The 144,179-nt window shown below is 38.8% G+C and overlaps 1 protein-coding gene across 1 annotated transcript; it reads left to right on the forward strand.

Moving 5' to 3' along the window:
• Positions 1–56,277: 56,277 nt before the first annotated feature.
• Positions 56,278–100,339, forward strand: LOC100668227 (putative serine protease K12H4.7). The gene is made up of 9 exons (XM_023543043.2): positions 56,278–56,463; positions 59,083–59,267; positions 61,842–62,077; positions 63,555–63,690; positions 84,217–84,331; positions 92,684–92,882; positions 94,106–94,196; positions 94,716–94,924; positions 99,723–100,339. Exons 1-9 carry the CDS (start codon positions 56,278–56,280, stop codon positions 99,830–99,832), a joined length of 1,467 nt encoding a protein of 488 aa, XP_023398811.2. The 3' UTR covers positions 99,833–100,339.
• The last annotated feature ends 43,840 nt before the right edge of the window (positions 100,340–144,179 follow it).

The following is a 144,179-nucleotide window of genomic DNA, read 5'->3' on the forward strand; positions in this document are numbered from 1 at the left end:
CTTGAATCTAGGTGATGCTGTGTGGAATATTACGACAGTGAATAAATCATTCTGTAAATCCATTGGGTGGTAGTTCTGGTAGAAGCATTGCATACTGGGGAGGAAAATCCATATCCAGAGAAAATGTCTATTCCAATTAGAAAAAAATGCTGTTCTTTCCATGATGAAACCACTAAAATGTAGTCAACCTAACATCAGGTTGCTGGCTCATCCCCTTGATGAATGGTGTTGTGTAGAGGACTCAATGTTGGTCTCTTCCACAAGCAGATTGGACACCCAGCAGTGACTGTAGCCAAGTCAGCCTTGGTGTGTGGAAATCCATGCTGCTGAACCTATGCATAATGTCCATCATTGTCACCATGGCAGCTTTGATCATGAGGCTGTTGGAAATGATAGGAGTGGTTGGTTCAGAAATAAAATGACTTGTTTCAACAGAACGTGCCATCCTATTAACTTGATTAAAATCCTAATCTGCAGAGCTCCTCCTTTGGTGAGCATTCACATGAGACACAAATATCACTTTTTTGGCCCATTCACAGAGGTTTATACACATACTTCTCCCCCATGCCTCCTTGACTGCAATTTTCAATCATGTTCCTTCCAAGTACCTGACAATCCAGCCAAATGGTTTGCCACAGGCCATGAATCAGTATATAATCCCACATCGGGTCATTTACCCTTCCATGCAAAGTAAACTCAGTTTCACTGCTCAATGGAAAGATCTTCCTTCACTGATGTGAAGGCCATGAATCAGTATATAATCCCACATCTGGTCATTTATCCTTCCATGCGAAGTAAACTATCAGTTTCACTGCTCGATGGGAAGATCTTCCTTCACTGATGTCCTTTGGGGTGGTCCCAGAAAGGGGCTGTAGTGTTGCCACTACACATTCCAGTGGTGCTAGAACCATCTGTAAACAAGGCATGAGTTTTCTGTTCCTCAGTCAACTGATCATAAGGAGCTCCACATGAGGACATAGGTGCAGACTGAGAGACGGCTGGTAACGTTACAGGAGGGAGACCATGGGCATCTGGGCCACTGCCTCGTGCAACCTGCTTGTGCCTTCAGGTCCTGCTCTGGTGCAACCTGGCGCATACCACGTCCATTTAACGACAGAATATAGCATGCACATACTAATTTATAGTTCTGTGGATCAGAAAACACCCAGTTCACAATGGGCAGCTCAGGCTGTATGGTGACTTGGTAGCATAAGGTTAAGCATTCTGTTTCTACTAAGGTCTACTAACAAGCCAAAAGCTGTTTCTCAAAAGTGTTAGTGTTTATCTGCAATGGATGGCTGCTCTGTGTTCCAAAATCCTAAGGGTCTAATGTGTCATTCACCAATAGGAGTCTGCTAAGACTCAAAAAACCATCTCTATCTGCCACTGACACTTCAGCCACCCTTGGATCAACCAGATCATCTGGTCCAAGTGGCAGAGTGGCTTGCATGGAAGCCTGAACTTGTTGAAGAGGGTTCTCTTTTTCTAGGACCCACTCAAACCTACTAGTTTTACGAGTCACTTGATAAATGTAGCACACCCAAATGAGGGATATTTGGCCTCCAAAATCCAGAGGCCCACCAGACATTGTGCCTCCTTTTTAGTTGTTGGATTGGCCAGATGCAATAACACATCCTTCACTTTTGAAGGAATATATCGACATGTCCCACATCACTGGACTTCTAGAAATTTCAGTAAGGTAGAAGGCAACTGAATTTTTGTCAGATTAATTTCCCCTCCTCTAGCATAAAAATCTTTTACCAAAAATTTCAGAGTCATTGACACTTCTTCCTTACTAGGACTAATCACCCTAGAAAAAAACTGAAGAAAAATTCAAGCCTCGAGTTGCAATATTGAATGATTCTACAGGAAAAAATGTTAAACGACAAAGAAAGCATCGAAAGAATATGGAAGGAATACACAGAGTCACCATACCAAAAGAACTGGTTGACTTTCAACCATTTCAAGAAGTAGCATATGATTAGGAACCAATGGCACTAAAGGAATAAGTCCAAGCTGCACTGAAGGCACTGAAGAAAAATAAGGCTCCAAAATTGTCAGAGTACCAATTCATTTGTTCCAACAAACGGATGCAGCACTGGAAATGCTCACTCCTCTATGTCAAGAAATCTTGAAGACAGCCACCTGGCCAACCAACTGGAAGAGATCCATATTTATGTCTATCCCCAAGAAAGGTGATCCAATCGAATGCATAAATTATCAAACCACGTAATTAATGTCTTAGACAAGTAAAATTTTGCTGAAGATCTTTCAAAAGTGGCTGCAGCAGTATATCCACATGGAACAGTCAGAAATTAAAGCCAGATTCAAAAGAGGTCTTGAAACAAGGGATATCATTGCTGATGTCATGGTGATACTGGCTGAAAGCATGCTGGGAGAAAGCAGTGAAAAACTCAGGAAGAAACTGCAGGATTCTAAGACGCCTGCATAAGGACATGCAACCTAGAGCACTGAGGTGAGTGGGAAGGGGCTGGCAACACCAAAGCAAATCCCTAAGGATGCACAGCCAACATAACCCAGACACAACCTTGTAAGTCTAAGGAGAGAGTTTTGACCAAGGTGAGGTGTACAAGGACAGCCCCTTAGGACGGCATTGTCCAACAGAAGCAGAATGCAAGACACCTAAGCAATATTAAGAGTTCCAATGTCACTGTTAGGTGCCTTCCAGTCGGTTCCGACTCATAGCTACCCTATGGACAACAGAACGAAACACAGCCAGGTCCTGCACCATTCTTACAATGGTTGTTATGCTTGAGCCCATTATTGCAGCCACTGTGTCAATCCACCTCGTTGAGGGTCTTCCTCTTTTCCGCTGTCCCTGTAACCTGCCAAGCATGATGTCCTTCTCCAGAGACTGATCCCTCCTGACAACATGTCCAAAATATATAAGACACAGTCTCGCCATTCTTGCTTCTAAGGAGAATTTTGGTTGTACTCCCTCCGAGTCAGATTTGTTCGTTCTTCTGGCAGTCCACGGTATATTCAGTATTCTTTGCCAACACCACAATTCAAAGGCATTAATTCTTCTTCGGTCTTCCTTATTCATTGTCCAGTTTTCACATGCACGTGATGCAATTGAAAATACCATGGCTTGGGTCAGACGCACCTTAGTCTTCAAGGTGACATCTTTGCTCTTCAAACTTTAAAGAGTTCCTTTGCAGCAGATTTATCCAACACAATGTGTCTTTTGATTTCTTGACTGCTCCTTCCATGCCTGTTGATTGTGGATCCGAGTAAAATGAAACCCTTGACAACTTCAATCTTTTCTCCGTTTATCATGATGTGGCTCATGGGTCCAGTTGTGAGGATTTTTGTTTTCTATATGTTGAGGTGCAATCCATACTGAAGGCTGTGGTCTTTGATCTTCATTATTAAGTGCTTCAAATCCTCTTCACTTTCAGCAAGCAAGGTTGTGTCATCTGCATAACACAGGCTGTTAATGAGTCTTCCTCCAATCCTGATGTCCCCTTATTCTTCATATAGTCCAGCTTCTCGGATTGTTTGCTCAGCATACAGACTGATTAGGTATGGTGAAAGAAAAACACCCTGGCACACATTTCCTGACTTTAAATCCATCAGTATCCTCTTGTTCTGTCAAAACAACTGCCTCTCGATCTATGTAAAGGTTTCTCATGAGCACAATTAAGTGTTCTGGAATTCCCATTCTTCTCAATGTTATCCATAATTTGTTATGATCCACACAGTCAAATGCCTTTGCATAGTCAATAAAACACAGGTAAACATCCTTCTGATATTCTCTGCTTTCAGCCAGGATCCATCTGTCATCAGCAATGATATCCCTGGTTCCACGCCCTCTTCTGAAACCAGCCTGAATTTCGGCAGTTCCCTGTCAATATACTGCTGCAGCCATTTTTTAATGATCTTCAGCAAAATTTTGCTTGCATGTGATATTAATGATATTGTTCTATAATTTCCACATTCAGTTGGATCAACTTTCTTGGGAATAGGCATAAATATGGATCTCCTCCAGTCAGTTGGCCAGGTAGCTCTCTTCCATATTTCTTGGCATAGTTGAGTGAGCACTTCCAGCACTGCATCCATTTGTTGAAACATCTCAATTGATATTCCATCAATTCCTGAAGCCTTGCTTTTCCCTAATGCCTTCAGAGAAGCTTGGACTTCTTTCTTCAGTACCATCAGTTTCTGATCATATGCCATCTCTTAAAATGGTTGAACATCGATTAAGTCTTTTTGGCATAATAACTCTGTGAATTCCTTCCATCTTTGATGCTTCCTGCATTGTTTAATATTTTCACCATAGAATCCTTCACTATTGCAACTCGAGGCTTGAATTTTTTCTTCAGTTCTTTCAGCTTGAGAAACGCAGAGTGTGTTCTTCCCTTTTGATTTTCCATTTCCAGCTCTTTGAACTTATCATTATAATACTTTACTTTGTCTTCTCAAGCTGGCCTTTGAAATCTTCTGTTCAGTTCTTTTACTTCACCAATTCTTCCATTTGCTTTAGCTGCTCGATGTTCAAGAGCAAGTTTCAGAGTCTCCTTTGACATCCATCTTGGTCTTTTCTTTCTTTCCTGTCTTTTCAATGACCTCTTACTTTCTTTATGTATGATGTCCTTGATGTCATTTCACAACTCGTCTGGTCTTCGGTCACCAGTGTTCAATGCGTCAAATCTATTCTTCAGATGGTCTCTAAATTCAGATGGGATATACTCAAGGCCATATTTTGGCGCTCGTGGAGAGTTCCAATAGTCAAATTATAAAACAAACAAGTGAAGTTAATTTTAGCAAATTTGAGTTAACTCACTACATCCAAAGTAAGATCATTTCAACACAAAAGCAATATAATGAGATATTTATTTGTTTATTTATTTATTTGGTTTACTAAGGCTTGAAGTTCAGTGTATGTATTGCCTATTTTGATTCGGAGAAGTCACATTTCAAGTACTCAATAACCACATGTAGATACTGACTATCACATTGGACCACTCATCCTTGGAAATTAGGGGCAGGGTTTAGCCAGCAGACTGTGGTGTGAGGCCAGATTTCTCCCAGGAGAGTGTCACAGCACAGATTTTTCTAGCCATAGTGTGTTTTGCAATATAGGTAGGTAGCTATTGAGGGGATTTAAAAAAAAAAAAAAAAAAAAAGATCAATTTTAGAGATCAGAAAATCATATCTGGTCTATTATAGTGCTTCAAAGCACTTCAGCTGGGAGAAACCCCATGTGCTTTCTGAAGATTTGACCTTGTTCCAGAAGCCACAGTCCTGTGTCAGTCAGGTTGAGGGCAGGTCTGGAAGAACTATATCAAACCAAGTGTCACTGAGCCTCCATTGGACTGATAATCAATATTTATTCTATGAGTTTGATTACATGGGAAAAAATAAACTTCAACTAGAAGATGTCCTATATTTATGATATTCTTTTACCACCAGAATATTGTTATTGTTAGATCGTCGTGTTGGCTCCCCTTCAAGGCAACATCTTGTATAAAAGAATGAAAACTTCTTTGGTTCTGAGCCATCTTCTTCATGATTGCTGACATATTTGAGTCCATTATTGTGGCCATTGTGCAGCACCTCACAACCTAAGAGGCTCATCTTCCAGCATATATCTTAAGATATTCTGTTTATATCTGTAAGGTTTACATTGGCTAGTTTTTGGAAGTAGATCACTAAGCCTTTCTTCCTAGTCTTATTCTGGAAGCTCCACTAAAACCTGTCCACTTTGAGTGACCCTGCTAGTATTTGAAATATCCATGGCATAACTTCTAGCATCATAGCAACTTGTGAGCCAAGGCAGTACCACAGACTTTAAGGCAGGTAGTGGTCCATTGTAATAAACACTCTTAACTCAATTTGGTAGTATTCAAACTTCACAAATTATATATCTTTATGCCATTGGCCTCTTTCATAAGGTACACTAAATTCTTTTCATCTGTTGCTGATGTTACCTCTATATCACGGAGCAGCGTTGACCCTTGGAGACCATTCCTATCTAGTGCTCACTATTTTTGTGGGACAGGTAGTGACCCTATAATATTTTTTCTGCTCTTTTTCTTTTTCCCAGGTGGGCGTTTTCATTCCATCTATTTAATGCTCTAGGCTCTAAAATCCATAACTTTTTTTTGATATGTGATGATTATTTTTTATTAGCATTGTTGAGTTATTTTTATATAATGCCCACATATAAAGTCTATCTTTCCATGAATTCCTTAAATCATCAGCTTTATTTCGGAATTAGTTAGATTCAATAAAATTTAACAATTTTTAATATACAATTCAATGAGTTTTGACAAATGGCTAGTTATATATCTACCACCATAATCATGATCTAGAATATTTTCATCACCCCTAAAATTTACCTTATAAAATCCTTAACATTTGATAGTATTTTCTAATATTAAATAGGAAATATTCTTTGCTAAGTGTGAAAGCAATAAGTGGGAAGCCGCATTATTCTATTTGTAACAGTTTAAAAAAATGATAGACTTCATTCAGATGCTCTTAGAAGTCATATAAATCACCACGGGCCCTACAATTATTATGTATTTTTGAATACTATTACTAAAAAAAAAAACCTATGTCATTTGGAGGGAAGAATTATATGATCAAATATGACTGAAAATGTCAGTAATTTTAGTTTGAAGTCTATCTTCAAATAGCTATATCAAATTGTTGTATTGGGTAGAAAGAATTAAGAGACTGGGAAAAGAAATGTTTCTGGAATCAGTTCTCAAAAGCTTACTTCCACCTTCTGTAAGTCTCTGTGCCTGTGTAGAAAAGGACCAGAAAAATACAAAGCATTTAACTGTTCCATGATACAAATCAAATAACAGAAGAGTCTGAGTTCATTAATTTGGTGACCTAATTATTCTTTGAATTTTTTGTTTATACCATCTGTTCTCAGTAACACACCACATGCTAATTAAAGGACCAATTCAATTTTTTTGTTGAGTTATGTATTTTGATACCCATTATAGGGATCCCAAAGATTTCAGTGTATGCCAGGACACAGAAAATCTTACCGATACCAGTCAATGAATGTGTGGTAAGAATAACTTATAGGAGTTCACGTTTCTTGATAAGTACCACTGTAATACATTATCATTACCCTTTATTGGAAAGGCATTATTTACTGTTCAGAAGCTAAAAAAGAAGGGAGCCAGTACCACCTGGAAACAATGAAAGGCATAAAGGAGAAAATGACTGCTATGACTGAATGAAGACACAATAGCTTATTCTCATGATAAGTGTATTCTCACAAGAACATAACTGGGAAACATATTGAGGAGGTTTATCTCACAGAAATAAAGGCAAACCCGTCAAAAATTTAGAAAATTCACATATTCGGGAAGCAGCACCTAAGACAATGCTCAATCTGCACAAAAATGAGACTCCAACTCAGGATTTTAGAGTTTCATGTATTTCCAAATGCTCCCACCTTGACTCTAAACATGTTAAAATCAGGTTACTTCCTTCTCAAAGAACTCCAGAGTCATAAAAAGTTTTTGGGATACCCATATGTCCCAGGAGTTCCCACAGGGTAACAAAATCAAACCCATTGCTTTCAAATAGATTCTGATTCACAGTAACCCTTAAGTCAGAGTGGGACTGCCCCATAGGATTCTCAAGGCTGTCATCTTTTTGGTACAACACTGTCACATTTTTCTCCTGCAGAACAGCTATGGTTAGGACCACTCACCTTTCCACTAGCAGCCAAGCTTTAACTACTGTGCCACCAGGGCTCCTGAAAGGGTTGAGGAGAGAGCATTTATGGCTGCTTTTAAATTACATATTTCTCTTCAGAGGGACTTGACGTCCAGTTAAATATTTTAGGATATCTAGATTCAGAACAGGTCTGAAATTTCTAGTATAAGCACTACTTTTCCATATAACTAAATAAAAACCCCCCAACAAAACCCACTGTCATCAAGTCAGTTCTGACTCAGCATAAGACACAGCTAGAACGCTCCTTAAAAGTTAGGAAGTATGAAGAGAGTTTGTCATGCTTACTTAGAACATGTCAACAACAAAGACCCATACCTATAAAAGGACATCATGTGTGGTAAATTAGAGGTTCAGCAACATTGAGTAACACTCCATGAGATGGAATGACATGTGTTTGTAACAATGGAGTCAAACATACTGAAGGTTATGAGGATAGAACAGTACCAGGCAATGCTTCATTCAGTTATACATAAGATAACTAGGAGTTAGTGTTTCAAACCCAGAGCTTCTGGAACCCAGGCAAATGGCATTAATTACTCTTTGGGCCCCATGCATAAAAAACAAAATACCATTGGGCTTCAAGACACCCCCTAAATCTTTGCCTCCATGAGAATCCTTGCACCATTTAAAATACTCCAGTTACATACTGAGAAAATCACATGTTGAATTAAAGAACTTCCAGACTACTCCTCTTATGCCTTTCTCTTTCTTTCTCTATTCTGTGCAGATGTTGCATTCTTAACTTTACTACAAGGCATTCCAAGGCAGAAAAGCTATCGAAGCTCTTTACCTCTCCAGAAGAACAGCAGGGTTTGGGCTTCTTAGAAAATGTTTGTGGTGATGGTGACATTGATAAATGGGATGTGATGATGATGGTGATGAAGATCAGGAAGAGAGAGCAATAGCAGGGCCAGACCCACACTGAGAGAATTAGAGGGATCAGGAGGATGATACTGCAAGCAGAACTGCAGGTGCTTGAGTTTCTGCACAGAGATGTCAGGCCAATTGGCATTGAAGTCCTACCAGAATATCCCACGAGAGGTGAGGTAGCAAAGGTAAGGAAATCATTCAATAGAGGATGAGTTTCTCATCACCTTCCACTCTTACCTTGGGCTCCTGCCTTCGTTGGTTGCTGCAGCCCTAGGGACCATGAGCCCAGGGTGTCCACCCTATCAGATGGGGTGGAAAGCCACTGTTGCTGTTGTTGTTGTTAGGTGTCATCGAGTCAGGTCCGACTCATAGCGACCCCATGCACAACACAATGAAACACTGCCTGGTCCTGCGCCATCCTTACAATCGTTGTTATGCTTGAGCTCATTGCTGCAGCCACTGTGTCAACACACCCTGTTGGATCTTCTTTTCTACTGACCCTGTACTCTGCCAAGCATGATGTCCTTCTCCAGGGACTGATCCCTCCTGACAACATGTCCAAACTATGTAAGATGCAGTCTTGCCATCTTTGCATCTAAGGAGCATTCTGGTTGTACTTCTTCCAAGACAGAACTGTTCGTTCTTTTGGCAGTCCATGGTATATTCAATATTCTTCACCAACACCACAATTCAATGGCATCAACTCTTCTTCGGTCTTCCTTATGCATTGTCCAGCTTTCATATGCATATGATGTGATTGAAAATACCACGGCTTGGGTCAGGCGCATCTTAGTCTTCAAGGTGACTTCTTTGCTTTTCAACACTTTAAAGAGGTCCTTTGCAGCAGGATTACCCAATGCAATGCGTCTTTTGATTTTCTGACTGCTGCTTCCATGGCTGTTGATTGTGGATCCAAGGAAAATGAAATCCTTCACAACTTCAATCTTTTCTCAGTTTATCATGATGTTACTCATTGGTCCAGTTGTGAGGATTTTTGTTTTCTTTATGTTGAGGTACAATCCATACTGAAGGCTGTGGTCTTTGATCTTCATTAGCAAGTGTTTCAAGTCCTCTTCACTTTCAGCAAACAAGGTTGTGTCACCTGCATAACACAGGTTGTTAAGGAGTCTTCCTCCAGCCCCGATGCCCATTCATCTTCATAGAGTCCAGCTTCTCAGATTATTTGCTCAGCATACAAATTGAATAGGTATGGTGAAAGAATACAACACTGAGGCACACCTTTCCTTACTTTAAACCCATCAGAATCACCTTGTTCTGTCTGAACAACTGCCTCTTGATCTATGTAAAGTTTCCTCATGAGCACAATTAAGTGTTCTGGAATTCTCATTCTTCGCAATGTTATCCATAATTTGTTAAGATCCACACAGCCGAATGTCTTTGCATAGTCAATAAAACACAGGTAAACATCCTTCTGGTACTCTCTGCTTTCACCCAGGATCGATCTAACGTCAGCAATGATATCCCTGATTCCACGTCCTCTTCTGAAACCGGCCTGAATTTCTGACTGTTCCCTGTCGATATACTGCTGCAGCTGTTTTTGAATGATCTTCAGCAAAATTTTGCTTGCCTGTGATATTAATGATATTGTTCTATAATTTGCACATTCGAGTGGATCACCTTTCTTGGGACTAGGCATAAATATGGATTTCCTCCAGTCAGTTGGCCAGGAAACTGTCTTCCATATATCTTGGCATAGAAGAGTGAGCACCTCCAGCGCTGCATCTGTTAGTTGAAACATCTCAATTGATATCCATCAATTCCTGGAGCCTTGTTTTTCGCCAGTGTCTTCGGAGCAGCTTGGACTTCTTCCTTCAGTACCATTGGTTCCTGATCATATGCCACCTCTTGAAATGGTTGAATATCGACTAATTCTTTTTGGTATAATGACTCTTTGTATTCCTTCCATCTTCTTTTGATGCTTCCTGCATCTTTTAATGTTTTCCCACAGAATCCTTCACTATTGCAACTCGAGGCTTGAATTTTTTCTTCAGTTCTTTCAGCTTGAGAAACGCCGAGCATGTTCTTCCCTTTTGGTTTTCCCTCTCCAGCTCTTTGCACATGTCATTATAATACTTTACTTTGTCTTCTCGAGAGGCCCTTTGAAATCTTCTGTTCAGTTCTTTTACTTCATCAATTCTTCCTTTTGCTTTAGCTGCTCGATGCTCAAGAGCAAGTTTCAGAGTCTCCTCTGACATCCATGTTGGTCTTTTCTTTCTTTCCTGTCTTTTCAATCAACTCTTGCTTCTTCATGGATGATGTCCTTGATGTCATTCCACAACTCATCTGATCTTCGGTCACTAGTGTTCAAGGCATTAAATCTATCCTTGAGATGGTCTCTAAATTCAGGTGGGATATACTCAAGGTCATATTTTGGCTCTCGTGGACTTGCTCTGATTTTCTTCAGTTTCAGCTTGAACTTGCACATGAGCAATTGATGGTCTGTTCCACAGTCAGCCCCTGGCCTTGTTCTGACTGATGATATTGAGCTTTTCCATTGTCTCCTTCCGCAGATGTAGTCAATTTGATTTCTGTGTGTTGTATCTGGCAAGGTCCATGGGTACAGTTGCCGTTTACGTTGGTGAAAGAAGGTATTTGCAATGAAGAAGTCGTTGGTCTTGCAAAATTCTATCATTTGATCTCTGGCATTGTTTCAATCACCAAGGCCATATTTTGCAACTACTGATCCTTCTTCTTTGTTTCCAACTTTCACATTCCAATCTGCAGTAATTATTAATGCATCTTGATTGCATGTTCAATCGATTTCAGACTGCAGCAACTGATAAGAGTCTTCTATTTCTTCATCTTTGGCCCTAGTGGTTGGTGCATAAGTTTGAATAATATTCGTATTAAGTGGTCTTCCTTGTAGGAGTATGGATATTATCCTATCACTGACAGCATTGTACTTCAGGATAGATCTTGAAACGTTCTTTTTGGCGATGAATGCAACCCCATTCCTCTTTGAGTTGTCATTCCCTGCATAGTAGACTATATGATTGTCTGATTCAAAATGGCCAATACCAGTCCATTTCAGCTCACTAATGCCTAGGATATCAATGTTTATGTGTTCCATTTCACTTTTGATGATTTCCAATTTTCCTAGATTCATACTTCATACATTTCAGGTTCCGATTATTAACGGATCTTTTTAGCTGTTTCTTCTTATTTTGAGTCGTGCCACTTCGGCAAATGAAGGTCCCGAAAGCTTTACTCCTTCCACGTCATTAAGGTCGACTCTAGTTTGAGGAGGCAGCTCTTGCCCAGTCATCTTTTGTGTGCCTTCCAACCTGGGAGGCTCATCTTCCAGCACTATATCAGACACTGTTCCACTGCTATTCATAAGGTTTTCAATGGCTAATGCTTTTCAGAAGTAGACTGCTGGTTCCTTCTTCCTAGTCTTTCTTAGTGTGGGAGCTCAGCTGAAATCTCTCCTCCATGGGTGACCCTGCTGGTATCTGAATACCGGTGGCATAGCTGCCAGCATCACAGCAACATGCAAGCCCCCACAGTACGACAAACTGACAGACACGTGGGGGGAAAGCCACTAGCAGGCATCTTTTCCCTTTCTCCATTTGACCTTTTCTACTAAAATGTCCTCAGAGTCTCAGGAGGTGTAGATTATGGTTGCATGCGGGATTCTAGGGACAGATACCATCATGAAGCCCCAGGGACCAAGATCCAGCACCAATGCCTTTCAGTCTTATACCAGGGTTGGGTGCAATTGCAGTAGAAATACCCCAAACTGTGGAAACCGCTTCCCACAAAACAACTATGGCCTGAGCTCTTCGGTGGCTACTGTTGTCCCTGCTTTTGCTGTTCTTCTGTTCCTGTGCCCAGAGTTTCATCTGAAGATGAACTCGGGGTAACCCATGGAGCACAGAGAAGAACTGTACTGATCAATGGTTCTAGCAAATTTTCAACCATTTTAGCAAAAATTGTTCATCCCTGGATGGTGCAAAGGTTTAATTGCTGAACTACTAACTGGAAGCTTGTTGGTTCTGACTCAGCCAGAGGTACCTCTGAAGAAAGGCTTGACGATCTGCGTCTGAAAGGTCATAGCTTCGGAACTCCTATAAAGCATACTTCTATGCTGACAATCATGAACTCACCATGAGCCCAAATCTACTGGATGGCAACTGGTTTGGCTTCTTTTTTGTTTCTCCCACTGTACTAGGCTTTAGGAAACCCTGGTGGTGTAGTGGTTAAGAGCTATATTTGCCAACCATAAAGGCTGGCAGTTCGAATCCACCAGGTGCTCCTTGGAAATCCTACGGGCAGTTCTACTCGGAATCAATTTGACGGCGATGGTTTTTTTAATAGGTACTAGGCAGTAAGCTACATATTTTGCATCACCTTGAGCTTTGTAAGTTTTTTTTTTTTTTACATTTTTTGTTTTCATTGTCAATATTTTAAACATATAGGCATAAAGAGATAACTACGTGTGTGCTTCTTGAGGTTAATAGCTGGGATGATTTATCATATTTATTCCCATCTCTTGCATGATTTTTCTAGTATGTGGGCATTGAAGGTATTGCCTGGGGACTGTTGTCCAAAGCTCAAATACTATCAGATAAAGAAGCAAGTCAAAATACAGAGAGGGTTGCTACAAAGAGTGATTCTGATATATTTTATTTTTGAATTCAAAAAATGGAAATTAATTTTCTCAGAGTTCTGGAGGCTAACAGTCCAAATTAGGGTCTCAGCCATGTTGATTTCCTTCTGTGAGCCTCTCTTATTTTCTGAAGTCTGCCAGCTATCCTTGGTATTTCTTTGCATTCTTTGGCATTCCTTGTCATCTGTCTCTCCCCTGAGTGTGTGCCTCTATGGTTCTTCTGTCTTTTTATAACTCAAAAGTAATTGGGCGCAGGGCCCACACTACTTTGGTATGACATTATTAACATAACAAAAGAAAGTACCAATTTCCAACGGGGCCATATTTGCAGATCACTGTGGGGAGGATTTCAGCACATATTTCCCAGGCAACTCCCTAATGGAAGAAGGGCAAGTACTGCTATGCCTACAAGCAAACTGAGATTACAGACATGCTAAAAGGCTTGCCCAAGTTCTATCTATACCAAATAAGTGAAAGAATTGAGTTTAGAATCCCAGTTATTTGACTCTAAACACAATGCTCTTTTCACTGCATCCATGCAGGGAATTTCTTAAATGTTTGATATATTTGGATAACAGGTAATGACTACCTTTGAGTTTAGAATCCCAGTTATTTGACTCTAAACACAATGCTCTTTTCACTGCATCCAAGCAGGGAATTTCTTAGATGTTTGCTCTATTTGCATAACAGATAATGACCAGCTTTGGGTCTCTAGTTAAGGAATTTTGACCTTAACCAGGGAACAATGTGGAGCAACTGGAAAGTTTTGTGCAAGGGAATGCCATGTTTAAGTCAATGTCCTAAAAATGTGCAGTAAAATGACTGGTGTTCAAGGCACTCAAAAATGTTCAATTTTTATCTATTGCCCCATTTTTATTGTTATTTTTAAAAAATTTCTTTTATAAAATTTAATTTTGTCTCCAAACTACCTAAAATGTTTATATGGTTCTGAAGTCAAATCAATAAGACATGATATTGCAATAGACTCTATTTTGACTGGTTATATTATTGTTCTTTGTGCTTCTCTCTGTGACATTACAAAAGATGAAGAAGCCCTTTGTCTCTTTGCACTATAACATTCCACCTTTCTCCTTTACTTTTCTATTTTTGTTAGTAATATTATAGCCTTATTTTTTTTATAGTTTATTTTATTTATTTTGTTATTGTTAAGAATATACAGTCAAACCAAAAATTCAACAGTTTCTATAGGTACAATTCAATGATATTGATCCCATACTTCTAGTTGTACAACCATTCCCACCCTCCTTTTCTGAGTTGTTCTTCCCATATTAACATAAACTCACTGCCCTCTAAGGTTCCCATCTAAAATTTTGAGTAGCTCATGTCTGTTTGATCCAGTGTAACCCAAAACCCCTTGCCTTCTAGTCAAATTTGACCCACGGCAACTCCATAGGACAGAGTAGAACAGCCCCATAGGGTTTGCAAGAAGTGCTCAGTGGCTTTAAACTGCCAATCTTTTCGTTAGCACCCATAGTTCACTGTGTCTATTAACCACTGTGCCACCAGAACACCATGATCCCACATAAATGGACATTAAAAGAGTCTAATGCTCAAAGTACTCAGTTATGAAATGGAACACATAAACATTAATATCCTAGGCATTAGTGAGCTGAAATGGACTGGTATTGGCCATTTTGAATCAGACAATCATATAGTCTACTATGCAGGGAATGACAACTCAAAGAGGAATGGGGTTGCATTCATCGCCAAAAAGAACGTTTCAAGATCTATCCTGAAGTACAATGCTGTCAGTGATAGGATAATATCCATACTCCTACAAGGAAGACCACTTAATACGAATATTATTCAAACTTATGCACCAACCACTAGGGCCAAAGATGAAGAAATAGAAGACTCTTATCAGTTGCTGCAGTCTGAAATCGATTGAACATGCAATCAAGATGCATTAATAATTACTGCAGATTGGAATGTGAAAGTTGGAAACAAAGAAGAAGGATCAGTAGTTGCAAAATATGGCCTTGGTGATTGAAACAATGCCAGAGATCAAATGATAGAATTTTGCAAGACCAACGACTTCTTCATTGCAAATACCTTCTTTCACCAACATAAACGGCAACTGTACCCATGGACCTTGCCAGATGCAACACACAGAAATCAAATTGACTACATCTGCGGAAGGAGACAATGGAAAAGCTCAATATCATCAGTCAGAACAAGGCCAGGGGCTGACTGTGGAACAGACCATCAATTGCTCATGTGCAAGTTCAAGCTGAAACTGAAGAAAATCAGAGCAAGTCCACGAGAGCCAAAATATGACCTTGAGTATATCCCACCTGAATTTAGAGACCATCTCAAGGATAGATTTAATGCCTTGAACACTAGTGACCGAAGATCAGATGAGTTGTGGAATGACATCAAGGACATCATCCATGAAGAAGCAAGAGTTGATTGAAAAGACAGGAAAGAAAGAAAAGACCAACATGGATGTCAGAGGAGACTCTGAAACTTGCTCTTGAGCATCGAGCAGCTAAAGCAAAAGGAAGAATTGATGAAGTAAAAGAACTGAACAGAAGATTTCAAAGGGCCTCTCGAGAAGACAAAGTAAAGTATTATAATGACATGTGCAAAGAGCTGGAGAGGGAAAACCAAAAGGGAAGAACATGCTCGGCGTTTCTCAAGCTGAAAGAACTGAAGAAAAAATTCAAGCCTCGAGTTGCAATAGTGAAGGATTCTGTGGGAAAATATTAAAAGATGCAGGAAGCATCAAAAGAAGATGGAAGGAATACAAAGAGTCATTATACCAAAAAGAATTAGTCGATATTCAACCATTTCAAGAGGTGGCATATGATCAGGAACCAATGGTACTGAAGGAAGAAGTCCAAGCTGCTCCGAAGACACTGGCGAAAAACAAGGCTCCAGGAATTGATGGATATCAATTGAGATGTTTCAACTAACAGATGCAGCGCTGGAGGTGCTCACTCTTCTATGCCAAGATATATGGAAGACAGTTTCCTGGCCAACTGACTGGAGGAAATCCATATTTATGCCTAGTCCCAAGAAAGGTGATCCAACCGAATGTGCAAATTATAGAACAATATCATTAATATCACAGGCAAGCAAAATTTTGCTGAAGATCATTCAAAAACAGCTGCAGCAGTATATCGACACAGGGAACTGGTAGAAATTCAGGCCGGTTTCAGAAGAGGGTGTGGAACCATGGATATCATTGCTGATGTCAGATGGATCCTGGCTGAAAACAGAGAATACCAGGAGGATGTTTACCTGTGTTTTATTGACTATGCAAAGACATTCGACTGTGTGGGTCATAACGAACTATGGATAACATTGCCAAGAATGGGAATTCCAGAACACTTAATTGTGCTTTTGAGGAACATTTACATAGATCAAGAGGCAGTTGTTCAGACAGAACAAGGGGATACTGGTTGTTTTAAAGTCAGGAAAGGTGTGCATCAGGGTTGTATTCTTTCACCATACCTCTTTAATTCTGTATGCTGAGCAAATAATATGAGAAGCTGGACTATATGAAGAAGAACGGGGCATCAGGATTGCAGGAAGAATCATTAACAACCTGCATTATGCAGATGACACAACGTTGTTTGCTGAAAGTGAAAAGGACTTGAAGCACTTATTAATGAAGATCAAAGACCACAGCCTTCAGTATGGATTGCACCTCAACATAAAGAAAACAAAAATCCTCACAACTGGACCAATGAGCAACATCATGATAAACGGAGAAAAGATTGAAGTTGTGAAGGATTTCATTTCCCTTGGATCCACAATCAACAGCTGTGGAAGCAGCAGTCAAGAAACCAAAAGACGCATTGCATTGGGTAAATCTGCTGCAAAGGACCTCTTCAAAGTGTTGAAGAGCAAAGATGTCACCCTGAAGACCAAGGTGCGCCTGACCCAAGCCATGGTATTTTCAATCACATCATATGCATGTGAAAGCTGGACAATGAATAAGGAAGACCGAAGTAGAGTTGACACCTTTGAACTGTGGTGTTGGCAAAGAATATTGAACATACCATGGATTGCTAAAAGAACAAACGAATCTGTCTTGGAAGAAGTGCGGCCAAAATGATCCTTGGAGGCAAGGATGGCGAGAGTCTTACATAGTTTGGACAGGTTGTCAGGAGGGATGAATCCCTGGAGAAGAACATCATGCTTTGCAGAGTACAAGGTCACCGGAAAAGAGGAAGACTCTCAACGAGGTGGATTGACACAGTGGCTGTAACAATGAGCTCAAGCATAACAATGATTGTACGGACGGCGCAGGACTGGCAGTGTTTCCTTCTGTTGTGCCTGGGGTCTCTATGAGTCGGATCCAACTCGACAGCACCTAACAACAACAACAACAATTCATTTTTTAGTAGTTAACATAAACTATTGTTTGGTTTTATACAGATTACAGGAGATTTTTTTGTTTAAGGCTGAAGGATTTTCTCAGGGCAACAGTTTCAGGGGTTCATCCAGCCTTCACAAATCCAGAATGGATAGACACTGTGAAAATTTGAAATTCTGTTCTGTATTTTCACCATTTTGATCAACATGTGTTTCTAGTTTTCGTATTTTGTAACATCTGTTTCTATTCAATACCGATAACCTCAATATTGTTTTAAGATTAGTGTTGTATATAAACATATGCATTTTCACTTCCAGTCCCTTTGTCACAACAGCTTCTTAAAGAAGGATTTATAAGAGTTATATTCTGTGAATTTTAATAATTATCCATTGTCTCTGCGGCTGAGTACATAATTCTTGACTGTCAGTTTTCTTTTCTGAGTTCGTAAACATTGTTAGGTCTCATTTAGTACTGCATGTTGCTATGTAGCATGTTTAGTCCTGACAAATACATACCTCCCTACATGGGATTTTTGCCCTATGCTTGAGGGATCCTTTTCTTTTTCTTTGAAGCGAATAAAATTTCCTGGGACCCATCTTGGTGTTGATGATTTGATATCAGTATTTCCTGAGACACAGATTATTTATTCTATAACTTTTCTGAATTATGAACTTTTTCTATTCTATATATTCATTATTTTTCTTTAAAATCTCCAATAACGATGTGCTGCATGTCCTTGGTCCATTTCACAGTTTCAGTTTTCTCTCTAATTCAGTTAAACAACTTTGCATTCATTTCTGCTAATTCTTCTCCAAATTGTCTTCTAGCTTCTTCATTTCTGTGAGTAGCTTTCATTTCTTTAATAAACATATTTTTCCTTCTATTGATTTTCTAAGCATGGGCACTTTTGTTTTTATCTCTATATGGTAACTTTTTCAGTAAGTTTTCTGATCTCTTGTTTATAAAGGTGATTTTTCATTAAGTTTTTCTTAAGAAAAACTTTTGGCATAATTATGAACTGCTTTCCAAAACCTTTTTTTCTAGCTTGATAACATACTGCCCTCTGCTAGGGTATGGTTAATAGACATTCTCATACATAGCAAGTGGAAAAGAAAAAAGGTACAGCCTATACAGGAGGGAAATTTAGCAGAGTTTAGTAAAATTACATCCAGTTTCTGAGAAGAAAACATTCTTTTGTGGTTATGAGAGGGTGGAGGGAGGGAGGGAGGGTGGGAGGGGGCATTCACTAATTAGATAGTAGATAAGAACTACTTTAGTTGAAGGGAAAGACAACACACAATACAGGGGAGGTCAGCACAATTGGACAAAACCAAAAGCAAAGAAGTTTCCTGAATAAACTCAATGCTTCGAAGACCAGTGTAGCAGGGGCAGGGGGCTGGGGACCATGGTTTCAGGGGACATCTAAGTCATTTGGCATAATAAAATCTATTAAGAAAACATTCTGCATCCCACTTTGAAGAGTGGCTTCTGGGGTCTTAAACGCTAGCAAGAAGCCATCTGAGATGCATCGATTGTTCTCAACCCACCTGGATTAGAGGTGAATGAAGAACACCAAGGACACAAGGTGATTACGAGCCCGGGAGACAGAAAGGGTCACATGAACCAGAGACTACATCACCCTGAAACCAGAAGAACTAGATGGTGCCTGGCTACAACCGATGACTGCCCTGACAGGGAGCACAGCAGAGAGCCCCTAAGGGAGCAGGAGAGCAGTGGGATGCAGACCCCAAATTCTCATAAGACCAGACTTAATGGTCTGACTGAGACTGGAAGGACCCCGGTGGTCATGGCCCCCAGACCTTCTGTTGGCCCAGGACAGGAACCATTCCTGAAGTCAACTCTTCAGACATGGATTGGACTGGACAATGTGTTGGAGAGGGATGCTGGTGAGGAGTGAACTTCTTGGATCAGGTGGACTCTTGAGTCTATGTTGGGAACTCCTGCCTGGAGGGGAGATGAGAGGGTGGAGGGGGTTAGAAGCTGGCGGAATGGACACAAAAAGAGAGAGTGGAGGGAGAGAGTAATTGGGAGTGCGTAGCAAGGTGTATTTGGTTTTTTTTGTGTGAGAGACTGACTTGATTTGTAAACTTTCACTTAAAGCACAATAAAAATTATAAGAAAAAAATTACATCCAGTTTCATAAATCTGTCAAGAATACATAAGCAAAAAAACGAAAAGACATTTGCACAAACAATTAATTGCAGCCCGATATTGAATAGGAACTGCTTTAAAAGTAGTCAAACGTTCAACAATAGAATACTGGTTTAATTATTATGGTGTACACACACTAGAAATTCTTTTCAGCTGTAAATGAGAGTGAGGAAAAATTCAGCGTATTTCTATACTGCTGTGTAAAGAAATCCAAGATATGGTATTATGTGAAAATTGCAGAGTGGCATCTTATGTAAGAAGAGGCAGAAAACATGAAAAAAATTATATATATTTGAAATATGAAGGAAAGAATAAATAAACAAAATAGTAAAATTCATTACAGTGGTTTTGTTGTTGTTAGGTGCTTGTTCTCTCAGTAAAATTAGATGTTTTCCCTAGTCTGGATTGTTATAGAACCTATGGTGAATCTCTTTGCTTCACTTTATTTTTTTATTTTTTAATTAATTTTTATGGTGTTTTAAGTGAAAGTTTACTAATCAGGTCAGTCTCTAAGACAAAAATTTACGTACACCTTGCTATACACTCCTAATTCCTTTCCCCCTAATGAGATAGCACAGTCCTTCCCGCCACTCCCTCTCCTCATGTCCATTCGGGCAGCTTCTGGCTCCCTCTGGCCTCTCAGCTCTCCCCCAGACAGGAGATGCCAACATAGTCTCATGTGTCTACTTGATTCAAGAAGCTTGTTCTTCACCAGTATCATTTTCCAACCCATATTCCAGTCCAATCCCTGTCTGAAGAGTTGGCTTTGGGAATGGTTCCTGTCTTGGGCTAACCAAAGGTCTGGGTTCACGGCCTCTGGGGTTCTTCTAATCCCAGTCTGACCATTAAGTGTGGTCATTTTAAGAGAATTTGGGTTTGCATCCCACTGCTCTCCTGCTCCATCAGGGGTTCTCTGTTGTGTTCCCTGTCAGGGCAGCCATCGGTTGTGGCCAGGCACCATCTAGTTCTTCTGGTCTCAGGCTGATGTAGTCTCCAGTTTATGTGGTCCTTTCTGTCTCTTAGGCTCATAATTATCTTGTGTCTTTAGTGTTCTTCATTCTTCCTTGCTCCAGTTGGGTGGAGACCAACTGATGCATCTAAGATGGCCGCTTGCTAGCATTTAAGACCCCAGACACCACTCTCTAAAGTAGGATGCAGAATTTTTTCATAATAAATTTTATTATGTCAATTGATTTGGATGTCCTGAAACCATGGTCCCCAAAACCCTGCCCCTGCTACGCTGGCCTTCGAAGCATTGAGTTTATTCAGGGAGTTTCTTTGCTTTTGGTTAGTCCAGTTGTGTTGACCTCTCCTGTATTGTGTGTTGTCTTTCCCTTCACCGAATATAAAATTTATCTACTATCTAATTAGTGAAAACCCCTCTCCCTCCCTAGCTCCCTGTCCCCTCTCGTAACCAACAAAGAATATTTTTTTCTCTCTTTAAACTATTTCTCCAGTTCTTATAATAGTGGTCTTATACAATATTTGTCCTTTTGCAACGAACTAATTTCACTCAACATAATGGCTTCCAGATTTCTCTGTGTTATGAAATGTTTCATGGATTCATTACTGTTCTTTATCGATGTGTAGTATTCCATCGTGTGAGTATACCATAATTTATTTATCCATTCATCTGTTGGTGGGCACCTTAGTTGCTTCCAACTTTTTGCTATTGTAAATAGAGCTGCAATGAACATGGGTGTGCATTTATCTGTTCATGTAAAGGCTCTTATTTCTCTAGGATGTATTCCAAGGAGTGGGATTGCTGCATCATATGGTATTCTATTTCTAGTTTTTTAAGGAAGCACCAAATTAATTACCAAAGCGGTTGTGCCATTTTACATTCCCTCCAGCAGTGTATAAGTGTTCCAGTCTCTCCACAACGTCTCCAACATTTTTTATTATGTGTTTTTTGGATTAATGCCAACCTTGTTGGACTGAGATGGATTCTCATTGTAGTTTTAGTTTGCATTTCTCTAGTGGGTAATGATCGTGAGCATTTCTTCATTTATCTGTTAGCAGCCTGAATGTCTTCTTTAGTGAAGTGTGTGTTCATATCCTTTGCCCATTTTTTTAATTGGGTTATTTGTCTTTTTGTTGTTGAGTTCTAGCAGAATCATGTAGATTTTAGAGATCAGGTGATGATCAGAAATGTTATAGCTAAAAATTTTACCCAGTCTGTAGGTAGTCTTTTCTTGTTTTGGTGAAATCTTTGGATGAGTATAGGTGTTTGATTTTTAGGAGCTCCCAGTTATCTGGTTTCTCTTCTACATTTTTAGTAATGTTTTGTATACTGCTTATGGCATGTATTAGGGCTCCTAACATTGTCCCTATTTTTTCTTCCATGATCTTTATCGTTTTGTACTTTACATTTAGGTCTTTGATCCATTCTGAGTTAGTTTTTGTGCATGGTGTGAGGTATGGGTCTTGTTTCATTTTTTGCAGATGGGTATCCAGCTATGCCAGCCCCATTTGTTAAAAAGGCTGTCTTTTACCCAATTAACTGACTTTGGGCATTTGTCAAATATCAGCTGCTCATATGTGAATGGATTTATGTCTGGATTCTCAACTCTGTTCCATTGATCGATGTATCTATTGTTGTACCAGTACCAGGCTCTTTTGACTACTGTGGCGATATAACAGGTCCTAAAATCAGGTAGAGTGATACCTCCCATTTTGTTCTTCTTTTTCAGTAATGCTTTACTCATTTGGGGCCTATTTACCTTCCATATGAAGTTCATGATTTGTTTCTCCATCTCATTAAAAAAAGTCGTTGGAATTTGGATCGGAATTGCATTGTATTTATAGATGGTTTTTGGTAGAATAGCCATTTCTACAATGTTAAGTCTTCCTATCCATGAGCAAGGTATGTTTTTCCACTTATGTAGGTCTCTTTTGGTTTCTTGCCGTTGTGTCTTGTAGTTTTCTTTGTATAGGTCTTTTACATCTCTGGTTAGATTTATTCCTAAATACTGTATCTTCTTTGGGGCTGTTGAAAATGGTATTGATTTGGTGATTTCCTCTTCGATGTTCTTTTTGTTGGTGTAGAGGAATCCAGCTGATTTGTGTTTATCATGTATCCTGATACTCTAGTGAACTCTTCTATTAATTTCAGTAGTTTTTTTGAGGATTCTTTAGGGTTTTCTGTGTATAAGATCATGTCACCTGCAAATAGATACTTTCACTTCTTCCTTAGCAATCTGGAAGCCCTTTATTTTAAAATCAATAAAAGTGTGTATCATGGTTGTATCCTTTCACCATTTTATTCAATTTGTATACTGAGCAAATTGTCCCAGAATCTGGACTATGTGAAGAGAGAGCTTCTTTAAGACTCATTAACAATCGGTGATATGCAGATGACACCTCCTTATTTTCTGAAACTGAACAGGACTTGAAGCACCTACTGATGAAGATCAAAGGCTATATAGCCTTCAGTATGGATGACACTTCAGCATAAAGAAAACAAAAATCCACACACCTGGACCAAGAAGCAACATTATTATAAATGGAGAAAAGATTGAAGTTGTCAAGGATTTCCTTGTACTTAAATGCACAATCAACACCAATGAAAGCAGCTGTAAAGACATCAAAGACACACTGCATTGGCCAAATCTGCTGTAAAAGAGCTTTTTAAAGTGTTAGAAAGCAAAGATATCACCTGCAAGAATAAGATGCACCTGTTCCATGCTGCAGTGCAGGGGAAAGTTGGAAGATCAAGAAGGAACACCGAAAAAGAATAGATGCCTTTGAATTGTGACGTTATTGAATAAGAGTGAATATACCACGGGCTGCCAAAAGAGTGAAAAAATTTGTCTTGGAAGAAGTACACCCAGCACGCTCCTTAGAAACAAGGATAGAGTGACTATGTCTCACTTACTTTGGATATGTTGTCAGGAGGGATCAGTCCCTGGAGAAGGACATCATGCTTGATAAACTACAGGATCATTGAAAAAAGAGGAAGACCCTCAAAGTGATGGATTGACACAGAGGCTGCAACAATGGGCTCAAGCATAAGAAAGGTTATGAGGATGGTGCAAGACCAGGCAGTGTTTTGTTCAGTTGTGCAGAGAGTCTCTGTGAGTCTGAATTGACTCAAGGGCAGGTACCAACAACAACAACATACCCAAAATACTATCATTTCAGCACGTATACACATACAAGAATTACTGGTTAGATATTCTATATTCTTTTGCTCATGCTAAGTCTTTTAAATGCAGCTTGTATTGTATTGGCGAATGTTTTATCTATAGTTTTACATATATATATTTAATTCAAACAAGAAAGTTTTATCACTTTTCACAATTTACCTACATTTATCAGCTATCACAATTTAGACACTCAATTTTTCATGGGAATCTCTTCATCTGTATTTGAAATTCATAAAAGTGACTTTAAAATGTGGATTCACACAGTCAATTCATTCCAAACACACTTAAACTGACTTGGGTATAGTCAGTGTTTTGCTAAATACTCTCCAGTGATTTTCCAGCACACTGGGAGTAGAAGGCAAAGTCTTCACAGGAATCTACCAAAAGCTCTGTAGAGTCCCATCTTTGTTTTCACTTTTATTTACTCTGCTATTTCTCCTCTCGCTCTGCTCCAGTCACACTGCCGTCTTTGGCAGGCGTGTTCATGTCTTAGGACCTTGGTCCTGGTGGTCCTTGTGACTGAATATGTTATATCCAATATATCTGTGTTGCTAATTCCCTCACCTTCTACACCAGCTAGCAGTAGCTGCCTCTATCTTCCAGCATGGGTTCCCCCCAGTGCAGTCGATTAGCACTGTGGAAATGTAGTGGGTCTTTGGCTCTTCAAAAGACCAAGGGCAAAGTTTCAGATAAAGGAGGTTACCAAACAAAACAAAACAAACAAAAAAACAAACCCATTGCTGGTGAGTTGATTCCAACTCATAGCAACCCTATAGGACAGAGTAGAATTGCCCCATAGAGTTTCCGAGGAGTGCCTGGTGGATTCGAACTGCCAACCTTGTGGTTAGCAACCGAACACTGAACCACTACGTCAGTAGGTTTTCCAAACCCACCGCCGTCCAGTCGATTCCAACTCAGAATGACAATATACATCAGAGTAGAACTGCCCCATAGGGTGTCCAAGGAGTGGCTGCTGGATTCGAACTGATAACCAAATTCCAGAAACCAAATTAGAAACCAAATTCCAGAAAAGTTATACAGCTTTCCAAGGTCAACTTGCTTTTACAAACATTTATCTCCTGACCAATATCCTGTAAGAATATAGCTCTATGATCTTGTAGATGTAAGTTCAAATAATTTCTCTTTTCCTGAGCTTGCGTCTTCATCTGTAAAGGGAACATAAGGATAGCAATCTTCTTGGATGATTATGAAGATTAAATTAATTTATAATGAAAAATGCACCTAAGTGCTTTGAAATTGGTAAGTTTTCAATAAATGTTATTTGAATACCAGCAATTTTTAATTTTAAAAATTGCTGGTTGTTTGCCCTATCTGCTATGTAGCGTTAAAATTATGGGAAAAAAATCTTTCTGACTTCATGGTCTGTTTCAAGCTTTGAGGCTCAATAGTCGAGTAATTGTGAGCAAGTTATTCCTCCCTGCTAAGGCTTGATTTGCTGTTTCATGAAAATCTTCCTTGGAATTCATGGATTGACTGGGAAGAATTGACATCTTCATCTTAATGAGTTTTTATTATTATTTCGCATATTCAAATGTTTTTAAGGACTTCATTTGGGCGGTGCAGTTTTAGCCACAGAGGTCTTTCACCAGCTTTTTATGTAATACTGTCTATATCATTTCATTCAAAAATTTTGTAGCTTCTGTTACTGTCACCTCATTCCTTTATTTATTCATCCAATTCATATTTACTACTTTTTCCTGCAAGCCAAATTTTGTTCAAGGCACTGGATATTTAGCAGTGAACAACGCAGAGGAAGTACAACCAGGATTCTCCTTAGGAGCAAGGATGGGGAGACTGCGTCTTACATACTTTGGACATGTTGTCAGGAGGGATCAGTCCCTGGAGAAGGACGTCATGCTTAGCAGAGTACAAGGTCAGTGGAAAAGAGGAAGACCCTCAACGAGGTGGATTGACACAGTGGCTGCAACAGTGAGCTCAAGCATGACAACGATTGTAAGGATGGCGCAGGACTGAGCACTGTTTCGTTCTGTTGTGCATAGGGTCGCTATGAGTCGGAACCGACTCGATGGCACCTAACAACAACAACAACAAGGCAGATGGAAATCCCTGCCTTTATGGAATTCATATTTTAGTAAGAAAGACTAGAAAGTAATACAATAAATAAGCAAAATATACAGCATGTGAAAATGAATAATGGCTAAAAGGAGAAAAATAAAGCAAAAAAAGGGATACAGAGTGTCAAGTGGGAAGAGGGAGCGTTCAATTTTAAATTTATTTTTAAATACAGAACCCTGCTTTTATATAATTAATCAGGATTAGCTATGCATTTCCCCCACATTTTTAAATATCAATCAGAAGACTCATTTTTAGTGAGTATCTACTGCTCTGTTACAACCCACTCAAATTTTTAGTGGTTTGCAACAACAAGCATTTATTATTTCTTATAATTCTTTGGCTTGATTGAGCTCTGCTGGGCAGTTCTTCTGCTCCATATTGTGAAATTGAGGTCTCATATGTGTCCAAGAAAGTCTCTCATCTTCTAAAGCCTCTTTCTATGTGGTGTCTTATCATTTAGTAGGACAGCTCAATCTTCTTTACCTCATGGTGGCTGGGTTCCAAAAAGGAGCACTAAAAAAAGACAAGCCCTAACATGAAAGTAATTTCAAATCTGCTTCATCATGCTCCCTAATATACCGTTAGCTTGAACAAGTCACATGCCCAAGCCCAGCCAATATAAAAGAGGATTACCCTTATGTCTCTGTCATGCTGATGAAATTCCTTTAAAAACTTTCTGGGATTTTTACATAAGAAATTTTAATTCACTTTATTACACAAAACTTACACTCATAAATTTCTTTGAGACAGGTTCCTTTCAGTTTTGGACTGTGACTCAGACTACTGTGGGAAAACACTATTAAGATTCTTAGAATCTTTTGTCTGCCTCTATGGAGAACTGTCTTAAATATTTCTGATGTTTAATAAAGAACCTCTACAGGTTCACTTCTAATATGATTTTCACACTGGGTCATGTTTTACTGACAGTGGTATGGATTTGACTTTTGCCCTAATTGCTTTTTTATTTTGGTGATGGGTTGAGACAGGTTGAAAATATTTTTCTTTTAATTTTGACTGAAAATTGTACAATTCTGTCTTCATCTCATCTCTTTGTTGTAATAGTTTATTTAAAAAAAATGAAAACAACTGCCTTCAAGTCTATTCCAACTCATAGTAACCTTATGGGACACAGTAGAACTGCCCAATAGGATTTCCAAGAAGCAGCTGGTGGGTTTGAACTGCTGACCTTTAGGTTAGCATCCGAACTCTTAGCCACTGGGTCTCCATGGCCCCCATACTTAATTACATGTAGCTAAAAGAAGACAATTGGTACTTTTGACATGACGCCTGGTTTTCTATCTTCAAAGTTAATGCATGTGACGGTATCTCTAATTGTTTCAGTCATACTGGTGTAAAGTTTAAGAACTTAGCTGCTAACTGAAAGGTTTGCTGTTTGAACCCATTCAGCAGTCCTACAGAAGAAAAACCTGACAATCTGTTTCCATAAGACGATAACCTAGAAAATTCTATGGTACAGTTCTATTCTGTCGCATGTGGTCAAAAATTGACTCTACGGAACCCATCGACAATTTATGTAGCACAGGTCCTTTTCTCCACCCTCTGGTAGCAATTTCCTCAGTGTTTTTCCAGACTCCACATAGAATCTTCTTGTCAACATTTAGGCTTCTGTCTTACCTGGTTCCAAAGCCAATGCCACATGCTTTATTAGGTCTTTGTTACAGCAACACCCTACTCTTGATGCCATGCAGGAAGGAAGAGCCTTCAGATCACTATGACATTGTGAAAAAAGAGAAGGAAGGAGGCATTGAGTAGAAAGAGTATCAGACTTCAGCTGAGTTCTGAGAAAATATTGGCCGCCATTGTGGAGTCTCCAGGCCATAGGTGTTGGGCAAGATTGAGCTGGCACAAATCACCCCACTGTGCTCAGCTCTGATTGGGAGCCATCTAGGGTAGTGTGGCTTATGCACATGTGTCACAGAGAATCTGAATGCTTGGCAGCTCAGCTGGGGCCTGTCAGGCAATGATCCTCTTCACAGTAGGTTCTCCTGAAGGAGGTCTAGGTGGGCCCTTCCATGGTGGCCAGGCTATCATGGTACTTAATAGAGAAGGCTTTCAATACGTGTATGTTCAATGAATGAGTGAATGAATGAATGAATGCATAGAACATGCTTGACACTGATGCCTGGCACAGAACAAGCCTTTGATAAGAGGCAGCCGTTTATTACTATTATCTCTCTGTGAGGGCTTCCTCAGATACACAAGCTAGGGAGTGGTAGGAATGGTCTTTTAGGTTTTATTGATTTTCTGAAGTGGTGCCTCATTATATTGGACTCTTCTTGGTGTGACCTTAAATCTATTGAGGTCAAGACTGTGGTCTTTAGTCTGTTGTTGGGTTGTATGTTTTTGTTGGGTGCCTTCAAGTCAATTTTTGACTCAGGGCAACCATGTGACAGAGTAGAACTACCCCATAGGCTGTTCTAGGTGTAATCTTTACTGGAGCAGATTGCCAGGCCTTTCTACCATGGATCTGCTGGGTGGGTTCAAACTGACAACCTTTAGTTAGCAGCTGAGCATTTAACTGTTGTGTTGTCAGTGCTCCTTGATCTTTACGGTAGTTACTGAAAATACAAGGACAGACACAAGATTTTAAATGGAGAGGTATTTGTCAATCGGCTGCTCTTTATAATACAGGAGGGAAAATAAACAACCGGTGAGACTGGTTTAAAACAACAACAGCAAAAAAGACAACACCAGATATTCAGGATAATTGAGGGAGATTACTGATTGTGTTTGTTAGAACCTACATAATGATGCTGGAAACAACACTGACTTAAATAATGAATGATAGGCTCCTAGAGTGCGCTAACTTGATTATTGGAGACATTGCTCACTTCACTTTAATTGTGTAAGAACTAATTGCTCTTACACAATACCTTCGTCTTTTATGGATACTTCATATTAGTGAAATCATACAAATGCACTCACGTTGTTGATATCGTTAGGTGCTGTGTAGTCAGTTCTGACTCATAGCAACCCTGTGCACAACAGAACCAGACACTGTCCAGACTTGTGCCATCCTTACCGTTGTTGTTATGCTTGAGCCCATTGCTGCAGTAATGGTGTCAATCCTTCTGGTTAAAGGGCTTTCTCTTTTTTGCTGAGCCTCCACTTTACCAAGCATGATGTCCTTCCCTAGAGATTGGTCACTCCTGATAACATGCCCAAAGTATGTAAGACAAAGTCTTGCCATCCTTGCTTCTAAGGATCATCCTGACTATACTTCTTCTAAGACAGATTTGTTCCTTCTTCAGGCATCCATGATATATTCAATATTCTTCATCACAGCCATAATTCAAAGACTTAAATCCTTCTTTTGTATTTTTTATTCATTGTCTAGCTTTCACAAGCGTATAAGACAATTGAAAACACTATAGCTTGGGTCAGGTGAATCTTACTCATTAAAGTGACATCTTTACTTTTTTAACATATTAAAGAGGTTCTTTTGCAACAGATTTGCCCAATGGCAATGTGTCCTTTGATATCTTGACTGCCCGTTTCCATGGGTGCTGATTGTGGATCCAAGTAAGATGAAATCCATGACAACTTCAATCTTTTCCCTTTTTATCATGATGCTCCTTATTGGTCCATTTATGATTAATTTTTTTCTTTACCTTGAGCTGTAATCCATACTGAAGGATGTAGTCTTTAATCTTCATTAGTAAGTGCTTTATGTCCTCTTCACTTTCAGCAAGCAATGTTGTGTTGTCTGTGTAATGCAAGCGGCTAATGAGTCTCCCTCTAATCCTGATGTCCTGTTCCTCTTCATATAGCCCAGGTCCTGGGATTATTTGCTCAGCATACAGATTAAAAAAAAAAAAAAAAAAAAAAAAAAACCCAGTGCCATCAATTAGGTATGGTGAAAAGACACAACCCTGATGTACACCTTTCATGACTTTAAACCTTGACGGATCCCCTTGTTCTGTTCAAAAGACTGCCTCTTTGTCTATGTTGCAACAGTTGGCCCTTGGTCTAAGTCCAGGTTCCTCATGAGAACAATTAAGTGTTCCGGAATTCACATTCTTCACAATACGATCCATAATTTGTTATGATTCACACAGCTGAAAGCCTTTGCATAGTCAAAAACACACAAGTAAACGTCTTTCTGGTAGTCTCTGCTTTCAGTTATGATCCATCTGACGTCAGCAATGGTTATTCCTTCTTCCATGACCTCTCCTGAATGTGACTTGAATTTCTGGCAGTTCCCAGTGGATGTAATGTTGCAATCACTTTTGAATGATCTTCAGCAAAGTTTTAATTGTGTATGATATTAATGATATTCTTTGATAATTTCTACATTCAGTTGATCACCTTTCTTTGGAAGAGGCATAAATATAGATGTGCTCCAGTCAGTTCAGCCAGTTACCTGTTTTTCAGATTTCTTGGCATAGACCAGTGAGAACTTCCAGTGATGCATCCATTTGTTGAAACATCTCAGTTGGTATTAGCTCAGGTCCTAGAACCTTGTTTTTCGCCAATGTGCCAGTGAAGCTTGGACATCTTCAGTACTGTTGGTTCTTGATCATATGTTACCTCCTGAAATGATTGAAGGATGACTAATACTTTTTGGTACAGTGACTCTCTGTATTCCTTCCATCTTCTTTTGATTCTTCCTGTATCATTCAATATTTTGCCCATAGAAGCCTTCCAAATTGCATCTTGATGCTTGATTTTTTTCTTCATTTTTTTCAGCTTAAGAAATGCTAACCATGTTCTTCATTTTTTGTACTAACTTCAGGTCTTTGCACATGCCATTATAATACTTTACTTTTTCATCTTGAATTACCCTTTGAAATATTCTGTTCAGCTCTTTTACTTCATCATTTCTTTCCTTCACGTTAGATACTCAACCCTCAAGAGCAAGTTTCAGAGTCTCTTCTGACATCAATTTTGTTTTGTTTTGTTTTTTTCTTTTTAATCACCTTTTGCTTCTTCATGTGTGATGTCCTGGATGTCTTCCCACAGCTTGTCTAGTCTTGAGTTTTTAGTGTTCATGCATCAAATACATTCTTGAGATGGCCTCTAAATTAAGGTGGGGTATACTCAAAGTCATATTTTGTCTTTCATGGACTTGTTCTAATTTTCTTCAGGTTCAACTTGAACTTTCTTATCAGCAATTGATGGTTTGTTCTGGAGTAGGCCCCGGCCTTGTTCTGACTGATGATATTGAGCTTTTCATCATCTCTTTCCACAGATGTAGTTGATTTGATTCCTGTGTATTTCAACAGGTGTGGTCCATGTGTATAGTCACCGTTTATGTTGTTCAAAAAAGGTATTTGCAATGAAGAAGTCATTGGTCTTGCAAAGTTCTACCATGTGATCTACAGTATCATTTCTATCACCAAGGCCATATTTTTCAACTACCCATTGTTTTTCCTTGTTTCCAGCTTTTACATTCCAATCACCGGTAATTATCAATGCATCTTGATTGTGTGTTTGATCAATTTTGGACTGCAGATGTTGGTAAAAAATCTGTAATTTCTTTATCTTTGGACTTAGTGCTTGGTGCATAAATTTGAATAATAGTCATATTAACTGGTTGTTGTTGTAGGCATGTGGATATTTTCCTATCACTGACAGTGTTGTGCTTCAGGAAAGATCTTAAATTGTCCTTTTTGACAATGAATGCAACACCATTCCTCTTCAATTTGCCATTCCTGACATAGTAGGCCATATGATTGTCTGATTCAAAATGGCCAGTACCAGCAAATTTCAGCTCACCAATGCCTGGGATATCAATCTTCGTGGGTTCCATTTCATTTTTGACAATTTCCAATTTTCCTAGATTCATATCTCATATATTCCATGTTCTCATTATTAATGGCTATTTGCAGCTCTTTCTTCTTATTTTGAGCCATTCCACATCAGCAGATGAAGCTCCAGAAAGTTTGACTCCATCCAAGTCATTAAGTTCGACTCGTCTTTGAAGAGGCAGCGCTTCCCAATCTTATTTTGACTGTCTTCCAACCAGAGAGGCTCCTCTTCTGGCACTATCTCAGACAATGTTCCCCTGCTATTCATAAGGTTTTCACTGGCTCATTTTTTTTTTCAGAAATACACTTCCAGGTGCTTCTTCCTAGTCAGCCTTAGTCTGGAAGCTCTGCTGAAACCTGTCCATCAAGGGTGTCCTGCTGGTATTTGAATACCAGTGGCATAGCTTCCAGCATCATAGCATTGTGGAAGCCACCACAGTACAAGCTGACAGATGTGTGGGGAAAATGGTTTAGCAAATAGAAAGAATCTCAGTTTTCTCCGTATGTACTTTGTTTGGGAGGTTTGATTTTGAACCAAGTAAATGTTTTTAATAATAAAGTTAAAATTGGAAACTGAAATAAATCAAACTAGTCATATATTAAGTGTGTGGCTTAACAAGAGATAATTATTTCAAGTGAGTCGAAAGCTCAGTATATTGACTTTATTTCTCCTCTAGGACAAATTCTAAGAACACACACTCACACAGACACACAGGATTGTGAAGAAATGAGTTTTCATTAATCACATTATCAGTCATAATATTGTTGTTGTATTTGTGTGCCATAGAGTGAAATTTCAACTTATAGCAACCCTACAGAACAAAATAGAACTTCCTGGAAGTGTTTCTTAGGCTGTAATCTTTATGGGAGAAGGTCGCCAGGTCTTTTCTCCAGCTGAGCTGCTGGTGGTTTTGAACCACCAACTTTTAAGTTAGCGTCTGAGTGCCTTAACCATTGTACCACGAGGGTTCTTTTTAAAACTTGAATTGTTATTCTAATGTGTGTGTATTACTGTATTTTATTTGTATAAAGCAAATAAATAATTTTCTAAATGCTGTTAAAAAAAAAAATTAGGAACCCAAAATTTCAGAGTAGAAGAAAATAGCTCCAAATATAAAATCAAACCAGAATCTCACATTCTAAATTTGAATTAGAAATATTAAATTGAAATGTAAACAAATAGAAGTGATGGTTGCACAGCATCTTATGATTTATGTCACTGGATTGTACACTTGAATATGGTTAAAATGGTCAGTTTGATGTTGTGTCTATTTTACCACCAAAAGCAAAGTATAAATTTGTCTAGTGTGTAGGTACAGAGACTTGAGCAATGTCACTGCTTTAGATGCGATCTCAGGGCTCATAACCCAAATCTGACAAACCAAAATATGATGCCACCCAGTTATCAGAAACCACAAATTGTAGGTCCTGCCAATTTAGTGACCTAGAAGAATAGTTTTACCTTCACAGAGATATTTTGTTAATGACGCTTTCTACAAATCTAGAGGGCCAGTATTTCTGTTGACTGAAGGGGAGTGGGCTGCCAGTCAAGAATTGGTATCAAATAATTATACCTGGATTACATATGCTAAGAGACTGGGTGCCCTCTGCTTACTTCTGGAACACAGATTTTACAGAAAGAGTCAACCAACAGGGTGAGTTTCAGAGTTTCTTTTTTATGGTTGTTCTCATGGCTGCTGCCATTCTGTCTCTTTAATGTAGGCAATGTTAAGTGTAAATATGTTCCTCCTTTAGGATTCTAAATATTTGAAAATTCAAATTATAAGAAAGGAAAACTGTAGGTGGAGGTTGGAGATAGGGACACTCTTGATAAAAAGATTGATATGAAATTTCCTTATAATAAAATGTATTCCTCACATAGTGTAATTTCATGGTGAAACTTTGGATTTTCTTGAACATGTTTAAGCAAAATGGCATACCTATTAATTTGTTTCTGTGCTAATGGATTTTAAACTATGAAAATTACTCTCTCCTTGGTCTTATGGGTGACACTTTTGTTAAAACAACTTATCAAATGTAACTGGATGTTGTATTAAATTTCAGTCTGCATCCAGCCAACTGAGTCCAGAACAACTAGATGGCGCCTGGCTACCACCATCGACTGCTGTGACAAGGATCATAATAGAGGGTCCTGGACAGAGCAAAGAAAAATTTAAAACAAAATTGAAACTAATAAAAAAAAAGACCAGACTTACTGGTCTGACAGACTAGAGGAATTCTGAGAGGATAGCCCCCAGATATCCTTTAATGGAGTACTGAAAACACTCCTGACGTTCACTGTTCGGAAACACTGGTGGCATAGTGGTTAAGTGCTACAGCTGCTAACCAAAAGGTCAGCAGTTCAAATCCATCAGACACTCCTTGGAAACTCTATGGGGCAGTTCTACTCTGTCCTGTAGGGTCCCTATGAGTTGGAATCGACTCAGTGGCAACAGATTTGGTTTGGTTTTTATGGTTCACTGTTCAGCCAAATATTAATCCATTGCAACCTTACAGGACAGAATTGAACTGCCCATTAGGAGTTCCAGGGAGTGGCTGGTGGATTCCACCTCCCAACCTTTTGGTTAGCAGCCAAGTTCTTAACCATTACACCACCAGGTCTCCAGCCAAAGATTAGATAGGCTTATAAAACAAACAATACATAGTTCAACCACGAATACAAGACTAAATGGGCACACCAGCAAAAAAGCAAAGACCAAAAGGCAGGAAGGGACAGGAAAACTGGACAAATGGAAATGGAGAACCGGAGGTCGAGAAGAGGATAGTATTGTCACATCATGGTGTTGGCAAACAATTTGTGTATTAACTATTTAATGAGAAACAAATTTGATCTGCCAATTTTCTCCTAAAGCACAGTTAAACAACAACAAAAAAAAATCAGTCCGCAGTGGCAGGGCAAGGAGCAGAACACGAGAACTACTTTTGTCTCTAGTTTATTCTTGCCACCTACATTTTGTTTCCTTACCCCCAGTGGAAAGACACGTTTCTAGCTTAAAAACCTATTATTGTTGAGTGGATTCCAACTAACATAAGACAAAGTAGAACTGCCTCATAAGTTTTCCAAAGGAAGATTGGTGAACCTTTTGGTTAGCAGCTGAACTGAACGTCTAAGCACTGCACGATCAGGGCTCCATTTTAGTTTACTTGCTTATAATTAGTTATAATTACATATATGTTTATATATATTTTAAAATCATTATCTATATAATTATAAACTGTTCATTATATGAAGTCAAACACATAGAGTGAAGCTTACAAACTGCTTCTAGTGGTTTTGATAAATTCGATTTAATGTCAAAGTCTTTAATTTTCATTAAAGAAGTAAGGGTTGCTTTTTATAACTCTTACAATGTGATTAGTGTCAGTGAAGTGATACTTTTACCAAAAGAGTCATAATTCTTGGTATCATTTATCATGACAGACTAATAATTACTGGAGGTTTCATCTGTTTCTTTCCAGCTGTGACTCCATAAGTATGACTTTTAAATTCCAAGCCATTTAACTTTTGGTAGTTAGGTAACACTCCAGTAATTCCATCAATTCTACATTTCTTCTTTAGAAAATTTGATTTGTGTGTGTGTGTGTGTGTGTGTGTTTATGATATTATGATAGCCAGAAAATAATTTTAAGTCTGGCTTCTCTTCATTTATCTCTCTAAGGAAGTATTGCTGTTCTAAATGAAATAACTTGTATTTTAGCAATTAACTTGTTTGCTATCTGAATTAACTCCATTTGACACATCTCAGTAAGATGGTGTTAGAAAGAACCTACAATAACTTGGGGTTTAATTGAGTAATTTGGGTGAGATTGAAGAATATGAGAATTTACTCCACAATTTACTGTTAGAAAGTAAGAGGAGTGCTATGACTGAATACTTCAAAAAATCTTATCTGCTGTTGTTGTTGTTAGGTGCCATAGAGTCGGTTCCGACTGATAGCAACCCCATGCACAACACAACGAAACACTGCCCGGTCCTGAGCCATCCTTACAATCATTGTTATGCTTGAGCTCATTGTTGCAGCCACTGTGTCAGTCCACCTCGTTGAGGGGCTTCCTCTTTTTCCACTGACCCTATATTCTGCCAAGCATGATGTCCTTCTCTAGGGACTGATCCCTCCTAACAACATGTCCAAACTATGTAAGAAGCACTCTCGCCATCCTTGCTTCTAAGGAGCATTCTGGCTGTACTTCTTCCAAGACAGATTTGTTTGTTCCTTTGACAGTCCATGGTATGTTCAATATTCTTTGCCAACACAATTCAAAGGCGTCAATTCTTCTTTGGTCTTCCTTATTCATTGTCCAGCTTTCCCATGCATATGATGCCATTGAAAATACCATGGCTTGGGTCAGGCACACCTTAGTCTTCAAGGTGACATCTTTGCTCTTCAACACTTTAAAGAGGTCCTTTGCAGCAGATTTACCCAATGCAACGTGTCTTTTGATTTCTTGACTGCTGCTTCCATGGCTGTTGATTGTGGACCCAAGTAAAATGAAATCCTTGACAACTTCAATCTTTCCTCCATTTATCATGATGTTGCTTATTGGTCCAGTTGCAAACATGCAATCAAGATGCATTGATAATTACTGCCGATTAGAATGTGAAAGTTGGAAACAAAGAAGAAGGATCAGTAGTTGGAAAATATGGCTTTGGTGATAGAAACAATGCCAGAGATAGAAAGATAGAATTTTGCAAGACCAATGACTTCTTCATTGCAAATACCTTCTTTCACCAACATAAACGGCGACTATACACATGGACCTCACCAGATGGAACACAGAGAAATCAAATTGAATATATCTGTGGAAAGAGACGATGGAAAAGCTCAATATCATCAGTCAGAACAAGGCCAGGAGCCGACTGTGGATCAGACCATCGATTGCTCATACACATGCTCAAGCTGGAACTGAAGAAAATCAGAGCAAGTCCACAACAGCCAAAATATGACCTTGAGTATATCCCACCTGAATTTAGAGACCATCTGAAGAATAGATTGAATGCATTGAACACTAGTGACTGAAGACTGAGTTGTGAAATGACATCAAGGATATCATCCATGAAGAAAGCAAGAGGTCATTGAAAAGACAGGAAAGAAAGAAAAGACCAAGACGGATGTCAGAGGAGACTCTGAAACTTGCTTTCTAACATCGAATAGCTAAAGCAAGGGAAGGATTGATGAGGTAAAAGAACTAAACAGAAGATTTCAAAGGGTGGCTCGAGAGGACAAAGTAAAGAATTATAATGACATGTGCAAAGAGCTGGAGAAGGAAAACCCAAAGGGAAGAATACACGTGGTGTTTCTCAAGCTGAAAGAACTGAAAAAAAATTCAAGCCTCGAGTTGCAATAGTGAAGGATTCTATGAGGAAAATATTAAATGATACAGGACACATAAAAAGAGGATGGAAGGAATACACAGAGTTATTAAACCAAAAAGAATTAGTGGATGCTCAACCATTTCATGAGGTGGCATATGATCAGGAACCAATGGTACTGAAGGAAGAAGTCCAAGCTCTCTGAAGGCATTAGCAAAACACAAGGCTCCAGGAATTGATGGAATATCAATTGAGATGTTTCAACAAACAGATGCAGCGCTGGAGGTGCTCACCGGTCTATGTCAAGAAATATGGAAGACAGCTTCATGGCTAACTGACTGGAAGAGACCCATATTTATGCCTATTCCCAAGAAAGGTGATCCAACCGAATGTGCAAATTATAGAACAATATCATTAATATCACACGCAAAAAATTTTTGCTGAGATCATTCAAAAACGGTGCTGTGGCATATTGACAGGGAACTTCCAGAAATTCAGGCTGGTTTCAGAAAAGGACATGGAACCAGGGATATCATTGGTGATGTCAGATGGATCCTGGCTGAAAGCAGAGAATACCAGAAGAATGTTTACCTATGTTTTATTGACTATGAAAAGGCATTCAACTGTATGGATCATAACAAATTACGGATAACATTGCGAAGAATGGGAATTCCAGAACACTTAATTGTGCTCATGAGGAACCTTTACATAGATCAAGAGGCATTTGTTCAGACAGAACAAGGGGATACTGATTGGTTTAAAGTCAGGAAAGGTGTGCATCAGAGTTGTATTCTTTCACCATACCTATTCAATCTGTGCACTGAGCAAATAGTCCGAGAAGCTGGACTATATGAAGAAGAATGGGGCGTCAGGATTGGAGAAAGAGTCATTAACAACCTGCGTTATGCAGATAGCACAACCTTGCTCACTGAAAGTAAAGAGGACTGAAGCACTTACTCATGAAGATCAAAGACCACGGCCTTCAGTATGGTTTGCACCTCAACATAAAGAAAACAAAAATCCTCACAACTAGACCAAAGAGTAACATCATGATAAAATCTTATCTACAGTTTTCCAATTACATTTCATTGGTTCAGACATAATCTGTAAATCCCTATCTGGCCAGAAGGGTGGCTGAGTTAATGTAGTGTTTATTCCAGGTAGCCATGTGCCCAGCTAAGGGATTAATTGCCTCAAGATGAAATGGAGAGTGGATGTGAGTGTGAAATTATCAGGTTCTGCTGTAGCTTCTCAGTAGTAGAACTGCTGAACCAAGTAGACGTTTTATCTCTAGTATCCCTTATTATATAGAGAAAAATTGCTTCCAGACAGATTCAACCATAGGGTAATTCCACAAGCGGTGGAGGAAAGAGCCTGCCTCATCACATCCCTGCCAACACTGAGTACTAAAATAAATCTTTGTCAGTTTGATAGAAGACGAAAAATACTCATACTTGTCTTTGATAATAGAAAGGACTAATGTTTTCATATATTTGCTAGCCATCTGTGTTTCTTCTTTGTGAATAGTCTACTTCCTTTGTCTACTTTTAAATTCATAATCAGCAAGTTATGGCATCATGCAAGGGGAGGGAGATCTTTTTTATTTTTTTAATAATAAGGATTAAAGACAACCTAGGTTTATAGGAAAACTTATTATGAAAGAAACATCATTGAAAAGTAAATAACAAATTTTTTCGTACTATTTTATGACTCAGTAACTTAAGCTCCAATAGGGTTTTTTCTGGGTTGAACAGCAAATCAGAAAGAAAGGAAAATAGTATCAGTACAATTAATTATGGGTTTTCTTAATGTCTTGAAAACAACTAAATAACTTACATTTTAGCTTTTTCAAAAATGTGTGAATCAGGGTAATCACTTAATAGTCATGGTTCAGATCAGTATATGGAAAAGGTTACCAAATGGGTGTTGACATGTTTTGAAGCTCCTTCATTGTGTTGACAAGAGGGAATGGCATAAATAAAATGAGACAAATGCTAGCAATTATTGTTAGTTTACGTATTTACAAATCACTCTCACCTTGATTATGCTAATTAAATTTTCAAGCTAGACCTGGCATACACACTCCACAGGCTCTCAAAAAGTGTATTTTCACTATAGAGTCAAGTGCATATTTTCTGCTTTAATTATTGTCACAAATAGAATGTGTTTATAATTTAATTGCAGAGATCTAAGTATTGCCAGCCTCTGCTACCTCAGCAGCAGGCAATCCTTGGCTGACATCGTCAACTTCCGAACTGAAATAGCATAGCAAAGAAAATGGGGCTCACCAAAAATAAACGGATTGTATTTTGTGGCTCTTATGGCCACTCCCTGCCAGGATGGGCAAGAATAAAATACTCCAACCTGTTTGCTGTAGCACATGGCAGCAGTGAACCAATGATAGGAAAAGTTAATTTTTATGGTGAGTCTACCTATACATGGGAGTACCTGGGTGGTGCAAAAATCAGCTCTTCTTTTTTCCTTTTTCTTTCTGAAAAAGCACCCATTTAGAACTCTACGGATTACAATTCTACTCAGACACACATGGGCTCAACATGAGTCGGAGTTGGCTGCTACTGGTTTGGTTTTCATTGTATGTATACGTACATATATAGTGACAAAAGTGTATGTAAATTAGTGATTACCTTCACAAGAGTGAACCAATAACACAGGGTCACCCAGCTTGACTTGAGTCTATTTCTCTTCCCATATGATAGCTTTCCATGAGAGATTCCTATGTTATCCAACAGTTGATAGTTGGTATACATATTGGCAGCTATATGATTGGTGATAGCTTACAAATGGGTGGAAATGATGTGCTGTATCTTAGCTGTTGATTTGATAGCGAAAAATCCGTGATTTAACTATTTCTGAAGAAGCAAAGGGAGAGCTCTTCTTTTTGAAGGACAAAAACTTCCTATTTTGAAATTGCATTTCAATTTTCCTTCCTACTAACTGACTTTATGATAAACTATAATCAGTTCAACTTGAAGTTGAAGAAAATTAGAACAAGGCCCTGAGAGCCAAAGTACGACCCGGAATATATCCCACCTGAATTTAGGACCATCTCAAGAAGAGATTTTAGGCATTGAACATTATTGACCAAAGAAAAGAGAAGTTGTGGAACGACATCAAGTTTGACATACATGAAGAAAACAAGAGGTCATTAAAAAGATAGAAAAGATCTAAATGGATGTCAGAAGAGACTCTGAAACTTGCTCTTGAACGTCAAGTAGCTAAAGTGAAGGGGAGAAATAATGAAGTAAAAAACCTGAATGGAAGATTTTGAAGGGCAGCTCAAGAACAAAAAGTAAAGTATGATAATGACATGTGCAAAGTCCTACAGTTAGAAAATTAAAAGAGAAGGACACGGTCGGCACTTCTCAAACTGAAAGAACTGAAAAAAAACTCCAGGCCTCGAGTTGCGATAATGAAGGACTCTATGGGGAAAATACTAAAAAATGCAGGAAGCATCCAAAGAAGATGGAAGGAATACACGGAATCACTGTACCAAAAAGAAATGGTCAACTTTCAGTCATTTCAGGAGGTAGCATATGACCAACAACTGATGGTACTGAAGTAAGTAGTCCATGGTACACTGAAGACATTGGTGAAAAACAAGGCTCCAGGAATTATGGAATACCAATTGAAATATTCCAACAAACAAACCCAGAGCTGGAGGTCCTCACTTGTCTATGCCAAGAAATTTGGAAGACACCTACCTGGACAAGTGACTGGAAGAGGCCCATATTTGAGCCCACTCCAAAGAAAGGTAATTCAACAGAATGTGTAATTTATCAAACAATGTAATTAATACCATACACGAGTAAAGTTTTGCTGAAGAAAATTAAAAATTTTTGCAGGAGTACATCCACATGAAACTGTCAGAAGTTCAAATCAGATTCAGAAGAGGATGTGAAACAAGGAATATCATTGCTGATGCCAGGTGGATGCTGGCTGAAACAGACAATACCAGAAAGATGTTTACCTGTATTTCATTAACTATGCAAAGCGTTTGACAGTGTGGACCATAACAAATTATGGATAGCATTATGAAGAAGGGGATATCCAGAACATTTAATTGTGCTCATGAGGAATCTGTATATAGACCAAGAGGCAGTTGTTCCAAAAGAAGAAGGGGTGTGTCAGGGCTGTATTTTTCACCATACTAATTCAATCAGTATGCTGAGCAAATAATCCAAGAAGCTGGGCTATATGAAGAAGAACGTAGCATCAGGATTGGAGGAAGAATCATTAACAATGTGCATATTATGAATACGACACAAACTTGCTTCCTGAATGTGAAGAGGGCTTGAAGCACTTACTGATGAAAGTCAAGGAATACAGCCTTCAGTAAGGGGTACACATCAACATAAAGAAAACAAAAATCCTCACACTGGACTGATAAGCGACATCATGATAAATGGAGAAAAGACTGAAGTTGTCAAAAATTTCAATTTACTTGATCCACAATCATTGCCTATGGAAGCAGTAGTTGAGAAATCAGGCAACCTATTGTATTGGGAAAACCTGCTGCAAAAGATCTCTTTAAAGTATAGAAAAGCGAAGATGTCATCTTGAAGACTAAGGTGTACCTGACTGGAGCCATAGTGCTTTCAATTGCCTGATATGCAGGGGAAATCTGGATAATGAATAAAGAAGACGGAAGAAGAACAGATACCTTCAAATTATGGCCTTGGTGAAGAATATTGAACATACTAAGGACTTCAAAAATATTGAACAACTCTGTCTTAAAAGAAGTGCAGCCAGAATGCTCCTTAGAGTCAAGGATGGCGAGACTTCATCTCACATATTTTGGATATGTTATCTGGAGGGACCAGTCCTTTGAGAATGACATCAAGCTTGGTAAATTAGAGGATCAGCAAAAGAGAGGAAGATTCTCAATGAGGTGGACTGACACAGTAGCTGCAACAATGAGCTCAAGCATAACAAGGATCATGAGGATGGCTCAGAACCTGTCAGTGTTTCCTTCTGTTTTACATAGTGTTCAATGTGTTGGAACAGACTCCATGGCACCTAAGAACAACACAGCAATTAATGGTCTTAGGATACTTGCAGGTGGATAAATAGTCTTGTTTGGCAATTTGGACCTCTGCGTGTATAAAAACCAAAACCAAACCCAGTGCCGTCCAGTGGATTCTGACTCATAGCAACACTATAGGGCAGAGTTGAACTGTCCCATAGAGTTCCCAAGGAACTCCTGATGGATTTGAACTGCCTACGCTTTGGTTAGCAGCCATAGCACTTAAACACTATGCCACCAGGGTTTCTGCATGTAAGACCCAGAACCCAGTGCCCTCGAGTCGATTCCGACTCATAGAGACCCTATAGGACAGAGTAGAACTGCCCCATAGAGTTTCCAAGGAGCGCCTGGCGGATTCAAACTGCCAACCTTTTGGTTAGCAGCCGTAGCACTTAACCACTATGCCACCAGGGTTTCCTCTGCATGTAAGGTACCATTAAAATGACTAAAGAATAAACTTCCCAGTCAATTAAATTTTCTTGCTAAGGCAAAAACAACACTCTCCACCCCTCAAGGAGATACATTCTGGGTGAAATTTCCTTTATTATTTGAACTTTTCAAAAGGTAAACAGCTACCCAGTTATCGTTTCAGTTCAGGTTTCTTGGGCTTTTATAGACTCTTAGGAGGTCCAATAAATCTGAAAGCTGCTAAATTGAGGTGTTTTTCTCCCTGTATTTTTTAAACAGTCTCATGAATTAAACTATCTCCTAAAAATGTGTATCATCTTGTCTATGCCATGATTCTTAGTGTTGTGTTGTTGTCCACGAGTTTGTCATCTACTATAAAAAAAAAAAAAAACATTTTTTTTTTTTTTATGATTATGCTATGTGTTGTAAATCCTAACCTGTATGAAGTTAATGAGGCAGAATTAGAGGAAGTTATGTTAATGAGTCAGGACTCCATCTACAGGATTAAATTTTATCTAGGGTCGATATCTTTTAAGATATATAAAGAGAGAATTGAGCAGAGAGTAGAGGGACCTCATGCCACCAAAAAAGAATTGGCAGGAACAGAGCATGTCCTTTGGGATCCCTGAGCTGAGAAGCTCCTATAGCAGGGGAAGATTGATGACAAGGACTTACCCCAGAACCAACAAAGAGAGAAGACCTTCTCCAGGAGCTGCTGCCCTAAATTCAAACTTCTAGCCTCCTAGACTGCTAAGGAATAAATTTGTTTGTAAAAGCCATCCACTTTTGGTATTTCCGTTATAGCAGGACTAGATAACTAAGTCAAAGAGCAAAACCATGCCCCCATTCATTAATAGATCTGAATTTGCAGAGCATGTTTATAAATCTCTGTTTACTAGTGAATTTTCTTGACATTCTTGCAAAATCCTTTAATTTCGTAGTTTCTTAAATCTGTCATATTATAAAACAGAGGTAATTGCAAACTGGAAAGAATTATATTGCATAAATGGTACAATTAAAGCATACTAATTGCACTGATTTTTTTGTTTATTTGCTTCTTTTTCATATTCTTAGAGTACTTTGAAATAATTTATAGAACTCTGGCCACTCATAACATTGAGGGTTTAAAAGCAGTGAAAGAGGCTTTAAATCTCATTGCGGAATGGCTGAAAAATGCAAAATACTACCATAATCTTGCAGATGACTTCATGTAAGTGGTTTGGTTTTATGTGAGAGCGTATGTGCCTCAATATGGTCTGATATTTACTAGAATTTACACCATTAATGTAGTTTCTTTATGTTTATGCTACTTATATGGGAGGAAAAGCAGATTTTGAACAGTTTTGAACAGTTTGATTCCTTTTGGAAACTGTTTATTTTAGCAACTCCTAGATCAAATAACAGATGTGGCCAGTACCCCTTCAGATATTTTTAAATTTGGTGGTACTGCAGATGAGAGGGCAGAAAGAGTGGGTGCCACTATTGGGGTCTTTGGGCAGGGTCCTGTGACATCGCCATGATCAAATGCAAATCGGACAGTTGTGATTCTTTACTTACCTGAAGCCTATTTCCTTTCCATATGAAGTTGATGATTTATTTCACCATCTCATTACAAAAAGCCATTGGAATTTGGATTGGGACTGCATTGTATCTATAGATTGCTTTGGGTAGAATAATCATTTTCATAATATTGTGTTTTCTTATCGATAAGCAAGTTATGTTTTTCCACTGATGTAGGTCTTTTTTGGTTTCTTTTAGTAGTGTCTTGTAGTTTTATTTGTATCAGTTTTTACATCTCTGGTTAGATTTATTCCTGAGTATTTTATCTCCTTGGGGGGCTGTTGTAAATGGTATTGATTTGGTGACGTCCACTTCTAAGTTCTCTTTTTTGGTATACAGGAATCCAACTGATTTTTGTATGTTTATCTTCTATGCTGATGCTTTGCTGAACTCTTGTATTAGTTCCAGTAGTTTTCATGTGTTTTCTTTAGGGTTTTCTGTGTATAAAATCATACCATCTGCTAATAGAGATACTTTTATTTCTTCGTTGCAAGTTTGGATGCCCTTTATTTCTTTATCTAGCCTAATTGCTCGGGCTAGGACCTCCAGCACAATGTTGAATAAGAGTGATGATAAAGGGCGTCCTTGTCTGGTTCCCATTCTCCAGAGGAGTGCTTTCAGACTCTCCCCTTTTAGAATGATGTTGGCTGTTGGCTTTGTAAAAATGCCCTTCATTATGTTGAGGAATTTCCCTTCTATTCCTGTTTTGCTGAGAGTTTTTATCATGAATTAGTGTTGGACTTTGTGTCAAATGCCTTTTCTGCATCAATTGATAAGATCATGTGGGTCTTCTCTTTTGTTTTATTTATGTGATGGATTACTTTCATTGTTTTTCTAATGTTGAACCATCCCTGCATACCTGGTATGAATCTAACTGGGTCATGGTGAATTATATTTTTGTTACATTGTTGAATTCTGTTGGCTAGAACTTTGTTGGGGATTTATTGTGTCAAAGTTCATGAGGGATATTAGTCTGTATTTGTGTGTGTGTGTGTGTGTGTGTGTGTGTGTGTGTGTGTGGTGTCTTTGGATCAGGTTTTTCTATCAGGGAAATGCTGGCTTCATAGAATGAGTTTGGGAGTATTCCACGCTTTTCTGTGACCTGAAATAACTTTAGTAGTAGTGGTGTTAACTGTTCTCTGAAAGTTTGGTAGAATTCTCCACTGAAGCTGTCAGGGCCAGGGATTTTTTTCTTTGTTGAGAGTTTTTTAATTACCTTTTCAATCTCTTCTTTTGTTATAGGTTTATTTATTTGTTCTACCTCTCTTTGTGTTCATTTAGATATGTAGTGTGTTTCTAGAAATTTGTCCATTTCCTTTAGGATTCCAAATTGGTTAGTGTGCAATCTTTCACAGTATTCTGTTATGATTCTTTTAATTTCAGTTGACTCTGGTGTGATATTGTCCATCTAATTTCTTATTCAAGCTATTTGCTTCCTCTCCTGTTTTTCTTTTGCCATTTGCCCAACGGTATAAGATTTTGATGATCTTTTCAAAGAATCAGCTTTTGGTATTATTAACTCTTTCAATGGTTTTTCTGTCTTCCATTTCATTTAATTCTGCTCTAATTTTTATTATTTCCTTTCTTCTGGTGCCTGGGGGTTTCTTTTGTTGTTCTGTTTCCATTTCTTCAAATTGTTGGGATAATCATTTAACTTTGGCCCTTTCTTCTTTTTGCATGTGTTTTTATTGCTATAAATTGACCTCTGAGCACTGCTTTTGCTGTGTCCCAAAGGTTCTAGTAGGAAATGTTGTCATTCTTATTCGATTCTATGAATTTCTGTATTCCATTCTTAATTTCTGCTTTAACCCAGTAGTTTTTGAGCAAGGTATTGTTCAGTTTCCATGTGTTTGATTTTTTTTTTTCCTTGCTTAAAAGTAGAAACTTTTATGGCTTTATGGTCAGAAAATATGCTTTTTAATACTTTTTTATATTTTAGATTCTTTTAAGACTTGCTCTGTCACCTATTATGTGTGCTATTCTGGAGAAATGTTCCATGTGCGTTTTAAAGAAAGTATAGTTGCCTGATGTCTGGTGGAGTGTTCTGTATGTCTCCATGAAGTCAAGTTGGTTGATTGTGGAATTTACATCTTCTGTGTCTTATTGTGCTTCTTTCTGGATGTTCTGTCCTTCATCAAAAGTGGTGTGTTGAAGCCTCCTTCTCTTATTATGGAGCAGTCTATCTCTCTTTTCAGTGCTGTTAGACTTTGTTTTATGTATTTTGGAGCCCTGTCGTTGGGTGGGTAAATATTTATTATGGCATATCCTCCAGGTGTATTCACCGTTTAATTGTTGTATACTGTCCTTATCCTTTGTGGTGCGTTTTACTTTCAAATCTATTTTGTCAAAAATTAATATTGTCACTCCTGCTCTTTTTGATTATTTGCTTAATATATATATATTGCATTCTTAGAGATTTAGTTTGTTTTTGTCTTTAAGTCTAAGGTGTGCCTTCTATGCAGCATATACGCCAATCTTTTTTTTTTTTTTTTTCCTATCCATTCTGTCATTCTCTGTGTCTTTACTGGTGCATTTAGTCCATTTACATTCAGCATAGTATTATTGGTTATGACTTTAGTGGTATCATTTTGATCTCTTTCGTGTGTGTGTGTACATTGTTTACAGTTTCTTCATGCCACTTAATCTTCTGTGCCTAGTCATTTTTCTTTATATATTTCCCTATCTTCTTTTTCATTGTTCTTTATTTTCTATCTACTGAATCTTTATGCTTCTCATGTTTTTTATTTTGATGTGTAGGATTGTTAGTTTTCTTTGTGGTTACCTTATTATTTACCCCTAATTTCCTAAGTTTGAACAAATCTTTTATTTCTTTATACCACCTTGATTTCCTCTCCATCTGAAAGATCTAGGACTACATTTTTTAGTCCCTCTTTTTCAATTTAATATTGCCATCTTTTACATAATGATATCTCTGTTTTCCTGGTTTGAAATTCTTTAATCTTGATTTGTTTTTGTGATTTCCTTATCTGGTTTGATATCTGGTTCCTCTATCCTGTGTTCTAATTTGGGTTGTTATCTGATGTTATTGATTTTCTAACCAGAGGACTTCTTTTAGTATTTCTTGTAATTTTGGTTTAGTTTTTGTAAGTTCCCTGAGTTCCATTTGTCTAGAAATGTCCTAATTTCACCTTCATATCTGAGAGACAGTTTTGCTGGATATGTAATTCTTGACCTGTAATTTTTTTTCCTTCAAGACTCTATACATGTCATCCCATTGCCTTCTTGTCTGCATGGTTTCTGCTGAGTAGTTCAACCTTAGTCTTATTGACTCTCATTTGTACTTGACTTTTTGTTTATCCCTAGCCAATCTTAAAATTCTCTGTTTATCTTTGGTTTTGGCAAGTTTGGTTATAGTATGTCTTGGTGACATTCTTTTGGGTCTACCTTGTGTGGGGTTCAATGAGCATATTGGATAGATATCTTCTTATCTTTTGTGATATAACAGAAGTGCCCTGCCAACAAATCTTCAACAATTTTTTCTGTATTTCCTGCTATCCCCTCCCCCCCCCGTTCTGGTACTCTGATCACATGCAGGTTGTTAATTTTCCTGTTGTTGTTAGGTGCCATTGAGTCGGTTATGATTCATAGTGACACTAAGTACCACAGAACGAAACACTGACCGGTCCTGCATGATCCTCACAATCACTGTTATGCTTGAGCCTATTCCTGCAGCCACTGTATCAATCCATTCCGTTGAAAGTCTTCCTCTTTTCTGCTGACCCTGTACTTTACTAAGCATGATGTTCTTCTCCAGGGACTGATCGTTCCTGACAACATGTCCAATGTAAAATGTAGTCTCGCCATCCTTGCTTCTAAGAAGCATTCCTGTTGTACATCTTCCAAGACAGATTTATTCATTCTTTTGACAGTCTGTAGTACATTCAGTATTCTTTTCCAACACCACAATTCAAAGTGGTCAATTCTTCTCTGGATTTCCTAATTCATTGTCCAGCTCTCACGTGCATATGAAGAGATTGAAAATACCATGTATTGGGTCAGCACACTTTAGTCTTCAAGGTGACATCTTTGCTTTTCAACACTTGAAAGAGGTCCTTTGCAACAGATTTGACCAATGCAACGTATCTTTGGATTTTTGACTGTTGCTTCTATGGGTGTTGATTGTGGATGCAAGTAAAATGAAATCCTTGACAACTTCAATCTTTTCCCCATTTATCATGATGCTGGTTATTGTTGCAGGATTTTTGTTTTCTTTATGTTGAAGTATAACCCCTACTGAAGGCTGTCTTCTTTGATCTTCATCGGTAAGTACTTCAAGTCCTCTTCACTTTAGGAAGCAAGGTTGTGTGATCTGCATAACGTAGGTTGTGAATGAGTGTTCCTCCCAACCTGATGCCCAGTTCTTCTTCACATAGTCCAGCTTCTCAGATTATTTGCTCAGCATACAGATTAAATAGGTATGGTGAAATGATACAACCCTGACACATGCTTTTCGGAACCTTAAACCACTCAGTATCCCCTTGTTCTGTCCGAACGACTGCTTCTTGATCTATGTACAGGTTCTTCATAAGCACAATTAAGTAATCGGGAATTCCCACTCTTCACAATGTTGTCCATAATTTGTGATGATCCACATAGTCAAATGTCTTTGCATAGTCAATAAACCACAGGTAAACATCCTTCAGGTATGACCTCCTTTCAGCCAGTATCTCTCTGACATCAGCAATGATATCCCTGTTTGCAAATCTTCTTCTGAATCCGGCCTGGTTTTCTGGCAGTTCCTTGTCGATATACTACTGCAGATGCTTTTGAATGATCTTTAGAAAAATTTCTTTTAATAGAGTCCCACATAATTTTTAGGGTTTCTTTACTTTTTTTCAATTCTTTTGTCTGTGTTTTCCTCAAATATGTTGGTCTGAAGTGCTTTATCTTCAATCCCACTAATTCTATCATTTCCTCAATTCTATTCCAATGACTTTCTATTGAGTTGTCTAATTCTGAAATTTTATTGTTAATCTTCAAGACTTCTGTTTGCTGTCTCTCTAAGGATTCTTGCAGCCTGTTAAATTTGTCCTTATGCTCTTTTCTAATCTTCTTAATTTCCTCTGTTCCTTTGTGTGTTCCTTGGGTTGTTCTGTATTTTGTCTGATCTCTTGAAGAGTTCTGTGTATTAATCTTTTGTATTCTACCTCTGGTATTTCCAGGAATTTCTCTTCATCTGGAAGATTTCTTGATTCTTTGTTTTGGGAGCTGGCTGAAGCCATCGTGGTCTGCCTCTTTATGTGATTCGATATTGACTGTTCTCTCTGAGCCATCAATAAGCTATTGGATTTATTTATTTTATGTTTCCTTATTGTGTCCTAGCTTCTTGTTTTGTTTTGTTTTGATATGCCCAAACAGGATGCTTGAGTGAGCTGGTTTGATTATTGTCACCTTGAAGTGTTAACATCCTGTCAACAGGTAGTTAGAGCTGTTACTAGGTTTATGAGCCCAGAAATCCATTTAATTTTCTTGTATGGATTCAGCTCAGCTGTCCAGGTAGTTGGTCACCAAGTGTGCTGTTTAGGCTTTCACCTACAGTCCCAGACAGGTAGAGGTGATTGGTGTAGGGACAGGTACCTGAGTTCAGTAGGGAGTCACGTGCTCAGCAAGGCAGGGGGCTGACAACCACACCTGAGTGCCTGTGAGGAAAACGTGTCCCTATTCCCTAAATCATGTAGGTGGGTGGGTTTTGCAGCCAGGATATTGCCACCAAATGCTGTTGTCTGTAAGAACTGGGAGGCACTGCTTATTCTTGGACTACTTTTGCAAGTGGCTAGGTGGAATGTGTGAAGTCATCCCTGCCATGGGTAGGTAAGGGCACTGCTTAATAGGCAGAGTGGTGTCAGACGTCATGGAACCTGCCTCTCCAGCATATAGCTGAAATATTTGAAGTTAGACTTCAGGCATAAAACCTGTTGTATTGTGCTAATGAGGACGTACTCTGTTGAAATGGGCATACACAGGCCTATGCAGGGGTGAAAGACATTCAAAGTCCATGAAATCCTTATGCCTGTGCCTAGGCAAAGGAGCTGTTTCTGCCCTGAGTTTCTGGCTTAGGAGAGCTGGCAGATTATTTTTTCCCTGTTTCTTAATTTATTCCTTCTCCAAGGCCAAGAGAATGCCTCAAGGTGAGAGACAGGCACTACTTCTGGCCCAGGGAAAGCAGCAATCACTGATGTTAGCTTGGCACCCAGTGTAGAGCAGGAATGGATCAGGTAAATGGGAGAGATCTTTGTCCCAAAGGGGTGGTTTTTGGTCAGAGCAGTAGATTTGATGCATGTACTTATCTTTTGCCAAAAGTGTCACTTTTCACTGATTCTGGAGGCATGGATGAGCTCTCTGCCACTCAATTTCTCCTGATGTGGAAGCCCATCCTAAACTCCACTGCTTGCCTATCCATCCTTGCACCAGCAGACCTGACCTGCAGGGTGCCAGTTCCTGCTGGGTTAGGTCTGGCAACTCCTTGCAGCTTTTGAACCATCTCTCCCTCCCCCTGCCATGTAGTCTAATTCCTCAACTTTGCCTTTGATGTTCAAGGCTCCTAGATTGTCATAAGTAATTGATTCACTTGCTTTTTTGGGTCTTTGTTGTAAGACAGACCACAGGAAGCGTCTGATTACTCTGCCAGATTGGCACCACCCCCCAAAATCAAAAGCTTTTATGTTTCTGCAGACTTTTTGTTCTGAGTTGCCTTCAAGTTGATTCTGACTCATGGCAACTCCTTGTGTGCAAAGCATAACTGCTCCATAGGGTTTTCAAGTCTGTTATGTAAGTTCATCAACTAATTTAGGTCTCTCAGTTATGGCACTAGATTGATTATAATGAGATAGAAGCAGTGGTTTTCATTCTCCCCTGTTCTGCTCTGTGTGATAAAGATCTACCCCAGGCAACTAGCTCTCACATGTTCACTTTTGTTCACAAAGGAACAGTGGAAGATCATATGAATGGTATAAAAAAAATAAGCACCTCTAATGGGAAACCATCTTAACGTACACAGTTTGTGAATGGAAAGTTATTTATTTCTTTTAAATCAAAATCATCCAGAGTATATAATGTAGAGAGTTTAAATACTGTTTAAAGAAAAAAAGTGTTCAAACTCTCAGTTACATATTGTACTTTCAAACTTCGGAATTAATCTAAGGCTATATTTGCTATTATATATTCTAATATTGAGTTAACTCATTAACAGATAACTTTTTCAAGGTTTTCTCTTTTGCTTAACTTTTCTGCTGAGGTGCTTAGAGGGCATTAGTCCACTGTAGGAGCCTCTTGGGAGAGTGAGCAGGCTTCTTCCTGACAAATCCAGGCAGCTGTCCCCATGTGAACCAAAACTTTCATGGAGGTTACTGCCACTACTGCCTTAAATCTTGCCTGCTGCTCATGCCCACGCTAGTTACAAAGCTGCCCTATTCCCACCTGTTTCCCTGAGCAGACCCTGAAACTCAACACCCTGTGGCTCAGCAGTTCTCCTTGGCTTAAAATTCTGCAGGTAGCCAGGCTGTGACAGTCCCTGCCATCCTCTGCATGCCAAGGGTCAAATGGAAGTGGCCAAAAGGTTCTTGATTTTGAGTCTGTGCTCGAAAATTAGAACTTCCGGCGCATCCACCCCAGCTCACTCTTACCTGAGCTGTAATCTGATTCAGGTTTAGTTTACCCTCAAACACACTAGGTGAGAAACCCTGGACTAGGTCTCAGAAAAGTAGGCTGTGGACATTCTATGCTAGTGTCAATTAAACAGCTGAAGACATTTGCTTCACAAAGATTACTGCATGTTTCTATATGCCTCAATGAAACTTTTCTAGCTTTTCTGCTTCTCATTTATTATTTTCCTCTAACACCATTTCCACTCTCTCCTTTTACTTCTTTCTGTTCTTCAGCCTTTCTTACATTCTGGCTGTAATAAAATATTTGGGAGACCCATGACATAGTAAAGCAGCAATTCTCAACCCTAGATAGAGGTTAAAGTGTAGCATACTTTCTGAAAATCCAGAGCTCCATAATCCCCCTAGCACCACAGACCTACTGGTTTAGATATCAGGATCTCTATAAAGCTCACTAGGCTAATGCGGCTGCACAGCCAGGGTTGAAATCACCGAAGAAAGGAGACAGATTCAGGAAAAATGCATTCTCTGGGAAGGGAAGACTTAAATATCAAGTCAATACAATGAAGGCAAAGGTAACTGCACCAAAGAAAGGAAGGCTGGTAACAGGGTGAGTTGGATGTTACTTTTCTGCTGATAGAAAGAGGCATGTATACTTAAAATATATAATATATATATTTCTTTTTGGTGTTTCCTTTTCTTTTCCCTTCTTTCTTCCTCCTCTTTGGTGAAGTTGGGAGACCAAATCAATGACATATTGAAGGTAACTAAGTTGGGCTGAGCAGGGGTGGGAGAATGAAAGTGTTTTGCTACTTGATCTGTTCTTTTTTTAGTTTCTTATTTTGAAAAATTACAGACTCACAAGAAGTTACACAAAGTATGCTAAGAAGCCACATGTTCATTTTAATCAGCTTTATCCATCATTAACATCTTAAATAACTGACTTAACACTATTAACAACAACAAATAACTATAATTGTTTTTGTTGTAGTTTTTGGTGATGTTGAGCTGGTTTTGACTCAGTGCAACCCTATCTGCGACAGAACAAAACAATACCTGGTTCTGTGTCATCCTCACAATTTGTTATGTTTGAGCCCATCATTGCAGCACAACTTTGTCTTCCCCTTTTTCACTGATCCTCTACCTTCCCAAGCACTATGTCCTTCTCCAGGGGCTGGTCCCTCCAGATAATATGTCCTAAGTACATTAGATGAAATCTCCTCATCTTCCCTTCCAAGAAGCACTCTGTGCTTCTTCCAAGACAGAGTTATTTGTTCTTCTGGCAGTCCATGGTATATTACAAATTCTTTACGAACACCATTCACAGTCTATATGTGTGCATCATAACAAATTATGGATAACCTTGAGAAGAATGGAAATTCCAGAACACTTAATAGTGCTCATGAGGAACCTGTATATAGATCAAGAATCAGTGTGTTCAGAATGAACAAGGGGATACTGCAGGGTTTAAAGTCAGGAAATGTGTGAGTCAGGGTTGTATCCTTTCACCATACCTATTCAATCTGTATACTGAGAAAATAATCCTAGAAGCTGTGCTCTATGGAGAGGAACAGGCCATCAAGTTTGGAGGAAGATGCATTAACAACCTGTGTTATGCAGATGCATAATCTTGCTTACTGAAAGTGAAGAGGACTTGAAGTACTTATTGATGAAGATCAAAGACCACAGCCTTCAGTATGGATTATACCTCAATATTAAGAAAATAAAAATGTTCACTAATGGGCCCAAGAGACAGAAAGGGCAGCATAAAGCAGAGGCTACATCAGCCTGAGACCAGAAGAACTAGAGGGTCCCTGGCTACAACTAATGACTGCCCTGACAGGGAACACAACAGAGAACCCCTGAGGGAGCACGAGAGTAATGGGATGCAGACCTCAAATTCTGGTAAAAATACCAGACTTAATGGTCTGACTGAGACTAGAAGGACCCTGGAGGTCATGGGCCTCAGACCTTCTGGTAGCCCAAGACAGGACCACTCCCAAAGGCAACTCTTCAGACAGGGATTAGACTGGACTATAGCGTAGAAAATGACACTGGTGAAGAGTGAGCTTCTTGGATCAAGTAGAAACATGACACTACGTAGGCAGCTCCTGTCTGGAGGGGAGATGAGAAGGCAGAGGAGGTCAGAAGCTGGCTGAATGGACACGAAAATAGACGGTGGAGAGAAGAGTGTGCTATCTGATTAGAGGGAGAGCAACTAGGAATATATACCCCCCAAAAAACCCAAACCCAGTGCTTTTGAGTCGATTCCGAATCATAGTGACCCTATAGGACAGAGTAGAACTGCCCCCTAGAGTTTCCAAGGAGGCCTGGTGGATTCAAACTGCCGACCCTTTGGTCAGCAGCTATAGCAAGTATATAGAAAGGTGTGTATAAATTTTTGTATGAGAAGAGACTGACTTGATTTGTAAACTTTCACTTAAAGCACAATAATAATTTAAAAAATTTCAGAAAGGGGAAGGAAATTATAAAAGACTGTGTTTTGGATATATGGCAATCCAAAAGAAAAATTTTAAATTGGTTGCGATATCCAATACAATAAAGACAAATGTACTTATTAAATAGAAGCAACACGCCACAAAGAAAAAATTAGCTGAAATAAATGAACAGCAGTGTCATGGATTGATTGTGTCCCCAAAAATATTTGTCAACTTGGCTTGGTCATAAGTCCCAGTATTGTATGATTGTCCAGCATTTTGTCATGTAATGTGATTTCCCTATAAGTGTTACAAATCCTATCTCTATGATGTTGATGAGATGGGATTATCAGCAGTTATGTAATCTCAATCTAAAAGCTTACTCTACAATTTAAGCCAATCTCTTTTGAGATATAAAAGAGAGAAGTGAGCAGAGAGACAAAGGGGACCTCATACCACCAAGAAAGCAGCGCTGGGAGCAGAGCACATCCTTTGGACGCTGGATTCCTGCGAGGAGAAACTCCTAGACCAAGGGAAGACTGATGACAAGGACTTTCTTCTAGAGCTGACAGAGAGATAAAGACTTCCCTAGACCCGGTGCCCTGAATTCAGACTTCAAGCCAACTAGACTGTGAGGGAATAACCTCCTCTTTGTTAAAGCCATCCACTTGTGGCATTTCTGTTACAGCAGCACTAGATAACTAAGACAAGCAGACTCAGATAAAAAGAAAGTTGGATGAGATTAAAAAATATACAAGAATATCAAAGCTATAATTAACTTTTATAGGCACTGGGAAGCAAAAAAATAGTCCACATGTCTTGCTTTATTGAGGTGGCATGAAGCCAAACCCACAGTATCTCCAATGGATGCTTGTGTAAGGCAGAGCTATAATGCGCCTTAGAAGTGATGAAGGACAAAAAGACTTTGCCAATCTTCTTTTGGACATATCATTAGGAAACTCCAATGGCTATAAAAGGATATCATGTTTGGTAGAGGTTGGCAAAAATGAGGGAAACTCCATGAGATGGAGTGACAAGTGGCTTCAACGATGGACTCAAACACACCAAACATTGTGAGGATGGCACAGAGCTGGGGAATGTTTTATTCTGTTATACATAAGACCACCGTGAATTGAAGCTTCAAACACAGGCAGTCCGGCCTCTAAACCAGTGGTGTTAATTGGTTTTTGGGATCTAGACATGAAAAAATGTCATTAAGTACTTGCAACACCACTCCCATGGCCCCCTCCATGTTAATCCTTGCACCATTTAAAACACTCCTGTTCCACACTGACATAGGCACATGTTGAATTCAAACCCTCCCAGGTTATTCCTTGTATGCTTTTCTCTTTCTTTCCTGTGAAGATGTTGCATTCTTAACTCTACTACAAGACATTCCAAGGAGAAAAGCCAGGGTTACTCCTTATCTCTCTAGGAGGCCAATAGGTTTGGGCAGCTCAGAACATGTTTGTGGTGGTGGTGACATTGAAAAAGGGGTCATGATGGTGGTAGTGATGGAGATTAGGAATAGAGAGCAATAGCAGGGCCATTTCTACAATGAGAGAATTAGAGGTACCAGCAGTATGAAACTGAGACAAAAGGTTCAAGCTATTTTTTGGGTTTCTACACACAGAGGCAGAACCAGTTGGAATCTCGGCATTCATCTTTTTTTTTTTCTGTCATTCTGTGTATGGTTTTGGAGTCCTGCCAGAAGACCCCACAAAAGGTGAGAAACCAAATACAAGGAAATCATTCAAATGAGGATAAATTTCTTAGCTTCTCCCACTTTTACCTTGGGCTTCTGTGTTTGGTGGTTTAATACTGTCTTGTTGATGAGGAGCCCAGGGTCTCCACCCAAGCAGGTGGAGTAAAAAGCCACTAGCAGGCATCTTTTCCCCTCCCCCATCTGACCTTTTCTACTCAAATGTCCACATAGTCTAAACAGTTAGGGCACATAGTGGCACGTAAGTTTCTAGGTGGAGATACCATCACGGATCCCCAGGGGCCGAGATCCAGCACTGACGTCTGTCATTCTTGCACCAGGGTGGGGACTATTGCAGTAGAAATAGCGCACACTACACTGTGGAAACTGTTTCCCACGAGACAACCATGGCCCGAACTCTTGAGTGGTTGCTGCTGTTGCTGCTGCTGCTGGTCTTCTGTTGCTGTGCCCAGAGTTTCCTCCAGAGAAAGACTCGGGGTGAAGTAATGGGAAAACCGGGTGGCGCTTCTGTAAGCTGGTTTACCCAAAAGCTCAACCATTTTAGCAAAAGGAAGCAGCCAATCTGGCTACAGGTAAAACTTAATAACAAGGGCAAGTGATTACAGGTGGGGGATATTGTGAGCTTGAAATCTGGTGAGGGTGCTGCAGAAATTCTGGGTGGTATATAAGGGATGGGTTGTGCAATGTTTAAGTTCAAACCCAGCCAGAGGCATATCAGAAGAAAGGCCTGGCAATCTGCTTCTGAAAGGTCACATTCTTGAAAAACCCGAAGGATCACAGTTCTTTGCTGACACTCATGAATTCACCATGCATCAGAATCAAGTTCTTTTCCTTTTTTAATTGTGTGCTAGAAATTGTACTAGGCCTTTTATGTATTTTATATTATCTTGCCCTTTTTAAGATTTTTCTGGTTTAAATATAAATATATATAGATACATAGAGACAACCATGGCTGTGCCTCTTGTGTGTAATGGCTGGAACCATTCTGTCATAGTTATTCCCATCTCTTGTATGATTTTTTTCTAGTATGTGGGCCTTGAAAGGGTTGCTCGCAAGCACTTGGCCAAAGCCCAAACACTGTCAGCTGAGCAAGCAAGCCGACACCCGGAGACGGCTGCTGCAAAGATCAATTATGACATATTTCTTGTTTTATTTACCTTATTTCATTTTTGGCTTGGGAGAAATGATATTTATTTTCTCACACTTTTGTAGGCCTTTTTTTTTTCTTTTTTTTCCATTACTACCCCAAATATACTGAATCAGATTCTACATTTTAATAAGACCCCAAGTGATACTTATGTATATTAAATTTTGAGAACCACTGGGTGGGTACTCTACTACTGGTTCTCAGAACTGGTCCCTAACCTGCAGTGTTAGCATCTTAGGGCACTTGTTAGAGATGCGAAGTATCAGCAGTGTTTTGAACCAGAATGAAGTAGTCCAAAGCCCTGTAGTTCTGGAGGCTGAAAGTCCAAATCAGGGTTCAGCCATGTATATTCCCTCTCTCAGTCTCTCTCTTAGTTTCTGTGTCTGCCAGCAATCCTTGGCATTCCTTGGCTTTCTTTGGCATTGTTTGGCACCTGTCTTTAATCTGAGTGTGTGTCTCTATGTCTACTCTTCTATTTCTGTAACTCAGAATTGATTAGGTATAAGGAACTACCCCCCATACGACAACCTTGTTAACATAACAAATGAAAGCTCCTCTTTCCGATCAGGGTCATATTTACAAGTTACTAGGGTTAAAAAAAAAAAAAATTTTTTTTTTTTTTTAGGGTTAGGATTTCAATGCATATTTTTGGGGGGAAGGGGGACGCAATTCAATCCATCACAACTCTGAAGACAACTCCATAATTAGGAGGTTAAGTATTGCTACTCCTGGGAGGAAATAACTGGAAGAACTGAGTTTAGAATCTCAGTCATTTGACTCTTAACCCAATGTTCTTCCCATTCTGTCCAAGCACAGAATTTTTTGGTTTAAGGTTTAAGGATTATCAAAGGGTAATAGTTTCATGGGTTCTTCCAGCTTCCATGACTTCATAAAATCTGGATTCCATGAGATTTTGAAACTCTGTTCTACATTTTCCCCCTTTGACCAGTATATGTTTCTAGTTTTCATATTTTGTAACATTTCATTCTCTTCAATAGCCATATCTCCAGGTTGTTTTAGGCCTAGTGTTATATTCAGATAGATTAACTTTCACTCCCAGTCCCTCTGTGACAGTAACTTCTTAAAGAAGAACTTATAAGAATTCTATCCTGTGAATGTTAATACTTGTGTGATGTCTGAATGGCTAGGTATATAATTCTTGGCGAAAGTCTCATCTAGCATTGAATGTTGCTATGTAGCAGATTGAGTCCAACCAAATACATACTTCCTTACGTGGAACTTTTTGCCTCAGTGCCTGAAGAATCCTTCCTTTTTCTTTGAGGTAAATATAATTTCCTGTGTCACATCTCGGTGTTGATGAGTTGATATCATTACTTCTATCTCCAAGATATGACATTATGCGAAAATAGCAGACTGGACCTCATCTAAGGAAAGTCAGAGTATACATATGTATTTGAGTTGATTCTGACTCATAGTGACCCTATAGTATGAGGTAGAACTGACCCGTAGAGTTTCCAAAGTCTGGCTGGTGGATTAGAACTGCTGACCTTTTTGGTTAGCAGCTGAACTCTTAACGACTGGGCCACCAGGTCTCCTTTTAATACTGCTATTATTATGCTAATGTGTATTGCTCTATATTTGGTATAAAGCAAATAAATAATTATGTTAATGTACTTAGGAACCCAAAGCTTCCGAGTTAAAAAGAAAAAAAAACCTACAAATATAAAATCAAAGAAGAATCTCGCATCCTAAATTTGAATTTGGAGTATTAATATGAAATGTAAACAAATAGTAATGATAGCTGCACATTATGAGTGTGATTTATACCACTGGATCATACGCCTGAAAATGATTGAAATGGCCAGTTTGATATTATATTTATTTTACCACCAAAAGCAAAAAATGCTATTTTCTAGTGTGTAGGCACAGTGACTTGAGCAGTGTCACTGATTTAGATGGGATCTCAGGACCATTACCCAAATCTGACACATGAAGAAGTGCTGCCATTCAGTTATCAGAAACCACAAACAAATCACAAGGCCTGGTGAGTTAGTGACATACAAAAATATTTTTACTTTCACAGAAATATTACGTTAATTATGACTTCTACAAACCTGGTGGCCCAGTTTTTCTAATGATCGAAGGGCATGAGCCTGCCAGTATACAATGGTTAAAAAGAAGTTTTACCTGGATTACATATGCTCAAAGACTGGGTGCCCTCTGTATACTTCTGGAACATAGATTTTACGGAGATAGCCAACCAATACGGTAAGTCTAAGCTTTGCCTTTTTCTAGTTGTTTTCATTGCTATTTCTATTCTCTCTTTTTCATTTAGGCTATATTATATATTATATATATTTATATAATATATTATATATATATTTGACTTTCAGTAAGATGAATATTTGAAAATATAAATAAGGAAAAAACAAAAAACGGACTTGGAGGTTGGGGGTAGGAGCAATGTTTTTGGTAAAAAAGATTCATATGAAATTTCTTTTCAGTAAAATGTATTCCTCATGTTATAAATTTTATATTTAAACACTATTTTCCTTTACGTGCTTAAGCAATATGGCATACCTGTTACTTTTTTTTTTTTCCTACTCCAAAGGTATTTTAAACCATGAAAATTACTCTCACCTTTAAAACAGGGGTCATACTTTTGCTGAACAACTCATCAAAGATAACTGGATGTAGTATTAAATTTCAGGCTACAGTGGCAGAGAAAGAAGCAAGAACAGGAGACAGACTTTTGTCTCAAAACCTTATTCCTGCCACCTGCTATTTTAATTCCGTCCCACTAATGGAAAGATACTTATTTAGCTCACTTGCTTAAAATTATAAGCTGCTTACTACGTGAAGTCCAGCAAGTAGAATGAAGTTTAAAAAGTGCCTCGAAAGGTTGTGAAAAATCCGATTTAATGTTAAAGTCTTTTATTCTCACTAAAACAAGAAGTAAGGATTGCTTTTTACAACCCTGCGAAGATGATTAGTGTCAGTGAAGTGATTCCTTTATTATATGAGTCATAATTCATGATACCATTTGTCATGACAGAATAATTATATGAATTTTAATCATTAATTAATCACTAATCTAGCTGTCATTCCAGAAAAGTGATTTTAAATTCAATGTCACTTACCTTTTGGTAGTGAGGTGACACTCCAGTAATTCCATAAGTTCTATATTTCTTCTTTAGAAAACGTGATCTCTCTGTGTGTGTGTGTGTGTGTGTGTGTGTGTGTGTGTTTTAATGATGCCATGATAACCTACAAATAGTTTTATGTCTGGGCTTTCTTTATTAATCTCTCTAACAAACTAAACTGCTGTTCAAGAATGAAATGACTTTTATTACAGCATATAATTATAGCAAATACCTTGTTTGTTATCCAAATAACCTCACGTGGTGCATCCCAGTAAAAGGGTTTTAGAAAGAACCTACAATAGAGTAAGGTCTTTGAGCAACTTGGGGGCGAATCTAAGGATATAAGAATTTGCTCTAAAATTTGCTCTTAGAAAGTGGGAGAAATTCTAAGATTTTGTGTTTCACTAAATCTTATCTACAATTTTCCAGTTACATCTCAATGGTTTGAACTTAATCAGCAAGTCCGCATCTGGTGAAATGGTTGCTGGGAAATGCGGTGCTTATTCTGGGCAGTCGTGTGTCCAGTTAAAATAGAGGGTTATAATAACCTAAAGCTGAAAGGGAGAGTGAATATCAGGGAGGAATTAGCAGGTTCTGCTGTAGCTTCTCAGCATAGAATTGCTGAGCCAAGGGCAACCATTTGCTTCTTGAAGCCCTTAGCATAGGAAGACAAATTGCTTCCAGAAAGATTCTACCACTTGATAATTCCACTAGGGGAGCAGATGAGAGTAGGCCTCATCACATCCATGTCAACACTGAGGACAAAAATAAATCTTTGCCAGTTTCATCAGAGGGAACGAATACGCATATATGAGTTGCTTCGATAATAGAAAATGTTAAATGTTTTTAAATATTTGCTGGCCATTTGTATTTCTTCTTTGTGAATATTCTATGTCCTTTTATTTTAAGTACATGCTCAGGTCGTTTCAGCATCATGCAGGGGAAGGAAGATTTTCTTTTAGTAATAAGGATTAAAAATATGCTGGATTCATAAGAAACATTATTATGGAAGACACACCATTGAAAATTAAAGAATAAATTTCTTCTTACCTTTCTTACCACTGATTCAGATAAGGCTTTGTCTGGATGTAGGAGCAGAAAACAATGAGGAATGGAAAATAGCATCAGTACAAGTATCTATGGGTTTTCTTAATGCCTAGTTTAGTCCATTCAAAAATGGCTCCTCTCCGAGTCAGGATGATAATTTGAAAGTTGGGGTTCACTTCAGCGTTTAGAAAAAGGACACCATATGGGTATTGAAAGGCATATGAAGCTCCTTCAAAGAGGTGAGGAGGAAATGACATAACTAAAATGAAACAAATACTAGCAATTATTGCTACTTTCTGCGTTTACTGTCACTATTACTCAAATTGGAAACCTTGGTGTAGTGGTTAAGAGCTACTGCTACTAACCAAAAGGTCAACAGTTGTAATCCACCAGGCACTCCTTGGAAACCCTATGGGGCAGTTCTACTCTGTCTTATAGGGCCGGTATGAGTCGAAATCGACACATGGCAGCAGGTTTGGTTTTGGTTTGGGTATCACTTAATTTATGCTAATTACATTTTCAAGTTGGATCTGCTATAAACACTCCACATGCTTTGAAAATACGCCTTTTTACCTTACAAACAGATATTAAACAACGTAATTTCTCCTTAAATTCTTGCCACAAACAGAGTGTGTTTACACTTTAATTGTAGAAATATGAGCACTGAGCACCTCAGGCGCTACCTCAGCAGCAGGCAAGCCGTGGCTGACATTGCCGAATTCCGGACTGTTATCGCACGGTCAATGAACTTCACCGAAAACAAGTGGGTTGTATTTGGTGGCGGCTATGGGGGCGCCCTGGCAGTGTGGTCCAGGATAAAGCACCCCAACCTGTTTGCTGCAGCAGTGAGCAGCAGTGCAATGATCCAAGCAAAAGTTAATTTTAATGGTGAGTATATCTATATGCGGAGCCCTGCTGGTGAAGTTAAGAACTTAGGCTGCTGCCGACCAAAAAGTCGGCGTTTGGAATCCACCAGCTGCTCCTTGAACACCCTGGGGGGCAGTTCTACTCTGGCCTAAAGGGTTGCTACCGGTTGAAATAGATTTGACGGCAGCTGATTTGGTTTTTATGGTGTAAATATGTGTATACCCTATTGGACAGTGTAGAACTGCCCGCATGGTTTCTAATGAGAACACTGGCTACGTAGTGGTTAAGTACTGCGGCTGCTAACCAAGGGGTCGAAAGTTCGAATCCGGCAGGCACTTCTTGGAAACTCTATGGGGCAGTTCTTCTCTGTCCTATAGGGTCGCTATGAGTCAGAATCGACTTCGTGGTAGCAGTTTTTTTTTTTTTTTTGGTTTGTATGTGTATATGGATTGTTTTTATGTGTATATGGAGCCCTGGTGGTGCAGGAGTTAAGAAATTGGCTGCTAACGTGAAGATGGGCAACTGGAACCCAGCGGCTGCTCCTTGGAAACCTTATGGGACGGTTCTACTCTCTCCTATGTGGTCGCTATGAGTCAAAATTGACTCTGCAGCATTTTTTCCCTTATATATTATATAAATATAATATATTTATAATGACAAGAGTATCTATAAGCCAGCGATTACCTTGAAAAAGGTGGGCCAATAACATAGCAGCATTCGACTTGAGCCTATTTCCTCCCCATATGATAAAGTTCTATGAAAAAGACTCTTAGGATATTCACTGTTGCTGTTTGGTATCCATATATGCAGCTATATGATTGTTGATAGTCTCTTAATGGGTGGAAATGATATGGTAATCCTTAGCCCTCGATTTGATAGTGAAAACATTTATACTTTGGCTATTTCCAAAAAGTAAAGCTCTGGATTTTTGTACGAGAAAACTTGCCTATTTTGAAGTTGCTTTTCAGTTTTCCTTCCGACTACCTGTGCCTCTCCATACATGTTCCCATTAAAATGAGTAAAGCATAAAATTTCTACTTATATAAGTTTTTCTTGAAAAAACAAAAACAATCCCCCTCTCCCAAAGAATATGCATTTGATGTGCTGGCCAAATTTTCCTTTAATATTTAAACTTTTCAAAGGTAAACAAATATTTAGTCGTCATTCTATTTCATGTTTCTGTAAACTTGATAGGATCTTATCTGGTTCAATAAATCTGAAAGCTGTAAAACTGAGGCATGTCTCTCCCTACCTCTTTTAAAGACTAAAACCATGTCCCAGTTTATGAGTAGATCTGGATTTTCAGAGCATGGTTATAAGTCTCTGTTTACTAGTGACTTTTCTTGGCAATCTGGCAAAATCTGTAATTTTACAGTTTTTAACTGTCATATTATAAAACAGAGGTAATTGGAAACTTGAAATAATTACATTTTATAAATGGCTACAATTAAACTATACTAATTGCAGTGACTTTTTTTTTCTTTTTTTGCACTCTTAGAGTACTTTGAAGTAATTTACAGAACTGTAGACACTCATAACAGCGAATGCCTGGAAGCAGTGAAACAAGCTTATGGTTTCGTTATGGCGATGCTGTTACTCCCAGATTACCACAGTAGGCTTATATTCGATTACAAGTAAGTGGATTGGTTTTTTGTGTTTGAGCGTTTGTGCCTAAATATAGTATAGTATTAATTGACACCATCAATGTCATTTCCTTACATTTAGGCTGCTTACCTGGGAAGAAAGGGATGTTTTGAACAGTTTAGTTCCTTTTGGATATTATTTATATTAGCAACTTCTAGATCATATAAGAGGGGTGGCTGGGACCTCTGTGGATGGTTTTAAGTCTGGTGGGAGTGCAGATCAGATGGCAGGAAAGAGTGGGTCTCACCTTTGGGGTCCTAGGGCAGTCAAGAGGCAGGATAAAACATAAGTCCCCAGAGAAGAGGGGGCAAAAAGGAGGGGATGCCCTGAGGACAAATCTTGCCATTTCCATGAACCAAAGAAGGGTGAAGTTTTCCACAGGGTTTGAACTAAAAAACATAGTGTGGTATTAGAACATTTCAGGAACTGAACAAAAGTGTTTTTACATTTAGATTTTTTTCCACCAAGTTGAATAAGGAAGTCTTTTTTGTTTAAGATCATCAGATCCATGGTGCTGTGGAAGTTCTTTTCTGAAAGTAGTAGAATCCCCAGGAAAGTGAATTTGGGAAAACTAGATAAGCTATAAATAAAGGATAAACAGTGCCATTTGTTTCTTTACCTAGAATAATAGAACAATATATGCAATGGGAGACAGGTGTCCAAAAGCATCACGTGTTTTACTCTTAATGGCACTTAGGCTAGAGGGGAAAAAAGGAGATAGTGACGGCCTAAAGTTTAATATCATACCAGGCTAGATATTGAAGAATGGGTGAGGGGAAGTTCTGGAACAATCAGAGAATTTGCTGGGAGGAAACACGATTTTGCTTGAATTTCTTATATTAACCTTGTTATTGTCGTCATCTGCCTTTGACTTATGTGGAACTTGTGCCCAAAGGAAGTGCTGATAGGTCCTGTGCCATCTCCATGATCAATGCAAATTGGACAGTTGTGATCCATATGGTTTTCATAACTATACTCACCTCTTTTTGCCTCTCAGATACTAAATTCTGATGATGAATAATTCACCAGCAGGGGTGATAGTCCCTTAAATTTCTGTTTTGTGGATAGTAAAGATCATTTGAGTTAACAGTCAAATTAAAAAATTCTGTTTCTGCAGACTTGCTGTTGTTTTTTGTTGCCTGGGAGTTGATTCTGACTTATGTTGACCCCTTGCTTGCAGAGTATAACTGCACCATAGGAATTTCAAGGCTGTGACCGTAAGTTTGTTACCTACAAGGTGGATCCTTGTCTGGCATGCTCAGGCTTGTGAATTATCTGGACAGTGGTCTTTGAGAAAGTAACTTTATTGCAATTTGCAGAGCAAGGAACTGAGATGAAGTTCCTCAGATCAGGCTGTGCAAGCTGCGGGGAAGCATGGCTTGTGTGTGATTTGGGCAGCAATGTGGTAGCTGTGCAGGTGTACTAGGGAGTGGGCATTCTAGAAGGCAGCCAGGAAACAGGAGGTGACATGGTCTTGTTGGACCTCTTACTTCAGAAAAGGGTCCAGGTGCTGATTTTCCTTCTGATCCGTTCCACCTGTTAACGTGTCCACTGTTTAAGTCAATTAGTGGTCCCAGCTGGCCCTTCTGAGCATATGAGGTGGGCCAAATCTAGCTTGGGATAGTTTAAGGACTAATGAAAATTTACTGATATTTGCAGGGTCAGGTTACAATTCTCCATTAAATTGTAGCAATTCCTTAATCTTAAGAAACAAGGGTCAGTGACTCATCTGGCTAGTGCCTGCTAACATGGGGCTGAGTTTTAGGCACCTAAGAACAGACAAGGAATGATTAGCTCCTGGGGTTACTAGGCAAAGAAGACTTAAAACCAAGGACACAAGGGAAAGATTAGTCCAAAGGACTAATTGACCACAAGTACCACAGGCTCCTGCAACCTTGCTCCTCCCCTAAGATTTAGGAGGGCAAAGAGAAAGGCCAATAAAAGTTGCTTAGGTGCTAGGAGAAGCAAAGGAAATCACCTTGTATAAGCAGAACACATGCCAATAACCACTGAAATGTAAGTCGGCCTCACTCCCAGCCCAGGAGACTGAAATAGAACCTTTATTTAAGATATCTGGAAATACTAATATCCTGGACTACTCAAGGATCATCTTAAGCACTACATCTCCAGGCTGTCTTAAGGAATGGTCTCCCATACAGCATTTCATAAGGGCTCAATTGGAGCCTGTTTTTAGGGGCCACCTGGACTCTCAACAGGGCAATGTAGCAGCTTGATCCAGGGCAGGCTGGTCTCTTAGAATACAAGTATTCGCCCACATTTCTCACACAAGCTTAGGTTTCTAATGAGACCTTTTAAACACACAGTCAAGGTGGCAGTTACTGTGATCTCCAGGGAGCATGTAGCTTCCATCAGATTCCTAAATGTCCTAACTTTGGATACAAAAGCTCCTTCTTTATTGCTTTTAAAGTCCACTTGCCAGTCTTCTCTGGGCCCAGTTCCATGGGGTCGTGCCCCAGGCATAGGAGGTGGTGGGCCTGTTTTTCGGTTGTTCACTACTTTCTGGATAGTGTTCTGTATAATAGGCCATTTAAACACTTAGGCTAGCCCCTGAAACATGACTTCACAACCATAATGTGTGCTCTTATGAGCTGCCTTTATTATTGGGTGTATCAGGTGTCCTGATATTAACACCTGTCCTTGGGAATTGTACAACTTCCCATCTTCTGCTGTTATTAAGGGCAAAGCTCCATTCACAAGCTCTGTTTATATCACATTCAGTGCATTGGGGGTTTTCTGGTAGCTGAAGATTAGGTCTGGTGCCAGGATCAGTGTACAGATGCCACCTCTGTTGACCATGATACATTATTCACAAAAGGCATCTCTAGTAGGCTTTCGTTCCTCCAGTTCCACCAGCCGAGATGTTCTTTGCTGTCATGGGCCTCCCAGCGTTTGGGGTGAGGTAAGAGTGGTGACTGTCTCACCAGGCCCTGATGCTTTGTGTGGCCTTTGCCTATGTTTGCCTACTTTCTGCTCTGCCAAAGAAGCCTGACGAGGGCTGAGAGTATAGACTTGTCCCTACCTGTAGTTACTAGAGGGTCCCCTGCGTGCCTAGAACAATAGCAGGGGTCATGTTCTCCATCTCTTTAGTCTGTTGTGTCAGTAAGTTGTCCTTCCACTGTTATGGCAACCTGGGCTCCTTGTGGGTTTCAGGGAAGTGTCTGGGCCCCATCAGATGGGTCATTGGCAGACAGCTTCAAGAGCTGTGTTATGAGTTGCCGGGTCAGACTGGGCTGGCCAGAAGAGGCACTCTCCTTTTTAGTGGCCTCCTTTTTTGCAATAGGCACACTGTATAGGGCCTAGCTTTAGGGGACTTTGGGCTAGCCACTGGCCCTTTCAGGGCCCATGAGGACTTAACCTGCATGAGGCCTGCCTGGGTGTTGTGTTACCTCTGAGAGCTGCTGCCAGGAGTGTGACCTTTTTCCTTGTACATGGTCCCAATTATTAAAGACCTTAAAGGCAATATCAACAAGTTGTGAAATATTCATTCCTAGACCTCCTTCTAACTTTTGAAGTTCCTACCTCATGATGTGGGTTGATGAGGATCGTATTTATTACCCTGGCATTCTCTGGGTCTTCAGGATTTATATCAGTAAACTGCCAGTATGCTTCGTATGCCCATTCTAGGAAGCTGGAGAGATTTTCCTTGGGGTCTTGTTTTACATCCTGAATTTTTCTAAGGCTCTTCTATTTTGAGGCCTCTTTTTGTTTTTAATAATGTTCTAGCTGTCCAGCGCCCAGCTGATCTCTGTGGCAGGTACAACCTGGGCTGCCAGGAGTCTAATACCATTTTGAGGGTTGAGGTAATGCAGCCTGCAGCCTCTTAGCATGCCTGTTATAAGACCATCTTTGTTTCCTTTAGATTTCAGCCCTCTAGGTTGTCTGTTGTGACCCAGTCTTGCAGGCATTAGTCTCAGTAGAAATTGCCCTGAGGATACTTGGGTCCATCCCTAGCCAAATTGCACCCCAGTACAGATGTTTTATGGGAAAACTATTCCCTAGGCAGGACCTAGAGTTTCTGACTCATGAGGGACATGTCAGCAATTCACCATAGGGGTGGTGGAGAGTTCCTCCACAGGGGTAGTGGCTGCAGAGCTAAGAACCGGGCCTACACCTCCAGGTGGAAGGGGTACAGATAAATGCAAATTTGGATGGGGCTCAGTTTTTTTGACCTAACCTCCCACTCTATAAACAAAAAGCCTGTGTTTCTCTCAGGCAAATCCTAGTTCCCCCTTTACCGTTTACAATTAAGTATTGGCTGAAGGCAGAGTTACATGCTCCCTGTAATGTATAATCAACCACATAACCTTCTAAAAAACGCTCCAGATTTGTCTTCTCTTTTCCGTACCTTGCTTTCCCATGTACATGCAGCATCTCTTTTATCTGGCCTGGCTTTGGCCAGACCTCTCCAGGTAGGACTTTTCTGCCCTGCACCATTAGCTTACACTGTTTTTGTAGGTTTTTATTTTGCTAGAGAGATAAAAAGGTTTGTCCATAGGGGATTTCATCCTATTTTTCCTCTCTTTTGACATAGTTAAGTGACCCCAAACAGTAATTAGAACCAACATAAAAAACAAAGAGTACCAATAAAAGTATACTAGCTTGGTTTCCCGTATTTCACTCACTCACTCACACACACACACACACTCAGAAACTAACAAAAATCAACCACCATAAACTATGCTGCCCATTCTCTGCCCTCAGCTAGGGGGAGTGGGGGAGTAATCAAGGTGAACTTAGCAGGGCTTCAATCCCCCCTAATGGGGATGTTTTTGTCCTACTTCAGTCCTCCGGATACCTCCCCACCTCCAATCCCAATCACTTACACTTAACAAGAGAAATTCTTAGGACACTTACCTAGTAGAGGTCCATACCAGAGTTAGTTTCTAATTCTCAAAGTGAAAGCATCTCAGACTGGTTACTGCCTTGGTCACATTTAGGAAACCCACCCAATCCTTTCTAAGAAGAGGCTTGCTGTGTACTGTCAATGGAGTTTCTGCTCATGGTCCAGGGTGCTCTGGGCTCCAGATAGGGCCCCACATTTGGTGCCAGAATTGTTACCAAACCTAGAATGTGGGTCTTTGTCTGGTGTGCTCAGACTTGCCAATTATCTGGACACATGTCTTTGAGAAAGAGAAAGTAACTTCTTTGCAGTGTGCAGAGCAAGGAGTTGGAACGAAGTTCCTCAGATTAAGCTCGCTGGGCAATGGGGAACCAGGGCTTACATGTGATTTGGGCAGCAAGATGGTGGCCACACAGGTGTACTGGGGAGGGAACATTCTAGAAGGCAGCCAGGAAACAGGAGGTGATATGGTTCTTGTTGGATCTTTTGCTTCAGAATAGGGCCCGGGTGCTGGTTTTCTTTTTGATTCATTCTACCTGTTGCTGTGCCCTCTGCTGAAACCAATTAGTGGTCATAAATGGCCCTTCTCCACATAGGTGGTCTGCCAAACCTGGCTTGGTCTAGTTTAAGGTCTAATGAAAATTTGCTGGTGTGTGTATGGTCAGGTTACAAGTTCGTCAAATAATTGTGGTCCTCAGCCATGGCACTATGTTGACATTGATTCTAATGAGATGGAAACACTGGCTTTCATCTCTTCCTGCTCTGTTCTGTTCCATGAAGATCTATCTCAAATGTCCACCTTTTTCCATAACAGAACAGGAGAAAATAATGTGAATGGTGTCTTATTTATTGAGTGCTGCTGTAAAAGAAATAACACAAGTGGATGGCTTTAACAAAGAGAAATTTATTCTCTCTCAGTTTTTGAGATGAGAAGCCTAAATTCGGCATGCTATCTCTAGGGGAAGGCTTTCTCTGTCAGCTCTTGAGAAAGGTTCTTATCTCCATTCAACATCCAAGGGCTTGACATTCCTTGGAGATCACCACATGTCCTGCCATCAATCTTCCTCTGGGTCTAAGATGCTTTCAGTGCAGGGAACCCAGGTGCAAAGGACAAACTCTGCTCCTGGATCTTTTTTCTTGGTGGTAGGAGGTCCCTCTCTCTGCTTGATTGTTTTAACTCCTTTATATCTCAAAAGAGATTGACTCAAGATACAACTTAATCCTATAGATTGTATCCTGCCTCATTGACATTACTGCCTCTAATCCTGCTTTATTAACATCATGGAGGTTAAAAACCCATTGTCCTCAAGTTGATTCCAACTCTCAGCAACCTGTAGGACAGAGTAAAATACAGTTTCCAAGGAGCAGCTGGTGGATTTGAACTATAGACCTTTCACTTAGCAGTCCAGCTCTTAACCACTCTGGTTAGGATTTACAAAACATAGGGCAATTACATCAGATCACAAAATGGAGTATAATTGTGTGATAATGAGAGTCATGGCATAGCCAAGTTGACATGTATTTTGAAGGGCACAATTCAATCCATAAAATAAAGGTTAAAAGAAATCCAACACCTTTAATGGGAAACAATGTGAACATACAGAATCTGCCAATGGAAATTCAAGACTTTTGTTTCCTTTAAATCAAAACCATTTCAATTTTATTACATATTGATTTTAAATGCTCTTTCAGGAACAAATTCTTCAAACTTTATCAATTATATATTTTACCCTCAGACCAAAGAGTTAATCCAGGGAACTTTTCCGCTTGCTTCACTTTTCTGTTGATGTTCTTCGAGGGCATCATTCCACTGTAGGCATCTCCTGGGAAACTCAGCATGCCTACTCCACATTAGTCTAGTCAAATGACTCCTATGAGGCAAAACTTTCAGAGAGGGTAACACCTACAGCATCCGGGATGTGCCTGATGTGTGTGCTCACACTAGGGACACAGCTACTATGTCTCTGTTTGCTTCCCTGCCCAGTTGCCAGGATTGGTGATGAGGTCCCCTCCTCAGTCAGCCTCCAGACCTCCAAGTTCTTCTGGTGGTTGGGGTGTGAGTTTCCACTCTCCCACACCATCCTGCCAAGGACAGAATAGAAGAACCAGAACTCTCTTGGCTTCGAGGGTCAGAGCTCCAAAAGTTAGAACCTCCTGCCTATCCACCCCCACCCTACTTCCTACCTGAGCTGGGATCTGAGTTGCCTTAGTTTACCTTCAAAGCACACTAAATGTGAAACTCTGAGCCAGGGCTCAGAAGAGTGGGATATAGACCTACTATGTTCTTGTGACTTAAACATCTGAAGTCCTTTGCATCGGAAATATTTCTGAATCCATCTTTGTGCCTCAATGAAACTTTCTTAGCTTTTCTCCTCATCATTTCTGCTCTCTCCTTTTACTTCATTCTTTTTCTGCCTTACATCCATTCTTGCTATAATAAAATAGTCAGGAGACCCTTGACATACTAAGGCAGCAATTCTGATTCCTACGTAGAGATTCAAATCTAGGATGCTTTCCCAAAACACAGAGCTCAGTATTTCCCCCTCCCACCGTAGACCTACTGGATACTGTGGTTTGAAGTCAGGAAAGGTGTCCATCAGGATTGTATCCCTTCACCATAGCTATTCAATCTGTATGCTGAGCAAATAATCCGAGAAGCTGGACTATATGAAGAAGAACGGGGCATCGGGTTTGGAGGAAGACTCAACAATCTGCGTTACACAGATGATACAACCTTGCTTGCTGAAAGTGAAGAGGACTTGAAGCACTTACTGATGAAGATCAAAGACCACGGCCTTCAGTATGGATTGCACCTCAACATAAAGAAAACAAAAATCCTCACAGCTGGACCAATGAGCAACGTCATGATAAATGGAGGAAAGATTGAAGTTGTCAAAGATTTCATTTTACTTGGATCCACAATCAACAGCCATGGAAGCAGCAGTTAAGAAATCAAACAACACATTGCATTGGGTAAATCTGCTGCTGCAAAAGACCTCTTTAAAGTGTTGAAAACCAAAGACGTCACCTTGAAGACTAATGTGCACCTGACCCAAGCCATGATATTTTCAACTGCATCATATACATATGAAAACTAGACAATGAATGAGGAATACTGAAGAAGAATTGATGCCTTTGAATTGTGGGTGTTAGCAAATATTGAATATACCATGGACTGCTAAAAGAATGAACAAATCTGTCTTGGAAAGAGTACAACCAGAACGCTCCTTAGAAGCAAGGATGGCAAGACTACATCTTACATACTTTGGACATGTTGTCAGGATGGATTAGTCCCTGGAGAAGGACATCATGCTTGGCAAAGTACAGGGTCAGAGGAAAAGAGGAAATCCCTCAACAAAGTGGATTGACATAGTGGCTGCAACCATGAGCTCAAGCATAACAATGATTGTAAGGGTGGCGCAGGACCGGAAAGTGTTTCGTTTGTGGTGCATAGGATCGCTATGAGTAGGAACCGACCCAATGGTACCTAGCAACAACAGAGGCTTGATGACATAGTTATCAATGATTAAAATGATAAATATATATATACACACAGATACGTTTTTGTTAATAAATAAATTTCATGGAGGTGAATATTTCTAAGAGAACTTCCAAAATAATCAGTAAATCATTGATTTCCAGAAACTGCTCAGAGAGCCCCCAGGCTACAGCACTAATTTAACAGATGATTCCAGAAAACAGAAAGGCTGGGTGATTTTGTGCAAGATCACAGAAGCACCAGGACCAGAACGCAACTGAGGATCTGCCTTTCAGTGCAGTGGTATTTCTAATCAAAATCATCTTATTACACAAACTCAAAAGTTAAAGATAATTCTCAATTTGTTGAAGGTTTTTGGAGCTTGACTATTGAAGTGAACACTTACAATTGTTACTATAGTTATTAATCAAAACTACTTGTTATATGGTGTTGGCACAGAATATCGTATATACCACGGACTGCCCGAATAACAAACAAATCAGGCTTGGGAAAAGTACAGCAAGAAAGCTTATTAAAAGCAAAGATGGCAAGATATTGTCTCACATCAAAGTGCATACTTTGTTTATATTATCTGGAGGGACCAGTGTCTGGAGAAGGACATCAGGCTTGGTAAAGTAGAGGTGGAAGAAAAAGAGGATGACCCTCAATAAGATGGTTCAACTTGGAAGTTTCAATGGTGGAATCAAACTAGGCAACAATTGTAAGGATGGCACAGTAATGGATAGTGTTTTATTCCATTGTACAAAGGGTCTTTATGAGTTGGAATCAACTCGAGAACACCTAACAACAACGGCAACATGTTATAAGCAGTACACGGAGAGACTTTTTTAAGTAGAATCCACCAATAGCACATTTCAGTTTCCTTCTTCTCTTTCTCCTTCCTTCTCCAACCTTTACTTCCTTTGTTTCTTTCTTCCCTCCTTTCTTCCATTCTTCCACCCTTACTTCAATCTATACCTCAATCCATGCATCCACGTATACACCCACCTTTGGTCTTCCTTATCTGTCTCCAGCTTTCAAATGCACAGGAGGCAATTGTAAACGCTATGGCTTGTTTCAGGTGCACCTTAGTCCTTAAGGTGATATTTTTGCTTTTCAATATTTTAAAGACAGCTTTTGTAGCAGATTTGCCTGACACAATCTGCCATTTGGTTTCTTGGTTGCTGCTTCCATAGGCATTGATTGTGGATTAAAGTAAGATGAAATCCTTGCCAAAGTCAAACTTTTCTCCATTTATCATCATACTGTTTATTAGTCCAGTTATGAGAATATTTGTTTTCTTTATGTTGAGTTGGATCCATACTGAAGTCTATGGTCCTTGATCTTCATCAATAAGTACTCCCATGTTGTGTCATCTGCATATGGCAGGTCATTAGTGAGTCTTCCTCCAGTCCTGATGCCATGTTCTTCATATAATCTAGCTTCTCTGATTATTTACTCAGTATACATATTGAATAAGTATGGTGAAAGGATACAATCCTGATGCACACACTCCTTGACTTTAATCCACACAGTATCCCCTTGTTCTGTTTGAATAATTGCCTCCTGAACTAAGTACAGGTTCTCATGAGCACAATAAAGTATTTGGAATTCCCATTCTTTGCAATGTTATCCATAATTTGCTATGACCCACACAGTCCAATGCCTTTACGTTGTAAATCAAACACAGGTAAACATCTTCCCGGTATTCTCAGCTTTCAGTCATGATCCATCTGACATCAGCAATGATATCCCTTGTTCTATATCCTCTTCTGAGTCTGGCTTGAATTTCTAGCATTTGTCTGTTGATGTTCTTTTGCAAGTGCTTTTGAGTGATCTGCAAAATTTTGCTTGTGTGTGATACTAATGATATTGTTTGATAATTTCCCCATTCTGTTGGATCACCTTTCTTTGTAATGGAAAAATATGGGTCTCTTTGAGTCCGTTGGCAAGGTAGCTGCCTTCCAAATTTGTTGACATAGATGAACGAGTACTTCCAGTGCTGCATCCATTTGTTGAATCATCTCTGTTGAGTCAATTTCTGGATCCTTGTTGTTTGTCAGTGCCTCAAGTGCAGCTTGGATCTCTTTCTTCAGTACCATAGTTCTTGATCATATGCTACCTCCTGAAATGGTTGAATGCTGACTAATTTTATTTGATACAGCTACTCTGTGTATTCCTTCCATCTTCTTTTGATGTTTCCTGGGTCATTAAATATTTTCCCTGTAGAATCCGTAACTCAAGGCTTGAATGTTTTCTACAGTTTCTCAGCTTGAGAAATGCCAAGCGAATTCTTCCTTTTTAATTTTCTATCTCCAGGTCTTTTCAAATTTTATTGTAATACTTTACTTGTCTTCTTGAACCACCCTTCAAAATTTCTGTTCAGTTCTTTTACTTCATCATTCTTCCTTTTGATTCAGCTGCTCTATCTTCAAGAGCAATGTTTTGAGTCTCCTGAGACATCCATTTTGTTCTTTTCTTTCTTTTTCATGACCTCTTGTTTTCTTCATGTACAATGTCCTTGATGTCATTTCACAACTTATCTAGTCTTCTGTCATGAGTGTTCAATGTATCAAATCTGTTCTTGAGATGGTCTCTAAATTCAAGAGGAATATACTCAAGGTTGTACTTTGGCTATGAAGACTTGTTCTAGTTTTCTTTACCTTCAACTTGAACTTGCATATGAGCTATTGATGATATTGAGCTTTTCCATCCTCTCTTTCCAACAGATCTAGTCAATTTGATTTGTTTATTCTACCTGGGAAGATCCACATGTATAGTCACTGCGTATGGCATTGAAAAAAGGTATTTGCAATGAAGAAATCATTGGTCTTGCAAAATTCTGTCATGTAATCTCCTCCGTCATTGCTATTACCAAGGCCATATTTTGCAGCTATCAGTCCTTCTTTGTTTCCAACTTTCAAATTGTCTATATTTGTAGTGCAAGTTGGTATAAAGCTTGAAATTTTTAGTAGAGCTTTAAACTCTACAACATATCTTATTTCTGCCTTTGAGTTTTTTCACGTTACTCCCCATTTTGAAATCTTTACCTTCATCCTACCCAAATCTTATCCACCAGTCGAAGCCTTGATCAAATCCTACTTCCTGACTAAAGTAGTAACTGACAACTATGTGTCCAACACTGTGGTAATCATTACTTCAGGCCATCCTCGAGGTAATCCTCTGAGAGAGTGACTGTTCTCATCCCTGTTATAAGTCAAGGACATGAGGCTGGGGGAAGTGAGGTACTTGTTGTTCACTACCATTAGTAGGCTCCCAACTCATGGCAGCCCCATCCATGCACAATGTAATACTGAACCAACCCTACGATCCTTTTACAATTGGACCATTGCATGCATAGAGTTTTTATGGGATGATTTTTTGAAAGTAGGTCTCCAGATTTTTCTTCCTGATCCATCTTACTCTGAAAGTTCCACCAAAAGCTGCCCAACATCATAGCAACATGCAAGACTCCTCTGAAGAAGGGTGGTGTCTGTGCAACAGGTATATTGGCTGGGAATTTAACACAGGTATTATAAAAAAAAAAAAAAATTTTTTTTTTTTTTTTTATTATGCATGTAAGGTGAGAATTCTACCACTGAACCAGTGATGTCTCTCGTGGAATGAGGTAGCTAGCCTAAACATCACTCTTCAAGCAAGTCATAAATGTGGAGTCTGAACACACTCTGTCTCACCAGGGACCTGTATCACACTCTGCATGAGTCACTATGTGACATCACCTGCCTTGCTCACTGCATTGTCCAGCTCTAAGTATCTCTATCTTTTCTCAATTCCCCAGAACCTGCAGCGTGACACCCCCCCACACACACACAAATGCCATCGAATCTATTCTGACTAATAGTGACCCTACAGGACAGAGTAGAACTTCCCCATAGGGCTTCCAAGCAGCAGCTTGTAGGTTTGAACTACCGACCTTTTGATTAGCAGTGGAATGCTTAACCACTGCCCTACCATGGCTCCATGAACCCCCTCAAGGAGCACTTATTTATGTTCTTTCCCATCCAGACCTCAAACGTGGCAAAGGCAGAGATCATTTTCTATAGGCCCTAATTATGCTGAACCACTATTTGTCAGTTGATAAGACAGGGAGCAAACATGTAAATTGTGAAAACATTCAAGATCCTTTTGGTGACAGATTATGGAATACTTAGCAGTGAAAGAAAATATCAAATTCAGTTTCATCCTCTGTTCTAGAAGAACATTTCTTTTTTCTACATGAATTCAAGAGTGGGAAGGTGATGGGATGTGGGAAATTTCATCTGAAAGAAACCTATTTCCCAGGGTCCATATTCAGGATCTAGAAATTTTGGTTCATGCCTGTGATACCACTCTATATTCTATAAGATTATGCTGACACTGAGATTATAGCCTCAGAAAATCTCTTTTACTCCCAAATCAATTCCATGTGGCTGAATACTAAAAGATCCCTTGTAGAGGATAGATATACCCTAAAGTGTCCTACTCTAAATCTTTTAACGGAGTTGGGCTGACGGATTTGCTTATGCAGTAATAATTTTTTGTTAAGCCATTTTTTTAATTGTGCTTTCAGTGAAAGTTTATGAACCAAGTCAGTCTCTCATAGAAAAATTTATATACACCTTGCTATGTACTCCTAGTTGCTCTCACTCTAATAAGACAGCACACTTCTTCTCTCCACTCTCTGTTTTTGTGTCCATTTGGCCAGCTTCTGACTCCCTCTTCCCTCTCATCTCCTCTCCAGACAGGAGCTCCACATAGTCTCATGTGTCTACTTAAGCCAAGAAGCTCATTCTTCACCAGTATCATTTTCTATCCATCCCATAGACCAGTTTAATCCCTTTCTGAAGAGCTGGCTTTGGGAATGGTTCCTGTCTAGGCTAACAGAAGGTCTGGGAACCAGGACGTCCGGGGTCCTTCTAGTTTCAGTCAGGCCATTAAGGCTGCTCTTTTTACAAGAATTTGGGGTTTGCATCCCGCTGCTCTCCTGCTTCGTCAGGGGCTCTCTGTTGCGTTCTCTGTGAGGGCAGTCATTGGTTGTAGCCAGGCACCATCTAGTTCTTCTGGTCTCAGGCTTATGTAGTCTCTAGTTTTTGTGGTCCTTTCTGTCTCTCGGGCTCATAATTACCTTGTGTCTTTTGGAGATCTTCATTCTCGTTTTCTCCAGGTTGCTTGAGACACATTGATGTATCTGAGATGGCTGCTTGCTAGACTATAAGACCCCAGAAGGCACTCTCCAAAGAGGGATACAGAATGTTTTCCTAATAGATTTTATTATGCCAATTGACTTAGATGTCCCCTGAAACCACAGTCCCCAAACCCCTACCCCTGCTACACTGGCCTTTGAAGCATTCAGTTTATTCAGGAAACTTCTTTGCTTTTGGTTTAGTCCGGTTGTGCTGAACTGTCCTGTATTGCGTGTTGTCTTTCCCTTCACCTAAAATTGTTCTTATTACTATCTAATTAGTGAAAACCCCTCTCCATCCCTCCTTCCTTCTGCCTTCTCATAACCATCAAAGAATATTTTCTTTTCTCTTTAAACTGTTTATCCAGTTCTTATAATAGTGGTCTTATACAATATTTGTCTTTTTGCAACTGACTAATTTCACTCAGCATAATGTCTTCCAGATTCCTCCATGTTATGAAATGTTTCATGGATTCATCATTGTTCTTCATTGATGAGTACTATTCCATTGTGTGAATGTACGTAATTTATTTATCCATTCATCCGTTGATGGGCACCTTGGTTGCTTCCATCTTTTTCCCATTGTAAACAGTGCTGCAATGAACTTGGGTGTGCATATATCTGTTCGTGTAAAGGCTCTTATTTCTCTAGGATACGTTCCGAGGAGTAGGATTGCTGGATTGTATGGTAGTTCTATTTCTAGTTTTTTTAAGGAACTGCCACATTGATTTCCAAAGTGGTTGTACCATTTTACATTCCCACCAGCAGTGTATAAGTGTTCCAGTCTCTCCACAGCCTTTCCAACATTTATTATTTTGTGTTTTCTGGATTAATGCTGACCTTTTTGGAGTGAGATGGATTCTCATTGTAGTTTTGATTGGCATTTCTTTAATCGCTAATGATCGTGAGCCTTTCCTCATGTATCTCTTAGCTACCTGAATGTCTTTAGTGAAGTGACTGTTCATATTTTTTGCCCATTTTTTAATTGTAGTTAAGCCATTTTATAGAATGAATGAATGAAAGTGCACCTGTCTTTTTTCTTTTCTTGAATGTGCTTTAAGTGAAAGTTTAAAATTCAAGTCATTTTCTCATAAAAAAAACTTATACATACATTTTTATGTGACCCTAGTTGCTCTCCCTACAATGTGACAGCACACTCCTCCTTTCACCCTGTATTTCCCATGTCCACTTAACCAGCTCCTGTCTCCCTTGGCCTTCTCATCTCGCCTCCAGACAGGAGCTGCCCACTTAGTCTCATGTGTCTGCCTGAGCTGAGAAGCACACTCCCTACAGTATCATTTTATGTCTTAGAGTCCAGTTTCATCTTTGTCTGAAGATTTGGCTTTGAGAATGTTTTTCATTTGGGGCTGACAAAGAGTCTGGGGGCTGCGAACTCTGAGGTCCCCCCAGTCTCAGTCAGACCATTAAGTCTGGTCTTTTTGCTAGAATTTGAAGTCCGCATCCCATTTTCCCCTGCTCCATCTGGGTTTCTCTGCTGTGTTCCTTGTCAGGGCAGTTGTTGGTGGTAGCCAGGCTCCATCTAGTTCTTCCAGTCTCAGGCTGAAGGAGTCTCTGGTTTATGTGGCCCTTTCTTTCTATTGGGCTCATATTTTTCTTGTGTCTTTGGTGTTCTTCATTCTCCTTTGCAGCAGGTGGGTTGAGATCAATTGATTCATCTTAGATGGCCACTTGTTAGCTTTTAAGACCCCAGAAGCCACTCACCAAAGTGGGTTGCAGAACGTTTTCTTAATCCACTTTGTTATGCCAATTGACCTAGATGTCCCCTGAAACTATGGTCCCCAGACCCCTACCCCTGCTTCCTGTCCTTTGAAGTGTTTAGTTGTATTCAGGGAACTTCTCACCTTTTGGATTAGTCCAGTTCTGCTGACTTCCCCTGTATTGTGTATTGTCCTTCCCTTCACCTAAAATAATTCTTGTCTACCATCCAATTGTGAATACCCCTCTCCCTTCCTCCCTCCACCCTCCTAACAATCAAAAAAATGTTTTCTTCTATGTTTAAACCTATTCTTGAGTTTTTATAATAGTGGTCTCATACAATATTTGTTCTTTTGCAACTGACTAATTTCGTTCAGGATAAGATTTTCCAGATTCCTCCATGTTATGAGATGTTTCCTGGATTCAAGGTTGTTTTTTATCGTTGTGTAGTGTTCCATTTTGTGACTATACCATAATTTGTTTATCTTTGGTGAAGTATCTGTTCATATCCTTTGCCCATTTTTTAATCAGCTTATTTGTCTATTTGTTGTGGAGTTTTTGCAGTATCATGTAGATTTTAGAGATCAGACGCTGATCAGAAATGTCATAGCTAAACACTTTTTCCCAGCGTGTAGGTAATCTTTTTACTGTTCTGGTGAAGTCTTTGGATGAGCATAAGTGTTTGGGTTTTAGAAGCTCCCAGTTATATAGTTTCTATCCTGATGTCTGACATGTGCAAAGACCTGGAAATGGAAAACCAAAAGGGAAGAACACGCTCGGTGTTTCTCAAGCTGAAAGAACTGAAGAAAAAATTCAAGCTTCAAGTTGCAATACTGAAGGATTCCATGGGGAAAATATTAAACGATGCAGGAAGCATCAAAAGAAGATGGAAGGAATACAAAGAGTCACTATGCCAAAAAGAATTAGTCGATATTCAACCATTTCAAGAGGTGGCGTTTAAGAGGTGGCGTATGATCAGGAACCGATGGTACTGAAGGAAGAAGTCCAAGCTGCTCTGAAGGCATTGGTGAAAAACAAGGCTCCAGGAATTGATGGAATATCAGTTGAGATATTTCAACAAACAGATGCAACGCTGGAGGTACTCACTCGTCTATACCAAGAAATATGGAAGACAGCTTCCTGGCCAACTGACTGGAAGAGATCCATATTTATGCCTATTCCCAAGAAAGGTGATCCAACTGAATGTGGAAAGTATAGAACAATATCATTAATATCACACGCAAGCAAAATTTTGCCGAAGATCATTCAAAAACGGCTGCAGCTTATATTGACAGGGAACTGCCGTGATTCAGGCCAGTTTCAGAAGAGGACATGTAAACAGGGATATCATTGCTGATGTCAGATGGATCCTGGCTGAAAGCAGAGAATACCAGAAGGATATTTACCTGTGCTTTATTGACTATGGAAAGGCATTCGACTGTGTGGGTCATAACAAATTATGGATAACACTGTGAAGAATGGGAATTCCAGAACAGTAAACTGTTCTCATGAGGAACCTTTACATAGATCAAGAGGCAGTTGTTTGGACAGAACAAGGGGATACTGATTGGTTTAAAGTCAGGAAAGGTGTGTGTCAGGGTTGTATTCTTTCACCATACCTATTCAATCTGTATGCTGAACAAATAATACGAGAAGCTGGACTATATGAAGAAGAACGGGGCATCAGGATTGGTGGACGACTCGTTAACAACCTGCGTTATGCAGATGACACAACCTTGCTTGCTGAAAGTGAAGAGGACTTGAAGCACTTACTAATGAAGATCAAAGACCACAGCCTTCAGTATGGATTACACCTCAATATAAGGAAAACAAAAATCCTCACAACTGGACCAATGAGCAACATCATGATAAACGGAAAAAAGATTGAAGTTGTCAAGGATTTCATTTTCCTTGGATCCACAATCAATAGCCATGGAAGCAGCAGTCAAGAAATCCAAAGATGCATTGCATTGGGCAAATCTGCTGCAAAGGACCTCTTCAAAGTGTTGAAGAGCAAAGATGTCACCCTGAAGACTAAGGTGCACCTGACCCAAGCCATGGTATTTTCAATCACATCATATGCATGTGAAAGCTGGACAATGAATAAGGAAGACCGAAGAAGAGTTGACGCCTTTGAATCGTGGTGTTGGCGAAGAATATTGAATATACCATGGACTGCCAAAAGAATGAATAAATCTGTCTTGGAAGAAGTGCAGCCAGAATGCTGCTTAGAGGCAAGGATGGTGAGATTGCGTCTTCCATACTTTGGACATGTTGTCAGGAGGGATCAGTCCCTGGAGAAGGACATCATGCTTGGCAGAGTACAGAGTCAGCGGAAAAGAGGAAGACCCTCAACGAGGTGGATTGACACAGTGGCTGCAACAATGAGCTCAAGCATAACAACGATTGTAAGGATGGCGCAAGACCAGGCAATGTTTTGTTCTGTTCATAGGGTCTCTGTGAGTTGGAACTGACTCGACGGCATCGAACAACAGCAACAACATCCTGATGTCTGAGCATCGTTAGTAATGTTTTGTATACTGTTTTTGCCATGTATTACGGCTCCTAGTGTTGTTCCTATTTTTCATTCCATGATCTTTATCATTTTAGATTTTATATTTAGGCCTTTGATACATCTTGAGTTCGTTTTTGTGCATGGTGTGAGGTATGGGTTCTGTTTAAATTTTTTGCAGATGGATATCCAGTTATGCCAGCACCATTTGATAAAGAGACTCTCTTTTTCCCATTTAACAGACTTTGGGACTTTGTCAAATATCAGCTGCTCATAGGTAATGAATTAATCTCTGGATTCTCAGTTCTGTTCCCTTGATCTATGTATCTATTGTTTTACCAGTACCAGGCTGTTGTGACTATGGTGGCAGTATAATATGTTCTAAAAACAGGTAGGGTAAGGCCTCTGACTTTGTTCTTCTTTTTCAGTAATGCTTACTTACTTGGTGCCTCTTCCCTTTTTGTATATACTTGGTGATTTGTTTCTGCATCTCATTAAAAAATGTCTTTTTACTTTGGATCAGGATTACATTTTATCTGTAAAACACTTTGGGTAAAATAGACAGTTTCACAATGTTGGGTCTTCCTATCCATGAGCGAGGCATGTTTTACCACTTATGAAGTTCTCTTTTGAGTTCTTCCAGTAGTGTCTTGTAGTTTTCTTTGTATAGGTCTTTTAAGCCTCTGGTTAGACTTATTCCTAAGTATTTTATCTTCTTGGGGGCTATTGTAAATGGTATTGATTTGGTGATTTCTTTTTCGACAATCTCTTTGTTGGTGCCATTTCTGTTTTCTTAGAATTTTTTTCTTTTTTTCATTTGTCAGTACTTACCAAAGCAAATGTTTCTTATTATTTGCAAAGATCAATCAAAGGACAAATTTTATCACCGTTATTACTGTTGTTGTTACATGCTGTGGATTCTGACTCGTAGCAACCCTATAAGACAGGAAAGAACTAACTACTCCATAGGGTTTTTTAGGCCATCACCTTTGCAGGAGTCGATATCCAAGACTTTCTTTTTGGAGCCACTGGGTAAGTTCGAACTGCCAACCTTTCCTTTAGAAGCCGAGCACTTAAACATTATGTCACCAGTGCCTCCTATCATCACTGTTGTGTTGTTGAATCTATTCTTACTCATAGAGACCATGTAGGACAGAGTAGAATTTCCCAATAGGTATCTTAGGCTCTAATCGTCAATTCTTTTCTCTGGCAGAGGACCAGTGACCTTTCATTTAGCAGTCAAGTGCTTAACCATTGTGCCATCAGTGCTCTATTATCACCATTAAGGTTATAATGAGTCTATGTCTCTAAAGACAATTAAAAAAAAATCAGTTTCCAGTAACACTTTATTTATGCCCACAGCAGCAAGTCTCAGATGAGGGGGATCAAATCTCCCAAGGGCACTTCTTTGAAGGACACCATGCCCACTTGGTATATTTATTTTGAAATCAGACACATTATTTTATGGTCATGCCTAATGCCTTTATTTTAATTTCACGTGATTTCCCAATCCAGATACATTTCTGTGAATATCTTTGGAAGTGCAGCTTGATTTTTTTTTTAATTTTTATTGCACTTTAATTGAAAGTTTACAACTCAAGTTAATTTCTCACACAAAAATTTATACACATACTGTTGTGTGTCATTAGTTGCAATCCCTATAATGTGACAGCACATTCCCCCTTCCTATCCTTCCCTACCTTCTTATTCCTCCTCATTTTTCTTTGGGTTCTAAATTTCTTTGACATAAATGATGTCACTGAACTGTGATTCATCCTCTGTCTACAGGAGGCATTTTTAGTCTTCACTGCATGTAGACTACTTTTCTGACTCTGAGCTCTTTCATTTTCCTTCATAATTTACCCACACTGCTAGGCACCTTGTCCCTTGCCATCACCAGCAGAACAGCTGGGCTCTGATATTGAACTCCTTTCCCAAGACTGGAGCTAGCGGAAGAGTTTCTGCAGAACTCAGTACCATGCTAAGGACTACGTGGAAAGGCCAAGGTTAAAACACAACAGACCACTTGTAAATGGCAGTTTCTTTGGATTAGAAATGATACGAACTTTCAGTGTTATAAGCCAATTATTCTGAGGCAGGCAAAGAAGAGGTCAAAGGACCAAGACTAGAATATAAAGGGCTCTTGGGATTGAGATTTATGTCTTGGTTAGGCTGAAATAGAATGTCAGAGGCAAAATGGATAATCTTTGTGATTCTTCCCTATAATCTAAGCCTCCTGCTCTATCTTTATTTCAGGCTCAGTGACCTGCTGATATATCCTGAATGTGTGTGAGTGAGTGTGTGTGTGTATGTCTGTGTGTGTTCACATGTGCACGTATGGTGGTATAGAAATTTTATCAATATATGTGTATCATTGGCCAGCATGAGTGGGAAGAACATCAAACTTTATTTTAATCTGTATTGACTGTATACTATAGAAAGATATTTCATGAAAAATGAGTCCTCTGCGATCTTAATTTTTCAAGATAATCATTGTTAAAAATGGCCATGAAATTTTTGTGATCCAATAAATTGATTTAAATGAGATCATTTTGATGAGTAGTGTTGTGCAAATACTGGATGTAATAACATTTATAGGTATATTTTGAAAACTTTAGAGTAGCGACCATAAATTATTTTTCCTTCCACAGTATAAGTGTTCTGAAGAAATCTACTATTCATTCATTTTGGACTGTTTTCTACATTTAGGTATTGTAATTCAGGTGAAATGGAGCTTCACTTGTGTTTGCCTGTTTTCTTTCCGCAGGTTATGTGAACCTTTTAAAATTAAATCAGAAATGGACCAGCTTTTTGTAATAGAAAAATTGATGTTAATTTTTGCGGCTGTTGTTCAGAATAATAAGAAAAAGAATACTACTGTGGTAAGACAATGAAGAAAAAATGGGGGGAAGATATGGAGAAAGAAAAGCTCAAGTAGGCAGTCACAGCTAGCTGTAGAGAAAGACACACATGGTGTGGGTGTTTGTTTAAAAATTGAAATAATGCATACAAGAATCCAGTCTCAGTACCAAAGTAAATGATGAAACATGGCTGCTATAGAATTATCTTCAAAGTTCAACAACTTCGTTTTCTTACTCATCATTTTTTTCTAAATATACTTAGAACCTCTTTCAAAATAATAGAGTAAATGGATTCACTGCAGTCAGAATTCAACTCTCATTGTAATCTTTTATTTCAAAAATTCTTGAGAGCTGTCCCATTAAGTATGAGTTTCCCAAATCTGATCTATTTCATAGTAACAATGATAAGAAAATAGAAAAGGATTGAATTATGTTTTGTGGAATAAAGAGTTAGTCACAGTGAATTTTAATGATTTGAATAACTCTCGTATGCAGGAAATTTAAAAGACAATTTTAATATAAAGATGATAAGATTTTTTAGGTTGTTTGATGCACTGGGCCATAAAATAAGACAAGATTTGAAATGGAAAATTTGTGAATTTTGATACATCCACAAAAAATAACATTTTGAGACATTAGGGGAATAAAGTTTTTTTGCACCACGTGAAAAATTAAGAGACATGTCCTTAAAAAAGCTTTAATTAACCAGGCCAGCCTCACCCCAGAGGTTACCCTGTTCAATCCCAACCTGGTAAACTGCAAAAGAGAATAAGAACAGACATCCAATAGAACAAGGGAATGGAAGTGTTTTGTAACTTGCATTGACATTTTTTAAAACCTTCTATTTTGAACTAATTATGCAATAACAAGGAGTTACATAAAATATACTAAGTCTTATGATCCTTTCATCCAGCTTTATCTGATATTATATAACTATAATACAGTATCAAAACCCATTGATGTTGGTGCAATACAGTTAACTAGACTACAGATCTTATTTGTATCTCAACAGTTTTTACATACACTCTTTTTTTTTTCTTTTTTCTTTTGTGTGGAGGGAGGATGGGGCTTGACAATTATGATTTGAGAATATTTCCTGGATGTTCCCAAAGTCGTAATAGGCAATGGTTTTAATATTTTCAATTCTTTCTTCCTTCTTTCACTCCTTTCTTCCTACCCTTTGTTTCTCTCTTCCTCCCTTTCATTCATCCTCTCACACTGAATGCCAATTTAGTGCCAGACACTGTGCTATGTGCTGGGGAAAGATTGATAAAGACAGTTTGGGCCATAACTTCCTTCATTGTCATCCCTCCCCTATTCTAATTCAGATCCTTATCAGGCCTTCTGACTGGTCTTCAAGCCTCCTGTTGCCCTTCAACCCACTCCTTAATGTTCAAAGCTCTACTTTAATCTTCCTAAAGCACAGTTATTATGTCGTTAATTACCTTGCTAAGGAACCCTTAGAAAACCCTCTTCATCAACAGAATGAACAACTACAACATATGCTATGTTCCGTCTGCCATTACAAGAAGCCTCATCCTTCCAATGTTCATGATTTATACTCTAGCCAACTTCTACAATTGCAGTTCTGATACTCCCCTGCACACTTCCCTTCAAACTCCAGCCTTCTGGAATGCCCCCAAGCTTGTTTCTATCAAAATACATTAAGTGCATTTCAAAACCCGTGTCCCCCATGACATTTCTCCTGATTGCTCCAAGCAGATAGGTGCACCTCTACTTTCTTTAGTCACTGCTGCCCACTCCCAGTATTTTATTTGTGATCTTATTTTATACACTTTTCTTAAACGCATTTGATAACTTTTAGGCACAGTCCTGTTACTAGATCATGACCTCCCTTAGGACAGAGACTCTGCCGGGCTCCCGTTAAGTTTTTCTTTTATTATCTGGAAAAGGAACACTGATTTAGCTCTAGATAGATCTCCTTGGCTCCCCCTGTGTTTCAGCCACTTGTTATCTGTGTGACTGACAACAGGATACCCCATAAGTTAAGTATTACTAGCTCCAAGTCTCATGGGGCAAATCCATCTACATCACAGGACATTGTAGTATATACCCAATGCTGCTGGGAAAAAGTACTACAAAGCGGGAGGGTTAGACAACAGAAACTTAGTTTCTCGGAGTTCTGTAAGTAGAAGTCCTAGTTCAGGGTGTCATCAGGGCTGTGTTCTACCTGAAGGCTCTAGGAGAGGTTCTTTCTTGTTTCTCTTAGTTTCTAGTAGTTCTAGGTGTTCTTTGACTTGCAGCTGCATAATAACTCTATCATATCATTGTTGCTTTGAAGGGTCTGTCTTTCTGTGTCTCTTCTCTTCTATAGGACTCCACTGATAAAAAAAAAAAAATTTTTTTTTTTTTTTTTAGAATTCCCCCACTTCATCCCGACCACATGGAATTTGATAACATCTTCAAATACCCTATTTTTAAACAAGGTCAGATCACAGGTACCAGTCGTTAGGACTTCAACATAAATTTTGTGGACACACCGTTGAATCCATAACAGACGTTCAATAGAATAATATATGTGGAATGCCTAGCAAAGGAAGTATTTGTAAAATTAAACCTTAAAGTCTTGGTTGAAAATCGTCTTTCCAAAAAAGGGAGAATATATTTTGAAATGTGGCTGACTTCCAGTTCATTCCAGGTTCCTGGTTTGGTGACTACTTAAAGAAACCTAAGATCAGTATCGGGTTCAGAATGCTCTGAAAGCTGGAGTCATTCTTAGAAAGGAACTGCCCCTAACTGTTAACGACACATAGGGAATAAGAAGGTCAGGCTGGAGAACAGAAACTCCCAATGTCTTCTCTCCCCAGACACCATTTCCCTGCCCCATGACCAACTTTATTAGGATGTCTTAATTACATGGAACACATAGGGGACACAATTTCCTCCCTATCCTTTCTGAAAGTAGTTGGTGGAGTCAATTCTTGATTGTTTTTAAAGGATTGTTCAAGGAAAGACTTGACTTGTTTTGTACGATTTGCATATCTGTTATTTAATTTGAATATCATGCATAAGCCTTTTATTACCCTAAATAATTGAGTAGGGTCTACTCAATTTTTATCCCTTTAAGAGGATGCAAGGCACACCTTTCACCAGAATTAAACAAACTCTACAGACAGGCATTTCCATGGGATTTAATTTGTAAGAATTAATTTTGTGCCCCTCTTCTTAGTAATAGGACTGGGAGAATTGCCTTAATTTATAACTGGTATCCCTGGCCTCCAATTTGGCTTCCAGAAACTCAGCGAACACAACAATCATTGCAGGATATAAAACCCAAATGTTATATAGCTAACCTCCAAAGATCTGAAAACAGTTAAAGAGTTACTTTTGAGGATGGTAGATATTTATTTCAGAAGGCCAAGAACATGCTATTTGATCTTTTGCAAATTTAAGGAACTTGTATCACAATAAGTTTGCCTAGAAATGAACATCCGGTGGCTTTGCCCTTTCAGTATTATTAATGAATAATAATGATAATTATAAGATAATGATATTAGTAACAACTGCCTCAGACGAAGAGCTTATCTTGCCTTACACGTTATACTAACTAGTTTATATTTTTTCTCCCAGAAACTCTCACAGCATCTCTATGTTAGTCCTGTTTTACAGATGAGAAGTCCAGCCTGCAAAGCTTTAAATCACTTGCCTAAAGTCTCAAGGATAAGGGGTTGAGTTAGAGTTTCAAAGTGATTTTCTCTGACTGAAACCCATGTATTATCTACTGTGATAATACATATTACATTTTCTTAACTTCTTTAAGAAAAATGACTCTAAATTAATAAACTAGTTTGTCCTCACTTGCTTTTCTCTCTCTTCTTCCCTCCCTCCCTGTGTCCCTCCCTTCCTTCTTCACTCCCTTCCTTCTTTCATCCATTCCTTCCTTCCTTCCTTCGTTCATTCCTTCCTTCCTTTCTTCTTTCCCCCCCATTTTTTCCCCTAAATTAAATGTTTTCACTGTTATGGGGAAATATCAAGTTTATTGAGCTGGTATTTTGATTCAGTACTCTACAGGATAGGTGCACTCACTTTATATCATTTAATCTGACAGTCACTCCCATAGTTGGTCATTGTTATCTCCATATTTAAAGATATCGAAACTGATGCTTAGAAAGGCCAAGTAACTGACCTGTGTCACAAACCATTATGAGGCAGAGCCAATATGTGAGACTGTTCTGTAGATGATGGCACAGTAGTGTTTTTCCTGGGAGGACCTTTATATAAGCCCACATGGTCATTAAAATTCAAACCTTAATGTTTACCAGCCAGGTTCTTTCCCTCAGCATTTGTTGCCTTTCAGATTTAATGAATCATACGCAATAATTTCTTGAAGTGTGATTCGGAATTAGGAAGTGTTGGGAAAGGCTCAGTCAAGGATAAACAGTTTTCTTTGATGCTTAATTTTTTTTCCCTTTTCTAGATTATTGATATTTATAAGGGGTTTTATTCTACCTTTTGCTTTGTGACTGAAATCTCAGAGCATTCTTAGAAATATTTGGATAGGTAACTACAAATTAATATCTTTACAGCATGGAATTTTCTTACATAAAATGTACGTTTTATTCTGAGAACAGATCAAGGTTAGATTTGGAGGATAGTTATGTGCTAAAGAGCCCTGTAGGCACACTCGATAAAGCAATTGAGTGCAAACCAAAAAGTCCAGCCTTTCGAAACCACCAGTGGCTCCGAGGGAGAAAGATGTGGCAGTCTGCTTCAGTAGTGATTTACAACCCGGAAAACCCTATGGTACCACTATGAGTCAGAATCAAATCAAAGGCAGCAGGTTTGGGAGTTTTTTGAGTCATAAGGGGAGGTGAGTGGTTTGAAATTTCTGTGGTTTTCTTTTTCCTGAACTAATATACAACTCTGGTATGAACTTGGATGTTTTCCTTCTGAAGACCCTGGTAGAAATGAATAAATTGTGTTATCTCTTTGATAACGTGAGGCCATGTACATAGGTGACCCTCAGCAAATTAGGGGTTTTTGCAGACTTTTCTCCTTGCTCAAGCAAACACTGAAAATCTATGTCACTTTATAATTAATCTTCAACTAAAGCAAATCAAACCAAATCCCCTATATAGGCCACAAGGTGAAAGGTGGTTTTGGCTTTTAATGTCAGCATCAAAGAGGGCTCGGCTCTACCAGAATTTGTTAAATTGTCATGAGGAACAATTTGCAGCATAGTTACCTGGAGTGTACATTAACAACGTAGATCCCTTGGACTCACCTCCAAGCCTCTAGAGTGGGAACCATGAGTCAGTTCCTCAGGTGATTCTTATGAAATTGAAGACTCTATCTACTATACAAATTATTTATGTCCATCTTTACCCCTCCCCATAATCCCAAAATAGAAAAGTCCTATAGCATTTAAAAAAAAAAAAAAGAGTCAATAAAGGCTAATTGCATTTTCTTTCATTACATTCAGTTCCTGTAGCAGCCCTTCCTGTAACAGTACCCGGCTGCAGATTTTCTGTGCAAATGTAGCGTTGAACCAACTAGTTGCCATCAAGTCAGTCTGACCCGTGGCCGCTCCATGCTTATTACAGTAGAACTGTGCTCCATAGGCTTTCCAACAGATGATTTTGGAAAGGAGATTGTTAGAGCTTTCTTCTGAGACACCTCTGGGTGGACTTGAACCTCTAACCTTTTGGTTAGCAGCTGAGCACTTTGACCATTTGCACCACCCAGGGACTCTAAATGTGGCACTAAAAAAAAGGGGTTCCTAAATCCATAGGCAATTCAGACAGTATAATTTAAAAAATAAATTACACCAACAGACTTGACCTTCATCAAAACAAAATTTTTTTAGTTTTAAAAGTTAGCAAACATGAAATATTGTTTTATTGTTCCTTTAAAAACTTTCATACTCAGGGCCTTTATTCCTCTGATATTGATAATCACTCAAACGTAAACTTAAGCATTCAGATTAGAGAGAAAAGTTGAGGACTCTGTGTGTGTGTGTGTGTGAGTGTGTGTGTCTGCGTTTGTCTTGCCACAGTGGCTTCAGTTTAAATATTGCACTGACTTAATTGGGCAGACAAATGATGTACATTCCTCTGCCCAGGGTACTTTTTTACTTTTTTTTTTCTTGTACAAAAGTATAGGAAATTGATTTGGGGCACTTTTCAATTCTGTGCAAGTTCTGAGACCCTTTCCCCTGGAGATAATAATTGTTTACCAGAGCCCTTTCCTGCTGGATGAATCAAAATAATGAGTGTAGAGAGAATTATCAAGCACAACGTAATACAGAGCCTTTCCCAGCCTTCACAGGATCTAACTCTATTTTTTGGCAGTTGCTGGTTGAAGTAGGGTGGCCAAACCAGAGTCTGCAGTTAATGTGAGGACTAGTTACTGAATTCTTCTGGACTTAGGGAAGCTGAGCTTCATTTGTCAGCTTCTGCCAACCCGACAAAGTCCTGAGGTACCGCTTAGCTGTGTAGACATTTCACTTCTTCCGAATTAGATCGGTATGGTCCGTTAAGTGGGAGTATGCTACAGTCAGGTCCTTTCCTTTCTGTTTCACCAAACCAAAACCAAAACAAAGCAAACCCTTTCTCAAAACTCCTGATACAGATATATCACGCTGTCAAATAACATCATATCCTTGTTACAATGGGTGTGTAGAAGTGATGCTCCCAGTTCCATAGTTAGTATATTATTAACAAAACATTTTTCTTTCAAAGAATAGCTAAGAATGGAATTTTATGATGTTTGGCAACTGAGGTGAGAAAAGTCATGCATTTCTGCCCAAATCCCTTTATTGGTAGACTGTGGCATTTCAGATGGATATTCCTACATGAAAGGATGTCTTGAAGTCAATGAGTCTGCCAGTAACAGAATGTTAGGACATCTCTTAACCTCCCATAAATACAACACAGCCCCTCCCCCTGGACTGATTCTTTTTGAGTGTCTTTTTTAGAAAATTACTAACCTGCTCAAAACTTCGAATGAGTCCTTATTATTCCATATTTTCTAGGTTAAAGAGTTTCATCTCTAACCACATTTTACAGTCAATACTTATTTCCACTTTTTTCTTGTGGAATACCTCTCTTGACTAAGTAAGAACAGTATTATGGAGATGGTTGAACAACATGATGACCATAATTCATGTCACTGAACTGTCCATGTGAAGATTGTAGTAGTGATAAATGTTTCCTTACCTATGTACTTATCACAATGAAAGGAAATGTAAAAAGAAGAAGTATAATATTCGTTAAAATAACACTGCTGCTTTTTATTGAATGACCTTTGTTGTAGGCACTATCCTAAGGGCTGTTTCCATTTTATCCTCACAGCAGTCTTATGAGTTTTTCTGAAAATCTTATTTTTATTGTCCTCATTGGACACATGAGCAAACTGAGGCTCAGACGGGTGAGTAATTAACTCAAGGTCAAAATCCAGGCATGTTCGATCATCCTCTTAAACATTGAACCTCCCTGCAACCACTTCTTCAGACCTGTTGGTCCCCTTGCTTAAAATGCACTTTTCTATGTTACTTTTTTTTATTATTGGTGTAAAAATACAAAGAACATATCATTTGCCAACTCAACATTTTTCACATGTACAAGTCAATCAAACCAATTGCATAAATCACGTTGTGCAACCATCACCAATATCCATTGTCAAATTTTTCATACCCACAGACAAAAAGTCTCTGTTACTAAACAATGATTCCCCCCTTTCTCTGTCTCTGTTTCCCCTGGTAATCACTAATAAACTTTATTTTCTATACATTTGTGTATTCTACGTACTTCATATTAGTGAAAACATACAATTGCACTCTATTTATCTCTATTTATTTAAATCTTACACAACGTTCCCCATTCACCTCAATTCCTACATCCTCAAGAAGTCTTCTCTCAAGATTCTAGCCACTGACCTCTATCAGAATCCGCAGAGTAGCTCATTAATGTTTTCATATTGTATGTATCTTGTCTTCTTTGACTAGATTTTTCCAAAAGGTTGGTTCTCATCTTTTACACCTTCCAAACTTTCTAGCACTACTCTGGCAAAATATCAGATGATTAATCAAAGCTTCTTTATTTGTAAACTCTTACAAACCAAATACTAAGCTGAATACCAAACGCCCTTATTAAAGCAAATGATTTTATTAGTTATGTGTCTTAAAAAAGGGATATGACTCACTTCTAATAGACTCTGCAATCTACTCAGGTGAGTTGATATTTTTCAGGGTTGATATCCAGGCCAAAGTCACCAAAGAATGTTCGCACCTTTTTGCATTAAAAGCAATCATTTAAAGCATTTAATATTATTCTTGGAGCTGAAGTCCATTTTGAGCTAAAAGCTATTCCATGCATATTATTTTAAACATAATTGGAATCCTGTTTTTTGCAGGGAATAATGCGTAAGATGAGCATTGATGAATTTTGTGAGACGATGACTAATACTTCACTGGGTTCACCATATCATAGATATGCAAGGATTATGAATACAATGCTCAGGAACAAAGGTTACCCTTGTTACCCTGCAAGTTACAAGCAATATGTTGAAGAGTACTCTGACTTTTCTTTTGAAACGAATAAATACAGAAGAGGTAAAGTGTTATCTGCTGAAATAGAAATTTTCCTTTGGGGGTTGAGAAATATGAGCACAACATGCATTAAACACTCTGCAACTTGTGAGACTGTGTTAGCCTTCATGATGAATTACAAAAGAACCAGATCTAAGAGTTTTACTCAAGGATGGGAAAAGAGAATGAATGAATGCAGGAGCTGGACATAACACAGATTAAATCACTTAATCAGAGAGGCAGAAATATCAAATTCTCAGAATTGCAAGAATCAGAATAAAGAAAAATGTCTCTTAGTACGTTTAAGTGTCACTGATGCCAAGAAAATATCTTGCCCCACTTCAAATTCTATATAGAAGAGTTCTTAAACCTGGTTGCACTCTAGAATGACCTAACTTGTAGCTGATGAGTCAATTTCGACTCACGGAAATCCCGTGTTACACAGCAGAAGTGCAACATAAAGTTTTCTTGGCTCTGATCTCTGTAGAAGAGATCTCCAGTCCTCCCTTCTGTGGGTCTGCAGGGTGAGTTCAAACTGAGCACAGACTGTTTGTATAACCTAGGAACCTTCTTTCTTTCACTAGTCTGTTTGAAATACAACATAACTACAGCTCAATGTATTTTTAGTATGAATAGTTCTTAAAGTCGTTAACTAAATTGCTAAAAGATGTGTGAATCCTTATATAGCTGCTAAAATTTCAATGAACCAAACTTCTAAGTTATTATCCACAATTTGATTTACTAATCCTACCAATATTGATGACCTGGGGGAGAAGTTGCAGGCACAGTGTGAGTGAGGGTGCAGAGATGGTGAGGGACAAAAGCGTCAAGTGTGCATCCCGCTTTCAAAAAGCTTCACGGAGAAGGGCCTGGGAGATCCTTGGGAGAAGATAGAGGGGGATGCAGAGACAATGGAGCGTCTTCCCAGCAGAGGCTGGGACTAAAGGACAGACAGTGGGACAGCCCTGTGGTGCTCACAGAGATGGCCCTGGAGAGAATGAGAAAAGGTTACTTCAGGAGCATGTGGGGTCTTCACCAGCATCTCCTGATCTTTGCACACAGATTCCATTCTTGGTGTGGTGATGTTGGGCATGACTAAAAATAACATTAATAATAATAAGTTTAAATTCCTTTTAGAAGGTCATAAGAAGCATGTAATTTAGAGTACTTAAATTTTTTAAAGCTTTTATTTAGTCATCGACAAAAATATCATTTCTGAGTAAGTTAATTAATGTTTTGCTTTCCAGGCAGGCAATGGTTATATCAATGTTGCAATGAATTTGGCTGGTTTTATACCACGGATTTAAAGAACTCCTCCTTCACTGGATTGCCTACCAGGTAAAGGCTCTGCCTTAACTTCTGTTTGTAAATAGAAACCATGATTGCAAGGATTTTTTCCTCCATATTTAGAGGGAAGTTTAAATTGATGTCTGACTTTTGCTCTTACCGTCTCTGCTCTCTTCCTCGGCAGGCAGGCAGGCTATGCATTGAGCTTTTTTCTTCCCACAATAGTTACTAGTCTAGTTAAAAGCGTGGATTCAGTGGTAAGGCAAAGAATTGATTTTTTTACTCTTCTTGTTCTGAAGCCCTAGGTAGCATCCAGGAAATATAATCCCGTGGGGTCTACAGTCTCCTCATTGAGACCCTAGATGTGTTGACTAAGGGTCCAAATAGGTAAATACTTTGGTGGCCACATTCTTCCATGCTTAACCACTAAAGGACCTCTAGAGGAGGTCATAGGAGAAGTAGATATGTAGGTAGGTAGATAGATAAAACCTAAACCAAACCTGTTGCCTTCACATCAATTCCTCAAGTCAGCTATCTGGCACCTACAATTTTGTCTCATTTTCTTTGCAGGTATTTTGTTAAGAAGTGTTCAGATGTCTTTGGCCCTAAGTTCAATAACGATTCAGTGTTTCAGGGTGTTATGTCCACCAACATGTACTATGGTGGCTTAAATGTGACAGGAAGCAAAATCATCTTTTCCAATGGTTCCAATGATCCTTGGCACCGTTTGGGAATCACAAAGGATATCAGTGCAAATTTGCGAGCTGTCGTCATTAAAGGTAACTTAATTGTGAATGGTCAAGGACCCACAAGTAGGATGAAATATATCGGCATGTAATAATGAATTAAGGGGACAATGGTGATTGAGTGTTTGAATCCTTGCCTTACATGCAGGAGAACCTGGGTTCAATTCCCAGTCAATGCACCTCAGGTGCATCTACCACCCCTATGTCAGTGGAGGGTGTTTTGTGTCTGTGATACTAAACAGGTTTCAGTGGAGCTTCCAGACTAAGGAGAACTAGGTATAAGGATGTGGTGATCTATTTCCAGAAATCAGTCGTTGAAAACCCTATGGATCACAATAGTCCAGTATGCAAGCAATCTTGGGGATAGGACAGAACCAGACAGCATTTACTTTTGTTGTGCCTGGCAACACCACGATTTGGAGGCTGACTTGACAGTAGCTAACAACAACATTAATAAATTGCTTTTGATATTATTGACAGGAAATACAAAATACTTCTAAGCAGGTGATAGGTAGGTCATTTAGTTCTCCCTAGTATTTCATCATCTCTCTGGCATCTGAAATAGAGTATCTTTAAAAAGTGGAGCCCCAGTGGTGCAGTGGGTAAGAGCTCAGCTGCTAACCAAAAGGCTGACGATTCGAATCCATCATCTGCTCTTTGGAAACTCCATGGAGAAGTTTTACTCTGTTCTATAAGTTCGTTGCCCCACGTCTGCCAGTTTCTTGTACTGCGGGGGGCTTGAACGTTGCTGTGATGCTAGAAGATATGCCACCAGTATTGAAATATCAGCAGGGTCACCCATGGAGGATAGGTTTCAGTAGAGCTTGCAGACTAAGACAGGATAGCAAGAAGAACCCAGTGGTCTACTTCTGAAAAGAATTAGCTGGTGAAAATCCTATGAATAACAGCAGAACGTTGTCTGATACAGTGACAGAAGACAAGCTCCCCAGGTTGGAAGGACTCAAAAGGTAACTGGGAAAAAGCTACTTCCTCAAAGTACAGTTCAACTTAAGAACATGGATGGAGTCAAGCTTTCAGGACCTTCATTTGCTGAAGTGGCACAACTTAAAATGAGAAGAAACAGGTGCAAATATCTATCAGAACATGGAATGTACGAATTATCAACCTAGGAAAATTGGAAATCATCAGAAAGGAAATGCAATGCATAAAATCACTAATCCTAGAAATTAATGAGCTGAAATGGACTGGTATCGGCCATTTTAAATCAGACAATCGTATGATGTGCTATGCCTGGAATGACAATTTGAAAAGGAACAGCATTGCATTTACTATCGAAAATAACATTTCAAGACCTATCCCGAAGTACAACACTGTCAGTGATAGGATAATATCCCTACACTTACAAGGAAGACCATGTTTTCCAACTACAGGTCCTTCTCCTTCGTTCCTAAAATTCATGTTCCAATCAAAATTATCAGTGCATCCTGATTGCGTGTTCAATCAATTTCAGACTCAGAAGATGATAATAATCTTCAGTTTCCTTAGCCTTAATGGTTGGTGCGTAAATTTTAATAATGGTCCTATTAACTATCTTCCTTGTAGGTGTATGGATATTGTCAACTGGCCTAAGGCTCACAGGGTAATGAGTGATAGAGCCAGAACTCAAGGCCAAGGAGCCTCACTGGAAGTCATGGTCCTTAACCAGCATGCCACATGCCTCCCAAGGTATATGGAGGTATAAGTTCTTATGTTTTCAAAAAGACCTTCAAAACCTGAGAAACCCTTTGCAAATCCTTCTTTTTTGCGGGAATTAGGGAGAAGGAGTGCTCAAATTCATTCATTTAAAAATATTTATGAAGGGTCTACCTGTGTCAGATGTTGTGCTGGACACTAGGGCTATAAGGGTGTGTGTAGCTCCTGCCCCCAGGAGCTGCTAGTCATACGTGGGAGACAGACATTCATCAGATAGCCGCACAGAAAGCTTTCCTGGGTCAGAGATGTCTAAACAGAACTGAGAAAGAGAAGGAAACATTTAGTATTCACCCTCCAGGAAGCAAACTCCTTAGTAGCTGGGCCAGGATCATATTCATCTTTGAATCCACAGTGCCTAGTACATGGTTGATGTTCAGAGACTACGTGCTAAAGAAAAATGTGACTCACCTCATTATAAATATGAAGTTAATAGAACCTGTTAAAGAGGTCAAAGTCTTATCTTCCGATTGTTCGTATTGACTGAAAAAAAAGACCAGTTATCTCTAACTAGAGAACAATTTCAAGTTCTGAATTAAATTTTGTGGACAAATACACCTTTTCTACTTAGCCTCCATTCCCACATCTCTTTCTTATCTCATATCTAATTGGTCTTACATTCAATTAATTTTTGTGCCCATTGAAAATACAGTTTTATAACTCATTATATTACATAATAATAAAATCAAGCTGGTATTAATACCTGCTTTTTCTTTTATGAATTTCATTTTGTATTCTTTAATATTTATAATTTCAGTATGTCTCAGAACTATCATTTTATACTGTGGAATGTTCAAATTTGGGCATTGGCCAAAATCAAATGCTGGAAGAAAGTGGGGACAATCAGCAATTAAGAATCTTAATAGTTTTTATTTAGGAGGTGGGAGGAACAAAGTAGGCCTAGAGTTGTCATGGTTGAAAAGCAGCAGTTACTCATGTTAGCCAGGAGAGAAGACTATTTTAATATGTTTGTGGTTGAATAATAATGACGAGTTTCTACTCTGACTAATGGAGACCCCATGTGTTTCAGAATACAGCTGTGCTCCATATGGTTTTCAATTTCTGCGATCTTCTGGAAGTAGGTCATCAAGTCCTTCTTCCAAGGCATCTCTGGGTGGATTCCAACCACCAGACTTTCAGTTAGTAGTTGAGCACTTAATGGTTTGCACCACCTAGTGACTCCTTGTGGTTGAAGAATGTACCTTTTTTTTTTCCTATGTAGTTTTTTTTTTTAGAGATGATTACAGGGTGGATTTATTTGTGCCTGCTCTCATCACAGTCATGGTGTGACCTCATCTGAAGTTGAAATTCTGTGAAACTGTTTATGTTTATAGAGAACACTGTGGTTTGTTACTAGCTGTCAGTTGTCGAGGTCTTTCTCACACAGGGAAATCTTACCCTTCCTACTCTTGTTCCCTCTTAGCCTTTTAGGGAACATTCTTTATTACTTTCTTGTTCATTTTTTCAGTATTTCTTCTTTGCAAATATAATCTTGTATATTCTTATTTCTTTCTTTGCAAACAAAAGGTAGCATATTATGTACATTGTCCTGCACTTTTCTTGTTCCTCTTCTAGTAAACACTGGAGATATTTCCATTTCAGTACATTGAAGTATTTCTCATTATTTTTTAATGGATTAATAGCACTCCATTGTCTGGATGTGCCATAGTCATTATGTAATTTTAGCTTCTTAACAGCAAATAATGAGCCCTGGTGGTGCAATAGTTAAGCACTTGGCTGCTAACCTAAAGGTCAATATTGAAACCCACCAGTAGCTCCATGAAAAAAGATGTGTCAGTCTGCTTCTGCAAAGATTATAGCCTTGGAAACTCTATGGGGCAGCTCTACTCTGTCCTAAAGTATAGCTATGAGTCAGAATTGACTCAGTCTCATTTTTTTTTTTCGTAGCACCAAATTTATGGTGCCCCTAATGTAATACAGTGTGAATGGATGCTTGGACCCCTTCATGGCTCAAATGGTTAAGCTCTCAACTACTAACTGAAAGGTTGGTGGTGCCTCGGAAGAAAGACCTGGTGATCTACTTTCTAAAGATCACAGCTATTGAAAACCCCAAGGAGCATAGTTCTACTCGATACATACAGGGTCTACGTGAGTCAGAATAGACTCTACGGCAATTGTTTTGTTTAATTTTGTTTTGTTTTTTCATTTGGATGGATGATTATTTGTAAAATCCTGAGCTTACATTTGACAGCATTTGCAACAAACAATAGTGTGATGGATGCTCTGGTGTGCGACGTTCGATTCTTAGTTCAACCAGCAATTTTCTTAATAAGTCACTTAAACTCTCTGGGGCTCGTGTCCACATCTGTAAAATTAAGAGGTTGACAAATATTTAAGTCTCCATCAAATTTCATTAGGTTGATCTTGTTCTCATGTTATATGTTTATCAATTCATTCTCCATAAGGAAAAAACAAAGTCATATTTTATAGTATCTGCTGGTATCCACGGTGTAAATACTCCAATTAAGGCCAATTTCAGCTCACAGTTCAACAGCCAGCTTGCAGGATTTCTTTGAAAATTGAACAGTCGGCTCTTGGAGATAATACATCGAGACTCAAGTAGACCACTGGGAAAACTTTCTAAAACGGACTCAGTGAGATTCAAATATTGTAACCTCCTCAGATAAAACTTAAGTTACACCACACTTGGGTTGAGTAAAAAGGGAACTAAAAACATTATTCCCTAAATCTACCAGCTTGGTCATTCTCTGAAATGTCCATTAGTCTGTAGCACAGAAGGATTCCCAAGGAGCAAACAGTAACTCACTTTAATAAATATCTTGTTTACCCAAATTCAGTACACAAAGAATACCCAAATTCAGTGTACTTATTTGATTCAAAGCCCAAAGTATTGGTAAATTAATTCTCATACTTAATTATGGCTGCACATTTTAATTACCATATTTCCAGCTATTGAAAATTACGTATAGTCAGCCCCACTCCAGATGAACTGAATCAGAATCTCTGCAAATGGGGCTCAGATATTACTTTGTTTGAGCAGTGTTTCAGGTGGTTCTAATGTGCAGCCAGTGGTTAAACACATCTGGTCTTTGGATACTTGGTATGTAAATATTTTGACATTTCCCTTTTCTCTTTTTAGATGGAGCATTCTGTGACGATATGTTAGAACCACAGGATACTGATTCAGCTGAGCTAAAGCAAGCACGAAAAAAAATCTTTCAGATCCTAAAAAAATGGCTGAGGAAATAAATCTCTTTGAAATATCAGAGCAACAGAATACAAAATCTGGCCTCACATTTCATTGCTCAAATGTAAAACCACCTGAAAGGGCGAAATTAGAGCAGACTCGAAAGTGTAATTCTTCTATGTAAGATTTAAGTGTGTTTTGTTTTCATGGAAGGACATCTTGTTCTACGTTCCTTGCTGGCCTTGAGAAGCAGTAGACTATCCCCAATCACAAGAAATTAATTACCCTAGAGGGCAAAGTGCAACCAGATAGTTTGAGGATATGGGGACTGAAGCTTTGCATCCCAGTTTTCCAGGATATTCTCTATTTCATGAACTCTTATTCTTTGCAATAAGTGCCATTCATAAAACATGAATATAAATGGGTTTTGATTATGTATACATTAATAAATAAATAAATAGTAAAAATGCTTTGCCAAATAATGAATCCTTGTTTTGGTAAGAAAACTTATGAACGGGTACAACATGAGTGAATTAGTAAAAAAAAATAATAAAACTCTTGTTTTTGTTGCATGTTGTCGAGTCAATTCAAATTCATGTTGTTGTTGTTAGTAAGTGCTGTCGAGTCCATTCCAACTCATAGCAACCTTATTTATGTACAAGAGAACAAAATATTCCAGGGTCTTGTGCCATCCACACAATTGTTACTTTGTTTAAGCTTATTTTTGCAGCCACTGTGTCAATCCACTTCATTCAGGGTCTTCCTCCTTTTCACCGACCCTCTACTTTACCAAGCATGATGTACTTCTCCAGGGACTGGTATCTTCTGACAACATGTCCAAAATACATGAAGCAAAGTTTTACCATCCTTATTTCTGAGGATCATTCTGGCTGTACTTCCTCCAAGAGAGATTTGTTCCTTCTTCTGGCTGTTTTTGTTGTTAGATGCCATCAAGCCTGTTTTGACTTATAGAGACCCTGTATACAACAGCAGGAAACACTGACTGGACCTGCAGCATCCTCACAGTCATTGTTATGCTTGACCCCATTGTTACAGCCACTGTATCAACCCATCTCATCGAAGGTCTTCCACTCTTTTGCTGACCGTCTACTTTACCATGCGTGATGTCCTTCTCTAGGGACTGATCTCTCCTGATAAATGTCCGAAGTATGTGAGACATAGTCTTGCCATCCTTACTTCTAAGAAGCATTCTGGCTGTGCTTCTCCCAGGGCAGTTTTGATCCCCTTTTTGGCAGTCCATGGTATATTCAATATTCTTCACCAACACCGCAATTCAAAGGCGTTATTTCTTCTTCGGTCTTCCTTATTCATTGTACAGTTTTTTAATACATATGAGTTGACTGAAAACACCATGGCTTGGGTCAGGCGTACCTTAGTCCTTATAGTGACATCGTTGCTTTTTAAAATTTTAAAGAGGTCTTTTGCAGCAGATTTGCTCAATATAATGTGATTTCTTGATTGCTGATTTCATGTGCATTGATTGTGGATCTAAGTAAAATGAAATTCTTTACAACTTCAATATTTTCTGTTTATCATGATGCTGCTTATTTGTCTAATTGTGAGGATTTTTGTTTTCTTTATGTTGAAGTGTAATCTATACTGATGGCTATGGTCTTTGGTCTTCATCAGTAAGTGCTTCAAGTCCTTCAAGGTTGTGTCATCTGCATATGGCATGTTGTTAATGAGTCTTCCTCCAATCCTGATCCCCCATTCTTCTTAATATAGTTCAACTTCTTTGATCATTTGCTCAACATACAGATTGAGGAAGTGTGGTAAAATGATACAACCTTGATACACACCTTTTCTGATTTTAAACCACACAGTATCTCTTTGCTCTGTTTAAACTACTGCCTCTTGATCTTTGTACAGATTCCTCATGAGCAAAATTAAGTGTTCGAGAATTTTCATTCTTCACAATGTCATCCATAAATTTTATGATCCACATAGTCAAATGTCTTTGCATAGCCAATAAAACACAGGTAAACACCTTTCTGGTATTCTCGGCTTTCACCCAGGACCCATCTGATGCTAGCAATGATATCCCTTGTTTCATATCCTCTTCAGAATTCAGCTTGAAATTCTAGCATTTCCTTGTTGATGCACTGCTGCAATGTCTTTTAAATGATCTTCAGTAAAATTTTCTTTGTGTGTGATATTAATGATATCGTTGGATAATTTTTTCATTCAGTTGGGTCATCTTTCTTTAGAATAGCCATAAACATGCAGCTCTTTCACAACTCATCAGACATGGAAGGGACTGGACAGTGGGTAGGAGAGAGATGCTGATGAAGAGTGAGCTATTTGTATCAGGTGGACATTTGAGACTGTGTTGGCATCTCCTGTCTGGAGGGGGGATGGGAGGATAGAGAGAGTTGGAAGTTGGCAAAATTGTCACGAAAGGAGAGACTGGAAGGGCTGATTCATTAGGGGGAGAGCAAGTGGGAGAACGGAGTAAGGTGTATATAAACTTATATGTGACAGTCTGACTTGATTTGTAAACGTTCACTTGAAACTCAATAAAAGTTAAAAAAAAAAAAAAAAAGCAATGAGGCTTACTGACCTGACAAAGACTGGAGAAACCCCGAGAGTATGGCCCCAGGACACCCTTTTAGCTTAGTAATGAGTTGGAATTGACTTGATGGCAACGAGCTCTTTTTGTTTGTTTTACTTCTTGTATTTATTGATCTGAGGCTAATACGAAAAAAGTTTCCAGCTTTCTTTATGACTAAATCATATGTAAACATTAAGCAAGCATACAACTCACCTCATAGTGACAGTCTGATGAGGTTCACCTTTTAGCCAAAGATTAGACAGATCCATAGGACAAAATGAGACTAAAAGGGCACACCAGCCCAGGGGCAAGGTCTAGAAGGTAGGAGGGGAAAGGAAATGCCATGGGTTGTTAACCAATGTCATTAAACAATATATGTACTGTTTAATGAGAAGCTAGTTGTTCTGTAAATCTTCATCTAAGATACAATAAAAAAAAAAATAAAATAAAAATAAAAGACCTCACCAAAAAAGTAAAAAGAGAACCTACAAACCGGGAAAAAAAAATTTTGATTATGACATACCCAACAAGGGTCTAATCTCTAAAATCTATAGAATACTTTTAACACTTCAACAACAAAAAGATAAATAATCCAATTAAGAAATGGGTAAAAGATATGAACAGACAATTCACCAAAGAAGGCATTCAGACAGCTAACACACAGGTGGAAATGCTCCCATTCCTTAGTCATTAGAGAAATGCAAGTCAAAATTAAATGAGATACCATGTCACCCTGACATTACCAGCACGAATCAAAAAAACAGAAAATAAAAAACTTCAGAGAGGTTTCAGGGAGACTGGAATTCTTATACACTGCTGGTGGGAATGTAAAATGGAACAACCACTATAGAAAACCATATGGCAACCTCCTTAAAAAGCTAGAAATAGAAATCCCATATGATCCAGCAATCCCACTCCTAGGACTATATCTCAGAGAAATAAGAGCCGTCACACAGACAGACATACGCACACTCATGTTTATTGCAGCATTATTCACAATAGCAAAAAGATAGAAACAACCTAAGTGCCCATCAACTGATGAAAGGGTAAACAATTTATGGTACATACACACAATGGAATACTACCCAATGATAAAGAACAATGATAAATCCATGAAACATCTCACAACATGGATGCATCTGGAGGGTATTATGCTAAGTGACATAAGGTAATCACAAAAGGACAAATATTGTATGAGGCCACTATTGTAAAAATCCAAGAAAAATTATACATAGAAAAAAAAATCTTTGATGGTTACAAGGGAGGGTAGGGGAAATCACTAAGTAGATAGTAGACAAGTGTTAACTTTGGTGAAGGGAAAGACAATACACAATATAGGAGAAGACAGCACAACTTGACCAAAGTCATAGAAGCTTCCTAGATACATCCAAACACCTTGAAAGGCCAAGTAACTGGGGCTGAGGGCTGGGGACCATGGTCTTGGGAGACATGTAGGTCAATTGGCATAACATCATTCATAAAGAAAATGTTCTGTGTTTTATTTTAGTGATTAGCATCTGGAGTCTTAAAAGCTTGGGAGCGGGCATCTAAGATACATTATTGGTCACATCTTGTTCACAGCAAAGGAAAATGAAGAAAAGCAAAGACACAAGGAAAATATCAGTGCAGAGGACTAATGGACCACATGAACCACAGCCTCCATTAGCCTGAACCCAGAAGAACTAGACAGTGCCCAGCTACCACCACAGATGGCTTTGATAGGGATCACAATAGGGAGTCCTGGACAGAGCAGGAGAAAAACGTAGAACAAAATTTGAATTCACCAACAAAATTCAAATTCACCAAAAAAAGACCAGTCTGACATACTGGAGGAACTCCCAAGACTATGGCTCCTGGACACCCTGCTAACTCAGAACTGAAGCCACTCCCGAAGTCCATCTTTCAGCCAAAGATAAGACAGGCCTATAAAACAAATGGTAACACATATGAGGAATGTGCCGTTTAGTTCAATCCGGTATTTGAGACCAAATGGGCAACACCTGCCCGAAAACAAAGATGAGAAGGCAGGGAGTGACAGGAAAGCTGGATGAATGGACACAGGGAACCCAGGGTGTAAAAGGAAAGAGGGAGAATGCTGATATATTGCAGGGACTGCAACCAATGTCACAAAAATATTTGCATATAATTTTTTGAATGAGAAACTAATTTGTGCTGTAAACTTTCATCATTGGTGTTCGATTAATCAAATCTATTCTTGAGATGATCTCTAAATTCAGGTGGAATATACTCAATGTCATACATTGGTTCTCATGGATTAGTTTTAATTTTCTGCAGCTTCAACTTGAACTTGCGTATGAGCAATTGTTGCATAATTGGCCCCTGGGCTCTGTTCTGACTGATGATATTTAGCTTTTCCTTTTCCTTCCTTCACGGATGTGGTCGATTTGATTCTTGTGTATTCCATCTGGCAAGGTTCATGTGTATAGTCGTTTTTTTGTTGTTGATAAAAAGATATTTTCAGCGAATAAGTTCTTAGTCTTGCAAAATTCTATCATATAATCTCTGGTATCATTTATATCACTAAGGCCATATCCTCCAAATACTGAGAATTCTTTATTTCCATCTTGCACATTCTAATCTCTTGTAATTTTCAGTGTATCTTGATTGCATGTTTGATCAGTTTCAGACTGCAAAAGTTGATAAAAATCCTCAATTTCTTCCACTTTGGAATTAGTGGTTGGCCCATAAATCTGAATAGTAGTTGTATTAACTGTTCATCTTATATGCCTATGAGTATTTTCCTATCACTGACACTGTTGTACTTCAGGATACATATTGAAATGTTCTGACAATGAATGCAACACCATTCCCCTTCAATTAATTGCTCCCAGCAAACTACATCTTATGATTTTCAGATTCAAAATGGCCAATACCAGTCCATTTGAGCTCACTTATGTCTAGGAAATACATCTTCTGTCTGGTCCACCAACCAGCCTTCTTTGAAGTTCTGTAGCACTTAAAAATAGTGCTCCTATTCCACAAGTGGCCATCTAACTAAGATGCATCAGTTGGTCTCAACCCACCTGGAGCAAAGAAGAATGAACACCAAAGACATGCAGTAAAGATGAGTCCAAGAGACAGAAAACCCATTGCCATCGAGTTGATTCCAACTCGTAGCAACCCAACAGGACAGAGTAGAACCACCGAGAGACAGAAGGGGTCACATAAACCAGAGACCCCACCAGCCTGAGACTGGAAGAACTAGATGGTGCCCAGCTACCACCGATCACTGCCCTGACAGGGAATACAACAGAGAATCCCTGATGGAGCAGAACAGTGGGATACAGATCTCAAATTCACATATAAAGACCAGGCTTAATGGTCTGACTGAGACTAGAGAGACCCTGGAGGTCATGGTCCCTGGACCCTTTGTTAGGCCAAGACTGGAACCATTCCCAAAGCCAACACTCCAGTCAGGGATTGGACTGGATTTTCATAAAATAGATTATCATACTGGTGAGGAGTGAGATTCTTGGCTTAAGTAGACACATGAGACTATGTGGGCAATTCCTGTCTGGATTTGCGATGAGAAGGAAGACAGGGACAGGAGCTGGTTGAAGGGACACAGAGAATACAGAGTGGAGAGGAGGAATGTGCTGCCTCATTAGGGGGAGAGCAGCTAGGAGTACATATCAAGGTGTGTGTAATTTTTGTATGAGAGACTGACTTGATTTGTAAACTTTCACTTAAAGCATAATAAATAAATAAACTAAAAAAAAAAAATAGTGTTCCTATTCCAAATATATATTAAAGTTAAGCTCCACATGAAGGGTACAATAGCTCTTATCTGAGGTTTCATTACAAATTCTGTCCAAACTAATTTATTTGCAATTCATCTGAAGAAGTCCAGTGTAAGACTTTCTAAAACTATTCAAAGCATTGTTTTTTAGTCAAAATTGAAGATTTTTATTTCATTCAAAAAGGACCTGTACTAATCTTATTATTTGAATGGAATTTCAGTTACCATAAAAAAAAACTACTTTTGCACAAATAACATGAGCTTTCTACTTTTGTTTATCAACCATGTCTTCCCCCTTGAAATATTTTCATAAGTGCACTATGATATTTTTTACAGGAACTTGTACAAGAAAATTAGCATAGCAGAGCTTACAAAAATAACTGATGTGTGAAAGTTGCAGTTGGCAAACAAATGTTGAAGGCAACCAATATTTGCATAAAAGTATAGCACCCCATACAATTGAAGTTTAGTTATTAATAATAAAAATGTACTAATATTGGATTCTTATTTTTGACAAATGTATCAGCACCAGTTAACATTAGGGGAAAAGTATGAGTAGTAAATTGTAGCTCTCTGTATTATCTTCACAATTTATATGTAAATCTGAAAATATTTTAAAATAGTTTATTAAATAGCTTGTGGTCATTAATGGAAACCCTGGTGGCGTAGTGGTTAAGTCCTACAGCTGCTAAGCAAAAGGTCAGCAGTTCAAATCCACTAGGTGCTCCTTGGAAACTCTACTGGGCAGTTCTACTCTGTCCTATAGGGTCGCTATGAGTTGGAATCGACTCGATGGCAGTGAGTTTGGTTGATTTGGAGGTCATTAATAGTAATGGAGTAATTAACTAATTTAAGTGGATACTGAGATGTACTATATTGTGTTAAATTGGCAAGGAAAATAATTTGGTGAAAAACTAAAGCTAAGAAGTTTCCTGGACACATCCAAATGCTTTGAGAGACAGAGTAGCTGGGGCTGCGGCCTGGGGACCATAGTTTTGGGGGACATAAAGGTCAATTGGGATAACGAATTTTATTAAGAATTGTTCTGCATTCCACTTTGGTAAGTGGTGTCTGTGGTCTTAAAAGCTTGAGAGCGGCCATCTAAGATGCATCAATTGGTCCCATCTCACTTGGAGCAAAAGAGAATGAAGAAAACCAAAAACACCAGGAAAATATTAGCCCAAAGGACCAGAGGACCACATAAACCAGAGACTCCACCAGTCTGAGACCAGAAAAACTAGATGGTGCCCAGCTACCACAAATGACTGCCCTGATAGGAAACACAACAGAGTCCCCGACAGAGCATGAGAAAATTGTGGAGCAGAACTCACATAAAAAGACCAGACTTAATGGTCTGACAGAGACTGAAGTAACCCCCAAAACTATGACCCCCAAACACTCTGTTAGCTCAGAGCTGAAACCATTCTCTAAGCTCACTCTTCAGGCAAAGATTAGAGAGGATTATAAAATAAATAAATAAATAACACACATGGGGAGTGTGCTTCTCAGTTCAGTCAGATACATGAGACCAAATGGGCAGCTCCAGTCCAGCGGCAGCATGAGAAAACCGGAAGGGACAAGAACTGGTGGAATGGACATAAGGAAACGAGGGTGGAAAGGGGGAATGTGCTGTCACATTGTGGGGATTGCAGCTAATGTCACAAAACAATATGTGTATAAATTTTGGCATGACATTAATTTGAGCTTTAAACTTTCACATAAAGCACAATAAAAAAGAAGGAAAAGAATTTAGTGAACTTTTGGAAATCTGTTCTTGCTTTGAATTTCATACTGAATTTTAAGCATATTTTAATGAATAATCCAAACTGACAAAATTTGGGCTGTTTTTACCCTTTTTTTTTTTTTTAACATCATCTGTTTCACCTAGAAATATCATCACTTTCATTTTGAACAAGCCATTATGGAGATTTAAATGGCAGCATTAGCTATCTTTTAAGCATTGAATTTCTTCAAATGTCTGATATACTAATACTGCACGTGACTTACCAGAGGCAAAGTATCTCCATACTGTTTATAATATTAAGCCAGTTCCATTGAGATTTAGATGACACTTTCCCAATAAGCTCTTATTTGCAAAAAAATTCCTTTTTCTTTGCTTCACCTTCTCAGGGCAAACAGTACTAAAACAAAATCTGTGCTTGAAAGAGCTAAAATACTTAAACCCATTGCCACTGAGTCAATTCCAACTCAACAGCTACTCAGTAGGACAGAGTAGAACATCTCCATAAGATTTCCAAGGCTGTAGTCTTTACAGAAGCAGACTGCCACATCTATCTCTTGTGGAGTGGCCTGTGAGTTTAAACAAATGATCTTTTGGTTAACAGCCAGTCTTGTACTTCTTACCTCTTAAATTTGTAGAGAAATTTAAAGGCAGTAAGTACCATGATTTGTAGAGAAACTTAGGAAGAGTCAGTGATCTTTTTTCCTATGTATACGTGCTAAAATTTACTTGTTAACTCATAAAAAAAAAAATACTTAATAGTAAATGGTATGGTTTAAGGGGACTTCTAAGTCAATTGGGAAAATAATTCTATTATGAAAACATTCTGCATCCCACTTTGAAATGTGGCATCTGGGGTCTTAAATGCTAACAAGCAGCCATCTAAGATGCATCAATTGGTCTCAACCCACCTGGAGCAAAGGAGAATGAAGAACACCAAGGTCACATGACAACTAAGAGCCCAAGAGACAGAAAGGGCCACATGAACCAGAGACCTACATCATCCCGAGACCAGAAAAACTAGTTGGTGCCCAGCCACAATCGATGACTGCCCTGACAGGGAGCACAATAGAGAACCCCTGAGGGAGCAGGAGATCAGTGGGATGCAGACCCCAAATTCTCATAAAAAGACCATACTTAATGGTCTGACTGAGACTAGAGGAATCCCGGCAGTCATGGTGCCCAAACCTTCTGTTGGCACAGGACAGGAACCATCCCCGAAGACAACTCATCAGACATGAAAGGGACTGGACAGTGGGTAGGAGAGAGATGCTGATGAAGAGTGAGCTAATTATATCAGGTGGACACTTGAGACTGTGTTGGCATCTCCTGTCTGGAGGGGGGATGGGAGGATAGAGAGAGTTGGAAGCTGGCAAAATGGTCACGAAAGGAGAGACTGGAAGGGCTGACTCATTAGGGGGAGAGCAAGTGGGAGTACGGAGTAAGATGTATATAAACTTATATGTGACAGACTGACTTGATTTGTAAACGTTCACTTGAAGCTCAATAAAAGTTAATTAAAAAAAAATAGTAAATGGTATTAGTTACCTAGAAAATCTCTTATCACATAGAGTTTACAATATATATATTAAGTGATTAAATAACAAAATTTAACATCTTAATATTTAACTGTTTTGTGTTATGTTTCATTTGCTTGAAGATATAGACCTGGCCTATTTCTAGGAAAGTTTATTCCTATATGTGTATTTATAAAAGTGTCTCATTACAAGGAAATCAAATTGAGCACATGAAATATCATCATTATACAACTTACAAATAATGAACTGATTTTGCTTATATGTAGCTCAGAGTTTGGACCATAAAATTTCTGTCCTTTCTTGGTTCGTTTCCCTTCTTTTTTTTTTTTTTTAATAATTTTTATTGTGCTTTTAGTTAAAGTTTACACATCAAGTAAGTCTCTCACATAAAAACTTATGTACACCTTGCTGCATACTCCCAATTACTCTCCCCCTAATGAGACAGCCCGCTCTCTCCCTCCACTCTCTCTTTTCGTGTCCATTTTGCCACCCTCTAACCCCCTACACCCTCTCATCTGCCCCACAGGCAAGAGATGCCAACATAGTCTCAAGAGTACACCTGATCCAAGGAGCTCACTCCTCACCAGCATCCCTCTCCAACCCATTGTCCAGTCCAATCCATGTCTGAAGAGTTGGCTTCAGGAATGGTTCCTGTCCAGGGCCAACAGAAGGTCTGGGGGCCATGAGCACTGGGGTCCTCCCAGTCTCAGTCAGACCATTAAGTCTGGTCTTTTTATGAGAATTTGGGATCTGCATCCCACGATACTCCTGCTCCCTCAGGGGTTCTCTGTTGTGTTCCCGGTCAGAGCAGTCATCTGTTGTGGCCAGGCACCATCTAGTTCTTCTGTTCTCAGGATGATACAGTCTCTGGTTCATGTGACCCTTTCTGTGTTTTGGGCTGGTAATTACCTTGTGTCCTTGGTGCTCTTCATTCTCCTTTGATCCAGGTGGGTTGAGACCAATTGATGCATCTTAGATGGCCGCTTGCTAGTGTTTAAGACCCCAGACAACACTCTTCAAAGTGGGATGCAGAATGTTTTTTTAATAGATATTATTATGCCAATTTACTTAGATGTCCTCTGAAATCATGGTCCCCAAACCCTACCCCTGCTACACTGGCCTTTGAAGTGATCAGTTTATTCAGGAAACTTCTTTGCTTTTGGTTTAGTCCAGTTGTGCTGACCTCTCCTGTATTGTGTGTTGTCTTTCCCTTCACCTAAAGTAGTTCTTATCTACCATCTATTTAGTGAATACCCCTCTTCCACCCTCCCTCCCTCCCCGCTCTCATAACCACGAAGGAATGCTTTTGTCTCAGTTTAAACATTTCTCAAGTTCTTATAATAGTGGTCTTATACAATATTTGTCCTTTTGCCTCTGACTAATTTCACTCAGCATAATGCCTTCCAGGTACCTCCATGTTATGAAATATTTCACAGATTCCTCACTGTTCTTTATCAATGTGTGGTATTCCATTGTGTGAACATAGCATAATTTATTTATCCATTCATCCGTTGATGGGCACCTTGGTTGCTTCCACCTTTTTGCTTTTGTAAACAGTGCTGCAATAAACATGGGTGTGAATATATCTGTTTGTGTAAAGGCTCTTATTTCTCTAGGATATATTCCAAGGAGTGGGATTGCTGGATCGTATGGCAGTTCTATTTCTAGCTTTTTGAGGAAGCGCCAAATCTATTTCCGAAGTGGTTGTACCATTTGACATTCCCACCAGCACTGTGTAAGTGTTCCAATCTATCCACAGCCTCTCCAAAGTTTATTAGTTTGTGTTTTTTGGATTAATGCCAGCCTTGTTGGAGTGAGATGAAATCTCATTGTAGTTTTGATCTGCATTTCTATAATGGCTAATGATCGTGAACGTATCCTCATGTATCTGCTAGCTACCTGAATGTCTTCTTTAGTGAAGTGTCTATTCATATCTTTTGCCAATTTTTTAATTGGGTTATTTGTCTTCTCATAGTTGAGTTTTTGCAGTATCATGTAGATTTTAGAGATCAGACGCTGATCGGAAATATCATAGCTAAAAACTTTTTCCCAGTCTGTAGGTAGTCTTTTTACTCTTTTGGTGAAGTCTTTGGATGGGCATAGGTGTTTGATTTTTAGGAGCTCCCAGTTATCTAGTTTTTCTTCCGCATTCTTATTGTTTTGTATACTGTTCATGCCAGGTATTAGGACTCCTAACGTTGTTCCTATTTTTTCTTCCATGATCTTTATTTTTTTAGATTTTATATTTAGGTCTGTGATCCTTTTTGAGCTCATTTTTGTGCATGGAGTGAGGTATGGGTCTTGTTTATTTTTTGCAGATGGATATCAAGTTATGCCAGCACCATTTGTTAAAAAGACTGTCTTTTCCCCATTTAACTGTTTTGGAGCCTTTGTCAAATATCAACTGCTCATATGTGGATGGATATATACCTGGATTCTCAATTCTGTTCCACTGATCTTATGTATCTGTTGTTGTACCAGTACCAGGCTTTTTTGACTACTGTGGTGGTATAATGGGTTCTAAAATCAGGTAAAGTAAGGCCTCCCACTTTGTTCTTCTTTTTCATAATGTCTTAATTATCCAGGGCCTCTTTCTCTTCCATATGGAGTTGTTGATTTGTTTCTCCATCTCATTAAAGAATGTCATTGGGATTTGGATCAGAATTGCATTAAATATATAGATCGCTTTTGTTAGAATAGACATTTTTATAATGTTAAGGTTTCCTATCCATGAGCAAGGTATCTTTTTCCACTACGTAAGTCACTTTTGGTTTCTTGCAAAATTGTGTTGTAGTTTTCTTTATATAAGTCTTTTACATCTCTGGTAAGATTTATTCCTAAGTATTTTATCTTCTTGGGGGCTACTGTAAATGGCATTGATTTGGTGATTTCCTCTTCGATGTTCTTTTTGTTGGTATAGAGAAATCCAACTGATTTTTGTATGTTTATCTTGTATCCCAATATTCTGCTGAACTCTTCTATTAGTTTCAGTAGTTTTCTGGAGGATTCTTTAGGGTTTTCTGTGTATGAGATCATGTCATCTGCAGAGAGAGATACTTTTACTTCTTCTTTACCAATCTGGATGCCCTTTATTTCTTTATCTAGCCTAATTGCTCTGGCCAGGACCTCCAACAAAATGTTGAATAAGAGCGGTGATAAATGGCATCCTTGTCTGGTTCCCGATCTCAATGGGAATGCTTTCAGACTCTCTCCATTTAGGGTGATGTTGGCTGTTGATGTTTGCTTTGTATAAATGCCCTTTATTATGTTGAGGAATTTTCCTTCTATTCCTATTTTGCTGAGAGTTTTTATCATGAACGAGTGTTGAACTTTTTCAAATGCCTTTCTTGCATCAGTTGATAAAATCATGTGATTCCTGTCTTTTGTTTTATTTATGTGGTAGATTACATTAATTGTTTTTCTAATGTTGAACCATCCCTGCATACCTGGTATGAATCCCACTTGGTCATGGTGAATTATGTTTTTGATATGATGTTGAATTCTATTGGCTAGAATTTTGTTGAGGATTTTTGCGTCTACGTTCATGAGGGATACTGGTCTATAATTTTCTTTTCTTGTGGTGTCTTTACCTGGTTTTCTTATCAGGGATATGGTGGCTTCATAGAATTAGTTTGGAAGTATTCCATCCTTTTCTATGCTCTAAAATACCTTTAGTAGTAGTGGTGTTAACTCTTTGAAAGTTTGGTAGAACTCTTCAGTGAAGCCCTCCGGACCAGGGACTTTTTTTGTTGGGAGTTTTTTTATTACGTTTTCAATCTCTTATTTTGTTATGGGTCTATTTAGTTGTTCTACCTCTGTTTGTGTTCGTTTAGATAGGTAGTGTGTTTCTAGGAATTCATCCATTTCTGTTTTCCATTTTGTTAGAGTACAATTTTTCAAAGTACTCTGATATGATTCCTTTAATTTCAGTTGGGTCTGTTGTAATATCGCCCCTCTCATTTCTTATTCCGGTTATTTGCTTCCTCTCCTATTTTTCTTTTGTCAGTTTGGCCAGTGCTCTCTCAATTTTGTTGATTTTTTCAGAAAAGCAGCTTTGGTCTTGTTAATTCTTCCAATTGTTTTTCTGTTTTCTATTTCATTTAGTTCAGCTCTAATTTTTATGATTTGTTTTCTTCTGGTGCCTATGGGTTTCTTTTGTTGCTCTCTTTCTATTTGTTCAAGTTGTAGGGATAATTCTTTGATTTTGGCCCTTTGTTCTTTTTGGATGTGTGCACTTATTGATATAAATTGGCCTCTGAGCACTGCTTTTGCTGTGTCCCAAAGGTTCTGATAGGAAGTGTTTTCATTCTCATTGGATTCTATGAATTTCTTTATTCCATCCTTAATGTCTTCTCTAATCCAGTCTCTTTTGAGCAGGGTATTGTTCAGTTTCCAAGTGTTTGATTTCTTTTCCCTGCTTTTCCTGTGATTGATTTCCACTTTTGTGACCTTATGTTCAGAGAAGATGCTTTATAATATTTCAATGTTTTGGATTCTGCTAAGGCTTGCTTTATGACCTAATGTGTGGTCTATTCTAGAGAATGTTACATGTGTAATAGAAAAGAAAGTATACTTGATTGCTGTTGGGTGGAGTGTTCTCTATATGCCTATGAGGTCATGTTGGTTGATTGTGGCATTTAGATCTTCTGTGTCTTTATTGAGCTTCTTTCTGGATGTCCTGTCCTTCACCGAAAGTGGTGTGTTGAAGTCTCCCACTATTATTGTGGAGCTGTCTATCTCACTTTTCAATGCTGATAGAGTTTGTTTTATGCATCTTGCAGCCCTGACATTCGGTGTATAAATATTTAATATGGTTATATCTTCTTGGTGTATTGTCCCTTTAATCATTATATAGTGTCCTTCCTTATCCTTTATGATGGAATTAACTTTAAAGTCTATTTTGTCAGAAATTAATATTGCTACTGCTGCTCTTTTTTATTGTTCTTTGCTTGATATATTTTTTTCCATCCTTTGAGTTTGAGTTTGTGTCTCTAAGTCTAAGGTGTGTCTCTTGTAGGCAGCATATACACAGATCTTGTTTTTTAATCCATTCTGCCACTCTCTGTCTCTTTATTGGTGCATTTAGTCCATTTACATTCACAGTAATTTGGATAGGTAAGAATTTAGTGCTACCATTTGGATCTTTTTTGTGTGTGTGTTGTTGACAGTTTCTTTTTCCCACTTAATTTTATGTGCTGAGTAGATTTTCTTTATATATTGTCCTTTCCTCATATTTGTTGTTATTGATTTTGTTTCTGCTGAGTCTATTTTTTTCTGGTATTTTATTTTGAAGAGTAGGATGGGTTGTCTCCTTTGTGGCTATCTTATTATTTACCCCTATTTTTCTAAATTTAAACCTAACTTTTGTTTCTTTGTATCACCGTATCTTCTGCTCTATATGGAAGGTGTATGACTACACTTCTTAAAAAAAAATTCTAAAGTTGCCTTCCTTTATATAATAACATCACCGTTACCCTGTTTTGAGCTTTTTTTTTTATAATCTGCTTTGTTTTTTTGGATTTCTCTGTCTGGGTTGACTTCTGGTTGCTCTGCCCAGTGTTCTAGTCTTGGGTTGATACCTGATATTATTCATTTTCTAACCAAAGAACTCCCTTTAGTAGTTCTTGTAGTTTTGGTTTGGTTTTTATGAATTCCCTCAACTTGTGTTTATCTGGAAATGTCTTAATTTCACCTTCTTATTTAACAGACAGTTTTGCTGGATATATGATTCTTGGCAGGCAATTTTTTTCCTTCAAGTTTTTAAATATGTCATCCCATTGCCTTCTTGCCTGCATGGTTTCTGCAGAGTAGTCCAAGCTTATTCTCATTGGCTCTTCTTTGTAGGTGACTTTTCGTTTATCCCTTGCTGCTCTTATAATTCTCTCTTTATCTTTGGTTTAGGCAAGTTTGATTAGAATATGTCTTCGTGACTTTCTTTTCACATCTACCTCATGTGGAGTTCAATGAGCATCTTGGATAGATATCTTCTCATCTTTCATGATATCAGGGACGTTTTCTGGCAAAAAATTTTCAACAATTCTCTCTGTATTTTCTGTTATCCCTCCCTATTCTGGTACTCCAATCGCTGGTAGGTTATTTCTCTTGATAGAGTCCCACATGATTCATAAGTTGTCTTCAACTGTTAAAATTCTTTTATCTGATTTTTCTTCAAATATATTAGTGCCAAGTGATTTATCTTCGAGTTCAGAAATTCTAGCTGCTCAATTCTGTTCCTCTGACTTTCTATTGAGTTGTTTACTTCTGTAATTTTATTGTTTAACTCTGAATTTCTGATTGTTTCCTGTCTATGGATTTTTCCAGCTTATTAAACTTTTCATTATGTTCCTGAATAATCTTTGTAATTTCTTCAATTGCTTTATCTGAGTGTTCCTTGGCTTGTTCTACGTATTTTCTCATTTCCTTCCTGATGTCTTGAAGGGTTCTGTGTATTAAACTTTTGTATTCTGGGTCTGGTAATTCCAGGAATGCACTTTCATCTAGAAGATCCCTGGATTCTTTGTTTTGAGAGCCTGTTGAGGTGATCATTGTCTGTTTCTTTATGTGACTTGACATTGACTGTTGTCTCTGAGCCATCTGTAAGTTATTGTTTTAGTTTATGCTTGCTTCCTGTGTTGTAGCTTCTTGCTTTGTTTTGTTTTGGTATACCCCTATGGGTTGCTTGAGTGAGCTAACTTGATTTTTTTCACCTTTGGAGCTCTGACATCCAGTCCCCAGATGGCTAGAGCTGTTATCCGGTATATCAGTCTAGGAGTCCATTCAGTTTCCTTGTATGAATTCACCTCAGGTTTCCAGGTAGCTGATCATCAAGTGTGTGGTCCAGGCTCTGTCCTAGAGTCTTACAGGGGCAGGGGTGATTAGCATATGTATATACCGGTATCTGATTGCAGCAGGGGCTCCCATTCTGAACAAGGCAGGGGGCTGAAATCCGATCCCCGAGTGACTCTGAAGAAAGCATATCCCTGTTCCCTAGAGCATGCAGGTGGTGGGTTCTGCAGAGGGACCATAGGCAACCAAAGTGTTTGGTTGTAAGGACTGGGAGGTACCAGTTATCTTTGGACCCCTCTCGCTGGTTGCTGGGTGACCTGAGTGGAGCTACCAGTCCTTAGGTCCCTGATGTGGGTAGGCGAGAACCTTGTTTATTAGGCAAAGCAATGTCAAACATCAAACACCACCCCCCTCCCCACAGCACAGCTGAAATGGTTGGAGTTTGCCAACAAGGGCCTAGTCCCCTGAAATAGGCCCACACAGGTCCATGCAGAAGGGAAAGGTGCTCAAGGTCCACGGACGGGTTATGCCTGGACAGGAGCCGCTTCTGTCCTGAGCTCCCCCAGTTAACAGAGCTAGCAAATTATCTTTTCCCCCCAGTTGCAATTTTTTTCCTTCCCCAAGACAGGAGGATGGCTCTAGGTACTCACCATGATCTATCTCAGGCCCAGGGATTTGGCTGCTGAAGCCAGCTTGGGGGTGGTTGGGTGCAGTAAAATATATGCAAGTGCTTAGCTTTTGCTGAGATCACTGTTCTTCTCAGGTTCCAGACATGTGAGTAGGCTGTGTGGCTGGCTGCTTCTCCCTGAGGAAACTGTGGCTAAATGCTAGTACCAGGCCGCTGCTGCCTCAGCTCCAGGAATGGTGCCTGAGAGTTCCCCGTGATTCAGGTCTTGTAACTCCTCTCCGTTTCTGAACAGTCTCTTCCTCCCCATGCCCCTCATTTCTTTGTCTAAGCTTGCCTTTGGTGCTCAGCACACCCAGCTTGTCACAAATATACTCGTTTCACTTGTTTTCTCAGGTTTTTGTTGTAAAGAGGGCTCACCGGAAGCGTCTGTCTATTCCACTGTCTTGGCTCCGCCTCCCTATTTATGCTATTCTTTTACCACCAAAATATTATTGTTGTTAGATAGTCATGTTGGCTCCCACTCAAGGCAACGTTATGTATAAAAGAATGAAAATTTCTTTGGTCCTGAGCCATCTTCATGATTGCTGACATGTTTGAGTCCGTTATTTTGGCCATTGTGCAGTCCTCCCAATCTAACGGGCTTATCTTCCAGCATATATTTAAGATATTCTGTTTTAATCCTTAAGGTTTACATTGGCTAGTTTTTTGAAGTAGATCACTAAGCCTTTCTTCCTAGTCTTATTCTGGAAGCTCCACTGAAACCTGTCCACTTTGAGAGACCCTGCTGGTATTTGAAATACCCATGGCATAACTTCTACCATCATAGCAGCACGTGAGCCAAGGCAGTACCACAAACTTTCAGACAGGTTGTGGTCCATTGTAATAAACACTCTTAACTCAATTTGGTAGTATTCAAACTTCACAAATTATATATCTTTATGCCATTGGCCTCTATCATAAGGTACACTAAATTCTTTTCATCTGTTGCTGACATTACGTTTATATTATGGAGTAGCATTGGCCTTTGGAGACCATTCCTATCTAGTGCTCACTATTTCTGTGGGACAGGTACTGACCCTATAATATTTTTTCTTTTTCCCAGGTAGATGTTTTCATTCCCCCTCTTTAATACCCTAGGCTCTAAAATCTATAACTTTTTTTTGCTAGGTGATTATTTTTTATTAGCATTATTGAGTTATTTTTATATAATGCCCACATTTAAAGTCTATTTGTGGCATGAATTCCTTAAATTATCAGCTTTATTTTGAAATTAGTTACATTCAATAAAATTTAACAATTTTTAATATATATTTCAATGGGTTTTGACAAATGACTAGTTATAGATCTACCACCATAATCATAATCTAGAATATTTTCATCACCCCTAAAATTTACCTTATAAAATTCTTAACATTTGATAGTATTTCCTGATGCTGAATAGGAAATCTTCTTTGGTAAGCATGAAAGCAGTAAGGGGGAAGCTGCATTATTCTATTTGTAACAGTTTAAAAAAATGATAGACTTCATTCAGATGCTCTTAGAAGTCATGTAAACCACCACGGTCCTAAAATTGTTATGTATTTTTGAATACTATTATTAAAAAAAAATCTATGTCATTCGGAAGGAAGAATTATATGATCAAACATGATAGAAAATGTCAGTAATTTTAGTTTGAAGTCCATCTTCAAAAAGCTATATAAACAATGTATTGGGGAAAAGAATTAAGAGACTGGGACAAGAAATGTTCCTGGAATCAGTTTTCAGTGCTTACTTCTACCTTCTGTAAGTCTCTGTGCCTGTGTGGAAAAGCACCAGAAAAATGCAAAGCGTGTAACTGTTGCATGATACAAATCAAATAACAGAAGAGTCTGGGTTCCTTACTTTGATGACCTAATTATTCTTTGAATTTTTTGTTTATACCATGTGTTCTCAGTAACGCACCACATGCTGATTAAAGGACCAACTCAGTTTTTTTGGTTGAGTTATGTATTTTGATACCCATTATTGGGATCCCATAGATTTCAGTATATGCCAGGACATAGAAAATCCTACTGATACCAGTCAATGAATGTGTGGTAAGAATAACTTGTAGGAGTTCAAGTCTCTTGATAAGTACCACTGTAATACATTATCATTATCCTTTATTGGAAAGGCATTATTTACTGTTCAGAAGCTAGAAAATAAGGGAGCCAGTAACACCTGGAAACAATGAAAGGCATAAAGGACAAAATGACTGCTATGACTGAATGAAGACTGACAAGAGCTTATTCTCACAATAAGTATATTCTCACAAGAACATAACTGGGAAACATATCGAGGAGGGTTATCTCACAGAAATAAAGGCAAACATGTCAAAAATTTAGAAAATTCACATATTCGGGAAGCCGCACCTAAGACAATGCTCAATCTACCCACAAATGAGACTCCAACTCAGGATTTTCCAAATACTCCCACCTTGAGGCTAAAAGAGTTAATATCTGGTTACTTCCTTCTCAAAGAACTCCAGAGTCGTGTTTGGGATACCATATGTCCCAGGAGTTCCCACAGGGCAACAACATCAAACCCATTGCTGTCAAATAGATTGTGACTCACAGTAACCCTTAAGACAGAGTGGGACTGCCCCATAGGATTCCCAAGGCTGTGATCTTTATGGTACCACACTGTCACATTTTTCTCCTGTAGAACAGCTAGTGGTTAGGACTACTCGCTTTTCCTTTAGCAGCCAAGCTTTAACCACTGTGCCACCAGGGCTCCTGAAAGGGTTGAGGAGAGAGCATTTATGGCTGCTTTTAAATTATATATTTCTCTGCAGTTGGGCTTGACGTCCAGTTAAATATTTTAGGAGATCTAGATTTTTTTTTTTTTTTTTTTAGATTTAGAGCAGGTCTGAAATTTCTAGTGTAAGCACTACTCTTCCACATAATTAAATAACAGCCGAAAAACCAAACCCATTGCCCTTAAGTCAATTCTGACTCATAGCATAAGCCACAGCTAGAATGCTCCTTAAAAGCGAGGAAGGATGAAGAGAGTTTGTCATGCTTACTGAGAACAAATCATCAGTAAAAATCCATGGCTACAGAAGGACATCATGTTTGGTAAATTAGAGGTTCAGCAACAGTGAGAAACACTCCATGGGATGGAATGACGTGTGTCTGTAACAATGGAGTCAAACAAACTGAAGGTTATGAGGCTAGCACAGGACCAGGCAATGTTTCATTCAGTTATGCATAAGATCACCATGAGCTAGTGTTTCAAACCCAGAGCTTCAGGCACCCAGGCAAGTGGCATTAATTACTCTTTGGGCTCCAGGAATAAAAAAAGTACCACTGGGACTTCAAGACACCACCCCCAATCTTTGCCTCCATGGGAATCCTTGGGTCATTTAAAATACTCCAGTTCCATACTGACAAAAGCACATGCTGAGTTAAAGAACTTCCAGACTATTCCTCCTATGCTTTTCTTTTTCTTTCTCTATTCTGTGCAGGTGTTGCATTGTCAACTTTACTACAAGCGTTCCAAGGCAGAAAAGCTATTGAAGCGCTATATCACTCTAGAGGACCAGCAGGGTTTGGGCTTCTTAGAAAATGTTTGTAGTGATGGTGACATTGGTAAAGGGGCTATGATGATGATGACGATGATGATGAAGATCAGGATGAGAGAGCAATAGCAGGGCCAGATTTACACTGAAAGAATTAGAGGGACCAGGAGGGTGAAACAGCACGCAGAGTTTCAAGTGCTTTGGTTTCTGCACAGAGATGTCACACCAGCTGGAATCTGTGTGTTCATTTTTTTTTTTTTCCTTATTCTGTATGTGAGGCACTGAAGTCCTACCAAAAAATCCCACAAGTGGTGAGGTAGCAAAGTTAAGGAAATCATTTAATAGAGGGTGAGTTTCTCAGCACCTCCCACTCTTACCTTGGGCTCCCGCCTTTGTTGGTTGCTGCAGCCCTAGGGACCATGAGCCCAGGGTTTCCACCCTATCAGATGGGGTGGAAAGCCACTAGTAGGTATCTTTTCCCCTTCTCCATTTGACCTTTTCTACTACAATGTCTCCATAGTCTCAGAAGGTGTGGAATATGGTTGCATGTGGACTTCTAGGGAGAGATACTATCATGTAGCCCCCGGGACCATGATCCAGTACCAATACCTGTCAGTCTTGTACCAGGGTTGGGCGCAACTGCAGTAGAAATAGCCCAAACTGTGGAAACTGCTTCCCACAAAACAACTATGGCCCGAGCTCTTCGGTGGCTACCGTTGTCCCTGCTGCTGCTGTTCTTCTGTTCCTGTGCCCAGAGTTTCATCTGGAGATGGACTTGGGCTGACCCATGGAGTACAGAGAAGCACCCTACTGATCAATGGTTCTAGCAGATTTTCAGCCATTTTAGCAAAAATTGTTCACCCCTGGATAGTGCAAAGTTTTAATTGTTGAACTACTAACTGGAAGCTTGTTGGTTCTGACTCAGCCAGAGGTACCTCTGAAGAAAGGCTTGATGATCTGCTTCTGAAAGGTCACAGCTTTGGAAATCCTATAAGGCACAGCTCTATGCTGACAATCATGAACTCACCATGAGCCCAAATCTACTGGGTGGCAACTGGTTTGGCTTTTTTTTTGTTCTTCCCATTGTACTAGGCTTTAGGAAACCCTGGTGGTGTAGTGGTTAAGAGCTATATCTGCTAACCATAAAGGCTGGCAGTTTAAATCCACCAGACACTCCTTGGACACCCTAGGGGGCAGTTCTACTCTGTCCTATAGGGTGGCTATAAGTTGGAATCAACTTGACGGCGATGGGTTTTTTTATGGGTACTCGGCATTGAGCTAAGTATTTGGCATCACCTTGAGCTTTGTAAGTTTTTTTTTTTTACTTTGTTTTTCATTATCAATATTTTAAATATATAGACATAAAGAGATAATTATGTGTGTGCTTCTTGAGGTTAACAGCTGAGATGATTTATCACAGTCATTCCCATCTCTTTCATGACTTTTCTAGTATGTGGGCATTGAGGGTGTTGCTTGGGGACTGTTGTCCAAAGGTCAAATACTATCAGGTAAACAAGCAAGTCAAAATACGGAGAGGCTTGTGACAAAGACTGATTCTGATATATTTTATTTTTGACTTCAAAAAACAGAAATTTATTTTCTCAGAGTTCTGGAGGCTAACAGTCCAAATTAGGGTCTTGGCCATGTTGATTTCCTTCTGTGAGCCTCTCATTTTCTGACATCTGCCAGCAATCCTTGGTATTTCTTGGCATTCTTTGGCATTCCTTGTCATCTGTCTCTCCCCTGAGTGTGTGCCTCTATGTTTCTTCTGCCTTTTTATAACTCAAAAGTGATTAGGTGTAGGGCCTACACTACTTTGGTATGACATTATTAGCATAACAAAAGAAAGTACCACCTTCCATCAGGACCATATTTGCAGATCACTGTGGCAAGGATTTCAGTGCATGTTTCCAAGGACATCTCCCTGATAGAAGAAGGGCAAGTACTGATATGCCTACAAGCAAACTGAGATTCCAAACATGCTAAAAGGCTTGCCTAAGTTCTGTCTATAGCAAATAAGTGAGAGAATTGAGTTTAGAATCCCAGTTATTTGACTCTAAACACAATGCTCTTTTCACTGCATCCAAGCAGGGAATTTCTTAGATGTTTGCTCTATTTCCATAACAGATAATGACTAGCTTTGATTTTCTGGTTAAGGAATTTTGACCTTAACCAGGGAGCAATGTGGAGCAACTGGAAAGTTTTGTGCAAGGGAATGCCATGTTTAAGTCAATGTCCTAAACATGTACAGTAAAATGATTGGCGTTCAAGGCACTCAAAAGTGTTCAATTTTTATCTATTTGCCTCATTTTTATTGTGTTATTTTTAAAAATTGGTTTTATAAAATTTAATTTCATCTCTGAACTACCTAAAATGTTTATATGGTTCTGCAGTGAAATCAACAAGACATGATATTGTAATAAACCCTATTTTTACTGGTTATATTATTATTCTCTGTACTTCTCTCTGTGACATTATAAAAGATGAAGAAGCCCTTTGTCTCTTTGCACTATAACTTTCTGCCTTTTCTCCTTTGCTTTTCTATTTTCGCTAGTAATATTATATCCTTATGTTTTGTTTTTTGTTTATAATTTATTTTATTATTGCTGATAATATACACAAACATATAAAAATTCAACAGTTTCTATAGGTACAATTCAGTGATATTGATCCCATTCTTCTAGTTGTGCAACCATTCCCACCCTCCTTTCCTGAGCTGTTCTTCCTATATTAACTGCCCCCAAGCTTCCTATCTAAACTTTTGAGTAGCTCATGTCTGTTTGATCCAGTGTAACCCAAAACCCATTGCCTTCTAGTCAATTTTGACTCACAGCAGCTCCATAGGACAGAGTAGAACAGCCCCATAGGGTTTCCAAGAAGTGCTCAGTGGCTTTGAACTGCCAACATTTTGGTCAGCACCCACAGTTCACTGTGTCTATTAACCGCTGTGCCACCAGAACACCATGATCCCACATAGATGGACATTAAAAGAGTATAATGCTCAAAGTATTCTTTGTTTAGTAGCTAACATAAACTATTGTTTGGTTTTACACAGATTACAGGAGATTTTATTGGTTTAAGGCTCAAGGATTATCTCAGAGCAACAGTTTCAGGGGTTCATCCAGTCTTCGTGAATCCAGAATGTATAGACACTATGAGAATTTGAAATTCTGTTCTGTATTTTCACCATTTTGAACAACATGTGTTTCTAGTTCTTGTATTTTGTAACACCTCTTTCTATTCAATACCCATAACCTCAATATTGTTTGAAGGTTAGGGTTGTAAATAAACATATGCATTTTCACTCCCAGTCCCTTTGTCACAAGAGCTTCTTAAAGAAGGATTTATAAGAATTCTGTGAATTTTAATACTTATCTGTTGTCTCTGTGGCTGGGTTTTCTTTTCTGAGTTCATAAGCATTGTTAGGTCTCATTTAGTACTGCATGTTGCTATGTAGCAAGTTGAGTCCTGCCAAAAACTTACCTCCCTATATGGGATTTTTGCCTTAATGCCAGAGGGATCCTTTTCTTTTTCTTTGAAGTGAATAAAATTTCCTGGGACCCATCTTGGTGTTGATGATTTGATATCAGTATTTCCTGAGACACAGGTTATTTATTCTATAACATTTTTTGAATTAAGAACTTTTTCTATTCACTTTTTTCTTTAAAATCTCCATAAACGATGTGTTGAATGTCCTTGGTCCATTTCACAGTTTCAGTTTTCTAATTCAGTTAAACAACTTTTCATTCATTTCTGCTAATTCGTCTCCAAATCGTCCTCTAGCTTCTTCATTTCTGTGAGTAGCTTTCATTTCTGTAATAAGTGTATCTTTCCTTCTATTAATTTTCAGTAGGATTTCTGATCTCTTGTTTATAGAGGTGATTTTTCATTAACTTCTTGAATTTTTAAGAAAAAGTTTTGGTATAATTATGAACTGCTTTCCAAAACCTTTTTTCTAGCTTGATAATATACAGTCCTCTGCTATGGTATGGTTAATAGGCATTCTCATCCACGGCAAGTGGAAAAGACAAAAAAAAAAGTACAGCCTATACAGAGGGAAAGTTAGTAGAATTTAGTAAAATTAAATCCAGTTTCATGAATCTATCAAGGATACATTAGCAAAAATATGAAAAGGCATTTGCACGAACTTTTTTACTAATTGCAGCCCAATATAGAATTAAAAAAAAAAAAGAATAGGAACTGCTTTAAAAGTAGTCAAATGTTCAAGAATAGAATACTGGTTTAATTATTATGGTGTATACACACTAGAAGTTCTTTTCAGCTGTAAATGAGAGTTAGGAAAAACTCAGCATATCTCTATACTGCTGTGTAAGGAAATCCAAGGTATGGTATTATGTGAAAATTGCAGAATGGCATCTTACGTAAAAGGCAGAAAGCCTGAAAAAAATTATATATATATTTGAAATATAAATGAAAGAATAAAGAAACCAAACCATAAGACTTATTACATATAATGAGAGAGAGGTAAGTGGTTTTGTTCTTGTTAGTTGCTTGTTCTCTCAGTAAAATAGACATTTTCCCTAGTCTAGACTGTTATAGAATCTATGGTAAACCTCCTTGCTTCACCTTTTTTTTTAATTTTAATTTTTTAATTAATTTTTATTGTGCTTTAAGTGAAAATTTACAAATCAGATCAGTCTCTCATACAACAATTTACATACACCTTACTATACATCCCTAATTGCTCTCCCCCTAGTGACATACCACAGTCCTTCACACCACTCTCTCTCCTCATTCGGGCAGCTTCTGGCCCCCTCTGGCCTCTCATCTCCCCTCCAGACAGGAAATGCCAACATAGTCTCAGTGTCTACTTGATTCAAGAAGTTTGGACGTCACCAGTATCATTTTCCATCCCATATTCCAGTCCATCCAACCCCTGTCTGAAGAGTTGGCTTTGGAAATGGCTCCTGTCTTGGGCTAACAAAAGGTCTGGGGACCATGGCTTCTGGGGTCCTTTTAGTCCCAGTCTGACCATTAAGTCTGGTCTTTTTATGAGAATTTGGGGTCTGCATCCGACTGCTCTCCTGCTCCCTCAGGGATTCTCTGTTATGTTCCCTGTCAGGGCAGTCATCAATTGTGGCCTGTCAGCATCTATTTCTTCTGGTCTCAGGCTGATGTAGTCTCTGGTTTATGTGGTCCTTTCTGTTGCTTGGGCCCTTAATTACCTTGTGTCTTTGGTATTCTTCATTCTTCCTTGCTCCAGGTGGGCTGAGACCAATTGATGCATCTTAGATGGCTGCTTGCTAGCATTTAAAACCCCAGACGCCAGTCTCCAAAGTGGGATGCAGAATGTTTTCTTAATAGATTTCATTATGCCAATTGGCTTAGATGTCCCCTGAAACCATGGTCCCCTAATCCACACCCCTGCTACGCTGGCCTTTGAAGTGATCAGTTTATTCAGGAAACTTCTTTGCTTTTGGTTTAGTCCAGTTATGTTGACCCCTCCCGTATTGTGTGTTGTCTTTCCCTTCACATAAAATAAAACTTATCTACTACCTAATTAGTGAAAAACCCTCTCCCTCTCTCCTTACCTCCAACCTCTCCTAACAATCAAAGAATATTTTCTTCTTTGTTAAACTATTTATCCAGTTCATATAATAATGATCTTATACAATATTTGTCCTTTTGCAAGTGACTAATTTCACTCAGCGTAATATCTTCTACATTTCTCCATGTTGTGAAATGTTTCATGGGTTCTTCATTGTTCTTTATTGATGTGTAGTATTCCATTGTGTGCAAATATAATTTATCCATTCATCTGTTGATGTGCACATTGGTCGCTTACATCTTTTTGCTGTTGTAAACAATGCTGCAGTGAACATGGGTGTCCATATATCTGTTCATGTAAAGACTCTTCTTTCTCTAGGATATATTCCAAGGAGTGGGATTGCTGGATCACATGGTAATTCTATTTCTAGTTTTTTTAAGGAAGCGCCAAATCGATTTCCAAACTAGTTGTACCATTTTACATTCCCACCAGCAGTGGTGTAAGTGTTCCAGTCTCACCACAATCTCTCCAACATTTATTATTATGTGTTTTTTTTAATTACTGCCAGCCTTGTTGGAGCGAGTTGGAATCTCATGGTAGTTTTGATTTGCATTTCTCTAATGGCAAATGGGAAACCCTGGTGGCATAGTCGTTAAGTGCTATGGCTGCTAACCAAAGGGTCAGCAGTTTGAATCTGCCAGGCACTCCTTCGAAACTCTATGGGGCAGTTCTATTCTGTCCTATAGGGTCGCTATGAGTCAGAATCGACTCAACGGCACTGGGTTTGGTTTGATTTTAATGGAAAATGATCGTGAACATTTCCTCATGCATCTGTGAGCAGCCTGAATGTCTTCTTTAGTGAAGTGCCTGTACATATGCTTTGTCCATTTTTTAATTGGGTTATTTGTCTTTTTGTAGTTAAGTTTTTGCAGAATCAAGTAGAATTTAGAGATCAGGTACTGACACAAATGTCATAGTTAAAAACTTTTTCCCAGTCTGCATGTAATCTTTTTACTCTTTTGGTGAAGTCATTGGATGTGCATAGGTGTTTGATTTTTAGGAGCTCCCGTAATCTGGTTTCTCTTCTGCATTTTTAGTAATGTTTTGTATACTGTTTATGCCATGTATTAGGGCTCCTCATGTTGTCCCTATTTTTTCTTCCATTATCTTTATCGTTTTAGATTTTATATTTAGGTCTTTGATCCATTTTGAGTTAGTTTTTGTGCTTGGAGTGAGGTATGGGTCTTGTTTCATTTTTTTGCAGATGGATATCCAGTTATGGCAGCACCATTTGTTAAAGAGACTGTCTTTCCCCCACTTAACTGACACTGGGCCTTTGTCAAATATCAGTTGCTCGTAAGAGGGTGGATTTATGTCTGGATTCTCAATTCTGTTCCATTGGTCTATATATCTGTTGTTGTACCAGTATGAGGCTGTTTTGACTACTGCGGCAGTATAATAGGTTCTAAAATCAGGTAGAGTGAGGCCTCCCACTTTGTTACTTATCTGGGGCCTCTTTCCTTTCCATATGAAGTTGGTGATTTGTTTCTCCAACTCATTAAAAAATGTCATTAGAATTTGGATCAGAATTGCATTGTATCTATAGATGGCTTTTGGTAGAATAGACATTTTTGCAATCTTAAGTCTTCCTATCCATGAGCAAGGTATGTTTTTCTACTTATGGAGGTCTCTTCTGGTTTCTTGCTGTAGTGCCTTGTAGTTTTCTTTGTATGGGTCTTTTACGTCTCTGGTTAGACTTATTCCTAAGTATTTTTATTTTATCTTCTTGGGGGTTACTGTAAATCGTGTTGATTTGGTAATTTCCTCTTTGATTTTTTTGTTGTTGGTGTAGAGGAATCCAACTGATTTTTGTATGTTTATCTTGTATCCTGATACTCTGCTGCACTCTTCAGTTAGTTTCAGTAGTTTTTTTTGAGGATTCTTTAGGGCTCTGTGTATAATATCATGTCATCTGCAAATAGAGATAATTTCACTTCTTCCTTACCACTCTGGGTGCTTTTTATGTCTTTATCTAGCCTAACTGCTCTGGCTAGGACCTCCAGCACAATGTTGAATAAGGGTGGTGATAAGGGGCATCCTTGCCTGGTTCCCGTTCTCAATGGGAATGCTTCCGGACTCTCTCCATTTAGGATAATGTTGACTGTTGGCTTTGTATAAATGCCCTTTATTATGCTGAGGAATTTTCCTTCTATTCCTATTTTGCTGCGAGTTTTTATCATGAATGCATGTTGCACTTTGTCAAATGCCTTTTCTGCACCAATTGATAAAATCAGGTGTTTATTGTCTTTTGCTTTATTTATATGGTGGATGACATTAATTGTTTTTCTAAAGTTGAACCACCCCTGCATACCTGTCACGAATCCCACTTGGTCATGGTGAATTATTATTTTTTTGATATGTTGTTGAATTCTATTGTCTAGAATTTTTTTGAGGATTTTTGCGTCTAAGTTCATGACGGATATAGGTCTGTAATTTTCTTTTTTTATGGTGTCAGTTTTTTTGCCTGGTTTTGGTATCAGGGATATGCTGGCTTCCTAGAATGAGATGGGGGGTGTTCCATTGTATTCTATGCTCTGAAATACCTTTAATAGTAGTGGTGTTACCTCTTTTCTGAAAATCTGATAGAACTCTGCAGTGAAGCCGTCAGGGTCAGGACTTTTTTATGTTGGGAATTTTTTGATTACCTTTTCAATCTCTTCTTTTGTTATGGGTCTATTTTGGTTTTTTTTTTTCAATCTCTTCTTTTGTTATGGGTCTATTTAGTTATTTTACCTTTGTTTGTGTTAGTGTATGTAGGTAATGTGTTTCTAGGAATTCATCCATTTCTTCTAGGTTTTCAAATTTGTTAGAGTACAATTTTTCGTAGTAATCTGATATGATTCTTTTAATTTCAGTTGAGTCTGTTGTGATATCGTGCATCTCATTTCTTATCCAAGTTATTTGTTTCCTTTCCTGTTTTTCTTTTGTCAGTTTGGCCAATGGTTTACCAATTCTGTTAATTTTTTCAATGAACCACGTTTTCTGTCATGTTAACTGTTTAAATTGTTTTCTGTTCTCTAATTCATTTAATTCTGCTCTAATTTTTATTATTTGTTTTCTTCTGGTACCTGAGGGTTTCTTTTGTTGCTCTCTTTCTATGTGTTCAAGTTGTAGGGACAGTTCTTTGATTTTGGCCCTTTCTTCTTTTTGTATGTGTGCATGTATTGATACAGATTGACCTCTGAACACTGCTTTTGCTTTGTCCCAAAAGTTCTGATAGGAAGTGTTTTCACTCTCTTTGGATTCTATGAATTTCTTTATTCCCTTCTTAATGAATTCTATAACCCAGTTTTTTTTGTTGTTGTTGTTGTTTTTGTGCAGTATATTGTTCAGTTTCCAAGTATTTGATTTCTTTTCCCTGGTTTTTCTGTTTTTGATTTCTACTTTTATGGTCTTATGGTCTGAGTAGATGCTTTGTAATATTTCTATGTTTTGGATTGTGCAAAGGCTTGCTTTATGACCTAGTATGTGATGTATTCTAGAGAATGTTCCATGTGCACTAGAAAGAAAGTATACTTTGCAGCTCTTGGGTGTAGTGCTCTGTATATGTCTATGAGGTAAAGTAGGTTGATTCTGGTATTTGGATCTTCCGTGGCTTTACTGAGCTTTTTACTTCATGTCCTATTCTTCACAGAGCATGGTGTTTTGAAGCCTCCTACTAAGCTGTCTATCTCACTTTTCAATGCTGCTAGAGTTTGTTTTATGTATCTTGCAGCCTTGTCATTGGGTGCATAAATATTTAATATGGTTATATCTTCCTGGTAAATTGTCCCTTTAATCAGTATACAGTGTCCTTCTTTATCCTTTGTGGTGGATTTAACTTTAAAGTCTATTTTATCAGAAATTAATGTTGCTATTCCTGCTCGTTTTTGATTGTTTTTTGCTTGATATATTTTTTTCCATCCTTTGAGTTTTAGTTCGTGTCTCTAAGTCTAAGGTGTGTCTCTTGCAGGCAGCATATAGTTGAATTTTGTTTTTTTATCTAACTTGCAACTCTCTCTTTATTAGTGCATTTAGTCTATTTACATTTGGTGTAATTATAGATGAGTTTAGTGCTGTCATTTCAATGCCTTTTTGTGTGTGTTGTTGAAAATGTCATTTTTCTACTTACTTTTTTAAGCTGAGAAGTTTTTCTTTGTAAATTGTGTGTTCCTCTTTTTCATTGTAGTTGAATTTGGTTTTTCCTTTTTTTAATAATTTTTATTGTGCTTTAAGTGAAGTTTACAAAACACACTCCCAATTACTTTCCCCCTAATGAGACAGCCCACTCTCTTCCTCCACTCTCTCTTTTCACGTCCATTTCGCCAGCTTCTAACCCCCTCCACCCTCTCATCTCCCCTCCGGGCAGAAGACACCAACATAGTCTCAAGCATCCAACTGATCCAAGAAGCTCACTCCTCACCAGCATCTCTCTCCAACCCATTGTCCAGTCCAATCCATGTCTGAAGAGTTGGCTTCGGGAATGGTTCCTGTTCTGGGCCAACAGAAGGTCTGGGGGCCATGACCGCTGGGGTCCTTCTAGTCTCAGTCAGACCATTAAGTTTGGTCTTATGAGAATTTGGGATCTGCATCCCACTGTACTCCTGCTCCCTCAGGGGTTCTCTGTTGTGTTCCCTGTCAGGGCAGTCATCAGTTGTAGCCAGGCACCATCTAGTTCTTCTGGTCTCAGGCTGATGTAGTCTCTGGTTCATGTGGCCCTTTCTGTCTCTTGGGCTCATAATCGCCTTCTGTCTTCAGTGTTCTTCATTCTCCTTTGTTTTTGCTAAGTATTTATGTTTATCTTGGTTTTTATTTTGAAGTATGAGATTTGTATTCCTCTTTGTGGTTATCTTAATATTTACCGACATTTTTCTAAGTAGAAACCTAACTTGTATATCCCTATATCACCTTGATTTCCTTCCCATATGGAAGATCTATGCCTAGTGTATTTAGTCCCTCTTTATTGATTATTGTCATCTTTTACATAATGACATCAGTGATTCCCTGTTTTGAGTATTTTCTTTTATTAATCTTATTTTATTTTTGTGATTTCCCTACCTGAGTTGATATCAGGATACTCTGTGTCTTTGTGTTGTGTTGATACTTGATATTATTGATTTTCTAACCAGAAATTTCCCTTTAGTATTTCTTGTCATTTTGTTTTGGTCTTTGCAAATTCTCTAAGCTTGTGTTTATCTATAAATGACTAAATTTCACCTTCATATTTGAGAGGCAGTTTTGCTGGATATATGATTCTTAGGTGGAAATTTTTCTCCTCAATGCTTTATATATGTCATCCCATTGCCTTCTTGCCTGCACGTTTCTGCTGAGCGGTCGGAACTTATTCTTTTTTTTTTCGCATAGATTTTATTTTATTTTTTAAATAATTTTTATTGTGCTTTAAATGAAAGTTTACAAATCAAGTTAGTCTCTCACATAAAAACTTATATACACCTTGCGTTTTTTACATACTCTCAGTTACTCTCCCCCCAATAAGACAGTCTGCTCTCTCCTTCTTCTCTCTCTTTTTGTGACCATTTTGTCAGCTTCTAACCTTCTCTCCCTTCCCATCTCTCATCCAGGCAGGAGATGCTAACATAGTCTCAAGTGTCCACCTGATCCAAGTACCTCACTCTTCATCAGCATCCCTTTCCAACCCATGGTCCAGTCTAATCCATGCCTGATGAGTTGGCTTCAGGAATGGTTCCTGTCCTGGGCCAACAGAAGGTTTGGGGGCCATGACCACTGGAGTCCTTCTAGTCTCAGTCAGACCATTAAGTATGATCTTTTTATGAGAATTTCGGGACTGCATCCCACTGTACTCCTGCTCCCTCAGGGATTCTCTGTTGTGTTCCCTGTCAGGGCAGTCATCGGTTGTAGCCGGGCACCATCTCATTATTCTGGTCTCAGGATGATGTAGTCTCTGGTTCATGTAGCCCTTTCTGTCTCTTGGGCTCGTAATTACCTTGTGTCCTTGGTTTTCTTCATTCTCATTTGATCCAGGTGGGTTGAGACTCATTGATGCATCTTAGATGGCTGCTTGCTAGCATTTAAGACCCAAGAAGCCACTTTTCAAAGTGGAATGCAGAGTGTTTTATAATAGATTTTATTATGCCAGTTGACTTAGATGTCCCCTAAACCATGGTCCCCAAACCTCTGCCCCTGGTACACTGACCTTCAAAGCTTTCAGATTATTAAGGAAACTTCTTTGCTTTTGGTTTAGTCCAGTTTTGCTGACCTCCCCTGAACTGAGTGTTGTCCTTCCCTTCACCTAAAGTAGTTCTTATCTACTATCTAATTAGTAAATACCCCTCTCCCACCCTTCCTCCCTCCCCCTCTCGTAATCACAAAAGAATGTGTTCTTCTCAGTTTAACGATTTCTCAAGATCTTACAATAGCGGCCTTACACAGTATTTGTCCTTTTGCAACTGACTAATTTCACTCAGCATAATGCCTTCCAGGTTCCTCCATGTTATGAAATGTTTCACAGATTCATCATGTTCTTTATCGATGTGTAGTATTCCATCGTGTGACTATACCATAATTTATTTATCCATTCATCCATTGATGGGCACATTGTTTGCTTCCATGTTTTTGCTATTGTAAGCAGTGCTGCAATAAACATGGGTGTGCATATACCTGTTCATGTAAAGGCTCTTATTTCTCTATATTCCGTGGAGTGGGATTTCTGGGTCATATGGTAGTTCTATTTCTAGCTTTTTAAGGAAGCACCAAATTGATTTTCACAGTGGTTATACCATTTTACATTCCCACCAGCAGTGTATAAATGTTCCAATCTCTCCACAGCCTCTCCAACATTTATCATTTTGTGTTTTTTGGATTAATGCCAGCCTTAAATAAAAAAAAAAAAAATTTTTTTTTTTTTTGTTGGAGTGAGATGGAATCTCATTGTAGTTTTGATTTGCATTTCTCTAACGGCTAATAATCGAGAGCATTTCCTGAAGTATCTCTTAGCAGCATGAACGTCTTCTTTAGTGAAGTTCCTGTTCATATACTTTGCCCATTTTTTAGTTGGGTTGTTTGTCTTTTTGTGGTTGAATTTTTGCAGGATCATGTAGATTTTAGAGATCGGGTGCTGGTCGGAGATGTCGTAGCTGAAAATTTTTTCGCAGTCTGTAGGTGGTCTTTTTACTCTTTTGATAAAGTCTTTAGATGAGCATAGGTGTTTGATTTATAAGAGCTCCCAGTTATCTGGTTTCTCCTCAGCATTTGTAGTAATGTTTTGTATTCTGTTTATGCCATGTATTAGGGCTCTTAACATTGTCCCTATTTTTTCTTCCATGATCTTTATCACCTTAGACTTTATGTTTAGATCTTTGATCCATTTGTGGTTAGTTTTTGTGCATGGTGTGAGGTATGGGTCCTGTTTCATATCTTTGCTGATGTATATCCAGTTATGCCAGCACCATTTGTTAAAAGACTATCTTTTCCCCAATTAACTGACACTGGGCCTTTGTCAAATATCAGCTGCTCATATGTGGATGGATTTATATCTGGATTCTCAATTCTGTTCCATTGGTCTATGTATCTGTTGTTGTACCAATACCGGGCTGTTTTGACTACTGTGCCTGGATAATAGGTTTTAAAATCAGGAAGAGTGAGGCCTCCCACTTTGTTCTTCTTTTTCAGTAATGCTTTACTTATCCGGGGGTTCTTTCCCTTCCATATGAAGTTGGTGATTTGTTTCTCCATCACATTAAAAAATGTTGTTGGAATTTGGATCGGAAGTGTATTGTATATATAGACGGCTTTTGGTAGGATAGTCATTTTTACTATGTGAAGTCTTCCTATCCATGAGCAATGTATGTTTTTCTACTTATGTAGGTCTCTTTTGGTGTCTTGCAGTAGTACCTTGTAGTCTTCTTTGTACAGGTCTTTTACATCTGTGGTAAGATTTATTTCTAAGTGTTTTATCTTCTTGGGGGCTACTGTGAATGGTAGTGATTTGGTGATTTCCTCTTCAATGTCCTTTTTGTTGATGTAGAGGAATCCAACTGTCTTTTGTGTGTTTATCTTGTAATCTGATACTCTGCTGAACTCTTCTATTAGTTTCAGGAGTTTTCTTGAGGATTCCTTAGGGTTTTCTGTGTATAAGATCATGTCATCTGAAAATAGAGGTAATTTTACTTCTTCCTTGCCTATCTGGATGATATTTATTTCTTTGTCTACTGTAATTGCTCTGGCTAGAACCTCCAGCACAATGTTGAATAAGAGTAGAGATAAAGGGCATCCTTGTCTGGTTCCCGATCTCAAGGGGAATGTTTTCAGGCTCTCTCCTTTTAAGATGATGTTGGCTATCGGCTTTGTATAAATGCCTTTTATTATTTTGAGGAATTTTCTTTGTATTCTTCTTTTGCTGAGAGTTTTTATCAAGAATGGGCATTGGACTTTGTCAAATGCCTTTTCTGCATCAGTTAAGAAGATTGTGTGGTTTTTGTCTTTTGTTTTATTTATATGGTGCATTACATGAATTGTGTTTCTAATACTGAACCACCCTTGCATACCTGGTATGAATCCCAGTTGGTCATGGCGGATTTTTTTTTTGATAAGTTGTTGAATTCTTTTGCCTAGAATTTTGTTGAGGATTTTTGCATCTACGCTCATGAGGGATATAAGTCTGTAATTTTTTTGTTTGTGTGTGCTGTCTTTAGCTGATTTTGGTATCAGGGATATGCTGGCTGCATAGAATGAGTTAGGGAGTATTTCATCATTTTCTATGCTTTGAAATACCTTTAGTAGTAGTGGTGTTAACTCTTCTCTGAAAGTTTGGTGGGACCCTGCAGTGAAGCCGTCCAGGCCAGGGCTTTTTTTGTTGGGAGTTTTTTGATTACCTTTTCAATCTCTTTTTTTGTTATGGGTCTATTTAATTGTTCAACTTCTGTTTGTGTTAGTTTACTTGGATAGTGTGTTTCTAGGATTTCGTCCATTTCTTCTCAGTTTTCAAATTTGTTAGTGTACCATTTTTCATAGTAATCTGATATGATTGTTTTAATTTCTCTTGGGTCTTTTGTGATATGGCCCGACTCATTTCTCATTTGGGTTATTTCCTTTCCTGTATTTCTTTAGTCAGTCTGGCCAATGGTTTATCAATTTTGTTAATTTTTTCAAAGAACCAGCTTTGGCTTGTTAATTCTTTCAATTATTTTCCTAGTCTCTAATTCATTTAATTCTGCTCTAATTTTTATTATTTTTTTTCTTCTGGTGCCTGACAGATTCTTTTGTTGCTCGCTTTCTATTTGTTCAAGTTATAGGGACAGTTCTCTGATTTTGGCTCTTTCTTCTTTCTGTATGTGTGCATTTATTGATATAAATTGACCTCTGAGCACTGCTTTCACTGTGTCCCAAAGGTTTTGCTAGGAAGTGTTTTCAATCTCGTTGCATTCTATGAATTTCGTTATTCCCTCCTTAATGTCCTCTATAACCCAGTCTTTTCTGAACAGAGTATTGTTTAGTTTCCAATATTTGATTTCTTTTCCCTGGTTTTTCTGTTATTGAGTTCCACTTTTATGGCCTTATGGTCTGATAAGATGCTTTGTAATATTTCGATATTTTGGATTCTGTAATAGTTTGTTTTATGACATAATATGTGATCTGTTCTAGGAAATGTTCCATGTGCACTAGAAAAAGAAAGTATACTTTGCAGCTGTTGGGTGGAGTGTTCTGTATAAGTCTATGAGGTCAAGTTGGTTGATTATAGCAGTTAGATCTTCCATGTCTGTATTGAGCTTCTTACTGGATATACTCTCCTTCACTGAAAGTGGTGTGTTGAAGTCTCCTACTATAATTGTGGAGATGCCTATCTCACTTTTCAATTCTGTTAAAGTTTGTTTTATGTATCTTGCAGCCCTGTCATTGGGTGCAAAAATATTTAATATGGTTATATCTTCCTGGTAAATTGTCCCTTTAATAATTATGTAGTGTCCCCCTGTATCCTTTTTGGTGGATTTAACTTTAAAGTCTATTTTATCAGAAATTAATGTTGCCACTCCTGCTCTTTTTTGATTGTTGTTTGCTTGATATATTTTTTTCCATCCTTTGAGTTTTAGTTTGTTTGTGTCTCTAAGTCTAAGGTGTGTCTCTTGTAGGCAGCATATAGAAGGATCGTGTTTTTTATATAGTCTGCAACTCTCTGTCTCTTTATTGGTGCATTTAGTCTGTTTACATTCAGCATAATTATAGATAAGTATGAGTTTAGTCTGTTTACATTCAGCATAATTATAGATAAGTATGAGTTTAGTCTGTTTACATTCAGCATAATTATAGATAAGTATGAGTTTAGTCTGTTTACATTCAGCATAATTATAGATAAGTATGAGTTTAGTGGTTCCATTTTGATGCCTTTTTGTGTGTGTTGTTGACAATTTCATTTTTCCACTTACTTTTTTGTGCTGAGAAGTTTTTCTTTGTAAATTTTGTGTTCCTCATTTTCATAGTAGTTGAGTTTATTTTTGCTGAGTTATTATGTTTATCTTGGATTTTATTTTGAAGTATGGAATTGTTAGACCTCTTTGTGGTTACCTTAATATTGACCCCTATTTTTCTGAGTAAAAACCTAACTTGCATCACCCTGTATCGCCTTGGTGTCCTCTCCATATGGAAGATCTATGCCTCTATGCCTCCTGTATTTAGTCCCTCTTTTTTGATTATTGTGATCTTGTACATAAGGACTTCAATGATTCCCTGTTTTGAGCATTTTTTTAAATTAATCTTACTTTGTTTTTGTGATTTCCCTATCTGAGTTGATATCAGGATGTTCTGTTCTGTGACCTTGTGTTGTGTTGGTATATATTATTGATTTTCTGACAAAAGAATTTCCTTCAGTAATTCTTGTAGCTTTGGTTTGGTTTTTGCAAATTATCTAAGCTTGTGTTTATCTGTAAATGCCTTAATTTCACCTTCGTATATGAGAGAAGTTTTGCTGGATATATGATTCTTGGGTGCAGTTTTTCTCCTTCAGTTCTCTCTATGTCATCCCATTGCCTTTCTGCCTGCATGGTTTCTGCTGAGTAGTCTGAACTTATTGATTCTCCTTTGTAGGTGACTTTTTGTTTATCCCTGGCTGCTTTTAAAATTTTCTCTTTATCTTTGCTTTTGACGAGTTTGATGATAATATGTCTAGGTGATTTTCTTTTGGGATCTATCTTGTATGGGGTTCGATGAGCATCTTGGATAGATATGCTTTCATCTTTCATGATGTCAGGGATGTTTTCTGCCAAAAGATCTTCAACAATTCTCTCTGTATTTTCTGTTATCCCTTGCTGTTCTGGAACTCCAATCACATGCAAGTTATTCTTCTTGATAGAGTCCCACACGATTCTTAGGGTTTCTTCCTTGTTTTAAAATTCTTTTGTCTGATTTTTCTTCAACTATATTGGTGTCAATTGCCTTCATCTCCATCTCCCCAACTCTGCATTCCAAGTCCTCGATTATGCTTCTCTGACTTCTTATTTAGCTAATTCTGTAGTTTTATTGTAAATCTTTTGGATTTCTGAATGTTGTCTCCCTATGGATTCTTGCAGCTTATTGAATTTTTCACTATGCTCTTGAATAATCTTTTTGATTTCTTCAACTACTTTATCAGTGTGCTCCTTGGCTTGCTTTTTCTGTAGAGTGCCTTATTTCATTTCTGAGGTCATCCTTGACGTCTTAAAGCATTCTGTGTATTAGTTTTTTATTCTACATCTGGCAATTCCAGGAATGTTTCTTCATTTTGGAAAGATTTTGATTCTTTGGTTTGGGTATTTGTAGAAGCAATCATGGTCTGGTTCTTCATGTGATTTGATATCGACTGCTGTCTCCAAGCCATCTATAAGATATTGTAAAGATTTATTTTATATTTGCTCACTGAGTCTTATCGTCTTGTTTTGTTTTGTTTCAGTACACCCAGATGGGTTACTATATCATGCTATCTTGATTGTTGTAGTTTTTTAATCACTTATGTCCTGTTGCCAGCTGGTTTGAGCTGTTACCAGGTGTATGACCCTATGAGTCCATTAACTATTCTTAAATAGAATCAGCTTAGGTGTCCTGATATTGGATCAACTAGTGTGTGGTGTAGGCTGTCACCTAATAAATTAGACGAGTAGTAGTAATGGTTGTATGCACCAGATTCTAGTGGCGGCAGGGGGTCACACTCCAAGGAGGGCAGGATGCCAACAGCCTTCCCCCACGTACCTGTGAGGTACAGCTGTACCTTAGGCACCCAATGCTTATACCTCTAAAGATTGGTAGGTGTCACTATCCTCAGACTCCTTTAGCAGGTGGCTAGGTGGTGTGAGTTGAGCTTCAGCCCTCAGTTCCCTGCTGTGGATCAGTGAGGGCTCTTTTTTAATAGGTTGAGAGGTATCAGACTTTCAAAACCTACCTCTCCACTCCTCAGCTAAAACAATTACAGTCAGATCTCTATCAGATTTGCATTTGCATTATAACAGCCACCTGGTTCCCTGTAGGGATGAAAGCCAAAGACCGTGGATCTCTTAAGCTTGGCTGGAGCTGGTTCTGTATTTTTATTCCAGTTTAGGGAAGTCAGGGAGGAATTTTTCCCCTGATTGTTAATTGCTGCTTGCCTTAGGCCAGGAGAATGGGTTAGGAAAGAAAAAAAACCCACAGAGCACTTCTCTTCCTGTTCAAGGGAATTCCAATGTTAATGAAGCCAGCTGTGGCAGGGAGGGGAGGGATCAAATAGATAGGAGAGAGTGGCATGGCAAGATAGACAAAGTTATTTATCTTGTTTGGTGAGTACTGTTTTATCTGAGATCCCAGAGGGGTGTGTAGCCTATGTGCGCTGGCTGGGTGGAGATTGCCCCAGAGGGTTAGGACTGTGTCCTGTGCTTGCGCCATCTCAGGAAGCTGTGATCAGCCCCTCTGTGCTTAGTTCAAATCCCAGCGCCAAGGTCTCCTGTCTGGGATGCAGCACTCCAGGCTCCAAAACCAGTCACTGCTTCCCTGTGGTTTCTCATTCTCTTGTCAGCTGCGTCAGTGTGCAGACTGTGTGTGCTGGCTGGGTCTACACCAAGGTTACTCCAAGGGGTTAGGGCTTCATCCTGTGCTTGCCCCGTCTCAGTAAGCCACAATCAGACCCACCACTCTGGCTCCAGGGAATAGCGAGGGCTCAAGGCTGTGGTGCGGCAGGCCGGCTCCAGAAGCAGTTGTTGCTTCAGTGACCAGCTTTTCTCTCCCCTGTCACTCAGGTCAAATCCTTACCTCTGAGCTTGACGGTCAGGGTTTGTAGGTTGTCATGTATGTAATCGATTCACTTGTTTTTTTGAGTCTTTGTTGCAAGAGGGATCAGCAGAAGATTCTACCTAGTCAGCCATCTTGGTCCTGCCTCATTCTTATTGATTGTCCTTGGCAGGTGACTTTTTGTTTATCTCTGGCTACTCTTAAAATTTTCTCTTTACCTTTGCTTTTGGCAAATTTGATGATAATATGTCTTGGTGACTTTCTTTTAGGATCTACCTTGTATGGGGTTTGATGAGCATCTTGGGTAGATATCCATTCTTCTTTCACAATGTCAGGGATGCTTTCTGCCAACAAGTCATCAACAATTCTCTCTGTATTTTCTGTTATCTCTCCCTGTTCTGGAATTCCAATCACACGCAAGTAATTCTTCTTGATAGGGTCCCACATGATTCTTAGGGTTTCTTCATTTTAAAAAATTCTTTTATCTGATTTTTCTTCATATATATTGGTGCCAAGTGCCTTATCTTTCATCTCCCCAATTCTGCATTCCAATTCCTCAATTCTGCTCCTTTGACTTACTATTGAGTTGTCTAATTCTGCAATTTTATTGTTAAACTTTTGAATTTCTGAATGCTGTCTCTGGGCGGATTCTTGCAGCTTATTAAATTTTTCATTATGTTCTTGAATAATCTTTTTGATTTCTTCAACTGCTTTATCTGTGTGTTCCTTGGCTTTTTCTGTACATTGCCTGATTTCATTCCCGATGTTATCACTGATGTCTTGAAGTGTTCTGTGTATTAATCTTTTGTACTCTACATCTGGCAATTCCAGGAATACATTTTCATCCAGGAGAGAACTTGATTCTCTGCTTCAGGGGGTTGTAGAAGCAATCATGGTCTACTTCTTTATGTGATTTAGTATCGACTGCTATTTCTCAGCCATCTGTAAGTTATCGTAATAATTTATTTTATATTTGCTCACTGTGTGGGCTTCTTATTTTGTTTTATTTCAGTATATCCAGATAGGCTCCTAGAGTGTCTTAACTTGATTTTTGGAGCCTTTCCTTGCTTCACTTTAATTGTGTAAGAATTAATTACTCTTACGCAATACCTTTGTCTATTATGGATACTTCATATTAGTGAAATCATACAAATGCATTCATGTTGTTGATGTTGTTAGGTGCCGTGGAGTCAGTTCTTACTCATAGCAACCCTATGCACAACAGAGCCAAACATTGCCCAGTTTTATGACATCCTTACAATTGTTGTTATGCTTGAGCCCATTGCTTCAGAAATGGTGTCAATCCTTCTGGTTAAAGAGCTTTCTTTTTCTCTGAGCCTCCACTTTACCAAGCATGATGTCCTTCCCTAGAGATTGGTCACTCCTGATAACATGTCCAAAGTACGTAAGACAAACTCTTGCCATCCTTGATTCTAAGGATCATCCTGACTGCACTTCTCCTAAGACAGATTTATTCCTTCTTCAGGCATCCATGGTATATTCAGTGTTCTTCATCACTGCCATAATCATAGGCATAAACCCTTCTTTTGTATTCTTTATTCATTGTCTACCTTTCAAATGCATATGAGACAACTGAAAACACCATGGCTTGGGTCAGATGATCCTTACTCCTTAAAGTGACATCTTTACTTTTTTTAACATTTTAAAGAGGTTCTTTTGCAGCAGATTTGCCCTACAGCAATGTGTCCTTTGATATCTTGACTGCCTATTTCCATGGTTGCTGATTGTGGATCCAAGTAAAATGAAATCCATGACAACTTCAATCTTTTCCCCTTTTATCATGATGCTCCTTATTGGTCCATTTATGATGATTTTTTTTCTTTACCTTGAGCTGTAATCCATACTGAAGGATGTAGACTTTAATCTTCATCCATAAGTGCTTTATGCCCTCTTCACTTTCAGCAAGCAAGGTTCTGTCATCTGTGTAATGAAAGCTGCTAATGAGTCTCCCTCCAATCCTGATGCCTTGTTCTTCTTCATAGTCCAGCTCCTTGGATTATTTGCTCAGCATACAGATCAGGTATGGTGAAAGGACACAACCCTGATGTACACCTTTCATGACTTTAAACCTTAAAGGATCCCCTTGTTCTTTTCAAAAGACTGCCTCTTGGTCTGTGTTGCAACAATTGCCCCTTGGTCTAAGTCCAGGTTCCTCATGAGAACAATTAAGTGTTCCGGAATTCACATTCTTCACAGTATGATCCATAATTTGTTATGATTCACATACGTGAAAGCCTTTGCATAGCCAAAAACACACAGGTAAATGTCTTTCTGGTAGTCTCTGCTTTCAGTTAGGATCGATCTGACATCACAGCAATGATTATTCCTTCTTCCATGTCCTCTCCTGAATGTGACTTGAACTTTTGGCAGTTCCCGGTGGATATAATGTTGCAATCACTTTTTGAATGATCTTCAGCAAAATTTTAATTGTGTATGATATTAATGATATTCTTTGATAATTTCTACATTCAATTGATTACCTTTCTTTGGAAAAGGCATAAATATGAATGTCTTCCAGTTACTTCAGCCAGGTACCTGTTCTTCAGATTTCTTGGCATAGACCAGTGAGAACTTCCAGTGATGCATCCATTTGTTGAAACATCTCTATTGCTATTAGCTCAGTTTCTAGAACCTTGTATTTCCCCAATGTGCTGGTGAAGCTTGGACATCTTCAGTACCATTGGTTCTTGACCATATGGTACCTCCTGAAATGGATGAAAGATGACTAATTCTTTTTGGTACAGTGACTGTGTGTATTCCTTCCACCTTGTTTTGATTCTTCCTGTATCATTCAATATTTTGCCCATAGAAGCGTTCAGAATTGATCTCAATGCTTGATTTTTTTCTTCATTTTTTTCAACTTGAAAAATGCTAACCATGTTCCTCATTTTTTGTACTAACCTCAGGTCTTTGCAGATGTCATTATAATACTTCACTTTTTTATCTCAAGTCACCCTTTGAAATCTTCTGTTCAGCTCCTTTACTTCATCATTTCTTTCCTTCACATTAGATACTTGGCACTCAAGAGCAAGTTTCAGACTCTCTTCTGACATCCATTTTGGTATTTTACTTCCATTCTTGTCTTTTTAATGACCTTTTACATTCTTTATGTATGATGTTCTTGATGTCTTCCCACCACTAGTCTAGTCTTGGGTCATTAGTGTTCATGCATCAAATATTTTCTTGAGATGGTCTCTAAATTCGAGTGGGATATACTCAAAGTCATATTTTGTCTTTCATGGACTTGTTCTAATATTCTTCAGCTTCAACTTGAGCTTTCTTTTTTTTTTAATAATTTTTATTGTGCTTTAACTGCAAGTTTACAAATCAAGTACAAATTACTCTCCCCCTAATGAGACAGCCCGCTCTCTCCCTCCACATTCTCTTTTAGTGTCCATTTTGTCAGCTTCTAACCCCCTCCACTCTCTCATCTTCCCTCCAGGCAGGAGATACCAACACAGTCTCAAGTGTCCACCTGATCCAAGAAGCTCACTCCTCACCAGCATCTCTCTCCAACCCATTGTCCAGTCCAATCCATGTCTGAAGAGTTGGCTTCGGGGATGGTTCCTGTCCTGGGCCAACAGAAGGTCTGGGGGCCATGACCACCGGGGTCCTTCTAGTCTCAGTCAGACCATTAAGTCTGGTCTTATGAGAATTTGGAGTCTGTATCCCACTGTACTCCTGCTCCCTCAGGGGTTCTCTGTTGTGTTCCCTGTCAGGAAAGTCATCTTTTGTAGCCAGGGACCATCTAATTCTTCTGGTCTCAGGGTGATGTAGTTTCTGGCTCATGTAGCACTTTCTGTCTCTTGGGCTCATAATTGCCTTGTGTCCTTGGTGTTCTTCATTCTCCTTTGATCCAGGGGGGTTAAGACCAATTGATGCATCTTAAATGACTGCTTGCTAGCATTTAAGACCCCAGACACCACTCTTCAAAGTGGGATGCAGAATGTTTTCTTAATAGATTTTATTATGCCAATTGACTTAGATGTCACCTGAAACCGTAGTTCCCAGACCCCCGCCCCTGCTACACTGGCCTTTGAAGTGATCAGTTTATTCAGCAAACTTCTTTGCTTTTGGTTTAGTCCAGTTGTACTGACCTCCCCTGTATTGTGTGCTGTCTTTCCCTTCACCTAAAGTAGTTCTTTTCTACTATCTAATTAGTGAATGCCGCTGTCCCACCATCCCTCCCTCCCCCCTCTCCTAACCACAAAAGAATGTTTTCTTCTCAGTTTAAACTATTTCTCAAGTTCTTATAATAGTGACCTCATACAATATTTGTCCTTTTGCAACTGACTAATTTCACTCAGCATAATGCCTTCCAGGTTACTCCATGTTATGAAATGTTTCACAGATTTATCATTGTTCTTTATCGATGCATAGTATTCCATTGTGTGAATATACCATAATTTATTTATCCATTCATCCGTTGATGGGCACCTTGATTGCTTCCATCTTTTTGCTATTGTAAACAGTGCTGCAATAAACATGGGTGTGCATATATCTGTTTGCATAAAGGCTCTTATTTCTCTAGGGTATATTCCAAGGAGTGGGATTGCTGGGTCATATGGTAGTTCTATTTCTAGCTTTTTGAGGAAGCACCAAATCGATTTCCAAAGTGGTTGTACAATTTTACATTCCCACCAGCAGTGTATAAGTGTTCTAATCTCTCCACAGCCTCTCCAACATTTATTCTTTTGTGTTTTTTGGATTAATACCAGCCTTGTTGGAGTGAGATGAAATCTCATTGTAGTTTTGATCTGCATTTCTCTAATGGCTAATGATGGTGAACATTTCCTCATATATCTGTTACCTACCTGAATGTCTTCTTTAGTGAAGTGTCTATTCATATCTTTTGCCCATTTTTCAATTGGGTATTTGTCTTTTTGTAGTTGAGTTTTTGCAGTATTATGTGGATTTTAGAGATCAGGTGCTGATCAGAAATGTCATAGCTAAAAACTTTTTCCCGGTCTGTAGGTAGTCTTTTTACTCTTTTGGTAAAGTCTTTGGTTGAGCATAGGTGTTTGATTTTTAGGAGCTCCTAGTTTTTTTAGTTATCTAGTTTTTCTTCTACATT

Source organism: Loxodonta africana, chromosome 6, assembly GCF_030014295.1.
Source record: "Loxodonta africana isolate mLoxAfr1 chromosome 6, mLoxAfr1.hap2, whole genome shotgun sequence".
Lineage (NCBI taxonomy): Eukaryota > Metazoa > Chordata > Mammalia > Proboscidea > Elephantidae > Loxodonta > Loxodonta africana.

Excerpts from the sequence above, each read along its gene's own strand:
- LOC100668227 (XM_023543043.2), top strand. The coding sequence starts at position 56,278 with ATGGCCCGAACTCTTGAGTGGTTGCTGCTGTTGCTGCTGCTGCTGGTC. Across the intron at positions 62,078-63,554 it reads AGCAAAAGTTAATTTTAATG|AGTACTTTGAAGTAATTTAC; the intron begins GTGAGTATATCT and ends TTGCACTCTTAG. Across the intron at positions 92,883-94,105 it reads AACGAATAAATACAGAAGAG|GCAGGCAATGGTTATATCAA; the intron begins GTAAAGTGTTAT and ends TTTGCTTTCCAG.